This window comes from Pithys albifrons, chromosome 1 (assembly GCF_047495875.1).
Source record: "Pithys albifrons albifrons isolate INPA30051 chromosome 1, PitAlb_v1, whole genome shotgun sequence".
Taxonomy (NCBI): Eukaryota; Metazoa; Chordata; class Aves; order Passeriformes; family Thamnophilidae; genus Pithys; species Pithys albifrons.
Window position 1 is genome coordinate 53,236,614 of NC_092458.1, and position 144,179 is coordinate 53,380,792.

The 144,179-nt window shown below is 36.1% G+C and overlaps 1 protein-coding gene across 7 annotated transcripts; it reads right to left on the reverse strand.

Annotated features, from left to right (window-relative positions):
- Positions 1-8,352: 8,352 nt before the first annotated feature.
- Positions 8,353-101,345, reverse strand: PCDH17 (protocadherin 17). Of its 7 annotated transcripts, XM_071550291.1 has the most exons (7): positions 100,760-101,345; positions 95,996-99,044; positions 71,685-71,743; positions 71,374-71,546; positions 35,430-35,513; positions 21,608-21,682; positions 8,353-13,545 (listed from the first exon to the last, which is right to left on the reverse strand). In XM_071550291.1, the coding sequence occupies exons 2-7, from the start codon at positions 98,621-98,623 to the stop codon at positions 12,863-12,865; spliced, it is 3,702 nt and encodes a 1,233-aa protein (XP_071406392.1). In that variant the 5' UTR covers positions 98,624-99,044; positions 100,760-101,345; the 3' UTR covers positions 8,353-12,862. The 7 variants fall into 7 exon arrangements, with proteins under 7 accessions (XP_071406392.1, XP_071406402.1, XP_071406383.1 ...); XM_071550301.1 differs by lacking the exon at positions 100,760-101,345 and having other exon boundaries at positions 71,374-71,543; positions 95,996-99,946; XM_071550282.1 differs by lacking the exon at positions 100,760-101,345 and having other exon boundaries at positions 95,996-99,946.
- Between the last annotated feature and the right edge of the window lie 42,834 nt (positions 101,346-144,179).

Sequence of the window (144,179 nt, forward strand, 5' to 3'; positions counted from 1 at the left end):
TGGAAGATAGTTGTCTAATTCATTGTCTAAGACCCACACAGAAGACCCTCTTGTGTAATAATAATTAAAAAGACTCAACTAGAGAGATTAGCTTGAAAAACAAGGAAGAAAATCACCTGGCCCTTCTGTCCTTAGAAGAAAGCCCATTAGCTAAATGATTGGTTTTGTGCTTAACTTTATTCTTCCCCTTTTTTTTTCCTTAGCATGTATTTTTCCTCTTGATCTCCTTCTCTCTATATTACATGAAACACCCTAATGTATTTCTATCAATTGGATATTTGCACAAATTGGGGAGGGCCAAGTGTGAGGTTCATTAAAAAGAGTCCTATCATATTGAATTTTACTTTTGAATAAGCTTTTTTTAACCTTTCACATTATAGCATGACAGGCACCAAAAAGCTAGCTACTTTTGTTTATTTTTCAAATAAAAGAATCTGTATAGGTTACATCTCAATTTTTAAAACCATGTTCCTGTTTCAATGGTGTATAACCACCAAAAAAGAAATTTAAAAAAAATGAATGAAAACCAGCACCAACTATGCTTCTGTCATGATGCAACAAAGGGTATTCTTTACTGTCACTGTCCCTGACTCTGCATAAACCTCTCTTTTACACACTGGAATCATATATAATGTAGATGAGATTTGTAAGGCCAGAAACCTTAATTTATTTATTGTATAAGTGTAATGCCAGCCACCTCCTGTTTTCATTATACCAATCTAATGCCAACCATTTCCTGTTTTCATTAGACCATTGTAATGTTAGACTCCTACTGTTCTCATTAGTGCAGGACTGTGTTATGGCAACCACCTCATGTTTTCATTATAACAAAACTGTATGGTGCCAGCTGCCACTTATTTTACTTTACAGAATAGCATTTTAATGTAGTCCATACTTTTTTCAAGAGAATATATACAGAGGTGTCAAGGTCCCTTAGACTCCTAATAAAATGGTGGGAAACACTCTTCCTAACTATTTTGGCAAAATTTGTAAAAAATACACAGAGACAAGGTTAAAGGCTGGGTTTAAACTGTTTTGGTACATGGTTGAATTCTAGGAACTGCATTTCTGATTCTGATCCATTACCTATCTAGTTTTCCCGAAGAAGATAAAAAGGTTGATGTCTCAAGGTTATTAGACTTATAAGGAAATTCAGCTTTAATTCCTGGCTCCAGTACACCTTGCCTGTGCAGACCGTAACCTATAAATTCTCACTCATATTACACCTGTTGTGACTGGTCTGGAGATAATACGATTTTCTCTGTCTGTACTGTTTTTGTTTTGTTATGTAATGCTTTGCTTTGCTTCTGTAATACCTTTTCATTATGAACTATTTCACTGCTTATCAGTAGTGCTTAAAAAGAAGCTGTGACTTCTTCTCTAGGGTCTTCAAATGCTATTGTAATGATATTAAATAGTATTTAGAACTGCCTGATGACACAAAAATCTTCAACTGAGAGATCTTAAAAATAATATTGTTCAAAAGCTCAAAGGGTTCTGTTACCAAGGTACAGTTGTTTTTACATTGCAAAAGGTTATGGCTATTTTTACTATTGTAGCTGGTATCAAAATAAAAAATCCTCCAATTTTAAAAGAAATAGAAGTATAGAATATTGTAAAAATATTTTTTTTCTGAAACGTTAACTAGCTTTTATTAAAAAGCTTTCATTTGGATGCTCAGTTTCTATTTCTATTGAACATTATAGATAAAAAAAAAAATCAACTCGAAACTGAAACATCCCAATATCATTGCTCTGTAAAGGCTATGGAACTTCTAGGTGGATGTCCTGTAACATTACTGCAGAAAAATACCCGGTTTACACATAGGGACTGCAGCCTCAGTTCTATCATGAACGAATGAGCCACACATTAGTCATGAGGTAGAGCTACCACATCTACTAGTAAACATACATCTGGTGCCTCTATTCTGAAGCCTTGGGCCCCTGAAATGCTTGCTATCAGGACCAGAAAAATACCACAGTGAAGGCCCTTATTCTGTACCTGACCGAAAATATCAGTTCTGCACTGTGACTTTGGTTTTAATTATTTGTGTGATGCCAGCTTGTCATGTTTTATTGGTTGTATGTTTTAATGATTTATAGCTTCACTGTAGCTCTAGAGAGGAGGAAAAAAGCTCTGTGGACAGGTACTATGAAAATATAATTTTACTGTTGTTATAAATTCTAGTTGTGATGGGTTGACCTTGGCTGGACTCCAGGTGGCCACCGAGCTGCTCTATCAGTCCACTCTTCAGCAGGACCGAAGAGGGAGAAAATGAGATGAAAAAACCCTTATGGATCAAGATAAGGACAGTTTAATAAAGCAAAAGCAAAGGCCATGCGCAGAAGCAAAGGAAAACAAAAGATTTATTTTCTACTTTCCATCAGCAGGAGATGCCCAGTCCCTTCCTGGGAAGCAGGACTTCAGTGCATGTAGCAGTTGCTCCAGAAGACAAATCTCATAAATAATGAATACCTCCCCTCCCATCTCCTTTCTTAGTTTTTATATCTGAGATGTCATATAGTATGGACTACTCCTTTGGTCAGCTGTCCTGGCTATGTCCCATCCCAATAATATAGAGCAGGGAGTGAGAGGGCAGAATGTCGGAGAGACAGTAATGATGAGTTACAAAACCATTGGTGTTTTACCAGCATCCTTCTAGCTACTAATGTAAAGCACAGTGCTACAAAGGCCTGTTGTGTGGAAAACTAACTCCACCTCAACCAGCCCAAATACACTCATACTGATTTGTCTGGGAAAAAACCTCAGCTTTTCAAAAATGTTTTTGTTCTATGCTTCCAGTCTTGATGGAAATCGTGATTTCAAGAAGAGGAAAGTGTACTTTGTCATTCTCAGATTGCTGTATTATTAACAGCACTGAATCAAGTAATTGACAGATGTGTATAAGTTTTTTTAAAATTATTAAAAGCTCTGGAAATCACAACCTGTCAGTGTTCCCTGGGAAACAAAGACCTTTCCATCTGTTAAGGGACTCTGTGAATGAATGTACTGAGTCACCTTTACAAAGACAGCTGTCACCCATAGGATTTGAGCTTTGAAGGAAGTGCAAAAATATCATGAAATACATATAAACTGTCAATCAAAAATATCCTTAATTTGTTATTATTTATCACCTCACTCTGGGCAGGATGCGATAACTTATAATTTGTCTATGATCTCTAGTGTCTCAATAAGGTTCAAGTCAATACAAAGACAGGTATGTTTAGTGATGTTACAGGTTGATAAAGCACTATACACCTGCATATGTCTTTGCACATTCTCTGTCCAAGTCTTCACAATGAATAAAATTTTAAAAGGATAGTGATAAAAGCATTTTTGAAAATTACTTCTTCTGGGTTGTGAAAATGCAGTAAAACAGAAACTGAGTGGAGAACTGAGGAAAGTGAGAGGGGTTGGTGCACTTTTAATTCACCTGCAAAGATGATCCACTCTTGATGATACAAAGAAGGTACACAGGTAGCCTTCCCCTTCATTATTAAAATGGTTTTAGTAAAGGTATTTGTCACTTTTTTGCTTGTACTATTGTTTTCCCTTTCTGAACTAAGGCAGGTGGAGTCATAACATCTTCTGTGAAATAAAATGCAAATTCCACTATGCAAATGGACCACTAAGAATTGAATTAGATTAAGCAGTGGTGGTAAATCAGCAATTACACTGCTTTTTTTTTAATAGCAAGATTCCAGCAGAAATAAAATCCAATGCCAGTCACTACTAGAAGAGAAAGCCTAGGGCTGCTGATGTGCTTTACTGAATTTAGTATACATTTTACCACCATTCACATGCAGTCTTTAAAACTAAGGATGCTGAGCAAAGTGCTTCAAGTCATCTGGTAACACAGTATATTAATTACAGCCCATAATAACTTCAGTTTTTACATAATTGTTGCATAGTTGTACATGTTATGCCAAATAAAATCCTCAGTCTGGACTGGTGATTGTGGTTAATATTTATGCTGCTTTTAAAAATGAACATACTTTAAGCTTCACTGATGCTGAAAATTTTCTGGATTATTCATACAATGAAATGAACAAACAAAAAAAATTAAAGACATTCCCAAACTGAACAAACAGGTGGTTCTTCAAACACAGTTATGATTTTTATCTGGCTGCAACAAAGCATTCTGTGCTAACGAACACATGCATTGAACAAGGATTGGTCTTTCTCCAGACCACCCTTCAAGGCTTGGAAACATTGACTAGCATTTGCTAGTATATCTTATAAACACTCAGGATGAAGGAAATAAAGTGAATGAGGACAGCTGGCATCCACTTACAAGAAGCAATGGGATTCAAGATTTGGCAGCTGCACCTGGTGGCTCCTTGCAGTTGAATGTTGTCATTGCCCATAGAAGCTTGGAATTATTCCAGGCAGGAGGTGATGTGAACATCACCTTAGACTATAGGAATTACAGGTTATCAGCAGAACTGTCTCAGGTTTACATGCTTGATCCCAGAGTAAGCTTGGCAAATCTCTATGAAATCCTTTTGAGCGAGAGTACTTGATTCAGATGTTCTCCAATTGTTTCTACTTCTCTACTGCTGTAGTAAATGATGGTCCCTGACACCTCACCTCAGCTAAAAGGATAAGAAGTAATAGGAACTGGAAGTCTGCCTAAAGCATAGCATTCCTTTTCCTTCTCTTTCTTGATATCTACCTGCAGCCACATTAACTTTTGAATTGCAGCCATTTTATGACTTAGCAGTCCATAGGAGGTTATTAGTAAGTGCAGAATTACAAATCTTTTGAGAAAGGTGATCCATTTGGAAATTAAATAACTGAATGTGCTTGCTATCATCACACAGGTTTTACTTGGGTTTCTAAATCTTCCGTTCTTCTCTCCTATTTAGTCCACTGGAACAGGTGTATTTAGAAAAGATTGGTGGTAGATTCATAGTCATCAACAGTGTTATTCAACTGAGTTGTGGAGGGAAAAGTGTCCACAAGCAAGACTATATTTGCTGTTTTTCTGGTGTTTTTTTGTTCATTTTGATTTTGCTTTCTTTTTCTTTTATTTTCTTTTTTCTTTTTTTTTTTCTCCCCTGGGGGGGATTCTGGAGACTACTTTTCAAAAACTCCTCCTTTATCAAAAGGTAGATGTTCTTTTTCATTGAAATGATTGCTCTGCCTTACTTTGACATGTACAGAAAGATGTACTAAAAAAAAATGCACTCTCTATCCATACTGGATCCCTAAATGAGTCACCTAAACAGACTCTGCTAAGGTAACATTGGAGTGCTGAGTGGCAATGAGCTGGCACACACCGGGGAGCTTGGTTGATGTACCTACACTGTCCCATGGAAGTGTAAAAGTTACTATGGACACATAATTACCAACCTCAGGAGTCTCTTCTAGAAGACAGCATGAAAGAAACACAGAGTCTGAACAGTACTCTTATTCTGGAGCTTTCCTCTACTATTACAGACCTTAAACTGAGGCAAAGCCTCGATGCTTTTAAGAGGCTTATCTTATGGTCAAAGATAAAAGCTTATTAACAGTTGCTAATCTCTGTTCTAAATCTTTTATAATACAATGGTACTGTAAGGTTAAAATAGTTTCACATGTATTCTTTTCTGATCTATTTACTATATTCACTTGGTATTATACAAATCCTTATTAAATGATATAGCAGTGCTTATATTAATTTTGTTCTCAATTTAGAACGAGGCATAAGGGAACAGAAAGTTATTCCTATAGCCAATACAGCTTGAAGCATGGAAACTCAAAGGGTATTCACAGTATATACAATTTCTCATATTGTCTAAGACCATTCCTAAACATATACTCATAATGAAATACCACTACTATGAACCATAATATAGTTAGAGGATATTAAATGTATTAGTTATCCAGAATACCTGTATCAGATTTTTTTCTCATAATTTCAGTATAAAAAATCCAAAAAAATAATTTTTACTAAATAAATAGCTATATGTGGAGTTATCAAGAAAACATCCTTAGTTAGATCTGTCCAGTTTATTAAGTATGATTCTCCTCTTAACAGGATCTCCCACTGAACTCCCAACAGTGAAAAAAGAATTTGTTCACAAAAAGATAAGAAAATAATTGGAAAATAAAAATATTTTAGAGTATCTTAGAAGCTTTAATCGAATTTTAACCAAAGAGTTCTAAGAAATAAGTGGAGGTTTCATCTACAAATACTATGATTAACAGTTTTTATTATATGGTATGAAGCGTGAAATATCTTTGAAGAGAGAGAAAAATCTACATTCTCTACATTAGATAACTTTTCAATGTAAAGAATTTTAAATTTACATATGTAAGGAGTGGTGACTAATAAAAGGGACACTTGAAGAAATCATTATAGCATGCAGCATCATAATTGATGCCTGTTGTAAAAGTCTTAAAAAATATATGCATGGAACATTTTCCTATAGACAGTAATAACAGAAATAGATAAAGGTCACTTTCTGATGGTCAGACAGTTATGGTGTTTCCATTTCAATGTTAACGTCAGCCTGGTGATCCATTTTACTATCACTCTCAAATCAAACCTCTGAAAAGAGTTCTGTAAGTGATTGCCCTTAAAAAGATAGAAAATATGCAGTTATTACAAAATGTAATTGTAAATTTGTTAAGGAGTATCTCTTTTTGCAAACATAGTGAAAATATGTTTTCAGTTCTGCACTAGCAATCAATTGATTTCCAGAGGCAACTTCAATGTTGCTTTTAACTCGGAAAAAGTTGAGGATTACTGGCTGACTGTTCCCCTAGTTCTCTGGCAGCAATTCAGGAGATGCACTGTAACAGAATTCCCACAGACCTAGTATTCAATATATTAAATAAAATATGTTTTCAGAAATGGAATTTTAATTATTCCATTCCCCAGTAGGTAAAAATCTGAATCTGTTGTCCAGTAATGTATGTTTTCAGCTGCACCTATACTATTAACTTTTACCAAGATAAATTTCAGAATGTTTACAGACAGTCTTGTCTAAATAAAAGTCATTATCTCTAGCGTAAAGAACCTAAACAAGGGAACCATGTTGGAACACTATTTTTGTTTTAAAAACTGACAAAAAGCCAAAAATTTGACTAGTATACATTTAGGGAAAAACCAACCAAACAACAAAACCCCCCCAAAATATTAAAAATAATTGGTCTCCCAAAGAGAGAAAAATGTTTCCCCAAAATTTGAACTAAATGTTTTTGTGAGCCAGGCATTACTGGAAACAATCAGCAATAAATAAACCAAGATACTGTGTTTTTTTCCCTGAATCATAACATATGCATTATGGAATATACATCTCAGAAAATCCTTAGATGGCTCATTAATTCTCTGATCCATTTCTTCATGCACTACTGAAACTAAGGTGACCTTTCACAAATCAAGCTATGCATACAGCAGACAGTTGTCCTTTCTACTGGAGAAATTTCATTTTTAGGGAAACATTACTTACTGAAGAAATAAGCTTTCAGCTACTTTCATGTCCTAGACTCAATAAAGGATAAAGATAGGGTATTTATCCCATGAGTGAACACCCTGAAGGAGTTATACGAGGTTGGCTTAGAGGAGATCTAAGAATCTCTGTTTGACAGACTGGCCACTTTCCAAATGGGAAATCAATGACACTGTATTCTGGGTAAAGAAAAGACAGGATGGTTTATGACTTGTTCTACATATACTGTGGATCCAGTCAAGCTTTGAATTACACAAAGTTGAAGGCAGTAAGAGTAACATCCCATGTCCAGTGATCCAATCAGCAGCATAAGGCACATTTTGTCAGGACTCTGTGCAGAGAGTGGCTTCCTAGATTTTGGAATTCAGCCTACAGAAAGACAAATATATGTAGTGGGGAAAAGGAGAGAAAATAATTTTGGATTTCTGTGCCTAGGATGGCCATCTAACTAGATGCAGGTGGGTTTTGTTACTAAATTGTAGAAAAAAATGCAACGGGCAAAAGGTAATTCTGTCCATAGAACTAGCACCTATCTTTATAATACTTGTAGTATTCTGAACAAACTACAATTCTATTTAGCTGTCAAAAGTGATGCCTATATACTCAATTATTGGTAAAAAACCACAAACACACAAGTAAAAGCCAAACCAACTCCTCCCCAAAATCCCAAAAATCTAGTGTACAGGCTTCATTCACACTATTTGGTAAGTCATTGCTACAATCACCCTGGAAGCAAACAGAGAAGGCCACATATTCTGAGGGATAGATCATAATGCTCAAACACAATAAAAACCAATCAAACAAAGGAGGTTAATAAAAGTGTTAAATTATAACCAAAAACAAACAAAAAAACCCACAAAAACTCCAAAACAACCAAACAAGAAAAAAAACCAAAAACAGACAAAAAGCCCAAAGAAACCAGACATAAGCCTTAGTAATGTTTTTCCCAGCAATTTGTCATGCTGTTTACAGCAACATGAATAAAATTACTCAGACTCTTCAAAGACACATTTGGGAAAAAAGCCAAACAAAAACCAAAAAACCAAACCAGTCAGAAACCAACCCTTTGCATTCTTCAGGGTTTTTTCCTCCACTTGTGTACTTAAGCAGTGTTTTGATCTCTCCTGTTGGGCTGACAGTCTTTGAGAACTTATGCCGCCATTTATAATATTTTTGGTGAACTCAAACCAGTGTACTAAACCAAAATATCCTTTATTCAGCTCCATCATTCTATGAGCAAATAACAGCCTGTAGGGATTCAGTGCATCAGCTGCTGAAAAGATAAACCTACCCAGCTTGATGAAAACTCTTTACCACTTTCCTGTTGAGAGAAAACAGTTACACATTTCTAATAAATGAAGCAGGAACTGTCATTTTTTTGGCAAACTGATAACTAGCTGTAACAGCCACATTGCCACAAGTTGCTTTTCCAAAGTAATTACCATCAGGCTCCCTGTGGTATGCAGTGTTTAACACATTTCTTCTGTGTTAATGAATGCAAAAGCAGGCAACACCACTATTAGTAATTGCTTTTTATTCGTAGTCCTCATTTTCCAGATAGGTCACATTAAACACAGCCATTAAACAATAGCGGTTGAGAAAATCCATACAATGTATGCTGCTTTTGTTTGGGGTTTTTTGTGTCATTCACCAGTCATTGGTGCAACTTTGAGCCATATGGGGAGACAGGGGCTGATATATGAGAATGCCAACCTGTATAATAATTGGGCCAGAGAAGTCAAAACCTTAATCAGATTTCATTCAATTACACTTCAAATCAACAAATCTTGATAGCCAAAACTCCCATTTAAATTAATGCAATAATATCACTACCTGATGTCAAAAGAAAGTAATCAAATAATAATGAGTAAGTATATGCTATGCTTGGCTTCAGACTCCTCCTTGACTTCACCAATTTCCCTTCCATTTGACAGCAAGCAGCATGAAAGCTTGTTTGAATGATGCATCTTGCTCCACTGTGAGCAATGTTTGTCTTCTGGGGTACTTTGGACTGGGAAACCTATATTCTTAAGTGGCAAATCACAGTTCAGGGGAATCTCTTTTCTGAAAAATATACCAATTAAAAAAGAAAAAAAAAGGAAAAAAAAGAGGGTCTGATTTTGACTTCTGATTTGATTGGCCAGTTTTATAAGGAACTCACAGTTTCTGGCTTTTGTTAATTAAAAATATATAGAATGCCTTATTTGCTATTCACAGTGTACAGTACAAATTTATTACTTGCTTAACTTGCCTCTCTTAACTCCAATATTCTCTTTATAATCCTGCAGCAGATACTTTCAGCCAATCTCATAAAACATATATATAAGAAATGAGAGAAATAACTCCTAAACTTTACCTTCCATTGCTGCCTCTTTATCCAGTGGTGATACTAGAGATACTGTGGCAAAAAAATCACTTTTTAAATTCTTTCATGTGCAGTATGTCCTTCACGTGCAATCACGTTGATTTTGACTAAACCAGCAAAGCTCCCATTGTACAAGCTTTACTGGTTTATTGGTTCATTGTGCATCCATTCTAAATTTTGAAATAGATTTTTTAACTGGAAATATTCTTACTGAAGCAGTATGGCAGAGTTCTACAACACAAGGCTGTTGTAAGCCAAATTAAATAAAAGCAAGATTTCCTAAACTCTTCTATAAAGCTGTGAGTCATGAATTCTGAATTACCTCAGAGTGGTAAATAAATAATCACTACTAAATACAGATAATGTGTTAAACAGCTAAAGCTAGTAAATCACTAGTGACAGAGAGCCTTAAGGTAAATTCCTCTTACATTGGCACAGCCCTTTCTCAGAATGTTGTGGTTTTATGTCTTCAGAAACATACAATGAATTGTACAATTGGTTACTCAGTGTTAAAATCATTTATAAAATACACAAATCTCCATCACTTGACTGCATTTATATACTGTCTTAGATTTTGCTGAATAATGGATCTCACTGGCAGAGCTAAAGACTTGGTGCACTGACACTGAAGTGATGGGCACCACAGAAATACGTATAAAAGACTGATCAAACAATAAGAAATCCTCTCCACAATGGTATTTCAAGCTATCAAGCTCTAAAGCAAAACCGATCTCGAGTCTCCTGGCCAAAAAAAAAAAAAGAAATATATAACACAGACAACACCACATTTTAGATACATAAATTGTCCAAAACATGGAGAGTAACTTGAATAGACATGTACAAGATCCTTTCTTCACATGTGATAGTAGGCTTTTTTTAACAGGAGGAGCTAAAAGCAAACTGTTGGAATGGTTGCCTCCCAAAGACAATTCATTGTAGGACTGATTAGCTGAACCCACCATCTAAATGCAATCCAAAAACCAAAATAGGCTGTTGGGTCAACTTTCTTTCTTGACCTGATGCAAACTATGGCTTTTGGTATTTCAGATTGACAACCTCTTTTAAAAATACTTTTATAATACAGATTAAATTTAATGAACCAAATATGTAATTTTAAACAATGTGCCATATTGGTATTTCCATCAGAGTATTTGAAATATGTAAGGGACAAATCCTGAGCTAGTAATTTTATTCTTCTGTTTTTTCTTTTTCTGTGCAAGTTCATTTTGAACATGGGTTGTTTTTTAAGTTATACCTGAAAGTAATTTTGAATTTTTCAAATGCAATAAAAACAGTCTTAGAAAAAACAATAAGAAGTAGAAACAATATCCCAAGTTATTCTGAAAATACTCTTCAGATCAAGTGAAAGTCAAACTAAAACCACAACCCAAAATAAGCAGTGTCTAGAACTGCAGTAAGCAATTGCACATTCTGAAGAATAACATAAAATTACTCCTCATGCCACATTGGCACTGACATATTTTGCAGCTCTATGAATTTAATACCAAAGCTTTGAAAATGGTGTCATCTCCAAAGAAGTCAATCAAATACCCTACATTAAACAGGCTGGCTGCATGTGTTTTTGGAGGAAAAAAACAACCAAAAACAAACCCAAGGAGGTTCCAGATGTTGGTTCAAGTGTAAATTTTGTTATTAAACATGGGTTTGCAATAGAAACTTCTACAAGGACTTGCACATAACCATGACTGATGGATGTCTTTGTAGGCTGTTCAGTTAGCTCCATCAGCTCACTCAAACACATTTTGAACAGATTATGTACTGCAGTACTTCGTAGACCATACATTAAACAAGAGACTTTGCTCTGAGGCGCTGCTTCCCATATTCCATGGGGAAAAGGAAGCAGGAAAAAACAAAACTCATAGAGTTCGACAGCTACTGAGGCAACACTTGCCATTTACAATATAAGCCCAAATATTTTTGCAACACAACTATATATTAATTTAATAAAATACACAATATAGCTCTTATACACTCAACAATTTGGCTCATATGCACTGAATCTGCAATAAATCAATAAAAATATGTCATTTGATGTAAACACACTGAATTTTCTTACATTTGCACATTTAAATGACCATGTGATTTTTGTGGATGTCTAAGACATTTTCACTTTCCTGAGCTATTTTAGTGTCCACAAATGAATAAAAAAGTGTTAATAATGTTAATTTCTTTTCTGTATTACCCTTAAGGTAACTCTTTTTTAATAAAAAACAACTTTATTTTGTTTCCATTTTTTTAAACTTATCACTAACTATTTATAGCTTTGTTGGACACTAAAATGCTAAATAGCTATTATTTTTTTTTTCTTTTTTATCAAGTGAGTTATCTTATGTGTGTGCAGGACAAGATGGTCTATATCATTTTACATTTAACCTTAATATGATATGAAGTGTTTCATTAATGATCAGGATATGTTTTCTTGAATAATGTTCTGGAATGGATCTTTTTGTTTTATTGTTATTTCTTTTTCTTTTTCTTTTATTTTCCCATATTTGTGGTAAATAACTTTGTACCACAAATGAATGTTAATGTTTGGTGTCACTTGGACTAGAACAAGAACTCTTTATAAGACTTTCAGTAGAAGCCTGTGGTGACTGCTGGAAATTCACCACAGATCAGCATTATTCAACCCTGTTTTTCTTGGGGTTTATACGTAAACAGTAAAGTCAGCATCAGCTATTTGAGGACAGTCTTAAAGTATCAGATGCATTTCCATTCCATTTTTCTCACACTTTACTATCAGATTGTCAAAATGGCACTGTCTTTCCTTCTTTCATTTTTTTCTTGGTGTGTACTTGACTCTGTCCTAATGGAAGTTTGGTCAAAATGAAACCAGTGTTATCTGTCAAAAAGAAAGAGCAGTGAAAAGAACATACTTGTGGGCACTTCAGATGTTCACTAAAAGCCTTAAAGCAGCATTGGTCTTCCTTCATTCCTGTTAATTCTGTTACAATCAGGGTATTTATTTATTTATTTATTTATTTATTTTAATCAGCAGAAGAGAAACACAACTGCCAGCCTGTCCTTATTTTCCCCCTCACTTTCTGATGGCCACAGGGTCACTTCCCCGACAGTCCTGCAAGAGCTTGTCTATTTCTCTCACAACTTCCTCAGCATCCACGGACTCCCTGCCTAGATCCCGGGCTGAACGGTCTAACTGCTCCAGAACAGAGTCCATCTCACTCGAGTCTCGGCTCACTCGGGAATGCACATCTGCAAAGGCCCTAGCCATCTGATCTGATGCAATGAAGGAAGCGTCTTTCGACTGTTTACTGGGAGATAGATACTGACTGTCAGTTGACAAGTACTGGCTGCTTGGTTCAGCCAAGGCTCCTGATTTCACTTCACAACCATCCAGTGGTCCTTTTGTTGAGGTGCAAGGCTCAATGCATGTCTTGGTTGGGCTGCTCGATGCTGAGGGAACCTCCTGAAGCAGAGGACTCAGGGCACGTTTGGCTTTTAAGTAAGGTTTAACATTGGCAATGAGAATAGTGTGCTCTCTCTTGTCTTTCCCAAATGTACAAAAAGTCTTTTTCCCAGTGGGATTCACAGTTTCATATGTCTCAGTCTCAACATTAGCTTCAACTGTGGGTACAAAGAGATTTGTGCGATAATCTGCATTCTCAGCCTGACTGGCTGCAGGGAACTGTGGCATCCAACACCTGTCAGAATGACCAAGCACTCTGCATTCATCTGTGCAGTTAACACATTCTTCTTGCTCTGCAAAACAAAGAAGAAAGAGAAAAAAACTCTAATTATAAGTGGATTTGTTTAAACTAATGGATAGGCTCTAATCAACACATGATGGGCTTGACATCTGGTTTCTTAATTATGGAGAAAAAGAAGAAGCTATAATTAAAATATTTCAGAAAGTTTGCATAAACCTGTTAGTTGAGACAATAGATTTATTTAACCTTGTTCTTTACATATTAAAAAAGCATTCACACAGCCCAATGGAAATATAAAGGGGTCATTACAGAATCGTTCTCAGTGGAATTGAGCTTCATCTGTAAACTAATCTGTTGCAGAAATCTGTTAGGCTTTGTTCTGTAAAACTCATCCTGAAAAAGAGTGAATAGTACTTAAGAAACTCTAAAGGAATTAGAAGGATTAATTTTTCAAATCAAATAACTGCAATGAATGCCTTTCTGGAAATACAAACACTTATAAAAATCAGGAAGCTGTTTTGAAACTTTTGTCACCTCCATTTCATTTATAATTGTTATGTTGTGTGACAGTCACAAAATAAAAAGGTTTTCTTAAAAAGCCTACTTTTCCTGCTGAAAACAGAGAACTAGAATTTTCCATCAGTATGCATTAAATATAAGCTTGTCAGAAAGTGCATATTGCAATGTTATTAGACATGAGTATGGATCATATAATCAGTTTTCCCCTTTTTTGTTTTGGTACAAGTAAGTGAAAATGAGTTTGCTCAATACATACAATTCAGAAGAATGATAAGCTGTGACACACTATTTGAACTGATAATGTTTTCAGATAGTATTTCTATAGTCCATTTCTTTCAAAGAATATAGTTAAGTGAGATTTCTTTCCCATGTTTTTAGAACATAAATTTTGATAGTTGCTGTTCTACAATTCAAAGAAAACTTTCTGCTTTAAAAACCTTAACTTGCTTGTCATTTACATGAATGGATTATGTCTGGGCCAACATTTACTATTTTATAATTGTACTCATGACTCTAACTGAATATCAGGGATAAGAAAAAAAATATATCCTTTTGTCATGTCTAGGTTTCAGTTAGCTATACACTGGTCTTTAGCTGTTAAGCATTTTTCTTTCACAAAATGGGCTGATGGGTTCAATATTAATATTATTTGAGTAATTTAGTATTAGAAGAAATGCCTGGAATTCCAGTTAGACAAAAACATGTTAGTATATCTTTAAATGCAAGATGAAACACAGATACATAGACATACACAACAAATCTTCAGAAAAGCAGAACAAACATGACCCAAAGATAAGAAAAATTTAAGAAATCATCATCTTTCTAAATTAGAAAATTAAATCCTTGTATTCTTATATCACCATCAGATTAATGGATGATTGCGCTGCAGAAACATGACAAAAACACCAAAGGTGATCTAGGAGAATCCAATAGTGTAAACACTTTTGACTGTTCACATTTCTAAAAAATATGAGTAAATTTAAGTAAATGACTTAAATTTAAGTGAAATCGTGTTATGTCATAACGATAAGTTAAATTGTGATGAGATAATTTACTCAGAACTGATATTTGTTAGTAATACAGTTCTGTGGAAAAATGTCATTCTGTATATGTGCTCCCTTCCTTAAAGACTTTAAAATCTAAGTATGGTGTAAGCCCTAAGAAAACATCAAAAACAAGAGAGAATGTTGTACAGGGACACCAGAATGGAGCAATTGTTGAGGAAAAGAATGTAACATAAAGGCTTTAAATGTAGTCAGCCCCATGCATGTACCTGAAAAGATCAATTAACAGACCTTCCTGGAAGATATATCAAAATTTATGGGAGACAGGAAGGTCATTAAGGACAGGCAACATGGCTTCACCAAGGGTAGACTGTGTCCAACTAATCTAGTGGCCCTCTATGATGGAGTGATTGCATCAGTGGACAAGCCTTTCATAAGACCTTTGATATGGTCCTGTACCATATTTTTTGCTGCTAAATTGGAGATAGATGGATTTGATGATGGACTGTCAGATTGATAAGGACCTAGCTGGATGGTCACATGCAAAGAGTTGCAGTCAATGGCTCAAAGTTCAAGTGGAAACCAGAAATGCATGGTAAACCTCCAGGGTCTACATGGGGACCAACATTATTTAGTATCTGCATCAATGGGATAGACAATGCAGAGATAGAGTGCACCCTTGGATGACAAGCTGAGTGGTGCATCTGATTCACTAGAGGGAAGGGATGTCATCCAGAGGGACTATGACAGGCTTAAAAAGTGAGGACCATGTGAACCTCATGAGATTCAACAAGGCGAATTGCAAGGTCATGCACCTAGGCTGAAGAATTCACCAGTATCAATACAGACTGGGGGATGAATGGATTAAGAGCAGACCTGTGGAGAAAGACTTAGGGGTACTGGTGGATGAAAAACTGAACATAAACCAGCAGTGTGTTCTCACAGCCCAGAAAGCCAATTGAGTCCTGGGCTGCATAAACTGAAAGAAAGTAGATTTAGACTGTATGTGAGATAGAAACTCATTGTTATAAGGGCAGTGAGACACTTTAACAGATTTCACAGAGAAATTGTGGATGCCTTGTTACTGGAAGATTTCAAAGTCAGGTTGGATGGATTCAGCAACCTGATCTAGTAACAGATATTTCTGCCCATGGCAGATCTTTCAAAGTCCATTCTGACCCAAACCATTCTATGATTCTTTGAGCTCCAAAGAGAAGTAATCCACGCACTGGTTTCAGTATAAAATAAAAATTAGAACTATCATGATGAAAAGCAAAAGTTAAAGACAATCCCAACCTTGGGACTGTAACACAAAAGAGTTTAAGGTAGAGATTTAACCTTCTTGTGTTTGTTTTTACTTCACTTGAATGAGATAGCATCGGTATGCATAAACATGGAAAGAACATATGTGTGGCAATTGCTTAATGAAAGGGGAGCCATACAAATAAAGGACGCAGCTATACACCTCATTCTACCCTGTAGTTCACCTCTCCTAAAGTTCCCTGTAACTCGTTTTCTGGAGCTTCTACAGCATAAAGCAACTGTTGCTTAAAACAGACAATTGAAACTGCTACTCTCCCTCAAAAAACCCCCAAAACCCAAACCAACAAAAAATAACCAAATGAAAACCAAGGAAAACAAAAAAATCCAAAACAAAGAAAGATACAAACAACCCCTCCAAAAACAAAAACAAAAAAGCCAAACTCATAAAACTCCACAAAACAAATCAAATCAAATCCATATATTTTAAGTTCTGAGCTGTAGCACGCGATGGGCAATAGTTAATACTAGGTTAGTTTGATTATGTTTTATCACAGAAATCCAGCAGAGATAAACAAAAAAATGCCCCAATTCCAACGTTCCAATTTTAATTTAGAAGTTTAGATTTTGCAAATGCTTTCTATTAAATAGTTTTGTTCTTTTTCTCATCCTCGTAATCCTTCGGAGTAGATTTGTGGTAAATTCAGCCTCTAGCTTCAAAAGTGAACTTATATAGTAAGGACTAATAGTAGGTGTCTTCTTGAGGATTTTCCCTAAATGTATCTCAAATTATTCTGCGGATATGGAATTCACAACAATGCTGAGTAAAGTTTTCTGGCACTTTCAAAGGTTTACCTAAACAAGCAATCAGCTTTCCAGCTAAATCTTATTTTGTAGGTTTGACTATCCTTTGTATGTAGCACTTCCTGTAAAACTTTCTAATCATATTTAATGTGTCAAGACCTCACACTGTGCTGGGAGACCACCACTGAAACACTGGAAGATTTCAACACATTACAGTCAATTTCATTATACAAAAAAAAGGCCATCTGTAGAAGGGAAATTCTTGCTGTCTTTCTGGTAGTATTTCTCTGCCATATTATCTTAAAATACACCAAATAATTGTTCATATATATTTATACACAATTCTATCTACATTGAAAACATATATGTGCATATGAAATATAGAACTGGAAAATTCTATATTGACACTGACCCTTTTTGTAAAACTGAAATGAATTGTATTTCTCTTTAAAAAAAAAAAAATGTTTCCCTAAACTGAGATTGAAACAAACAAATTCAAGATGCAAGGTAAAGATCAGAGACGTAATCAGTCACTGGAAAGAAGTTTACTATACTAGGTATTCAGTACTGTGCCAAAAACTATGGTTTGAGATTTTTCAAGACTCTTTAGGTTAATTTTTTGCAACAAAGTTATGTTTGAAGATTAAAACTTTTAGATCTAACAGACGTACATACACTGGTATGAGGTGAAGCCTTACACAGTGTTTACATTATTCATTACTGCCAAAAAAATACAAAGTTTTCTGGCAATCTCTAAGTAAAAGAGATACATATCATATAGCATATGTATGTTATATATAAATTGCATGCCATATCTTCCTTCTCATTTCCTGCATTTCTTAAAGCAGTTTTTGTACTTGCATTTCTACTCTCAGTATTGACTAACTTTCCATTTCTGCTCCCTGGGTATCATAGCAGGGACTGAATTAAATATGAAGCCAAAAAAGAAGAAAAAAGAAATACTGATGACCTTGAATTGAAAAACATCTACATTGCATGAGCTTTCGAGCTCTAGCCCTGAAACTGTGTCTTTTCACTTCATGCTTTTATGTCACATCATAGGTAATGGATTTTGAGTATTGATTATCATACATTATAAGCTGCTTGTCTCACCATTAGTCTGTAATTTTGACTGCTACAGCTAGCAGACGGTGAAGAAAATTGAACAGGGACTTTTGTACTAGTAGCAGAAACTACAAACACAACATGAACTATCACCACCAAGGGCCAAATTAGTACATACGATAAAACAAAATCAATTTAAAGGAGATATATATATATATAAAAAATAATATATATATATATATATATATATATATATATATATATATATATATATATATATGTAAAAGAGGTCATACACTATGTTGTATAGCAAGATGTGCTGGTAGAGTGATATGCACCATCACTCTTTATCTCTGTATTTGTCTCCCTCCTGTTGAAAATAAACCCTTAACAGTGCATGTGTGTACAGTAAACAGAAGCAGTCTAGAGGTTTTCCTGTCTCTAGAGCTTTAAGGGTAAACAGTCAGAAGTGTTTTCTGATCTTTGGAGGGAACATACACTAAAATAGAACTGCTAAATTGTCAGCCGTAGAAAGAAAAGGAAACAAGCTATCTGTAAACATCAGTTGTCTAGGTAGCAAATGTATTCTGGATAGAAATTTAAAGACGGTATAGGATGAAAGTTATTGGCAACTTATAAAATGCAATGTAAGTTAAGTATTTTTGATGCAACATAAAACAAATCTTACATATTGTATTCTATAGGAGCTATATTTAACATCTGCTTTCCATAGCAAACTAAAAGAAATAGACACTTTTATTGGGATATCTTTAATTTTCTATGATTTCCTTAGAAATATTGTGAACAATTAATTATGGGTACTGATTTTTATTTGCATAATAAAGGTAATTAATTAATGCTATACACAGGTGTGTCCTTTCAATGGCTAAAATGGAGATATCTTATTTTGACTCATTAATTACATGAAATCTGAATAATGATAATAAAGAAGAAACTGAAGAATTTTTATTTTTTTTTTTTACAGTGACTCAGTGTGGCCAACTGAAGTCAATAAATACAGTATTTTCTGCAATTTAATTGGATTCTAATTATTTAAATTACACATTCAGACAAAGCAGAAAAACAAATGAAAACTAAACATCAGCATGCAAACATTTCCAGGAAATATATCAGGTACTATGCTTATAAGATGAACACTACACACTGTATCAAAGTACTCCATATAACTCATTAGTACATGTCCAGACGTCTGTATATGGGAAATCAAACTATAAATAGATGTAAAGGCACATGTGTATATGCTTTTATTTATATTTATGTAAATAATTGCATTTACATATATTTGAAGTCTGATTTCCCCTATACATAAGCCTGGATAAATATCTAGACATAGACCTAAATCTTAACCTAGTAGATCCCTCACAAAACGTGTAAATTATTTTATCAAATTTTATTTGAAGTTAAACAAGACAGACAGATTTTGGAACATTATAATTTATAAGAGTTGACCTTGTAAATAGTCATTCAATTCCATGCCTTTTTAAGAATGTTTTACTCACAAAATATTAGAAAATGTAGATTTTTATTACCATATATTCATTGATAAAAGCTACATAAGAATATGGCTAGATAAGTAGATGAATAGCACTGAATATTTAAAATGTCAGTAGCTTTTGTTATTTTTTTAATTGTCCTAGGAAAGCTTATTTTTCAGATATCTGACTTATTTACTCCTTTTTTTCTCTTTCAACAGGTGACATCTAGTTTTTACTACTCCATAAACAGCTTCTTCTAACTGATCTTTTTTTTTCTTCCTTTCTATATATGGAAACTAAAAAGTAAGCATTAATTGCCAGGGATTTTTTGTCCGTTGACTCAGTTGATTGGGATGACTATCAACTAGAAGGTCAAAAAAACCCCAAACATTGGAGAACCCATTTCAAAATGTATGCTCTGCCTTCTTTTTGAAAGCATGATGTTTCATAATACCTTCACTTTTGAAATACTCTATTCTTCTTTGCGTTACAGGGGTTAACAGTAATGCACATATTTGATGCCCCTTGTTTCACATTACAAAGGAAAGGATGTGCCTATGAATGCATGCACAGAGTTCACACCGACTTGTCTAAGAGATCATTCTTTTCACTCTTGATGTTGAGAATTTGTGTTCATTATTGAAAATATTTCCATTTAGAATTCACTCTGTAATGAAACAAGGTGAAAAATTCTCTGTAGCTTTTATTTCTTTGGTCTAATCAAAACCACACTATCTTGACTGTGGGGGTGGTGCTGCACCGAAACAGGTTGCCCTGAGAAGTTGTGGGTGCCCCGTCCCTAGAAGTGCTGAAGACCAGGTCAGATGGGCCTTTGAGCAAGCGTCTGGTGGAAGGTGACCCTGTCCATGCATTGCAGCAGGGGTTGGAACGAGATGATTTTTAAGGTCCCTTCCAACCCAACCCATTCTATGATTCTATGCAAAAAATAAAAAAGGACCACCAGTAGTTTCTTCAGATTAATAAAATAATATTGTATTTTATATTTTAATACCTTGAATATACATGAAAGATCTTTATCTTCTGTACATATGTGTAAGCAGATGGACAATAAATGCCACATAGTATCTAACAGAAAATGTAATTAACTCTGCTTTTCACAACTTTGGTAATTCCTGAAATATGATCAGAAAACCTCTCATCATTTATATGAAATAGTGGCTTACTTTTTTTTTTTTCCAGTTTGTAATGGGCAATTAATTGCCTTTACTAAAGAACCAAAATGACTATAAGGAGATGCTTATTACAGGAGAAAAATAATGTGTGCTTTGACATGTCCTAAACACTGGGTCTATATGACACTTCTATTGAGAACAATCAGCTAAAGTACTAGTTCTATGGTTGGATTTCTATTTAATTACAATTGATTTTGACATAAATGAGCAGAGGTAAACAAATACCTCTATACACATTCTTGCTGTTATTAAACAGAGCTGTCTCCAATCTGAGTATTTATATTGGCTTGTCTGTTTAAAGGCTCCTTTCAGTCAGGGAAAGCAATTATGTAGCTCAGATTAGCAAAATGACTGGCAGTAAAATGAGAGTGGACTGCCACATTTTTAAACCCCTTGGATCTCATGGTCTCTTCCTAATAATATAAATACAAGTTTCTGAGGTCTACAATCCCTACACAGTTTCCCTGTTGTTGGTTGTTGGGATTTTGTTTGCTTGATTTCGCTTGTGTTCTGAAGGAAGGATAAAGGCAATATATGTTTTATATTTACATAGCATAAAACACTTCAAAAGCCATAAAAATATGATGGCCTATGGATTTAATTCTAGTTCAGATTTGTCTCAAACAATAAATATGGAAGAATATTTCAGGATTATGTGGACCACACGGAACATATAATATAGTTCTTACAAAAGTATGCTTTAATTTCATGCTTACAATTCAACAACAATAACAAACTATTTTTAGAGACAAAGTAAGAGAAAAATGTGTTACCTGAAAATTTTCCATCCTCACAGCGGGCTGGTCCACAGATCCCAACAATGGGTCTTTGGCCTCTGCCTTGCTGTTCTGGAGGCAAATCAGACCTGTGAGTCACAGACATGGATAGGCTCTGCTTCCAAAAATTCCACAGCAGAAACTCAACTTCTGTTTATGGCCCAGACACAGCTCACCACCCTTGAAATTTTTCAGCATGCTTCTCAGAGGTACCAACACACAAGTTCATAGTTGGCAGTGAATTGAAAATGTCTGACTAGTAAAAAAAATGTCTCATTTACTCCTACCAGAGGAGAAAGAGGAGAATGAACACCCAGAAGTTGGTTTCCAATGTTTGCTTATAAGCTGACTGGCCCTGACTCTAATTTGCAGTGAAAAGACCATATGACACCATGAAAAGACATCTTGATCTCTTCCCCATCCCACCATAAGAAGCTCTCCCCAGCCCAGGACTGCAGTAAGCAAAATACACAAAGGCTGGCTGTGCCAGCGCTGCACTTAGCTGAGAAGCTACTTGGAAACTTTAGTAATACAGCAAATTTATAAACTGTAAATCATTGTTGTAGAGCCCCAAATCTGTTTCCTGAGAAGGAAGGAAAACAAAACTGCAGTAATTAACAGATGAGAACAGGTTTGTGGATCTGTCAGAAAGCATACTTTTAGTATAACATATTTTCCTACTCTTGATCAAGGCAGTGCTACAGATTTTTCAATGAGTTTGTTTCAGCACTAGAATCTAAAAATGCAATGACTCTTAAATTTGAAACCTAACAGGATTTGTGTAACCATTTGCATAATTTGCATGATATTCATATTTTTTACTAACTTTATTGTCAGCTAGTCATAATTATAGTACCAATAATTTACATATCTAATTGGCAATATTTAGTAAACACTGCATATTGTACTGTGGCAATGTTTAGGAATCTAGTCATTAACCAGGACCACTGTGAGGCATTCTATACAAGTATTAACAGATTGTATAGTTAGAGACAAAAGGTAACAAGTCATTATGACAAACAAAAGCAATGAATGGAAAGACAACATTAATGAAAATACTATCACGCTATTGACATTTCCTGAAAATACCAATATAAAAGCTCCATAATTTAAAGAAGTAATCCCCATCTGTCACACCATCAAGCCACCAATGATTAGCTATATTTTGCACCACTGAACCTTCCTCACTGGTTGCCAGTTATCTCAGTATACAAATTTTTAATTAGAAGGCACCAAACTTTTTGCTTTGTAAGCTTGCCTCGAATTTGGATATGACAACTTGTTTACAGACATTGACTGAGGAGGGTGCTACTGAGGAGAGAGACATGACAGGCTTTTGAAGAAAACTTTTTCTAGGTCCTTTTGATGGCTCTGTTTACATCTGACTATAGGTAGGCTCTGTTGAATGCAAATCTGTCGGCTTCTGTGTAGGAGGCTAATTTTTTCCAAAGCAAAACCAGTCCAGTAAAGCTTTTCAAATACTATCTGTATTCCTTTGCAAAGTCTCATAAAATAATTACGAAGACTATATGGGTGCTGAACCATTCAAAATCTGGCCACTTTGGTCAAAGAGGCTTTTTCTCCACATTCCTACCAGTATGCCTAGATTTACATTCAAACTCTCCTTTAACAGCCATAATGAGACCATGTCTGCTTTACACAGATAAATGGAAAAGCCTATTGGGTATGATTCTCTGCTCCAAAAGGCTGATGTCATAAATGGGTCATATACTTTGGACTTCATGGGAGATACAATGCATCTGACAGAACAGGGGGAAGAACACTTTTCATGATGCTGCTCTCAGAAAAACCCTGAAGTTGTCCAGACATCTTAAGGAACTCTGACTTGGACATACAGATGGAGAAATATATTCTTATGAAAAAAGAAATTATTTAAGAATTTCCTGTAGAATCTTCCCCATGCTAAGTAACATATTCATTATTGTAAGATTAGATGGTCCCCTAGACAGATTGCTGGTATTGTGTTTTATTACTACCTTTGAAAGAGATTTACAGAATGAGATTACCCTTATACCAATTTATGAAGAAGCCCCATTCTCTTAGAAATTTGAGTTTCATAATGCTATCCTACTTAACTTTCTGCCTGGATAGTGCTCCAATTAGATCAATCAGAAAGGCTAATTAAGGATGCCTTTTTCAAATCTGACTTTCTAAATATAACTAGTTTGGCAAAGAGAATTATACATATAAACACATACAACACCATATTTTCAGGTTTTTCATGAACAGTAAATTAATTTCTGAAAGACACTTAGTGAAGATGACTTTGGAATATTCATATCTTCCTTTCCCCAGATCCTTCATCAAGAACTCTAAGTTCCAGATGACTTTCTTATACTTCAAGGATTGAGGAGATTATAGATATTAACAACATTAATACTGAAAAATCTCTCCTGCTAGTGACATTTATGTACAGCAGTTCAGTTGCTCAACTGAGAGTCACTTTTTTACTTGTCATCTTTTCATTTGTTATAACTTTAACTTTTGAATTGGTATCAGAGTATTCTGATGTGACAAAAGATATCTTTAAGAAAAATTGTCAATTTGGGAACTATTTCTGAAGATGTCATCATTTTGAGTTCATTGTTTTCACTATTTTCACTTTTAAAGCCTGCTAAAAGTTAAGAAGTTATTTTTCTGGTGTCTATCAACTCCTAATCTGAGCCATATTCTTCTAAAAAGTGTATTTTTTGTCCTGGAGATGGACTTCAGACTAATTACTAACATCACTGCCAAATACGATGCAGATAGGGTAATTTCTACTAGCTGTGCTGTCAGCTTACTTATCTGAACACCCTCCAAAGGAACAGCAGTGATGCATTAGATAAGTTAAAAACTGTTCTGGTAAAGCAAGTAAAAGATGTAGCTGCTACCTTTAAAGCTGCAGAAGGATTCAAAATATGTCAGTCAGTATCAGTCTATTGACATCCTCTAAGAAAATCTTTACTCTGTAGAGGTGATAAGATACTACACCTCTAGAAATAGGGAAGACATGCAACAAAATGCAGAAAAACCTATTCTAGATGTGGATAACTGTCAACTTTCTCAGGGTATTTAAAGCAAGCTCTTCATTTATTGGAACTTATCACCATAATATTCACTTGATTTAGAATTTTATGTATGCTTTCCATCATGACTTGATTTTAATGGGTGCCCCTCCTCCCAGGCTTTGTTTTCTATTGAAAAGTAAAGGCAAGCGACCTATACAGTTATTATTGGCTTGAAGTCTGAGTATCACAAATAATGGAAAGCAGAGAAATTTGAGCCCAAAAATCTACTGCATGGTGCTTCAAATACAGTCTCTGGGTTTCCAAATAAACACATAGCTTTTCTTTGTTTTTCTTTTAAAAAAATTATTACTTTAATTCCCAAGGAGACTAAAATAAGGCACCCTATCTGAAAGTGATGTAAGGATAGAAATTCAGCAACCAGAAGAAAACGAACAGACAAGCTTAAATAGTAAACCATAATCACAGAGACTGAGAGAAATCCCATCACCAAAGACCAGACAAGGCCTGTTGATGTTCTACCATGAGATTAACCTGTCTTCTGCTGTAGGATAAGAAAAGACTCTTGAGATGAATGTTACCAGACCATGTTGAAACCCTTTGCTTTGTTCTCCCCATGTAAATTCCTGTTATAGAAAATATTAACTAATTGTGCAACCAAGCAGAAACCTGTGTAATACTCTAGTTAACATAAGTTACCATAACCCGTCCTCCTTATTAGCATGTCTGGCCTGCAAGATCCTTAAATTGCATGTAGCATGTTCAATAAAGACTCCAGTTTTTAGCCCCATATCTGGGATCACTAGTTTTCAGACTCTTAAAAAGTGAGGTTCAGCCTGACCTTGAACAAATTCTGTAAGGAATTAAGGTAAGAAAAAATTGCCTTAAGGGAAAAAAATATTAAACTCTTTTTTTTTGTCCAACCTGTTACACAGATTCCTGTGCACAGGCATGGTATATATATCCCACTTCTCAGGTACCTAAGAAACAGTCTAGCAGAGCTCTAAACTTATTTGTAAGCTCTCAAGTGACTCTCTGCAGTTCCAGCTGAAGATGGATACAAGGCAGCTAATTTGCTACCACCAAGGGAAAATGTTATAACATAAAAACATTCCCTCCCTTAGCTTCAAAACTGTTGAGTGCCTAGGGAGCCTGACTATTTGTAGAGCTGATACTATGCATATGCTTCCTTTGTAGTGTTACATGCATACATCTGGCATCTGTCTCTGTGTTAAACAGACTTAATTGCCCCTAGTATTACCTATGTAAAAATCCTCTAACCTAGATGGCTGATGCAAAAGGAATAAATTTAAGGATATATATGATTTGTTTCAGTAACATTATTTTTGCATTATTGGCAAGACATGCAATGACCTCTGTTCTATGGCTATAATCACAATATTTTAGCTCTGCCTTCTGAATAACTTAGGTAAAGATTATGCTCTTCTCTTTGCGTGACATTAGATTCTTTGTTAAATTAGGTTGTTTTAGCTGTTATTCTTCTATTTATTCTTCTTTTATTATTTTTTTCCTTTCTTGATTGTTGGTGCCCCCTCTTTTATTCATATCAGACTTTAGAGTACATAATCATTTGCTAGACATAGCTGGACTTATTTTATATGGATGTAAGTTCTTTTTTTTTTTTTAGGTGTTATTAGGGGAACTCTATATGTTATTATATAGCTTACTGTTGCCAGCAAAAACACAGGCAAGGCACTAGATTTCAGATTTCAATACATTTTTAAAAGATCAAGGAGCATGGAAAATCTTGTTCTTTGGTTAGATAAACTATGTAGAACAGCAATACTCTGGAAGTTGGAGGTAGCTGTATAGAACTAATAGTAAATTGAAGGCCTTTTGGAGTTATTTTAACATTTGTGTCAATGTTCATCTCAAAATTCCCCAACAAAGTATAAACCCAATGCTTTTAATCAGGAAAACACAGTCTAATTTAGAGGTTTTTCTGTAAAATAAGTTTAAAAAAGAAAATTTGCTGATTTGACATCTGACATTATTCATGATAGCAAAGATGAAATATTCTCAATGTTTTACTATGATTTCTTTAAGAAATAAACATAGTCTTTCCCAAGGCAACTGTACCTGCTTAAGGCTATTTAAGATTCAAAGTAAAGCTATTCCTACAGCTGAGATCTTCTGAAGATCCTGACTTCCACCCACCCTGTGCATTAAATCCTAGTAAGCTGGAAGACAGGTTTTTCACCCCTCCTGGTCAAGATTTGCGAACATACAAGGGAAGCAACACAGAGAGAGCCTAAACCTAATCTCCTGTTTAAGGGAGAGTTCTTGTCAATCAAGGGACTGAATAAAGACAACAAGATGTAGATTCAGATGCTAAATACTAGTTTCATCAGATAACTAGCAGCAGCTATAAGACAAAGAATAATTTCACTCAACAAACAAGAGATAGTTCTGACAGAAATTAGATCTAATTTCTGACAATTAAAAATAGGCTAGAGCTCTTATGTTGTCTCCAGAGGCAATGAAGAAGGATAGATTCATAGAGTCACTCAGAGTGTCACTTCACAGGTAGGTCTACCTATTCACGGAATGTGCATGGAATTGATGTCCTGAAGCTGTCTACCTCTGTGTTAAAGAGATATATCCATTGATCTGCTTTTTCCTATTAGCTGTCTTAAGCTTTTCAATACTCAGAAGATTGTCTGCTTTGAGTGTAAAAGCCCAGTATTCCCAAACTAATGTAGATGGGTTTAAGGTGTGTACTTTGGCATCATGTGTCCCCTTTTTCACAATGTGCTTGCTCCTAAAGCACGTTGCCCTTCCATTGTAAGGAAAATTTTTCCTTTGCAAAATAATAACTAAGTGATTGCATGCACATATAACTTCTGGGATATCCACAGAATATTCATTCAATATCTGGTCAGATTAAGTTTCATGGTGTTTTTCCATTGAGCTCTTTTCTGGCAAAACCAAAAACTTTTCCTTCTTGCCTAACACTGTCCTATCAGGCTTATACAAAGCCACTACATTTTTTTGCAGAATTAAAACTTCTACAAAAGTGCCGCATTTTGAATACCTGAAGGGACACATTGGGATCTGATGCTCTTCACTGAGGAGCTCTGATCCTACCTAAGCTCATGACAGAACCACAGCAGGGAGCAGTTTTGCTGATGTATGCAGGCTTCCACCATTTGAAAGGAAGATGTTTGGCATGGTGTGCAGTGGCATTTTATTTTGGTTTTATTCCAGAAATTTAGCAAGAGAAGTTCAGATCAGTTGATTAACTATATTTGGCCTACAGAACAAGCTGGCATGTTACCAACTTGACCAGAACATCACCCTGTGTCCTGAAGGAATTTGAAGGCAGAGACAGATGATAGCCAGTGATCTTGCCAACTTTTCTGTCCAACCATTTCTTACTTTTGCAGCCCAGTCTCTATTGGCTCAAGATCTAGCTGAATCCTAAACAGCTAGAGTACTGGACACCTTGTAAAATTATTGATATACAGCAGCATACTTGAAATTCCCATCAGTCACTGATTCCATTCTCAGAAACAATTCTGATCTCAAAATTCTTATTTCAAAGGCTGAGTAGGATTGAGCTCTTTCACTCATTAAATCTGTTGCTTTCAAAATCAACCCAAATATTCCTACTTTAAATAAATTCTCAGGTAAAATTCGGCATGTGCTTTTAAATTCCACCATGTTGAATTGGTATTTCTCAGAGAGTCAGACTGTGATGATAAACAACTGTTAACGACTGTGAACAACTTTGTTCACAAAACATCAGTCACAGTATTCTGAGAAGCTGACACACTTATTTAGCAGGGTTGGGTTTTTTTAAAACGTAATCAAGTGAAAAACCAATGTTGGTAATCCCATAGAGTGCATCCGCATTATCAAGTGATCTTGTGATATTTCACCACAGCTACATTTGGCCACTGCAGTCTAATTTCAAGAGATATTTCAGCGTCATTACTGGACAGCATAGTCAGGCAGTTATTCACAACAAATATTGGGATACAATACATGTCAGAGAAGATATTTTCAGTTTCAGATCATGTTTTTTTCAGTAGGTAAGGACTCATAAAAAGAAAATAATCATATTAAATATATATATATATATATATATATATATATATATATATATATTACTGCGGGAAAGTAAAGGGAAATTCTGTATTTGGTTAACTACTCTGAATAAAAAAGCTTATGTAAGTCTGATTTTCAAGCCAAAAAACAAAAGAGAAGAAATCATATATTAAATCTAAATGTTTATGTAAACAATCTTCCTTAAAGTTTCCTATGACTAATTAATTAGAAATTAATTTGTTTGCAATCTTTCTTTGAAAAAATCATATCTAAAGTAATTTAGTTATTTTGCTTACTGTGAGAACCTGTTTTATAAAACAATCAGCAAATATTGTTCTGGAATATAATTGCACATTAAATTTCAAAGAGGAAATCAAAGTGAGGTAAAAATACAGAATAAAACATTTCACACAGAGAGGGATATGTATATTTTAGTCACATTTTGTATTTTCTAACCTTGGAGAGGAAAATACAGCATTTTCTATAAGCCTTCAGTGTCCCAGTTACCCTGCTCTAACTATGATGACAACATGCATCTTTGATGACATGGATGAATACATCTAAAATTCAAGTCTTCCTCCTAGCAAAACTGTAATCCAGTACAGAAGGTCAATGACGATCTGCCTTTTAAGGCCAACTCTGTGAGTAGTAAGCAGCTTTTTCTTGTTAGGCTTTTTCTCTCTACTTTGCTATCTGATTTCTGCAGGGACATGCATCTATTTACCATGCTGAATTCTGCTGTTCATCTTTTGCATCTAATGTATTTTTTGTTCATTTCCAAGAAGGAGGCAAACAGAACTGGCTTTATTGGTAGCATTCTCCAAAGGTACAGTCAACGAAGACGCAGCTAATCCCCTCTTACTTATTATTCGGCAATGTCTGCCAATAGGATTTAGGAATCCCAAAAGGAAATGTTTAAAGGGAAGGGTTAAATTCAGCTCCTGTAATGCCATTCTCTGTTCCTGGGATAATTCATCATATTCAAGGAATCTGATCCACGGAGAGACCTAAGGCTGCCAATTAAAATAAATTAAACTAGATGGACAACCATCTGAGTGAATGAAATTGCTGTCTTGATCTGAAGTAACTTTATTACAGTGAGAAGCTATGTTGGTACAGACAGTTCTTTTAATCTGCTCCAAAGGGCCACATATTCCTTGCAGGAACTTGTGTTTGGGAGGTATCACCTCTAGAACTAAGCTCCCTGAGAAGCAATGATATTAAGGAAAACCTGCTAGGGTACTTGATTTAACATTAAAGTGAATTTATCAGCTACTCCCAACTTTTTGAGAGACTAATTGAATTATCAAAGGCTGCAATGGGGAATGTAAAGCCTTCTGAGAACAGATTTTTAATATAGATAAAATCCTTAAATCATTCCATGTGATTATCTTAAAATGTAGAAATAGCCTGGGTGCTGAAATACACCTGAATTTAAGATTTCTTTTACCTTGCTAAAGCCTCTGTCTACCCACCAAAATTATAGGAAACCATAAGTGTTTGGGATAGGAAAAAAGACTAAATTATTTTACAACATCTATTTTGTGTTCTCTTTCAATGTCTTCAGGTGTGTTGGGTGCTCACCAGGGTAAATTCTATTAAATTTGTTGCTCAACTCTTTACAGCAAAAATTTTAATCTTTCCATTTTTAAAGGCTTTCAAGAGAATATACAACTTTCCTCATTTTCAGTGGGACCATACATGATTAAAATCAAAGATGAATGCATCATCTGCATGAACTTGGACACCCAATAGTGAAAGAAATGCTACTATTAACCTAGACAGAAATTACATCTGTGAAAATTCAACCTCACCCAAAATTTGAAAGATAATTATCTGACAATTTGTTTTTAATTTTTAATTATGTCTCTTTGATGAACGTATTGGTGTCAAATTGTAGAACAGATCCTATCAAAAGAGACTAGTGGAATGTGTGAGTCTGACAAAGGCTATTTATTATATCCCACCAACATTTTGCAAGAGAACACTTTCTTATACATTCATAAACATTTATGTTCATGAAAATATTGTTGAATCCATATTATAGAGACAAAGCTGAGTCTAAAATACATTATCATATGCTTGTTGACAAATGTATGACAAGTTGTTGTAGTTTGGGATTATTATGTAAATTCTCTCCCCTGCCACTTAACTGCCCAGGCCAGCAGTTAACAAAAGAAGCAGTTAACTGTGATCGCTGGGGTGGGGGCAGGTTTGTCTCTTTTGGGTTTTTTTTGGATATTCTTCTCAGTCTTGGCTCGGCGGAACGGGGGAGTGGGGACTCCAAGGAGGCAGGCTGCCCTGCTGGTTACTGCTGGGGTTTTCCCTGGCTGTCTTGCCGCTGCCTACTTCGGACCACTTTTTCCTGCCGTGCTGCTGCCTGCCTTGGATTTGCTGCTGGTTGCTCGTACCTTTCTGCTTCTTGGACGGGGAACACAGGGGGAAGAGACTGAGTCCATCTGAAAGCTCACTGCTCGTCTGTTTCGCTGGAGAGGGACTGAAACTCACTCTGCAGCCAGCCGGGTTGTGACATGGACACTTAAGTATAACCTTTTCTCCCAGAGGAAAACCTGCTGGGTTTTGTTCTTGTTTCTTTTTTTTTTCTCTTATGGTGTTGGGGAAGTGGGTTGCACTAGTCTGTTTACATATATATATATATATATATATAGCAGTTATCCTTCTTGTATTAAAATTCCTTTTCTTAAATTTGATAAAGAGTGGTGTGATTATTGTGGAGGAGGCCCCTCCCCTGCTTGTGGGTAAAACATTTTGGTTTTTCCCCTCAAACCGAGACACAAGTACCTAATGACTCTATTACCTATTGTAAAAATAATTATAAAAGAAGAAAAAAAGATGTTAAAATTGAGAGTATGAGAGTAAAGCTTGCAAGGCTTGCATTGGCAGAACAAAAGATACAAGAATAGCTTTGCACCTGTAAACCTCCAATGCTGCAATCAAGTGCAGTGACAACAATTGGAGGTGTTCACTACATGAAGAGGTGAAAAGAGGTAATTGTAAGGTGTGAATGCAATTCTACCTCCATAATGCATTCATCCCAGAATGCAAGCACATATGTTAAAATGGTTTCTTCTTACCAAGCAGTTTTAGAGATATTTCAGTAAAAGCAGGTAAAGAATCAGACACAGAATAATTTAAAGGGATATTTATTACAAGGTATCAGGAAGGACTTACGTCATAATCTAATTCTATGACAGAAGTATATCCTGTCCAATAATAAAACTGGTGATAATTGTGAATAATTAATAATTATACCAAGAAACAACAGCTTATCTCTTATACACAAAATAAAAAAATCTGTAGTATTCTCAACAGATGCTGTATTGTTTGCATTGTCCCTTTGCGTTATGGAAACCTCCCAGAGGCATGCAGAATTGCCCAGTAAAGTGGATCTGGGAGCAGACCAGAAGCTGAGGCACTATTGATTGCCTCTAATTTATTCCTCTACATAGAAAATGTCTATTTTTAAGAGAAGGGGAAAAAAATGCAATTGCGTTCTTAATAAATTCATGTATATTCTTTCAGTATTTGCAAATCAAATGTCTTGCCAGCCTTCTAAGATTCTCAGAAGCTTGTCCCTGATATTTTGAGGGTCATTTCACTGACAGTTACATTTTTTGATGTTCCACTGTCACCAAAGGAAAACTGAAGTTGTTCAGAACAACTTTACACATTCACTGGCCTTCCATCAAGGCCAGACTGTGTGGGCCTCTAAGCAACTTGGTCCAGTGAAAGGTGTCCTTGTCCATGCCCAGGGGAAAATAGATGATCTTTAAGGTCCTTTCCAACTGAAGCTATTCTATTACTCCCTGATTCTATGATCTTTGTTCCACTACTATTCCTATTCATGACAGTTTTGTCTTCCTTGAGCTACTCCAAGGAGCCATTAGTCTCCCCACGCTTAGTTCTGTTCACTAGATCTGTTCCTGTTGCACTGTCTAAAAAGATAACATGGTTACAATAACATAGTTTCACAAGCAATGGAACTAATTAGAGCCTATTGTCTGAAAAAATTTGTATTATTATTATTCACCAATGTGTTTTGGGAGACACAGCCTACTTGAAGCTTTCTAAGTAACTGAGGCATTGTTAATGGCTCTTTTCAGTCAAGGGTCTTCAGTGTCTAATAATCTGTGACATCAGTTTTTAACTTATACTGAACACTTACATAGTCTATTACAGCTGTCTATACCCACAAAATTTGTGGAAACTTACTTTTGAGTCCAGCATCCTTGGATAGATACTGGTTCAGAAGTCATGGGTATTCAGGGAACCGGGCAGACACAGAATTTAAAAAACCCTGAAAATGAAAATCTGAAAAATCAACTTCTTTCCATAACTGTTGCTGAAAGACTGATATCTCTACATTGGATTTCTTTTTTCTAGAATATTTGGCAGGGATTTAGGAGATCATTAATGCTACTATAAACTACTTATTGGCTAAATTTTTGAAATATTGCTTTCTGACCAAATCAATGTAAAATATGTTTAAATGACTGCTCATTGAGAAGCAGATTATCCTGGTCAAAAAATTCGCTTATATGTCCAGGTTAATTCTCTTGCTAAATAACTCAGACTTTTCGACTTGATGCACAATACTGCTCTGTGCTGTTTACACAGACAGGTACATACATTTACACCTTGCCAAGGAATGTAAGAGAGACATAACCCCAGATTCTGATACTTGCATGCCTCCAAGGAAGGTGTCCATATGTGAAATAGGTGCCTAACTTCCCATTAGAGCATATGGAGTCCTACTGAAGAGAGTCAACATTATGTGCGTGCTTATGTAGATATTTATAGTTGATCTGAATCCTTTGATAATTACGTGTATGAACATGGATCAAAATTTCACTCCAAAAGTCTAAATATAGATGTAGGTAACCAACTTTTGGCAGAAATACTTGAAAATACTTGATTCCCTATCCTGAATACAGTCTTCTGTAATGAGACACTTTGCAAAGGATTTTGTCAGTGATTATAAGCAGAGCTGCAGAAGTGGCATCTAATTGATTTCATTTTGTTTCTGTGTTAGGGAAAGTCCTATTTTGATTAATCACTCTTGCTACAAAAATGTGCTATTTTTTTCACAGCAGTTTTCAAGAAAGCTATTTTGAAGTTTCTTGGAAGACACACTCCAGCTTGTTATGCCCAGCTGTGTAACATCACACAACAACACACTCACACATGATTAATGAAAACCATATCATCCTACACCAGTCAATAAAAAATAATTTAACTTCCTTGAAAATTCCTAACCCTTCCGTAAGAACAAAAGATCTCCTAGTGCTACTTAAAAAAAGGATCAGATTAGCTTCTGTACTCCTATACTTGAAGAAAAGGACAAGAAAGGAGTTTCAAGAGATTGCAGGACAAAAATTAATCACATGAGGCCAATAGATTTCTGTCAGATCAAAACATAAGTATTAGGCAGGAGAAAAAGCCAAAAGCTGAGGAAATACTTCTGCTGAGAACTACTTCTCTGAACCAGAATTGCAACTTCAGGCTTTCCATCCTCTAGCATGAACTATATTATAACCTCCAGCCAACAATAAATATCACTTATTTGGATAGTTTTAATTAAGTATCATCTAAGATCAGTCCACACAAGGAAGGGATTTACCCTCATGAAGTACAGACTTAAGAAACTCATAATTGTATACTGACTGCAGTTACCTCACACCACATGAGGGATGGACTCAGTCACATACGATAACAAAAGTAGTAATACCACTTTGAGCTTTATAATTTTGGTCAGGTATAGAATTTGTCCCCACATAAACAGGAAGGTTATAAATTAAAAACTTTTTCATTCTCAGCTGAAATTTGTGTCTTGCAGTAAAGTAGGTAATAATAAGGCAAAGTATTTCATGCTTTAGCAAAAACTGCCTTTTCAATAAATTTACACGAGGTAGTAATGAGCTATATTGTGCAATTTTTAATCTGCTCTAAAAGAAAGTGGGAAGTCATTCCTCTGCCCAGCTCTCAGGTATTAAGTCTGTACATTTTTTATGTTGACAGCTCAGCTTCAGGCTATAAAATTGAAGAACCTGTTCTACATTTACTATTTAAGACAAGACCAGAAAAACTAAACCTCCATCAATCTGATGCCTTAATTTTATGTCTTATCTTCTGGCAAAAAATGCATCATACAAAAGATTTGTTCTGATTCTACAGACAGATCCATGAACTCACTGGTACCTGTGAACCATGTGTTCCTGTAGAGATTGGTGGTAATGATGTAGATGGACTTTTAAGCGTACTATAACATAGAGCTACTGCTATTCACTTGTAATTACACTAAGAATCTGTAGTAAGAATGTATTTAGAAAATGTGTGTGCACACAGCACAAACCCAAAGTAATACAGGTTCACACAGTCTGTTTTACACATCTATACCTCTTCCAAATGGCATGCTTTCTTTTAGAAACTCTATCAGGACAAAAGCATAGAATAAGACAGTTATATAACTTTGAACAGTATTTTTCAGAGGAAATTTATGTTCAAATCTCTTGAATACAAGATTAATAAAAATACGCAGTTTCTTCAACAAATTACTTGTAAAGTCTTCAAGAGATAAAAGTCTATTATGTTTTGATATGTGACTTTTTAAGCTGCAAATGTTTAAAAAACAAACCCTACGTATTTTTAGAATCTCACATGTAAATTTTGGATCACAGGAGTAGACAGTATTTGCTCACCTGAAAGAAGTAGATCAACAGACTGAAGTCTAGTTGTGATGGTGTGTAGGGTGAGGATAGCAAAGGAAAGCAAAGTCGGGAATGCTTGAAAAATAAAATATTTTTAGTTAACAAGAAGAAAATTAAAACTTTGGAGAAAGGATTCATTTCATATCTGAATCCCTCTTCCAAAATAGTCTCTGATTTTATCTTACTCCTGTGAATAGCCATGTCTGAAAAAGGGTGGTAGCACTTGCACTAAAGCATACAATACTTTTAGCTAAGGACCAATGCAGAGCATATTCAGGAATAACTCTCAGGTAAACAATCTACTCAGAGTAAAACAGAGTGTATGCTGTAGCAGTGATGTGAACGATTTAATACAGTGATTACATGTAGTTTCAGCTCCTTTTTTATATAGCTCTACCCAGACAGCAGTTTCATAATGCATTCAAACTCAGAGACAGAAAACATCAACTCAGCAGGGAAAAAAAAATATTCTTAAAGAATTATAGTTCAGTTTGCTTTAAAGCATGACACAAGTGTGAGAAACAAGTATAGCTTGGTGGCATTTATTTCATAAAGGTTGTGAAAAATGTGTCTTGTATAGATTATTTGGATATTTGCAATGGATGAAAATAATAGCTAATTACATAAGCTATCAACAACTTCCTAGGAAAAGAGCTTATACAGTTTCTGACCTGATATCATATTCATTTAATCTAATTTATGAAACTGCTTGAGGAAACATTCAGCTGCTTTCCTGAAACACTGACTTGGGGATTATTGGAGCTGTATAATTGTTCAACTGATCAGACTTAAAAAGAAACATTTTGTTTTACATTAGTCTTGCAGAAATGGGCAATGAATTTGAGAAATAGATTGTTGTCTAAAAGTCTTGCCAAAAATGTCTAGTGAGAGGAACCACAACTACATTTTTTAAGCAGTCTCATTTTCTTATTTTCAGTCTTCATTCAACATCTGTTTCCCCCCCTCGTCTGTAAGATAATTATGCAGAAATCCAGCATAAAACAGGTTGAGCAGTTAATAACAGGCAGCTTAAACATTTTTTCCCATTGATGCACTGCAGATGTTTCCATCTCTTTCTTTTTTTCCTTTGGCTTCTCATTTAATTTGTATACATTTCTATCCTGATCTTGAAGTATGCTCTCATAACATATGGAAGCATCTGAAAATAGGTCTGGAAAATGCACATGTTCATAAGTCTCTCACTGGATAGAGCACAGTTTTTCCAGACAATGTTGAAGGAATTTGACTGAGATAGGTGTCTCTCACAACACTCACTCAAGAAAGACCTCCAGACCTTTTAAAGATTTACTATGTCAATGTTGATAGTCTTTTAATATATGTCTATGCATATGTTTCCTTTTTCCAAAATAATTTCATGAACCCTAGCAAACCCAATAAGAGTGAATGTTTTCCCTGTAGGTTTAATAATGTATAACTTCTGCTTGCAAATTGAGGACTGGATAATCTGTTTGGTTTTGGGGTTTTTTGGGGGGGTTGTTTTTTTTCATAGTGTTGCAGATATAAGTTCTATATTCTTGGTATTTCAGAAAACTATTGCATATTTGCCATATTTTCTGGCATACTTGTGTAAAAAATGTTGATTTTAACATTTTTTTCAGCCTATCTTCTGCATGATTTTTTTACATTTATTTGCACTCATTTATTACATTATATATAATATGGATGAGATACTACCCCTAATTAATGAGACACCACACAATCTGATGACTCCTGATGGAGGAAAAATATCTGCTTTCATTTCCCTCACAAGAGTTGATGAATAGTAAAGAACCAGCACAGAAGACACTTGCAAATTCCTAGTTTATCTGTGAAACATTTATTCTTTAAAACGGTCACAAAATTGCAACTTCTAACCTACAGGGTTTAATTGGTTAATGTTATACCTAGTAAAGCAAGTTTTACAAAGATGAATAAAAGAATTTTTCTTAACTAAATATGAACTTTAAAGAAATCTGAAACTTTAATATCTTTTCTGTAGGCAAAATTACATGTAGGATAGAAACTGATTTTGAGATTATTTAATTTTCCTTTTTTCCTCTGAAAGATGGCTAGTTTACCTCTCAGGTAAAAAGTTATAAATCATTTTCAAATTAAAATAAAATGCAAACAAACCAACCCCCCAAAAAATACCCAACCAAAACTCCAATTTCCATTCCCCTTTTGTCACACACAAAGTAAGAAAAAACACTTGATATTTTTTAAACAGCTAGCTAATGCTAGCAGCTGCTTTAATAATGAAATATTACATGGATAGCTTTTGTAATGTCCCCAGTCAAGTTAGCCATAAATATGTGCATACAAAGCAGAAAAATTCTTTTGTAATGGAAAATATTACTTTACAAAAAATTATTATTTCCATAGAGGAATTCTTCAGCATATACTTGAAAGTTGCACTTTTAAATTATCGAAGTTGCAGAAAACTCTTGTTCCATATCATTCTCACCTGCTCCCAGCAAAGGAATTAAAGCAGAAAAGGCAGTTTATAAGTAGGCAAGAAAAGGTAAAGAATGTGAGAAGAAACTGAAAGACCCCCTGCATCTGGTAAATCCCCAAATTAGCCTGGAAATCTGCTTAGAACTACCTGCCAGGTCATGTGTTGACACAGTGCACCCATGTGTGCCTAGAAAACTGGTGTTCTTGGAATTAATCCATTCAGACTACAATTTAGTGAAGTTTATTAGATTATCGTGAGCACAAGGGTGAAAGAAAATAAATAAATAAATGTAACAGTATCTTCAATACAAACATGAACAGCTCTTTTATATAGGCTTGATATATCTGTGCTATAGTTTATGATAGTTTTTCTACATACCATCATACCTAAATGGAGCCTACAAGAAAGATGGAGTGCGACTATTTTACAAGAACTTGTAGTGATAGGGCAAGGGGGAATGGCTTCAAACTGAAAGAGGGTAGTTTTATAATAGATATTGGAAACAAAATCTTACTGTGAGGGTGGTGAGGCACTGCAACAGGGTACCTAGGGAATTTGTGGACACACTATCCCTGGAAGTGTTCAGGAGCAGGCTGGATGAGGCTCTGAGCAACCTGGTGTAGTGAAAGCTGTCCCAGCCCATGGCAAGAGGGTTGAAACTAGATGATTTTTAAAGTCGCTTCCAACCCAAGCCATTCTATGATTCTATGAAAAGTGCATTTTGCACATGTTTAATTTGTCTATTCTCTTTCTATACATGAAATTCGAAATTTTTTCCTACTATTCATAAACAACAGAGATTTTGTGATTGTTAAGTAATGTTTCTTGTACAACAGTAAAGATACAGTTAATACGTATACACAAGATCACTGCAAGGTTCTACCAAGACATGATAGCTCTCAGAAGAAAGTAATGTCCTCCTATCTTATGGAGAGATTTTTTCCTGACTTTAAAACACATTACGTACAATTGACAAGCTCCAATTCAGGTTTCACAATATTTCATTTATATTCTTTTCTACTTTCAATTTGTGCTATTCTACTCTGATAACTGTCTTCCTCCTTAGGAGACCTGATTTGTTTTCTTGCCTCCAGATTTCACCACTTTAGAATTTTCTAACATTGTTGTCAAAGTTCTCAGGAAAAAAGTTTTATCTGGTATCTGTTGCTTGAACCTGTAGTCTTGTAAATAGGCAATTCTGTGCAACTCTACATCTACAATGTTAATATTATAAAACATACATTTATGATGTTTCAAAATAATAGTGCCCATTTACAAATCTTTTAATAAAGAATAGGAAAAGGTTTTAATTGATTCTTTGTTTATAATGGAATCGCACAAGCTATGTGTGTACCAAAAGTCACAAACTTCAATACAGCAATTCACAAAAAGAGGTTCATATGTAAGAAAATCGTAATTCAAAAATCTGAATTATGCCCTTAGCAGCTCAAGAAAATAAGCAGTGTTGACAGGAAGGTAGCTGGTACCGATCTTAACTGGAGCAGACAGTCAAATAAGTTATCTTTACTTTCTTTGCAAAATCAGTTTTTTAATAAATGCTAAGAGACTCACCAACTATACCAAAATGACATTCACTATCCAATCATCTAAATCCTGAGTAAGACCAGGAAGATGCTAATTAATTAAAAAAAACCAAAAAAACCCCTAAGCAAGTATAATAGCCTTGAAAACTCAGTCTGGACTTGGGTCATGGCATATACTCGGCAGTATACTGGGAGTTGATCTAGAGAGAAAGATAAGACATTAATTATTCTTATAGTCCTGTACTGCTGTATTGTTAAATACTGTGAACCATGAGATCTATATAGATTGTTTGATCTAGGGAGAATGTCCTATACCTTTATGTGAGAAATAAGCAATAATTGAACCTATTCTCCACACCTAAGACCCACACTTGTGGTGAACAATATAATTATCGGTGTATCTTCAGGTACTATCTATAAATATCATGATTAGATCATATGTCATATGTATTAGGTGATATAATTCATGTGATATGGAATAAAAAGTGAACAGCTTGCATGTAGCCAACAGCTTTAATTCTCTTTATTTCAGGAAAATGATGCTACCTTCACCAGGGAGATACTTGGAAAACATCAGCTTATGAAGGAATGTTTACTAGTTCAGCAGAGCAAATGGTCCTAAAAGACTCACAAAGGTATTGTGATACACTCACAACTATACTTCAGCCTCCTGGGCTGAAATTCTACCAGTATAAAGAATAAAATAATCTGTGTTCTGGGAGGGTTACATTGCTTAGATATGTAAATTAAGAAGTTGGCCTTTTTATGCTCTCTACCTATTCTGTGGAAAAAAGAGAGACTCTTTCAGAGGGAATTTTGGTTTTAATTCTTCACATAGATATTCAAATACTTTTGGAACAAGTTCTGTCTTTTTTGACTACCAAAAATCAAGAAGAAAAATCATTAAACTCATAACTTTCAACAAGGCCAAGTGCAAAGTACTGAACCTGGGTTGGGCAATTCCCAGTATCAATACAGACTGGGAGATACACAGATTGAGAGCAGCCTTGCTGAGAAGGACTTCAGGTTTTTGGTGGATGAAAAGGTGGACATGACCCAGCAGTGTGTACTCGCAGCCCAGAAAGTTAACCACTTCCAGGTTACATCAAAGGCTGTGTGGCCAGCAGGTCAAAGGAGGTGATTCTAACCCTCTACCCAACTCTCATGTGACTCCACATGGTGTTTGCACACAGCTCTGGAATCCTTACCACAAGAAAGACATGGATCTCTTAGAGACAGTTTAGAGGAAAGCCACAAAAAACACCAGAGGGTTGTGAGGACAGGCAGAGAGAGTCACAGAAACACAGAAACTCAGAATACGTCAAGTTGGAAGGGACTCACAGGGATCACTGAATTCAACCCTTAGGCCTGCACAGGACCATCCCTAAAAGGCACACCATCTGCCTGAGAGTATTGTCCAAATGTTCCTTGAACTCTGTCAGGCTTGATTCTGTGACCTCTTTCCTGCAGAACCTGTTCCAGTGCCCAACTATCCTCTGGGTGAAAAACCTTTTTCTAATATCCAACCTAAACCTCACCTGACACAACTTCAGGCCGTTCCCTTGGGTCCTGTCACTAGTCACCTGAAAGAAGAGATCAGTGCCTGTGTATCCTCTTCCCCTGATCAGGAAGCTGTAACTGCAATGAGGTCTCCCCTCAGTCTCTTCTCCAGGCTGAACACACCAAGTGACCTCAGCCGCTCCTCATATGGCTTCCCATCAAGGCCGTTCACTGTCCTCTTTGCCCTCCTTTGGACACTCTCTAAGAGCTTAATATCTTTCTTATATTGCAGTGCCCAAAACTACAAGCAATATTCAAAGTGACGCCACATCAGTGCAGAGCAGAACAGGACAATCACTTCCCTTGACTGGCTGGTGATGCTTTGCCTGATGGCCCCCCAGGACACAGCTGGCCCTCCTGGCTGCCAGGGCACTGCTGACTCATATTCAACTTGCCATCTATCAGGACTTTCTGTGGCACTGCTTTCCAGCATCTCATTCCCCAGTCAGTACGAACATCCAGGGTTGCCCCACCTCAGGTGCAGAATCCATCACTTTGTCCTGTTGAACCTCACATGGTTGGAGATTGCCCAGCCCTCTAATTTGTCGAGGTCTCTCTGGAGAGCATCCCTGCCTCTAAGGGAGCGAACAGCTCCTCCCAGTTTTGTGTCATCTGCAAACTTGCTCAATATCCCTTCCAGTCCTGCATCCAAGTAATTTATGAAGATGCTGAAGAGCACAAGGCCTAAGATGGAGCCGTGTGGAACCCCACTAGTGACAGATCTCCAGTTTGATGTTCCCCCATTCACTATTACCTTCTGTGCTCGATCCATGAGCCAATTGCTCACCCATCCCATGGTGTATTTATCCAGCTGATTGCTGGACATTTTGTCCAGAAGGATCCTGTGAGAGACAGTATCAAAAGCTTTACTGAAATCCAAAAAGATTACATCTTTTACAACTGGCTTCCCTTGATCAACTGGGTGGGTTACCTTGTCATAAAAGGAAATCAGGTTTGATAAGCAGGACTTTCCTCTCATGAAGCCATGCTGGTTGTGACTGAAGTCAGCATTGTCTTTCAGATGTTTTTCAATACTTCCCAGAATAATCTTCTCCATAACTTTCCCAGGCAATGAAGTGAGACTGACAGGTCTGTAGTGTTCGGGGCAAACACCTTCCTTTTTTTGCCTTGTTTTCACAAGAAGATTCCTGTTCAGCCAAGCTGGCCTTTTGCCTTGCCTGATTGACTTACAGCACTGGGGAATAGTCTACTCCTGTGCCCTTAGGAGGTAATGTTTGAAAAGTGACCTGCACTGATGAATCCCAGAACCTGCATAAACATTTTCCCAGTGAACCTTACTAATTCTCTGAGCAGCCTGAAGTCTGCTCTCCTTAAGTCCAGAGCTGAGGTTTTGCTGGCACCTTTCCTCCTGTCAACAGAGATTTTAAACTCAATCACTTAATGGTTGCTGTAGCCAAGAAGGCCACCAATCTTCACTTTGCTCATGATATTCACTCTGTTGAAAAGGAGCAGATCAAGGAGAACACCTTTCCAAGTTGTCTCCCTTAGGATCTGTTCCACAAATTTGTCATCCAGGATTTTTAGAAATCTTCTGGTCTACGTTGTACTATCTGTGTTATGCTCCCAGTTAATTTCTGGAAAGGTGAAGTCCCCCATAAGAACAAGGGCAGTTGATGTGGAAATGTCCCTTAGTTCCTCAAAGAACAATTTGTTGGCATCATCATCCTGGCTGTGAGGTCTATAAGACTCCCACAATGACATCCAGATTATTTGCTTGCCTCTGGATAAGCATAAATGACAAATTTGTGGAACAGATCCTAAGGGAGACAACTTGATCTGCTCCTTTTCAGCAGAGTGAATATCATGAGCAAAGTGGAGTTGTTCAGCCTGGAGAAGAGAAGGCTCTGAGGAGCCCATATAGCGGCCTATCAGTATATTTATGGGTATTTATAAGAAAGATGGAGAAAGACTTTACTAGGGCCTGTAGTGACAGAACAAGGGGCAATGGTTTTAAACTGAAGGATGTATGTTTAGATTAGATATAAAGAAGAATATTTTAAGATGAAAGTGTTAAATCCTGCTTTTGTTAGAGAGGTTGGACTAGATGATCTATAAATGTCCCTTCCTACCCAAACCATTCTATGATTCTATGGCTACATAAATCATGTATCCTAACTTTTGTGTTCTTTATTAGTATGAAGTTGTCACAAACAGCTACCTGAAAGTAATATTTTCTGTTTCTGCTGGTTGTCTACAAAACTGTCTCACCCAAGGAGAAAGCTATATGTCCTAGCTTCAGTCTTCACTTCCGTAGATGACATTCCATAGTTCAACTAGAATTCAGATTTTAACCAGATGGGTCACAGGCTATCAAAAATGCATTAATTTAAAGTTGATGTACTCAGCTGTTTTTTTCTTTCTAGAGAGAAAATGAGAGATCTTAAGTCAAGAGCTTAATACACCACTGGGAGGTACTCAGATACTGCTGTGATGAGAATCAACAGAATGAACAAAAATACCTAATACATAATAAAAGTAATGAAGTAAAGTGTAGTTCAGAGAACTAACTGCTCTTTCCATGATAGCTTGGCAGTATATATGGATGGTGTGCATATACATTTATACTAATTTTTTTCCTACTACACAGTGATTATAGCAATCTGCTCTTTTGCTCTATGTCCATTTGACAAGTATGACTTCTTCAGAAATAGATATGTGTCTTTCACTTCCAAATGGAAAAGATGGCTGAAAGGCCTGGATGCTTTTAAGTTACTACATTTTGCCAGAACAAACCAGAATACTTATCATGAGCATGAAACAACTAACATGAACAAAACTAGCAACAAACCATCCTGCTGGATGGCACCATACTGGAATGAACACAATGTAAAGATTATTATATAAAAGATAAATAGTAAGGCGGATCACAGAATGCAGTCATTATTACAACTTTTTCTTGTTGGAGTCTTGTTTTGATGAGCAAATTTAAGAAATAATCATAAAAGAAAAACCCAAAACATTAAATGATGGTTAGGGCAGGAAGGATTTGAGGCCATTAACCTTTACAGAGCTTTCTCTGCCCTAAGCAATCTTTGTGCTTTCATAACATGAGCTACTGATGTTCATTTAGAGACTGAGATGAAAATAAAAGTGCATTTCACTCATGGACTAGTACTCATGTTTTGTTAAATGTACGCACTTAGTCACTGACATAGACTCACTTTCCTGGTGAACCTTAAGAGAAAATGCAATTATTCAAATGTGAAAATTCTGTGTAATTTCTTGAGTTTAGGGGTTTTTTTCCCTCGTGTATCCCAGCAATTTAGGCTGTGTCCAGGAAGATCACATAATTGCCTTCAAATGTATTGCCTTAATCTATACAGAACTGCCAAAAAGTTTCAAACTTAGACTTCTATAAAAAGCAAATCACATTGCGGTAAACAAGGACAGTACAGTATACAAAATACTAGAAATAAAAAGCAATGTTCCTGGTCAGAGAGGAGTATTGTGGTTTAACTCCAGATGGCAACTAAGCATCACTCAACTCCATTCAGTCACTCCTCACCACAGCGTGATGAGAGAGAATTGTAAAAAAAACCCAAACAAACAAGTGATGCATAGTACAGTTGCTCACCACTCAGTGATCAATGTCCATCTAGTTTCCATGTAGAGACCCCTGGCCAGCTATCCCCGAGGTTTATATGCTGAGCATGATGCCACATGATATGGAATATCTCTTTTGCCTGTTTGGGTCACCTGTTCTCCCCGATTCTTGTACCTCCTCCAGCTTTGTCGCTGGCAGGGCAAGAGAAGCTGAGAAGTCCTTAATTTAGTGCAAGCATGACTTAGCAACAACGGAAAATATCAGTGTGTTATCAACATTATTCTTGCACTAAATCCAAAACACAGCACGGTACCAGCCACTAGGATGATAATGAACTCTGTCCAAGCCGAAATTGGGACAAGGAGTCAAACTAATGGAATTAGGTTAGACAGGGAAAAAGAATAAAAAAGGGAAAACTATGTAGGGAAAAGTGGTGAAAATATTAAAATGACATGCCTTACACAAAATAAGAAAAAAGGTAAACAAAAGGTAAAATGTTAATTATAAGATCAGAGATAGAAGCAACATACCCTAATGAAAAGCTAATAAGAGGAAAAATCAAATAGCAAGGTGAAAAATAGTTTATGACTACCAGAGATGATTTAAATTATTCTATAAGAAAGACTGAAAAGTTGATATTGAAAGAAAAAATTATGCAACACCAACACACATGGAACAGAGGAAAAGTTGAAATGCTGGGGGAGAAATGTAATGTAATAATTGGATCAAAGGAGTGTGATAAAACTCATAGGAATGTTACTAATAATAGTAATGATGATGAAGAAGATTGCACTGATTTAAAAAGAAAAAAAAAGTCAGGAGCTAAGAACTGTTGTGATGGAAATTAAATAAAAATTTTTTAAAAAGGAACAATTTGATCCACTTGAAAATATCACTAATATCTGTGCAGTCTGATTAAATGTACACTTCCTAATGCATATTTTAGTGCGCATCAGCAGCAGATAAAGTATTACACAGAAATGCATGCATAATAATAACACAAGCCTAAACCATTCAGCTGCATCACAAATAATAATTATCTGGGACACTGAAAGATCATGGCAAAAGCTAATCTAATAAGTCTTCCATCATCCTTTAATACTTTAAAACTGCGCTGTGAGCTAAACAGTTGTCAAAATTGAGTTCTGTTTACACCGAGCTGAATATCAGTGAAATAGAGATCACTGCTGAGCTCTAATTACAAAACCAAATTGTTCTCTTTGTAATCGAGCTGAAAAGGTTAGTCTGCTTCTCATTCTGCCCTGCAACAGACTTTATGCTTATTGGAGGCACAAAGGTGGATGAAAGATCATATGTCTTTTGTTGAACAGATATGAATTGTATGAGGGGGACATAATACAAAGACCCCACCAGGTAACACTGATTAGCTGCTGCCTTGCAGGAATGAGATCACAGAGAGCCAGTGACTACTTCATACTAAATATTGTATTTCATTTTAACTCAGATAATGGCATACTCTCTTCTCTGCAAAGTGCAGTGGCTAAAGTGTGACCTACCAGATAAGTGCAGTCCGTGACTATCTTCCTTCTTAAGGAAGGTATAGATGGTCGAGGTTATCCAGAGATGCACAGGGAATTTGTTTTCTGCTCAAGATCACATGGACTTACATCCTTCATAATGTATAGGAGTGTATATAAGAAGTGCAGTTGTGTACACTCCACCTTATATAAATATGAACTGGTGGATGTATTTGTGAAAGCTTGACTGCATATGAATTCAGGAACCATACTATGAGCAAGCTTACATCCCAAGACTGAATTCAGATTTCATATTGTGAAGTACTGCCCATATGAATGTCCAACATGAAGAGAAGTAGGAGAGATCACTACTTATCTTGTCTTCTAAGTTTTTATTCATTCCTACTGAGGAAAGATAGGGTTCTATTAATTTTGCTGCAATAAAGTCTTACATTGATAGTCACTTTGATGTCCAGCTCCCCACTTCCCAGATCTCTTGACAATAAATTCCTCTATCACAATCATGGATTAGCTGGTGTCTGGCACCAACAGAGATAAAATGCTGATTGCATACTAAAAGCCATGGTTGCCTGCACCATCACTTTTCTACAGATATGTAATTAATTTCTTGGAAGAAATGCTATTACAATGTAACTAAATATAACACTGGTCCTCAGCAGGTATCACTGTGATGAGAATAGCCCATCACAGTCAGAGGGAAAAATTTGTTTTACACAGGACAGTCTCCGCTTATTCACTGCCAGTGAAAATACATTTTGCATCATCTCTTACGTTGTTTTCCTTATCTGGCATGATAGCTACAATTTATATTTCTCAGCTCTGTGCCCCAGGGACTGAAACTACCAAAGTAGAAGGAAAACACATATGCTAATAAAAATGCAGTACCAACCCATATCATGAACAGAACCAGAGTCATCTTTGATTTTCAGTGCGCTTAGAGCCCTTTCCAAGACAGCTGCTAAATTGCTACTTTAAAACACTGAAAGCTAGCATAAGAAAAGGTTTTATTTTATGAATAACTGCTACCTTATACATGCAGTCTAGCTCAAATAAGAATACTGATTCATTATAGCTAGCACAGAGTTTTGCATCTAGAACTCAAATCAAAGGTTACTGAGAAACTTCATTACAATGGCAAAGCACACCGTTCCTCTGAATGATGAATTACTAAAACGAAAACAAAAACTGAAAAAAGGCAATTAAATCTACTTAATTTCAACATTCTACAAAACTCCCCAGATCTAAAAATCTAAGGCTCATTTAAAGCAAATGGAGTGGGTCATTAACAGCTTATTGAAGACGTCAATCAACTGGAGATGTGGAAAGAATTTAAACACTTGTAAGTACTGGCAGTCCTCATGACTAATTTTTTCTTTTTGTTCTACTAAGGCGAAAATTTCAGTCTTGCACCCCTATTGGAATTAGAAATTCCTCCCGATGTAGATTTCTATTTACAATTCTTTTATAAAATATCTCTTCTAAACTAAAGATGTTAAGAAATTTCATGCCTTAGGAGCAGAATGTCTACCTTCTTTATCTAGGCTAGTTAAATAATTTTGAAGTTTGTTATTATCAGCTTGTGTGCAGGTGCATTGAAATGGTACATATTTGCCAAATGTGACTTCAATAGATTTAGAAATCTTTAAAATTCTTTTGAATTTGTTTGTGTGTAGAACAAGTCTGAGCTTTCTCTTGGGAAATTATTTCACAGTAATCACTCATGGTTTACAAAGAAAATGCATTATTCTTTGATATCCTTCTAATAATTTTCTGATTTAAAATGGGAGAATATAAAGACATTAAACAGAAGTAAAAGCTGAACAGAAATCTGCACTATTTTCTCAGCCCAGAATGATAAAGTATACATTTGCTTAGGTATTTACTAGCAAAACAGGACTTGTAATCTGATTAAGTCTGTAACACAAGCATAAAACAGTATATGATGAATAAAAGTGGAATTTTTAAGTTCTTATCTATAAATAAGTTTTATAATTAAGACATCTTTAAATGAAAAAAAAATGTATTCAGCTTAAGGTTTTTATGTCTCATCCTTTACCCAATGATAGTTTAGCTACAATTCTAGCTTGGTAACTTGAAAAAGTAACCAAGTGCTGAAACTTGAAGGCCTAATTTTTTTTTTTGCATATGCAGAATGAACATTCATTCATGCTCATTCATTCACTTCAAGTATCTTACATGAAAAAGATATCTGAAGATAAAATTGCAGGTATTGGTAAATGGTTGGAGATTGTCTTGCAACATCTTGCCTATATGTAGCAGAACTGTTTTCTAAAGGATGTGATTATTCTAAAAGACATAGGAAGGCCTTTTTTTTTTTTTCTTTCATTCCTGCTGCAGCATCTGTGAAAAGACTCACAAAAACCTCTGTGTCAAGTGTGCCTAGTTTCAGAAAACTGTATAAACTGTAACAGGCTAAAGTAACTGTCCACTTCTTCATTTGGTCAAAAAAATTTTTAATCAGATGAGAAAGAAACCATGACATTTGCTATATTTTTGTTTTGCTTTAAGCAGCTTTGCACTGTGGATTCGTGATGCTTCTGGATAGGAAACATCGGCAGAGAAGACCTAGTTCTGACAGCAGAAGGTTCTCCTTTCTTTAGCCTGTGATTCCACAATATGTAAAACTAAGCCAGATCATTCCTCCCTGACATCCACTCTGTGTTTCTATTATGTTTCAATATTATGGTGAGTAGGTTCAAGAGCTTAAAAACACATTAAAAAAAAGAACAAACAAAACCCAAATAATTTTCTGTCAGTTCACCTTCCTGAAATTGTTTGCTAAAGGATCACAAGGACTCTCTCCTTTAAAATTCACATGTGGAGAAATGGGACTGTATCATATTGATGGAACTAGGACTGTTTAATCCATTTAAACAAGTTAAAATTGTGACAGTAACTTTCAAATATTGGAGAGACTGTTATAGACCTCATGCTTCCTCATCAGCAGCTAATACTTATGGACGGTCACTCATATTTTTATTCTCTCCTTTTAAAGTTAAAAGTTTCCTTCTTGTTGTGAACACATTCATAACTTCCTAGGAATTGTCCTTTCAGGCAACACCTGCTTCAATAGCCAAAGAAAGATGGTCACAGCAGGGAGCTTGTGACCTCCTCACAGTGGGGATGAGTCTTCCCCTGCAACCTGGGACTACAAATCACACACTTGCCACATACATTACAAAGGCTGTCTAAATGAAGCTGCTATGAGCCACAAATGGATGGACCCCAGCCTTACATCTCCTTCTGAAGTAGAGTTGTCACAAAAGTGTCGTCACAAAAGTGTCATAAGATTTGACAGGTAAAGAACAGCTGATTCAACAACAGCCAGCTGAAGAAGGATGTGATGATGGATGAAAAAAAAGAACATTCTCAATATCTGTATGTTAGGAATGTCTTCTGTTTAATTATATCCTGTATGCTTACTACAGGAGTGCAAAGTCTCAAGACTTCATTAGACATACAGGAACTGGAATTCCTTGCTGTTACCTCAGTAAGTATTGTTCTTTTTTTAATGTCATATTGGATAGCAACCATCAATGTGATAATCTCATCTTGATCATGCTGTTGTACTTAGAATTATGTAGAAATCAGTCAGGGATACAAACATAAGATGTTGCTACAGAAAAATGAAGAGTGACCAATTCAGACCTATACAGACCCTGCGAGACTGGGGTAGCTATCAGCTAAGAAGCAGCAAGGAGCACAGCTGCTGCTAGGTGGTAGGGAGGAGGTTACTCCATAGCAATTCACACAGTAGTTTCTCACAGGACTCTGCAGGTGCTTGAAAACAGCAAGGATGTGATAAAATAAAAATTGGACTTGTGAGATATGGATTATAACCAATTAGTTTGTGGCCTGATGGTGTGAGGTTCAACTTTGACAATGGTGTGTAGCTTTAACCCTATATAAACCATGTGTGGCGTGTAATAAATTGGCATTCACTCGATCACATTGACCTGTGTGTGGTGTCCAGTTTCTCTGCTGTATATATATTTATTTTCTTTAATAATATGTAAAGAACAAAAAAATGATTGTTTAAGAGGACAAGCTACCTCAACATGTAATATAAAAAAAATCCTATTTTCCATTGATTCTCAATTTATTTTCAATGCCAGTTCAAGAACCTGGCAATAATATTTAAGGTTTAGATGAGCAGGATGCATCTGAGAATAATTCTCTGTTCACTGCACAGTGAGACAGCTTTGTCCCTCTAGACCACTCTCGTGAATGTGAAGCTTTCAAGACTAGAAATAAAATGTTCTCAGATGATGGATGTCATTAGATGGAAAAGATACATCACAAGAAATAAACAGAGGCTCCAATAAGATTCCCTACACTGAGCAAGTAATCAAATAACAAAAGTAAACAAACACAGAAGTTTAAATGCAGTAAACAAAAGCTGCCACATCTAAGGGTTGGAAAGCCAAGCCTCCCATTAACACCTCTATGGCTACATCAAACTTGCATGGTGTGGATCTACTGGGATTCACATTTCCTCCAGCTTCTCCATCCACATACCGAATTCCTAGTTTTCTAATGAAAATCAGGGTGCAGTCAGATAAAAATTAATCCAACACAGTTGTGAGGTCCTATGCAGGATATTCTCCCAGTAAACAGTTGAGCACAAGCAAGTGTCACAGATTGGTCACATCATTATCTAATTGATTGAGGTTGTTGATTCTCACAGGCTGTGATGAGACACCTGGAAATGTGTTTAAGGGTAAAGTAAGATCTGAATCCTATGGACTTTAGCACACTGTATGTAATAAAATGAACATCCTGTATCTTTCTTTGTCTTTTCACAGGAAATTTTTTACATCCTCACATTTTTTACAAGGTAACAGGATTCCTTTTGTTTCCGTTCATATAATACTACTGTCAATTTCTATTTTGTACTTGCCCAAACTCACCTTCCTTGCACACTAACCCCACAAAGTAGCTGGAAATGCTACTTTGGAATCAACCCTGTTTCTGCTGGATAGAACAAATGGTAGGATATGCTTGAAGAGTTACACGGCTGGCAGTCACTACTGAGAATGAAGTGTATAATGCTAGCTCTCAGCATGTATCAGGGTGAAATTCAAGCTCAGCTGAACAGAGTTGCAGGTATCCTTGTCTACCTTTCAGCAGTTCAACCTGAAAGAGCAGTGTACCACAGCTTTACATTCAGGCATGTATTGTTCTTTTCAGTAAGGAAATCCTGAATACAGCATTGATGGGATCGCTCGTTTGAATCAGCAAGCAAGCTATTAACAGGACACGGCTAGGTCAAATATTCCACAAGTTCAGGTGTTACTGTAACCTCTATTTAAAACTGAAATAGAAAGAAGTTATCTTTTCCTAAGATTCCAGATGAAGGAATGTTAAATAAATATATATTGCAATTGAATGAGAATTTGAGAAAAAAATGTTAAACCTCTTAAATAAACTGAGAGACTCCTATTCTTGACTAAAAACACGTGAGTGACACTCTGGTGGAGCTCAAAAGGTGATTCTTTTTCTACAGTTTCCCTGGCTGGATCTAAGTTAATACCTGCAAAAGTATCCATTTTGTGTAACTGGTCTACCTATACTGTCCATGCAGCTGGAATGATGCTGAATATACCTTTGGCCTGGACCAGCTCTCATTTCTGTCTGTCTGTTTCCAACATGATTCAGAAGTCACCATAGGCTGTGTGATCCTTCCCATTAACATAATGCTCTTCCTGGATATTACCTAGAACCTTTGGAAAAATTCTGTGTGAAAAGGACCCTTGGGAATTACAAAAATAGGTGACTTTTCTGGTCTGCAAGGATAAAAGAGACTTCAAGAGTGACTGTGGCCAGACCACAGCGTCAATTTCAGGGTCAGAAAACCCTTGATATTAGAGTGCCTGTGGTTTATTTGCACAAAGTAAGGCTATGAGGGTGTTTTCTGAAAGGATCTGAGCCATGGTGAATGAAGATGCATTACATACATGCTCCTTTCATGTCTTATGACTCTGTGTTTACCAGACCCAGACATGAAGCTGCAGCAAACTCCACAAAGCTCTAGCAGTCTGGTCAGGAGCCACAGCAACCCAAACAGGTCCCATAGTCCATAAAAGAGCCCTGGGTGGAAAGCAGCCTAAGGCAAGGCACTGCTTTTATGAAAGACCTCCAAAGCACAATGGTGAACACCAGAGCATGTAAAAGCACGTGTGCTTCTGTCAGAGGCTACAATGCAATACTCTGAAAAATTAATCCTTATCAATTAAACAGGCAAATGTAAAGATTGGCTTAATCGCATTAAACCACTAAGTGGATATTCTTATATTCTTCTTGTTGTACTCTTATTCTTGTCATATAAATAATTAGATTAAAAGTGATTGGACTAATTCACCTGTTACATTAATTTGAACAAGTGCTTACAGCTGCCTCAGTGTAGAAAAAGATGAAAATATTAAGATTTTTGCTGGATTGAGAAAAAATGGTAGCAATAATGGATGCTTGCATCCCTGAGTGGAATTCTGCAACAATACATTGTGAAAGATCTCTAAAAGTATTTTTCAAGGGTGAGGAAAGTCAAAATGAGAAAAAGGGAAGGAAGAAGCCTAAAACGGGCATTTGGCAAATTGTGTAAATACAGCACAATAAAAAATATCATTAAAATTTTGTCTTTGATATCTACAGTGCATTACTAATATACCAAGCAAAAATCGACATGGCCATGTACTTACTACATGTACTTAAAAATGTTATTATTTTCTAAAACTCTCATGAAGTGTGAGAAGAAAAATCAGAAGGAGCTGAAAACAGGAAATTGGTGCCAGTCATTGGAGAATACCAATATAATGTGTGGGAGGTTTTCCAGTCAAAAAGAAGCACAACATTGAATTTTTAATTGAACACTAGTTACAGGTATAACTATTAAGTCTCTCTCTCATAAAAAATCAATATGAAGAGGCAGACTTCAGTAAACTGAAACACAAGCAAAAGATAAAATTCAAGATGAAAATGAGACTGCTAAGGATCTCTCTGTAATTGATTTGGAATAAATGTGTCTTTTTTTTTTGTCTTTTTTTTTTCTGTCTTTCTGTTTTGGCCTAATAAAGAACAGAAAATGACATTACATTTCTGCAGCATTTCTACATTTCTGCAGAGATCCTGTTTCTGCTTTCTGCATTTCAGACACTCATATAGTTTTTGATATAGTTTTTGAGGTCAAAAATTGACTTAGATAAGGAGAGTTAATTTTAATTAGTAAATAAGGAAATGTTTGTAATGAATGGAACACATCTAAGAAGAGTAAGAATCATGCAAGTAAGCACGAAAAAAAGGCTAGTGACATTTCAATTGGCAATCTTTTTCTTTTAATTAAAGACAATCACGGGTATAAAAAAGTACACAATCTCAGATAACTGTCAGCTAGAGTGAAGTCACAAACTGCAAAGTGAAAAAGGAAAAAAAATAGGTTAAAGTTAACCACATTTGGAAAGGTAGTAGCGAAGAAAAACTTCAACAAATAAAATCCTAATTGAACAGGACACATAAAAGTTGGTAGCTAGACCAAAACCAAGTATTTACTTGATTCTATACTATTTTTTTTGTCTGAAAAACAAGAACTCCAACAACTGGTTTTTTTTGAGGAATATGATGCAACAAGGGCCTCACAAGGGCAATCGAAAAAAATGCCCAGCAGAAATCACTAAAATTATAATTCCAAGACACAAATTATACAGGAATGATGAAGTACCATGGAACTTACAACAACTAGACAAATTCACAAGAGGATGAACTGTGCTTACTTGGTTTACTTTTTAGCATTCAATGGGCCAAGTGGAAAAAGAAATTATCTATAAGCTACACTGTAATGCTGGCCATGAAGCTCTCAAACTCAATGTCTCTAGAGAAAAAAGGGCAAGGAAAAAAAAAAGGCCACAGAAATATTAAATTTAAAAAATCTGAAGTACCTGAACATGACAAAGCTTTTTGAAAGGAAATTGAAAGGACAATTAGAAGACTAAATGCTTGCAGATTGCATGACAGAGTTCCTAAAGATACTATATTAGGAGTTCAGAGAAACTGTATACCACTTATCAAAAACACTTTTAAAGGACAGAAAAATAGCCAGCATGTTGACACAGGAGACTAAATGAGGCCATTAGAAGTAAAAAGATAGTCTTAAAAAAAAAGGGGAAATTGTGAGCAAATTACAATGAGAAAAATGAGTAATTCAAACAAAGTTTACCATATTGTAGGGAAGAATGAAAAAACGTTTTGAAGACTCTTTTCATGACATAGAAAGTAATGACAATTTTTACAAAAAAGTCAGAAAAAAATGAAAACCTGCCAGAGCATCAGTGACTCAGTGAGGTTGACAGAGACTCAGCATATAATACAATGGTAAAAGAAGATAAGGTCACAAGTACCCAGTCCTCCAGAAAAAAAAAAAAAAAAAAAAAAAAGAAGTTTTGAAAATAAGGAGCCTAGAGAGATTTCTACAATGCAGATATTTTGAGGATAGAAGTGAGCCATGAAATCTGCCTGCAACTAAAAGATTCATAGACAAAATTCTAGACAAAATGGGCAAAATTAATCCTAAAAAATCACTAGACCATATGGAACCCAAATATAAAATTGGAGCATTGTAACACTATCACCTAAATTAGCTTTAGTATCAAACAAGTGAGAGCAGTAAAATCTGAGAGGATGAAAAGCTGCAGACAGACGTCATGCTACTGAATGACTACAATAAAGTGACACATGAGATTCAGTCTCAACAAATGCAGGAAATGTACAGGATAATAAACAGTAACAATTCTCAATACACAGTATGGACAATTAGGTGATATCAGGTCATAGTTCATAAAGAGAGGAGTTAGAATAAGAAGATATCTTCGAAAACAAATAGAGATTAAACCACAAAACATTATTCTTTTAATCTATTGCTGCTGTATCTAGACTTCTGTATGCAGTTCTGCTCATGCTATGTTCAAAAGAATATAATAGAACTGAAAAGACAAAAAAGAGCAGCAAAGTTGATCAAAGTTATGAAAAGGCTTTCATAACAGAAGAGATTAAGTAGATTAAGATTTTTCAGCTTGCAGGAAACACAGCAAAGGCAAATATATGAAAAGACTTTTGAATCATGATTGTCACTGAGAAGACTAATAGGAAACAGTTATTTACTGTTTCTCCTGAAGCAAGAACTAGGCACTGCCAATGAAATTATTACATGGCAGGTTTCAATCAAAGCAGTATGTTTGTACACATGCCTAAGTAAGTTGAGGAGATCATTGTGCAGGACGTTATGGAAGCCAAGTGTCTGTAACATTACACAGATCTATGGAACAAAAATACATACAGGTTTGGTGAAAAATGTCTTTTTTATTTTCTTGTATTCTTTTCTCTAGACCCTTGATTTCACCAGGGTGTAATTGTCCTAAAGTCTTTGTGGAAATGCTGGAGTAACAGGAAATTCCACAAGGTGACTTAGATGTTACATCTAGGTAGGTGATTGAATTACCTTCAACTGCTAAAAGTGAAGGGCAATACATATAGTACAGTTGCCCTAGACTGCATTATGAGTTGTAGTTTTTTACCTCGCATGCAACTTCCATGCCTCAACTCTTACAGTAAAGGGTTGTTTTCATGTGGTTTTAAACCCCCACAGATTAATATTGTATGTACTAAAGAAAATGTTTGAATCAGTGTGGTAGTTGCTGAATCAGTGCTTGCACTGCGCCTTCCCAGCAATTTTTATTACTATTGCTTTCATATCTATTATTTTGAATGTCAGAGAGCTATTTTTTAAGTACTAGCTTAGTTGAATTTAGTAAAAGATAATAAATTATCTGTAAAAAAATAATTCCTTATTAAGAATTTAATTTCATAAAAACAATTGCATATATAGCTACCAGCATGGCTGCTCCAGATAAGATATATTTTACAGGAGCAACATTTCAGTCTATGCTGGAATAGTGAGATGGAAGAAGACAGATTAGACCAGAATTAAGAAAAGTCACAGAAAGTACACAGTTAAAAATTTCAAATGTCCCACTGAAATGTGTCTTGCCCTTTCAATATTTTTTATATCATTACCATCACTACTAAGTTATTGCTTTAAACTCAAAGTTCCTTCCTTTTCAAAATTTGTTCTATTGCTTTCAGCAATAAAATGATCATAATATTGAATTCTCACATTTGTTAGAAACCAGTTTTCTGATGATTTTCTATGAAAGGAAATAAAAAACTTAGTTGACTTTCAAAAAGATGAGGGATCTTAGCCCCAGTCAGGAACAATATTAAGGGACTAAATTGGCCATTATTAACTCCATTGATGCATAATGATACAAGACAACAAACAGAGAAATCAAAAGCTGTGTAAGGATGTAAACTGAAGAAATTTTGACACTACTTTCAGCAACGCACACTTAAGCTTTCACTTTTTGCACACTAGATAAACTTATAGTATTTTATGAATTATAACTGTGAATAGCAAAGTGTAAGTTATTGAAGTTGGAGATTAATCTAAATTAAATTTGCCATTATTTCTGAATGTAGAAATTTGCAGTTATTAAAAACTCCCTACCTAAGATTTTCACAAAAAGACTTGTTTTTTTCTATTTTAGAAGGGGTGGGGGTTGTTCATTTGTTTTAAAAAGGTCTTCTCCATTTTCTCTTCCTCTGTAAAACTAATATTAAAAAAACAACCAAACAAACCCAAATCAAATATTTTGTTGTGAGTAGGAAAAAAGTAAACTAAACCATCAGAAGAAATTACTCAAATTTCCCAAAGCAAACTGGGAGAGGAGACAAAAAAACCCAGATGAGATGTTTACTCTGGTAGTTGTTTATTAGTTAACAAAGCTGAAAGAGCAAACACAAAAGCAGAAGACAGTCAAAGATATTTGAGTGATGTACAATACACCAGATTTACTCTCTGAGATAGTTCTGAGGGACTTACAGAGCTAAATAGTTGTTATTAGGGTTATCCTGTACATGAGAAGACAGGTAATGTATTCTTGACAATACTGTTCAATTTGCCAAAAATGCAGTTCAATTTTTATCTGTGTGAGCTTTGAAAGAAAGCAGACTATGTTCATTATGAATAACATTGATGCTGAATAGCAGCTTGTGAGACCAGATCTATATTGTGAAGCATTGCTGGTAAAGCTATGTCATCTAGAAGTGTGAAAAAATATGACAACCCCAGTTCACACAGTTATTTGGCAGAAAACTCTTGACATTCACATAGCTGTATGAATATATATTTAATTTAGTTTATCTCTTTCAGGGCCATAGTGCAGAAAGGTTAGAAGGAGGCCTCTTTGTGTCAGCATATGCAACATATGCAGCAGTTGGCTCTGCTGATCCTGTCGAGAGGAGAGTAGCACGTGTACTCATGGAGATAAACCTCACCTTACCATCAATAATGGCACATACTACAGTGGGTGTGGTAAAACAGGATAGACCTGAAGTATCTTACACAAATATTTACTTAGATTTAATAGGATTGTTACTGCATGTTTATGAAATGCCAGTTGATTCTTATATGTATTTGCCAGGGATTAACAACTATTCCAGAACCCATTGCTATTTAATGAACATACATGAACTGTCTTAGATGCAATAACGAGTGAGGTTTAACAAGATCATGAATTACTTCCACTCACCAAATGAGAAAAATTTACTGAAGATTAACACTATGTAAGGTACAGATATCTTACATAGAGTTTAATCCTAAAATTAAGATTTTTATTATTCCCTTGGTATTTAATTAACTTAAAATAGTTTCAGCAGTCAGATAAATATATTAATTTATTTTGATTTTAAGAAGTCCATGTAATCCAAGATCATGCCTTTCCTTTCTTGTGAGTCATTTCAGCAAAGCATTTCAGCACATAGGGCTTTTTAGAAGGTTGAGCTCAGATTCTAATTTTAAACCTCCAACACACTATTCTTCATTGCTTCTGGCACCAGCAATTTGGCCATGAGAATTCAAAACAGAAGCCAAGTAGATAAGTATTTAAGCAAAGTAGAGAATTATGCACCTTATTTTGTGAGGCACCCAATTTTGTGAGTGAAGAAACAGTTTCCAACTGCAAATATATGGAAGATGGAACAATAGCCATGCAAACAGAAATTTTATTTCTGCTATAGAAGAGAGATTCACCACCTCCACATCATTACAGATGAAATGGGAAAGATTTGCTGAATAAATTAATGATGATGCCTCCCAAATAAACTTGGGCTAGAAGCATTAACACCCATAACACAAATAAGAAGCACAGAACAAAGATTGTAATAAAAAAAGGCCAGTATGCAAAAAGCTAGTTCCCTCAAAACCTGAGTAGCAATTCATATTTCATAGGTTTAGATATCTACAATTATTTAACTATATCTCAGTTAGTCATCTTTTACTGACAGTAGAGATGATGTGATTAATCATAAACAGGTCAAAGGAGTCATGCTCCAGAGTACCTCTTGCTTTCCTTGGTAATTCTGGAGAGTTCATCAACTAATTAACTAGAAAGAATTAGGGTAACTAGCTCAAAGGTCAGTAAGATGGTAGGTGAAATGGTAGGGACAAGGTACCTAAGAATTTGTAGAGGTTTGGAATGTCAAACTTTTTTTTTTTTTAGCTCTATGTTTTCCATTTTTATTGTACTTATAGAGGACTAAATATCTAGGAAAAAAATGATCCTTAGTTTTGAATCTATTTTGCAAATGTAAAATTCAGTCTCAATGAAGATACCATTAACTTGAATTTCCTGGATTTCATTAAGATTTTGAAAAGTATTTTTAGCTGTGTTAAGCTAATTAATTTTTTCCTTTTCTTACATTTTCCAGAATACTATATTCATACATCTAAAGTTAAAATATCATCTATATTTCAAAGAAACTTTTATTTTTATTAACTACAAAAGCTTAAGCAAAAGAATTATATTAGCTGATATTGGATTAAAAATAGAAAGTTATGTTTTGTTGATTTATAACAATAACAAAAAGTAGCATTATGTGTTGGTTTAAAATGGGTGACATGATACAACTCTGCTGACTCTGATGACCTTTACTGCAAAACAACAAGCACCTATCTGATATGAAATATAGTCCAGTTTAGGATTATTTAAATGTAGCTAGTGTCTGGAAAATTAAAATCTTGATCACTTTTGGCAGAGAATTAAATTCAACAAAAGCAGATCACCTCTAATAGTAGGGCAGTTTCTTTTGTCTTAGGAAATCTGAGGGTGTTTTGAGTACTTGTTTTTTTTTTCTCCTCTGTTGCAAGATATCTTCCCACACCTTTAACTTCTAAGCAAGTATTTTTTTCTCTTTCTTCTTTCTGTATCCCTCTGCCTTTCCATACCTCTGCATGGCAGAAAAAGAATCAGTTTTACAAAAAGGAAAGCAGCTTTATGGTACTTATCTTTCAAATGTTCTTGTAAAACTTTAAATATAAGAGTCTTCTATTTAATAAAAAATGAATCAGCAACTGTTGTCAAGCACACCTGTGAAAAGCTGCAGGCACTTAATAAATTTACAACAAGAAGAAATTCTGCTGACAACTGAATCTATGTCTTTAAAGAATTGGAAAAAAAAAGTCATTACCTTTTAAGTAACAAAGAATTTTTCAGGCTTTAAATAGTGGCTGATTTTGTCAAACTTAAGGAGATAACACATCTGGAATCACTGTAAAATAATGGTAAATTAGCAATTGGGGTAAGACTTCTCAACAGATGAAAAGTGACTAACCTGTCTTTGAGAGACTCATTTCTTATGTCAAACCTTTAGCAACATAAATATTTCTGCTATTATCCTTATACTAAGAAAAAATGTGAATGCACACAAATTGTATAAAAATAAATAAATTCGAATAAGCATTAATAATAAAGAATGAATAAACAGACTCAGAATGTAACATAAATATGGGTATTATCAACGCTTCTGTAGAAAGAAAATATATCCATAGAAAAAAAATCAGTATTTTGTAAGTGCATGTCATAGGCTTAAATATCTCAAGGGATTTCATTTTCACAGTAAATATAATGAAGACAGAAAGTTTTGAGAGAAGATTTATTTTGGAAGTCAAAACTATTTAAATTCTCTTCTTACTGTGGAATAAACATACTATGATAACAGATACCTTTTACTACATGCCTCAAAGCTTTTGATATTTCTGTTCAAAATTTACTTTTAATTATTGCTGTTTGAAAATTGTAATAAATGTTAAATTTAAATATGCTAATTTAATATAATAGTGCTTGCTTTGGGGACATTTGCAAGCCATAATATATTTTACTATATGTTACTATTTGAAATTTCCAGTATAATTCCAACCAAATATACATGTTGAGAATATCCTTTTTTGTTTATTATAACATGAATACCAAAGACAAAATATTTTATGTTACTAGATTTTTTTTTATTATTATTTTTATCATCCAATTCAGCTGCAAGCCCTGGTTACTCTGATACTCTTTTGAGAAGCAAAAAGCATCCACAGCACACTGGCAAGTTAAGCTGAATTTCAAGCTTTCCTCAGAGAAGTAGCTTCAGTGTTCAATCTAGATTTCTTTCTCTGTATTGCTCTACTTCACACACTTCCCATGGAACACAAGTAATTTATGTGAAGTTTACTTGCAATAACAAACATCACAAGGATAAGGGACAGAAACCTCACTTCAAATCAAAGTAACATTGTTGAAAAGAAGTATCACTTTTTAAAATTAATCACACACATGAAGTGTGGGTACAATGATATTCAGGAATGCACACAGATCCAATATACACTTCCCTAAGCCATGATAGATGTGCTGCAAAAATCTCTTCACAGGGTCAGAACAGACACAGTTCCTCTTCTGTGTTTCTGTTGGTTTTTGTACATTTGATGTGGACCTTCGAAGGTTGTTTGGGCTGTAGCTGCTTAGAGATCTTTTCAATGTGCAACATAAACAGGACTTTTTACCTAAGAACTGCTTTGTTTGTTCAAACAAAAATTAGGTCAGAAAGTAAAATCTGGTATAAAGAATTTAATTCAAAAGTCTGAGAAACAGTTATGCTGACAGGCTACCCTCTAAAAATCCAGTGTGCACATCCCTATAATATTTAACTAGACACTGCAATTATATGATATATAAAAATTATATATGAATACATATATATGTGCATTTTATGTGAAGTCCTACAATTATATATATATATTAAAAAACTTTAAAGTACTGTTCTTTTATCTATTCTAAATTGACAGCTTTTGACTCAGAATTGCTTTCCCAAAACTAGTTTTATAATGAAAATAGAATATTTTATGAAAAAAATTGTATATCGTTCTCATATCTGCAGATTTAAAACAAACATAAAATGTTTTAAAGCATTACGTTTTCTATACTGTTAAGATACAGATTTATACAGGTTACTAAATCACATTTTCAGTGACATCAGTTAATGATGTCTTATTTTTTCCTTTATGCATATGCATGTGGACATATATAGATACATGTACTACATATACATATACAGTATTAATAACATTGCATTACTAATAGTCAAAGAAATAATAAAAGATTGGGCATTTTTCGACATGTAGTCACATGAACCTCCACACTAATTTATATGGGATAAGTTATGTGTAAAAAGCTGGAATGTAAAATATTTAAAAAATACATGCACTTGTCCTAAATAAAGGGGGTTTATGCCATAGGATGACTTGGTTTATACTGGGCATATGATCTCTTCATTTAATTTTGCACAGGGGAGCAGATGGAATTAAATAGCTTGGCATGCAACATGGGGGCACAGCCATGGAGCAGTACTTTTTAGTACCATCCAGGCACTACCACCTCTATATACATTAGACATGAAGCACAAAAAAGGGCATGTCACCTTCAGGAAAGGGTAGCAGTCAGGGAACATCTGTTATACATGCAGTGTTCCCTGTAGAAAGAACTGAAACAAGATGAAATATGCATCAAAGTTCCCTGTGCACCGAGGTACATTAAGTCCCTTTCAAACCATATGAAGCCCACTTGGAGAAGGGAGGTTATTTGAGTGCAGCAGCTGGAGTCGGAGAAAGAACCAGCAGGGAATGGAAACCAGATGTTCTGACATTCTGGAAACCAGGATGGGCAGTAGGTGCACAGAAACTGCTACATAGTATGCATGCATCACTGATGAACAGAGACTAGACAAAGTTACACTAAGCAGTAATTAGTTAATCATGTTGCAGCTCTGTCTCTAAGTAAAGTTCATGTTAAATTCTAAGTTCTACTATATTGTATTAGGAATTCTTGTCATGAAGCACAACATAATCCATGTTCCCTGCAATATTCCAACACAGCTAGCATTTTGAGATAAAGAAGATGTTCACAGAGAAAGAACTACAAAACAGGTCAGTGCAAATGTTTCCTTTCAGTATGTTTTACTCGGGATTAGACAGTATAATGCATCACCACTTTTCATTATGGTATCATAAAGAACAAGGTTGAATGGATCCTTTGGCTCTGGATAGGTCAAGAAAAATGAGTATTTAACTTTTTAAAAAAAATCTCTAGAAAAGGATATTCTTTAACTTACATGGGTAGCTTGCTCCAGTACCTAGAGATCTTTATAGCAAATTTCTGCCTCATATATAACCTAAATACCCCTTCCAGAAAATTAAACAAGAAAAAGCAATCACCACCCTATTTATAACAATTTAATATACACAAAGACTTTTATTATGTTTCACTCCAGTCCCTGTTCATTTAAACACACACAGATGCTAAACAAACGCTTATTTCAAACTTCACCTACAGGCAATATTTTGTAAACCTCTATTTTCTGATGTTATTCTACCTCTTTTTATTTTGAATTTTTTTCAGATCTTTCTTTAAAATATGCCTACAAAGTGCATACAGTGGATGTGTCACTAATTAGAGTGTGCTGCAACTCTGGCCCAAAGTCAATTAAATCACTTTTCTCCCTCTGGAAGCCATGGCATAGGAGAAAAGTAGTATGTAAACAGAAAAAAGGGCCATGAAAAGGACTTTGCACAAACATTAGGAGATACTCTTTGTTCCAGAAGAACAAAATACAGTTAAGTAGTATTCCAACTGAAACAATGCTGAATGGAATAATTAACTCTTGTGTCTGATTTAAGACACTTCTCTTTTGTCTGCCCCAGCTGGACAATTGATAAATACAGTTCAAGTTCAGATTTCCAACTAATATATATCAGCTTTACGGTAACTCCATCTGCAGAACTTTCTTCCTTTTTGCTAACAAGAAATGTGGCTGGAATATGCAATGGGATTTTGTTAAAACTTGTCTACTATTGTTGTTTATCTTATCTGTATTTTCTGCTGACTCAGTAAGAGGAGAGACAATAATACAATGATGATTTAAAATGAAAAAACGAAAGGATGTATTTATTTTAATTGTCTCCTCTGTATAACTGAATAAACACATACACTCTCATATATATGCTTTTTTAAACTCTGATTCTGTGTAAACTTAATTAAAAGAAACCTGGAAATACCTCATACAAGGACATTTTCAGACATAGGGTAAGAGGCAGGAATAGACTGTCTAGTCCTGTTACAATAGTTTCCTTGATATTAAGCAACCATACAATATATGAATATATATCCTAAAATATTCATTAACAAAAGTAAGCACAGGTAGAGAACATCCATTTACCACCTAAGGGAAATGCATAAAGCCTGAAACAATGAAAACTGTCTGATTTCCTTGTTTCAAAAGTTGTTGATCTTTCTATGCCCCTACTTTTCTTTCAATTCATAAAAAGAATCTGAAAAGAAGAAATGTTAGCTGAAGATAATGATTTTGACATAGAAGGACCTCATCTTACTGAGAACTGCAAATCCTTCTCTTGTTCTTCTATAGGGAATAAAGTGAAAAGATAACTTATGGATTCTAAGCCTTCCAAGAACAAACTGCAGTACAATAACTGTGCTCAGCCCCAGGAAAGACAGTGTCAAAACAGAGTACGGAAAGGATGTAATGAGATTTGCACTAGTGACAGGGGAGGGATATTCTGCTTTGCTGCCTCTGAAGTAAAGCACAAGCACAAAGAGATGCGCTTCAACAGCTACAGCACCCGAATATTAGAATCTCAGATATGAGACTTATGGTAATAGACGTGTGATCTTAAGAGTGCATGGTATGCATTAATTTGCAAATAAGCTCATCAAAGAAAACTCTTCTGAAATTTATGAATAGTTTTACTGGTGCAGTCTCTAACTTTTAAGATGTTAGTCATGACGTATCTAAGTTGATTTGAAGCTTCCAATGAAAACAAAACACAGGTCAAAAATACACACAATTTTCAACCACTGAAATTTATAATTTTTAATTATAAAATAAGTAGAAATAATGTAGGGGGAAAATGAAGTTACCTGAAAAATGTTGCATAACACACCAAATGGTACATAGATGAAGTTGTGCTGAATGGCTGCAATCCCTTCTTTGAGTCACAGTGACATGTTTTGTGTGTGTACAGATGCAGAAAGCATTTCCTGTGTGTTTTGAAAGTCAGTTACAGAAATTTCAGTCCTAATTTATGGCTAAATACATTAATTACATGTGGAATATGCTGTTCACAAAATTTCACTGCAAATAGATACATGATGGCAATAATCTGCCAGATGCTGAAATGTGCACCTGATTAGAAACCTGGTTTGGCAGAACAGAACTCCAATTGAAATGCAGGATAATGGGCAATAATAGGCAGCAATAATAGACTATGGTAATCTGATGCAAACTATTCACTGTCACTTGAGCAGCCAGAATGTTTGCAACACTTTTGTATCAGCGAAAGCAGGTAAGTAGTGAGGCATTAAGTTAATCTATGCCTTCTCCATTAGGATGTCACTTCACTTCTTTTTCTGACTTCTTTTAGGGCAAACATCTGCATCCTCAAACTTCTCATTCATTATCTGGATAGCCTTGCTTGAAAACCAAAGCTGCTTGTATACTTATGAGAAGAGCACACTGCAGAGTGAAGCTGTGCCTGCGAACACTCCAACAAGGAAGCATCAAACCAGACTCTACCTTGAAGCAACCACACAGCATTCACCACAAATCTAGACATGGTCTTAAAATAATGGAGATCTAAAGGGAGAACGTAAATTGATTGATAGACTAGTAGATGGTCTAAAAGCAGAACTTAAAACCTGAAAGATATTCGACTAGCTGCAGCAGAGAAAAAGAAAATCTTTAATACTCTGAGTAAATAAAAGTTGGAGGTATGAGAGTTTTCTCTTTATTTTGCCTAAATCCGTCATATAATTTGCTCAATACATAATGCACTAAAGGATACGTCATGGATTACTGGGTATTAACACGAGAAGGGTTATGACAGTCATCTCTACAGCAAAGGAAACTGACCTGTATTCCTCTCTATAGATCATAACTTAGGTTAAAAGGGAGAATATTATTCTGACACCTCAGAAAAGGGCATTACAGAACATTTGCATAGCCTAGCTCAGTCCAGATAAGGAAGTCTTGCAAAAGTGCTACCTAGATCATGTTTAAATGACTTTCTGAGATCAAGGCACTTGGAACATCTGAAACTTTTATGAGTACTCCTCTCACTAAAAGTCAAACATATCAATTTAAAAGTTTAATAACAATAGAAGTTTCAGTATCACCATTCACAAGAACTTCCTAAGAAGGATGAGACCAATAATATTACTGTTAATTCTCTTACATTTACAAGTACTGTTTCTCTTAACGAAGTACTCACAGCAGAAAAGTAGCAAAGAAGTACTGTCAGTGACTTAACTGCCATATTGAACTTGTTATACACACTAAAATGGGCATCAAACAAATCTGAATGTGGTCTTATTCTTCATAACAGTCTGCAATTCTGCATACATTTTTAGTCTTAAATTAAAAATCCCATTATTAAAATAAGGTCAAAATTAAGTACCTTCAGCTTGTCAGTAACAAATTTGCTCAATCAGAAACAGTTACAGAATAGGTAAATTAGTCTTTGACCTATGCTAGTCTTCATCTGGGATCATATATGTGCTTGCATAAAGCACAGAAACAAAACAAAGAAACAAATAAACAAAACAAAAAAAAAGGAGAGAAAAATAATATAGAAAAGAACAAAGAAAAGCAGAAAATCCAAAACCTCATTTTGTGTGGGCTTCACCTAACCACTTTGAAAATTTAGGCTTCCAGAAACAGATACTGCTACGACATAGTAAAAAAAGGAAAGAGACTCTCATTACAGTGAAGTTGCTCTTGTAGCTTTCCTGGCGAACAATTAATCAGACGAAAGTGAAGAATGGGTACTGCGTGCAAGTCAACAGCAAGTGAGCATCTTACCTGACCGTGCTAGGGGTAAGCGAGTTGAAAGGGATGATAGTGCTGGACATAAACACTCTTAGGTGGCATCAGAACAAGAAGTGAAGTCTGACAGCCATTCACATTCTGGGCACAGAGAGAATGTGATAGGAGATTTTCTGTCCAGGGGAAAAAACCTACGGGAGGAAGCAATGTTGAACAAACGATTTCACAGGTTGTGTTAGCTCTTGGGGACTCCCAGTTTCGATCAGTCTTTCAGTAAGGCAATCACCAGTTCTGAAAACTTTGAAAATATGTATTTCTGCACAATCTTCTTTTTCCATCACCTCTTTAGGCTGATGTATTCATAAAAGAACCCATCACACCAATGGCATGGAAAGCTCTGGTGATGATGTCAGATGCAGAAATTTGCTTGATGAACTTTCTGCACTTATCAGTCTAGACTGATTCTCACTCAGTTAAACAGAATAGATTTTAATTATCCTACAGACTCAAGAAAGATTATGGCAAGAAAATCAATGGATAGTTCAGAAAAAACCTTGGTAAAAAATTTGATAATTTCTACTTTGCTGCAAATAGATAATGCAGGTTACTTGATTTCTAGGATAATTCTTGTTCAGAAATGGAGACTATAAAAGTACAAGTCACTACAGATTTGTTATGTGAATGTGTTCAGTGGCAAACACAGGAGTTAACAGTATTTGGAGAGATTCTTAATAATGTAATATTTATTCCTAAGACTTGCCTGCAGGACTGCATCACTTGTGATGCAAACATATTTTTGTTGTGATGATGAGGAAAGAACTATTGTCTTTTCCAGTTATATTTAGTATCACTTTTGGTTTTTTTATTAGAAGATACATTAGGTTTCTTTTATACTATTAATCTATATCCTAGATTAAATCAGCACTGTTCTACAGAGAAGTCTGGTGGGCAATATTGGTCCTAAAGGAGACTCACACAACAATGCTGGAGTTTCCCTTTTACCTTCCTTCAAGGAGGAAGGTTTATTTTCAGGACCCATGCTATTGTTAATGAGGCAACAGTATATACAGAAATGGGATGCAGGTGTGAACAGCAAGCAAATGTGTAGAAAGAAAGATGCAATGCATAGTCATAAAGCAAAAACTCAACAAAGCTACTGAATTTGGAAATACTTATCCCTTGAAGCTTTTTTGATAATGACATGGAAGTGTAGATTTACATAATGCATGAAATGTCAACCAAAAAAAAAAGAAAAAAAAAGAAAAAGAAATTAAAAATTCCCAGGAAAATCAAACCAAGACAATAATTTCTAACTATAGAAAAGTCCACAACGCTGTATTTTTTTACTGATTATAAGGTAAACATATGGAGGATTCACTAAAAAAAGTATAAAATGTATATCTTGCTGTTTCACTGCTCCCTTGTAGATATTATTGGCTATGGTTTATGGTTTATGGTATCATTTCTCCTTTGGATACATTTTAAAGAAATACAGATTATTGCTGTTATTCTTAAACCATATGAAACAAAACAATTATTCTGTTATTTAAATTTTTTAAAAAGTAAATAATGCATGCTACTACTCTACTACTTCAGATGAAATAAACAGGTAACTGGACAGATGTATTCAAAACTACTAATTCTTGTATGATTTCTAAATAGGGTGATCTCAAACTGTCCAACCTAGTGATAGGATTTAAAGTATCAGCAACAAAAGTAAAAAAACAAAACAAAACAAAAACCAGAGAGGTAAACAAAACAAATCTATCTAAAACCATTCTATCAAAACAGCAAGCATATGGAACAAGCTGCTTAGGAAGACAGCTGATTCAGATGGCATAACTAAGCTTAAGAGACAGCTAGATATTTTTATGCAGAAAGTGTCTTGGGAATAACAGCAAGAGACTATAAGGTTGAGATAACTAGAATGGGACATGCTTATTTTAACACAAGACTTTCTGTCATGATGACTTTATAGTTTGGGCTTTTTTTTTCTACTTTCTTTCATTAAAGCCATTCCATAAGCATTTCATTAATTATGAAATTAATATATCTAATTTGAATAATCTTTCTCATTTGTGTAAATGTTTAAAATCACTGGCATACAAAATTTTCTCTCTGGACATATTTTCCTTGAAATTGTATCTTTTAATAGTAAACTGACTAAGGCTCTATATTTCATTGTTTTCATTAATTTAATGAAAATCATAAACTAAGCTTGATTGCTTCCATGCTGAAATCAGATGACACTTTGCCGAAAAAAATTAATTTTTCATAAAATTTCCAACTTCTTTATTACTGAGAGAAGTAAAATTGCTGTAGTGCTACCAACACTTTTTTTTTAAAAATTTTCAAGCTATCTAGGCTAGAGTTGCTCAAAACTGTGGTTAAAATACTGATATGAATAGCATTCTTATTACTGCCATAGGCAGAATTGGACTATAGCATTTGGAATTACATGAAAAGTGTCTAAACTTAAATTTAACTCATTTTTAAATTAGGATTCTCAAGTCAAGATCCTGAATTCACAGTTAATACAGATAATTTTTTTAAAATGACAGAAAATTTAATAATTAACATTGTTCTAAGAGCTGAAGCTAAGACATTATAAATATCTTTAAACAACAATAATCAAACCTGGAACTTAGATACAAAATAGTGAATTCCCACCCTGCACACAATCCAAAATGATACAGAACCATAACTTCTGATATTGCCTCAGGTGTATGTTGCTGGAGACAATTGCTTCTAGTAAGCTTTCCATCTCCTTTTCCCAGAAAACAATTTTTCGCTAAAGAGAAATTAAATTATTTTTCTATCCTACTCAATCATATTTCTTACCCACCTTTAAATTGCTTATGAGCAGAGAAAGCAATTTTTTTTATCCTCTTTCAAAAGAGAAAAGTTATGTTGGGTTAGGAACCCTAATCATACTGAGCTCAATGAGAAGTAGTCATGAACATCACTTAACACCACATTTCTTACTTCAACAATCTGAAATGCCGTAAGGTACTTGATGCAGGTTCAGTTTTCATAATATGTCAAAGATTTTACTACAGCATTCTGGGATGGAAGAGTTCATTCCAGTAAACAAATTGATATTGTTACTGTTTATAAGGATTTTGGGGGAAACAAAAAACAACAACAACAAGTAGTTTCTCTCTCTCTATCACCACTCTTTTTTTTTTCTCATTAAAAAAAACTCAAAAAACCCCCCAATGCTGCAGTTCAATGGCTGACAGTACTAAATATCCACAGTTCAATATGAATGTGAGGAATTCATATAAGCCACTGGAATACATTGTTTCTTGATGAATAGGGCTCCTCATTTAGATAAAATGATGAACACAAACCTGCATATAACTCCTTGAATTATAATGAAAACAAGCAACAGGACTGGTTGGCTTAATATGCTTACTATATTGCATGTATTTTGACCAGAACTGAGTTTGCTGCTGCTGGACAAACTGCTGTATGATGAAACTGGCCATACAGTCCTTTTCTAAAAAAACACACATTTTTAATTTGAGTAGAAAATAGTTTTCTAGTGACACTTTAAAAAAAATTAGAGTACTTTCATGGCTATACACAATAGATAGAAAACCAGAGTATTTCTCTTTGTTTCACACAAAACTGAGAGAATAAGATACACACTCAAATACCTGCTTTAAAAAAAAAAATCCTGTACTGCATCTTTATACAGATCAATGCCCAATTATAAGAAGAGAGTTGCTGTGGCAAAAGGTCAGGAAAAAATAATCTTTCTGGCATTTATTACTTGGAAAATAAGGTCACATATGAGGTCAACCTTCAAATATATACAGAATAAATTATACTGCAGCATTCTAAATATTCCACACAGCAAAAATTATACTGCAATCTCAACATAATCAGAAAAATGAAGTTGAACATGTATTTCCTGGTGACTGTACTACAGATCAGACCAAGCTGAGAGGCAAAAAACCTAGGTCAAATTAATCGACAAATAATAAAAATCTTATCATACATTCCTGCTTAATTGTAAATATAACTTCTTATTAAGGCTGACTAATTTAATAATCTCTTAACTGTCTCTAACACTGAATCACCTTCCCCACAATGAAGTAAAATCATGGCAAACAGACAAACCATTAAAAATAATTCAGTGGTGTACTTTCTTACTGCTTCCAATCCAGAAGCAAAACATAAACACAAACGATGCTGGACTGCTCAGTCTGTCTGAGGCTTCAAAAAAACAAAACAAAAAAAAGTGTCTCTTTTGAAATAAAAGACCTCCTAATTAGGTAAAACATATCTGAAAAAAAGTGAATTGGACACAGTTTGAGGAAATAAACATGGGCTTTTTGTGTCAGAATGAATGGCAGTAGAATGTCCAGATATAAGTCATTGTCCAGATATAAGTCATTGTCCTGATATAAGGCATTGTCCTTATATAAGTCATTTTAGCTGTTTCACAGACACTCATCTTTGGTATCACGGGATGTGAATAAAAGTATACTGAAAATCAAATTATATTATTATTTGACACTTCTCACCCTACTGTTAATTGGGAAATCAACATTACAAATAGGAAAATGCATCCATGAAATGAAAACAACTTCTGATTAATTTCTACTCTTGTTCGGTATCTGCAGCCTCTTTTCCTCTTCTATAAACTACATGAGGAATGTAAATGACTGGCATTCTTTAATCTGCTGCAGTCTTGTCTAGTTTGAATTTCTAAATCATGCTTTGGCAGAAGGACTGTATATAATATATCACAGGCAATGCCAGTAGAGATAAAGTATATTCTAATAATTTTTAAAAAGTACTAATTTTTTTAATCTACTTTCAACATTTGTGGTTTCATTTCATGTTCATTCTGAAAGATACTGAGTGTTCTTTGCTCTGGGCTAGTGGCAAGATTTACTGTTTTCTCTGATAGTATTATCAGTGGGCTATTCCACCCTGATAACCCTCAACTGCCATACTAATAGGTTTATAATGATGGTTTAAACTTTATGCTTTTGCAAGCACTGGAGGCTCCACTCACCTTGTTCAAGTTGCTGGCTTTTAGTCGAAGTAGTTTTCATCTTGAGTGCCTCCCTAACAGACATGTCACAGCAGGAGCCTTTGTTAGTGTCTTGGTCACTGTCAGCCTGATCACTGTCCCCATGCCCGCTGTCCCTCAAGCTGGCTCTTTCTGGATCCTTGAACGTGGAGCTACTGAAATACATATTAAAAAAAAAAAAAAGAGAGAGAGAGCTGTATTTACTTGTTCTAAGTTGAATTGTACTCTCTGGCAAAGCAATTTTGACAAGAATGCAAATGGGGAAGCCGAGAAAGTTATTTAATAGGCCTTACCTTTGAACAAACTGCTGCCTGCTGCCCATGTAATTGGGCTCTGCGGGAAAATTGTCTGTCTGTGAAAGAGAAGGAAAAAAATACGTATAGTTGTACACTGGACAAATCTCCTGCAGAGCAACAAGATTTCCTAGAGGAGAAATGATTAATAATTCAAAAATTCCCTTAATCTTCAGATTTGTACATTTTAATTAAATTGGAAAATGCTGGCATGTAATTATGTGCTCAGAACAATTAAATGATTCCGGTCCACAAATTACCTGCTAAAGTAAACAATGAGGCTCCAATAAGTGGCATTCTCTGTTAGTACCCTGACAGATGACACTGTTTATGTTTTTTCATTACTTAGATATTAAGACTGATGGTTATTGAAAATGAGAGAAAAAATTACTTTTGCATATTACAAATGTGAATTATTCGATAATACTAATTTTTAATCATGATTACATCATCTACTGGGATTCTGAAGCTCTTACTGCTGTAATGCAATTTCATATACTGCTATATTACTCTGGAATTGAAAAAAATAAACAAAAAATCAAGAAAATTTAAAGCTGATTAGCTGTGGAGTTTCTTAGATGCTACTGGAAAACTGAAAGCATAAAAATATTTGGATTTTCTCTCCCAATTTTCATCAGTATTAATAGCTATGTCAGAATCATGAGAGTCACACATGCAAACAAGAACATTAAATGATCATTGTTGACGAGTAGTTTTTAGAAGAAGATACTTTCATTAAGTCCGTCATCAGTATATTTTTAGTAGCATGAACCAAGTAACTGTAGAAGCAGAAGTATTAAAAGCATCCAGACCAACACGGAGTCCTGCCAAAGTGTACTGAATTCCCCTTGTATCATTAGCTGAAGTTCTTTGGGAGAAAGAGAGACTGTATCATTCAGAAAACTCCATATACTGTACATTCACAGACGTCACTTCCTCTTGCAGCTGACCTAGCAACAGACCTTCTACTGTTTTCTGCATCACTTCGTATCACCCTGCTATGCTTTGCAGCAGCTCTGAGCTTTTCAACAGCATCCAGCACATCAGTATCGGTAACATGGGCAGCACTCAATTTAATGGAGCAGAAGGCCCAAGGTAAGGTTTAATGTCATACAACAAGTGTTTACACAAGTGACTGATCTCTTAACATATTTGCGTTTCCCAGCTGCTCCCCCCTCTCCCTTTCACTTTTTTACCTTTGATTCAGTTTTATCAGTAGGAGGTAAATAGAAATATTTGTTACTTCTTGCACCGCTGTAATAATGGAACTTGGAAAAGAGGCATTTAAGTCACTGTTGTTTGCAGCAGAATATAGGCAGACACCTGTCACTCTCAAGGGACTTGTGAAACAGATGTGTTTGCATACCATGGATATCTTTAGTGATTTAGGGAAGGCACAGAAGATATAGAACTATCTTCCATATAGCATGTATGTGAAATGCACATCATACTTTCTTCTTGTTCCTAAATCCTTTAGCTCAAAAAATGGAATTATAGCACATGTTATGTTCACATCCTGATGAGAAGAGCCTGGCTTTAATATGCACAACTAGAATAGAAGTTTGTCTTTACATTCATTGTGTGTCACGTTAGAAAAACAAACACTGGAAATATAAAAGTAAAAAAAAAAAAAAACAAAACAAAAAACCCACTGTGTTGTAAAATTAAATATTTCAGCATTCTTATGTCTAATCTCTCAAATGCAACACATCATATTTTGGAAGGAGCTTTAATTCTGAGATTTATTCTTTTCTTCTCACAAATTTTAAGCTAGTATTTCTCTTGTCTGCAACAAAGCTACTTCATATAAATACATATATAATCATTATGATACTGACAGAGCCAATACTTCTCAACCCAAATAAACCTTTACAGCTGTAGAACTCATGTCTCTTTTCTAGGTCTTATATCTCAAATAGAGATATCCAGGAAAACTGACCTTATGCTTTTACTTACCTATGACATCTGTCTCCTCCTAAACACAGCTGCCACTAAGATCAACATTTCCATTTTTCATTACATTGGCAGTCATAATACCTGCTATAAACTGCCTTTTCATAAATTCTCTGCCATTAGAAAAGTCAGAATTTTGCCCCAGAAATAATTACAACTCCTTTCTGATGGTGCTAGGAGCATAGTTAAAAATTGGACCACAGTAAGAACTAGCTATGATTTTTTTTTCTCTGCTTTTTTTCTTAACAAAAAAGTATTTCACACATCCTGGACTAGCCAATACATAGATTTTAAAGTAGAATTTATGACCACATCTTAGTTGTTGTCCTAAAAATTTGAGATCCTTCTGAGAAAATCTGTATTTATTGTAATCATAATGATCTTTACTAGATAATAATTTGACCAATTCCCTTCATATTGTATTTTGTAACAATACAATGAGTGGTGTGCCATGTTACAGCAAGTTCATTACTGCAAAAGAACAAATGCTAATACTTGATAGCCATATACAGACACAGAGCTCAGAGATGAATACTTTTCTTTCTGCTCTAAATACATTAGCCCTTCTATGAATTATGAAAGTATGATGCTTGTGCTGAGCTGTAACAGAGCACTCTGAGATACAGGCAGCAAAGGAAGAATGCTTCGTGTATAACAAAATCTATCAAAAATCATGATAATAAGAAAACATTTAATTTTAAGGCTAGGCAGTTTGGAGGAATCTTAGAAACGTAAGCATCTGTTTTACAGTGGACTAGAGAAAGATATGAATGTATAACTCTCTTAAACTTTTTTTTTGGTAATCCCAGTTGAAGTAAGAGGTCATATACTTAAAATTTTTACACTTTAACATCTATGGAAGTGATATTACACATTTCAGCTCATGCATTAATCATACCTCTTTACATTGCATAGCTGTAACTTTAAGAAATGAGTTCTGCTTGAAAAATTTACTGATAACAAAAACCTCTTGTTCTTCTCTGGATGTATTGCCCTTTCTGGGGTAACAGAACCATCAAACCTCTGTATCTCCAGTTCTAAGGTAGGTTTTAGTTCACCTGCAGAAAACCATTTAAAAGCTAGCCAGCTACTCTAAGCAAATCAGGCAACATCCCTCGATGTGCATTAGAGACATACAAGATAATTCATCACATTTTGGTCATCTATTTTAGGTACATACTGCTCCTGGAAATTACTTTCACCAATAATCATGGCAGAGTCAAGACAACCAGAAAGATGTTCAGTAAGTTAAAGTAAGTTAAAGTAAGATGCATCATATCAGAAGTGAACTGTACGGAATTACAATCTCCAGAAAAATAATCAAAAATTCTTCAAATGCCAGTACCATTGAAGAATAACATTAGAAAACTCCACCCTTCCTTTTCTCCTTCCCCCGGAAAATCTCCAGGAACAATCCAACTCTGAAAGTCACTGAAGTTTAACAGTAAAGAAATGTTTTCTATCTATGTGATTCAAGGTTGAGTGCTAGGGTATTAATTAGATCACCAGCTACTAAAGCACAACTTCTCCAGTACTTGGCAATCATACTAGGGCAAATGTCGTCTAAAATTAAGCAAAAGGAGAAATGTCCCTGGGCCCAGGTAGATACTGGAGCATTAAAGTCCATGACATAACTGTCTAAAGCTACTCTAGAGGAGTGGCCCTGTTTTTATGGCTCATTTTCAGAGATTAGTGAAACCATCTCATTTCCAGTATGCTGTTAATCCATTCAACAGAGAGCCTTTTTTGACAGTTGCTACAACAGATCTTTAAAAATATTTTCTTTCATCTTTTCTAATATGTGACTTTTGAGTAAATATGAAATCTTAGGAACACTGTTGTCAGTATGATGTTGCAGAAAAGCCTGGAGATTTCTATACACATATTTAGTACAGCTTTCTCAGAAGGATGGCACTTTTTTAAAAAAGCCATTTTAAAAGAGGTCAGAATGCATATGAACCTTTCAAAGCTGCCAAAATTTATAAGAAAAGAGGGTTACTACCTTTCAGAAAACATCTTACAGGTTGATTTTGTTACCTGTTTCATCAGTGAGTTGAGGAGAACAGGCAAATTAAACCTGAACAAAATATACTTTTCATAGAATCATAGAACGGTTTGGGACCTTAAGTATCACCTAGTTCCAATACCTCCTGTCATAGACTGGGGCACATTCCACTAGCCCAGGTGACTCAGAGACCCATCCAACTTGGCCTTGAACACCTCCATATGGGGGCATCCACAACCTCTCTGGGCAACCTGAATTGGTTGAAGTTACTGGTATGGAGTTTCAAATGTGAAGATATAATTGCTAAAGTCTCATAATGTGACATTAAAAACATCAACTAGACAGCTTTTGTATGAACAATATCCTTTAACTGCCACTGTTTAATGTCTACACACCATTCATTCTATTGCACATTAGAGCTTGTGTATTATGACCACGCAGGGACCTAGATAAAATAAAATTGGTGAATTTGGAATACTTAATTTTAGAGACTTAAATATAAAACCATTCCAAAGTTTGCAAGTCAAGTCTTAAGTTTTTACTAATTAATTCTAGAATGACTATGGTTTCCAAAAGTTTCATTTAGAGAAAGGAAAACGAAAAATTATGGTCAAGAACAGAGTACGAGGAACAAATTCTTCACAGAATCCATGAACTGTAAAGAAACCCATAAGAAACAAAAAGTAAAGACCTCATCACTGGAAACAGTTTGAACCAAACTGGGTCAAGCATTATACCACAAATTATGGGAAATCTTTTCAACAGTGAGCTACATTCATCCCTTGTCCCTTTTTTATCTTTTCATAAATTCATGTTCACAAGCTATGTGTGTTTATTCCTGTTGAAACATGACAATCTTTTTATAAATAAAAAGGAGGTCTACTATGGCCTGCACATACTGGTTATTTCTTGTTTTTTCAAAAAAAGTCAGGATTAAAATTCCTGAATCATACTAATCCATGATATTCAAGAATCCTACTATTACTCAGTAAGACAACAGTGGAGGACTTCATAAGGCTTCTGTTTGCAAGAATTCCTGGGAAAGCAGACTGTCTATTAAAAATTAGAGGTTCCTAGCTAATTTTTTTCCTTTTTAATAGAAGTCTTTGTTGCATAATAATTCTGAAGATTTTCAGCAATCTTTGTTGTGTTCCATACTGTTGAATTAGAGAAAAATGAGAGAAAGAGTGTTCAATTCAACAGGTCTTCATAATAAAAAAAACACCAAAAAAACTCAAAATCTTTTAAAAATGGCTACACAGAAAAATACAGAAATGAGAGAAAGAAGGGGGCAGAGAGAGAAATGTAACATTTAAGTATTCTTGACAAATTATTCCTAGAAATAACTGTCACATAAGGGAAAGATGTACTCTAAAATATATAAAAAATAGGACTTAGACATTAATCAAATTTGAATATTGCACTACTAGAATATCAATAATATTTTCATTTTCTGTAGGTGTTCATACCTGGAACTATAATAAAATAAAAAGCCTTTGCTGACTCTAACTTCATTTTAATTAAACATTAAACGTAAAAATGAAATGAAACATTTCTCCCACTTATCAGACTGCCAGAATATCTAACTCAAGCATCTTCTGTGTCTTTTCTTGAAAAGCTGAATTCCAAGTATTCATCTCCCCTCTCCAAGAAACAAAGATCTTATATAATGGCAATCTCTTCTGGAGACAGAAGAATTGTATTCTGCCAAATTGCATTTTGAATGAGCAGACAATTGTCTTCATTTTGTTAGGAACAGTGTGGGTTCAACATAGCACAATTTTTCACAAAGACTCCTCAGTATAAAAGTGCCAGTGAGGGTGTATACTTAGCCTGAAGAAGCAGTTTTTGGTTTAACAAGACTTACTTCATTAAGAAAATTCATTAGCCCATTAGCAAAATAAACAAACTAACAAAAAACGGGTATAAACATGGCATAACTTATTCCACCTTTTTCAAGTACAAAATTACATACGCTATTTTAACAAGTATTGTCCTACTATGTGCTTTCCACTCTCATTCTTTTAAAAATGCTTTTGAGATATAATTTATATGACATGTACATATTTGGGAAGTTTCACACTTGCTGCAAAATGTGTATTTTGGTGTTAAAAGGCCTACAGTGTGTTTATGTGAATTTCTGACATATGCAGCATTCTTCAAAAGCACATTAAAAACACAAGGCAATAAAAACAGTCAAATGCACAAGGCAATATCGTTAACCAGGCTGTTGTACTCTTTATTGAACAGTGTTGGATCGTGCCTCATGTTTTCTCTTTCTCTTGAATGAGAAAAACAAAACTGTGAGAGGTCCCAGGTTCTCTGGTCAATTACACAGTGACTTCTGGAAAGTGAAACCCTGGTGACAAACACTACCATCCTTTTCTGTAAGCAAAAGAATGTAGATTCACCCTGTATAAATGACTAATCCATGCCCTATTTTCTCTTAGTAAGTAACATATTGTTTTACCAAAGAAATTATTGTTGATTTATTGGTTAAATTGTCACAGTAAGTTATTGAAGGAATAATGAAAACAATTATTCGTTAAATTTTTATATGAGTTTATTTTGCAATGCAAAAGACACAAAACAAGACAGAAGCCTGTACTGTGAGGATTTAAAACGGTGCAAGGATTAGAAATCACAAGGCCCCGTCAAGCTTCTTCTCATCTGATTGATGATTGCACTGAGTCTGAAAACTGAAGAAGCTAAAAAGGTCACTACAGGGAGACATTTTCAAGTGATCCTGATTTAAAAAAAAAAAAAAAGTAGACTTGAAAGACAGTGAAAAAATGAAGCAAGAGCGGACCCTGATCAGATTTTTTAAAATGAAATAAAAAATTAAGTATTTCACGACCGTGTTTGCCTCTTTGTCAGCAGAAAAGTCAGCTCAATAGAAGCCTTCAGCTCCTCTACCAGAGCAGACACAGGATATGTGTTTATGGTCAGCCTTCTCTCTCTAAAATGGGATTAGGAAAAAGTGTGGAAGCTGAACCCAAAACTTTCTCTTACTCAGAAAGGAATCAGGAAGATTTTCTGGACAAAACTTAATCTGCTGTTTCTTTCATCACAGTTTCAGGTTCCTGAGCCTCATTTTATTTTGCATTGGAGAAACAGGAAATTTAATGAAATTAGCATGGTCTCAAAAGGAAATGTGAGAAGGTGTCAAATGGGACTAGGAAAAACGAATTGCAATGTGAGCGTTTAAGTTGAACTACTTTTTGGTGAAGATGCAAGCTAAGAATGTAGGAAGAGGTGCCAAACGTCACACGACATAAAGAACTCAAGCTGAAAGTACAATAGTGCTATCACAGAATCAATAAATAAACATAATGAAATTCATGACACATTATTGTATTGCTCTGCACTGCTGCTATTCATTTAAAAACGTTGAACACATTTAAAAGAATTTGAAACTTGTCAAATGCCTGTGAGTGGTGCAGGTACACTGGTGTCTTAGGAGGCATATGTAAGAGCTTCACACGACTTATGTCAAAGAAAAGATGGAGGTATGGGAAAACAGAACAATAACTACTTCACCTGAATCTGCTAGTACAGTTGCATCCAATATATTTACACTGCTCACCAATGATATGTACTTACTGAAGCTACTCTGTCAATAAAAAACACATTAAGAACCTTTTGAAAGAGCTTCCCTGTCAATTAGTCTGTAGATACATTCTATTGCTCCAGTTTTCCTGTCAATTTAATATACTGGATCATATTAACAGTACTGGCTTGTCAATAAGGCAAATCTGGATCCTATTAAAGAGTTACAGTGTCAATATAATCGGCTTCCCATTTATCAAGCTCCCCAGATTTTGGGAAAGCTGCAAAATGTGATTATAACGTTAGGATACCTACATCTGGCTCTGTATTACATAAGTATTTCAGGAATTGTATCCTGTTGTGTAAAGAAACACATTTAATCACTCTTTTCAATTAATAAAACCTCAGATGACAGAATAAATGTTTGACATTGCTGAGAAAGACATTAAATCATCCTCATTTATCACATTGTTTCCTGCTTTCTCTAAGTAACACTGCCATTTTATAGGACAGTCTACTCATGTCTACACATATAGAACTTCCAAGAGATACATGTGCTTCACCTCACCTGCACAAGAGAATATGTCCTCTAGGAAATAAAAGAGATAAAACACATTTTAGGAACAAAACACGAAGCACTCCACAGTTTCAATGTGTATTTAGCCCTTGTACTGTGCTGCATAATCTTGGTGGAACTGAAACATGGAAGTGTAATTCTAGCGTAACAGAAACTCCTAGAAATAATTAATAAGAGGTAGTAGTTTATGCATTTTTTAAAAAAATAGTAGAACTTCACCTGATTTTCTATTTAATAGAAGCCTCAATGAAGTTGAACATTAGTTGGTTTAAACCGCATTCAATATCAAATAACTACTCTGACTGGATTAGCAGAATATACAACAGACCGTTAAACCTGGTTATATTTTAAAAAAACAGAAAAAAGAAAAAAGTAATTACAATAAAATATACTGGGTATTCTCTTATCAAATTAACTCTCCAGGTCTAACTTAAAAATATGGATTTAAAAATCATGGTTCAAAATGACAGTTAAAGGTCAATGAATCAAGCTGCCCATTATATTTTCTGGTAGCAGATGGGTGCAATGAAACCTCATGATTGAATTTGAAACGCTTTAATGCACCTTTTATCTATGGCTCCTCCCATGTTGAGTCTACCTTAGTATTCCTAACAGATACTATTTTTACTGCATAACAGACTCAACTACAATTAGCTAACTAGAATGAAATCTGCACTTAGCACAATATCCAGCTTATTCTGAGAATATCACACCATGAACTCAAAATAACAATACATTTGGGAGTGTGTCTTTGGTAGCATTTGGGGTTGGTTGTTTGGTTTTTAAATATTAAGTCTAGAAATTAATATATCAAAATTAAAGGGAAACTTTAAAAATAGTGCCTTAAAATTTAAGAGGATGAACAAAGTATTTTTTATAATTTCAAAATTTTTTTCCTCTTCTTGTCTTTAGAACTCTTTTTTTCTGCATGAAAACAACCTCATCTTCTTTCTTTCTTTTCTTTCTTTCTTTCTTTCTTTCTTTCTTTCTTTCTTTCTTTCTTTCTTTCTTTCTTTCTTTCTTTCTTTCTTTCTTTCTTTCTTTCTTTCTTTCTCTTTCTTTCTTTCTTTCTTTCTTTCTTTCTTTCTTTCTTTCTTTCTTTCTTTCTTTCTTTCTTTCTTTCTTTCTTTCTTTCTTTCTTTCTTTCTTTCTTCCTTCCTTCCTTCCTTCCTTCCTTCCTTTTTTCTTTCTTTTTTTTCTTTACATGGATACTTCAGCTCAATTTTGACCTCCTGGCATTTTATTTTTAATTTCGAGACATGTCTGAAAACTCTTGCTCATAAGGAAATCCCAATGAAGCCAGTAAGTGTTGTAAAATTTGTCTTATTCTTCCCACTGCTGTTTTCCTAAGAGCAATGTAACACAAATGCTTTCTGAACAGATAAAAACATATAAACACAGCAAGTACTGTGGAGATGGTGGAGAAGCAGAACAAATTATGGCCTTTTAACACTGTCAAACTGTTTTGTACTTATGATATTTAGTAAGAGGAAAACAGATACACTGGATATTTTAATCCTGTTCACTTTGTGTTAATATCTATCTGCTATGTTTACCTTTTTCTATCCAACCCATACTCTCACTAAGGGCAACAATGAAATTCCCACAAGCCATGACCTAAGGTCCAGTGAAATCAATGGATGTTTTCAAATTGGTTTCAATAGCCCTTGGATCAGTCTGCTTACTGCAATTTCAGGCTAAGCAAGTCTTTACATAGCATGCTACATTCCCACAGATACATATGTTGTACGTTGAAGAAAGTTGCATTTAAACAGATTTCTAATGGCAGTGACAGGGAAAGGTGATTAGCTAAACAGCAAATACTTTATGAGGCACAAAATTCCACTTCTGTGTTTCTTCCCCACAAAATGAAAAAAAAATTAGAAACAAAGATAGGGCAGGACTTGGTTCTGAAGCCACACTGCCCGCACAGAAAACACAAAGAGGAACACTGAAACTTTCTTCCTAAGTAACTATCAGAAGAACAGGGGTAAATCTAGATCACCTCCTTTCCTTCCAAGCTGCCACTTTATCATGTTTCTTTGTCTAAATTCCTTTCCACAAAAAAGCAATGATTCCCTTAAATTCCCTAGAAACTGGGAAGAAAATCAGATGCCAAAACTTACATTATTACTTTCTGTCTAATTTCTTATTTAGGTCATGCAACTCTTAAATTCAACTTTTTGTTAAAAATACTCAACGAGGTATTCTATAAACATTTTGTGACAGGATACAAAGCCCTACTTTCACACAAATATGTTTGCAGAATTATTTCCTCTAAGCACTACAAAAAACACCACTAAATATGCTGCCAAAATAACAGCTGAATTTATGACTGAACAGTCGATCATCAAACTTTACAGACTCACATGGCCATGCAAGATTTTCAACTTTGAAATGGTGATGAGTTGATTTATTACTTGTGACATAAGATAAATAATTTAGGCTTGCACAAATTTAGCAAAAGGTTCTGTCCCTAAATATATTTTAAAGGCATAACAGTCATGTGCCTATGATGAGGTACCTCATAAAATGGGAAGTTTGATCTCTACACCATTACATCTCAAGTATAGCAGCAGTGGTCCAGTAGACTTGGACATCAAAAAATAAGGCCTTTCCGCTACAGGGCTTTGTATATCCATCCACAACTCTGTCACTTCAATGTTAAGCTACTGCAATGTCTTACCATATTAAGTTGATCCAGAACAAGTAAAACAAAAAATAGTTACCCTTCTTGATAGGATCACCTCATCTAGGACACAACATCCAGTTATCTAGGGATTTCTACAGGTAAACTCTAATTTCATAGGTATTTAAAGGCTGACTTTCATCTATAAATTCTTAAAAGACTGGGAAAAAAGTCTTTTGCATTGCCACTCTCATTGCAGCTTGCCAAATCAAGATTTTGCTGTAAAATTAAGAAGATCCATATAATATATGGTCTCTGCAAAGATTCCATCACTAGGTAAAGTCATCTTTCTGTTTCAAATCAGTGTTGGTTTGTCAGCATCTAGGACACTGCTGCAAGTTTCACTAGGAGCAGAGTGACTGAATATGAATGCTAATATCTGACTGAGGGGTTAGTTAGAATACAGGGATTGACATGTGGATTTCCTCTCTAATGAGTAGGATGCTTACCCAACGTGTGAGCACTTTTTTCCAAGTGGAATGCATTGAGTATCAACTGAAGGATGCATATATATAGGTTTTTTTTCAAATTTTATTTATGATCTTTCAAAGAAAGTAGTTAATGCAACCTTCTCTAAATAATGTCTACATCACAAAAGTACCCAAGGCAACATTCTGTAGAAGTGTTTGTATGTGGTAGCCTTTCAAAATGGGAAATAAATGAAAACACAACAGGTGTAGTGCAAGAAATTCCAAATAAAAACTCAAAATCACAGAAGCACAGAATACGCTGAGTCAGAAGGGACCCACAAGGATCATCGAGTCCAACTCCTGGCCCTGCCCAGGATCATCCTCAAGAGTCACACCACGTGCCTGAAGGTATCATTCAAACGCTTCTCGAACTGTCAGTTGGTGCTGTGACCACTTCCCTGGGGAGCCTGTTCCAGTGCCCAACCACCTTCTGAGTGCAGAACCTTTTTCTAATATCCAACCTAAACCTCCCCGGACACAATTTCAGGCCATGCACTTCGGTCCTGTCACTTTTCACCACAGAGAAGAGGTCAGTGTCTGCCCCTCTTTTTCCTCTCATGAGGAAGCTGAAGACTGCAACGAGGTCTCCCCTCAGTCTCCTCTTCTTCAGCAAAACTTATGCAAAACGGAAAAAATAACTTAAGACTATTCACACTGCTCTCCCTGAACAATCAAACCAGATCACATGTAACACAAACTAATGCTGCTCTCTGCAGGTTGATCAAGAACCCCCATGAAGCCACACCAACTTCCAGCCTCACTGGAATTCAACATGGAGTTAGGTGCTTGGCTGCCGTGTTATCCACCATGCAATTCTTTTACATATATGCTCTCAAAACTTGTTTTCAGGTAAAAAAACCTATTGGGAGATGAATTAAATTACTTCCATGAGAAGTTTTCATTTACATCATTTCAAAGCCATCTTAATTTACTGGTGTTTCATGCCATTGTGCTATTGGGAGATTAAAAAAAACTATAAAATACTAAGGGACAACCATTGTCTTCAGTTCACATGCAAGTCTTATCAACATCCTGATAAATTGTTCAGAATTATTAAAGTTGGGTTTGTTTGGTGTTTTTGTTAAATCTTCTGAGGAATAAAGTGACAAAAACAAAACGCCCTTGTAAAATATAAGATCAACAGCACTCATTCACTTTCCATGGAAATAGAACTAGTGTCATATGATGCTGTGTATCACAGTTCGGCATAGAGACTTTACAAGGCAGTGACATAGCTTTCTATTCCTAAAGGTTTATAGTAGCATTGCTGCTTTAACCTTAACCACAGGATAATAAGCAGCACCCATACAATCATAATTCAAGCTACCAGTAACCTTAAGAATGTGCAAGGAATAGACTGGCAGGAATTAATCTGCCATTTTCCCACATCTCCCCAAGGGAAGTATTGTAATTGCAAAAATTTACTCTTAGACTGCTGAGACTCATAATAATTATGTTTCTTTTTTAATAGAAATAGCCACAGGTAGTAACAAATTGGGTTTTGAGATGGGGAACTGGGCATGCATTCTAACCCAAATTACTATGTAATTGTCTTTATTATAAAACACTATAGAAAACCCAAAACTTAAACTGGAACAAAACCTTTCCCTTAAATTAAGTCTTCTCTCACAGCTATTCAACATGTATGCCTATTTCTTCATTCACTGATATTAGTAAGACCAGCATGACTGCAAGTAATTGATCTTTGTCTAAATATCTTTTCCAATGCTAACCAAAATTCTGAAGCTTACATTTACTTAACAGAAGACGCTTCCTCTTGCTTTACTTTCACTTGTGTAAAGCACACTAACAAGTAGGTCAAAATCTGGAAAGCCAGATACTCATCCCTAAAGTTCCTTTTCCTCCTGCCAGTATCAGAGGATGAAGTAAAAACTTTATATGGTCGACATATATTTTAAATTAACTGAAATTAAATTTTTCTTCAAACTTCTGGAAGCCTTTTTGAAACAAAAGAGGCCAGGAAAGTACTTAAATTGAGATTTTTCACACTTGAAGGAATTATTATTTTGTTACCACCATACTGTTGCAATAATGAGAAGTATATTTCAGGAAAGACGGCCAACAGATAAATAATAAACTAAATAATCCAGTTACTTCTGCCCCTTGCATTACTATAGCCTGTTAGATGTGAAGAGAAGCTACATGTGTTTTAAACAGACAAAACACATTTGAAGTTTTAGACAAAAATGAAGACTATACATTGCAAGAAATATTATAAAACATCGTTTTCACCTCTTTTTCACCCAGTGGCTACAGAGATGACTGATACTTTTCTTGCCTTGGAGCCTTGAGGTGGAAATTATTGTGTGCTTTTTAATACCTAATGCAGTCCATGGAATCAGTTAAGTGATTTTTATTTTCACATGTTGCATGACTTACACCTACTTTTAATCATCACTCTCAATTCTGAGGTCTCATAGCAGGATTCTATCACAAAGCAGAAAATGAGGTCCTTCCTTACCTATGCTCTTGCCTCAGGAAAAAAAATGACATCATTTTCTCTACACTTGATGCTTTCTTGTTGGCAGCAAAAGATGCAGGTTGACATCATGTTCCAAAACAATACTACACAGCTACACACAGATCATACATAATATACATTAAAAAAAATTAGATGCACATTGCCATTAATAATGCCTTTTATCCAACTATATGGCTATTTAGATTCCATTCTGCTTTCTTTTCTGTGTACCTCCACGTATGCATTTATACAGACAGTTATGTTATCTGGCCTATAGCCTAGAAATCTAAATAGTTACTAAGGCTTCGTGGCTGTAACTTTAAAGAGGCTTTTAATTTCATTGTTTCCCAAGCAGTCTAAATTCCACTATATTCTTATTGTCATCTGATCCTCTGAATTGATGAAGAGATCAGAAGAGAACACACTTGGTACTTTACAGCTGTGGCTGGATAATCTTGCTCATGATCATCAAAGTAGGATTGTTTCTATGATCTTCAAATCTGCATATCAAATTACACAAGTCTATGCAAAGAAGCAAGACATCAGAACTATCTCAACAGAATACTAGAAAATAGAACTGGAAGCTAAGTGAAAGGAAGAGGTTTTGCAGCTTTGCAGTGCTAAGGCAAAGGAGAGAAGCAACAGGAAGCAGCTCAGGTAACACAGTCAAACATTCTGGGCTGAATTCTACACTTGCTTATGCACATCAGCAACTCCAATCCTGTAAGCAAGCTATTTATTTCAATGGTTCCGTTGACTCAAATTAAAATGTTCACCGATTAGGTGGTTAGGGATCATACCCTGAAAGGAATAATATTAATTTAATTATACATAGGCCTTTAAATTACTTATGCACTGATTAAGAATATGAACCTGGTTTTTGCTAGATTTGTACAAAAAGAGTTTTTTTGGTAGTAGCTGAAGTGCTGAATCTGAAGTACATTGTTAAAACCATGTTCTTTTCTTTGTCTGCTTTAAAATTTTATAGAATTTAAATATTTTCATTAAGAATTAATGAACATTTGTTTAGTCCGTTTCAGCTCACCTTTTTTGTAAAACCGAGTTGTAGCTAAACAATCATAAGTGGTTGCTTAGCAATCAGCAAAGAGCAAGACAGAAATATAGCAAGTAAGAAAACTGACATGTTCTGTGTTTGAATCATGGCATTCATTAAAAACAACAGAATAACACCAAAAGAAGTTTAAAGCAAAATTCTCTTAATAAAAGAATACATATAGCTGTCTTTAGGAACAATTTATGCATTTAAAAGCTACAAATTGTGATTCATGTCTGTCTCTATAGAAAAAATCCTGTAGCTCTTATTAAAAATACATTAAAATTCTTCAAATTTTCATGAAACCATTATTTACCTTTTGTTTTAATTCAATTGTCAAGTGTGCTTCCAATGATTTTAAAAACAGTATATATCTACAAAGCAAGCAAGAGTTTCCAGCTTTGAAGACTTGAAATTGATTTTTAATGCACCAGCTTTCAAACACTACAAAGGCTGCTCTCTGCTGATAAAGACAGTAAACAAGAAATTGTCCTTTAAATGTTCCCTTTAATGTTTTTCTTTAATTAAAAATCAATCAAAAAACATTGCCACATTAAAAAAATTAAAATTAAGACATTAAAAAAATGTTTTAGGTTTTTGACATACAACGCATTCAAACTAGAATGAAAACTTATTATGTTATTTTTGTTTACTTGTATTAGTTTAGACTTCCTTTGCACTGCAAACCCAGTTAATCAAAAGAGAAAAACATGTAAAAGTAGTTTATCACTAAACACAGTTATTTTTACTGAGTGAAAAATATTAAAAATATGATGAAAACTAGAAATTATAAAATTACTAAACTAAAATGCTTTTTTAATACTTTTAGATTATTTTAAGATATTCCTTCCCTCTAACCAGGCGAAAGCTTATTTATGTAGATTAGTTACATCTAGAGTCTCATTTATCTAACCTGTATTTATTCTTTGATCACAAAGTTTGTTAACTTAAATGGTCTTTCATTGTTATGATACATTTTCCCCTAATTATGCAGCTTAACTCCCTGATTTTTTTTAATAAATATATGGAAATGCACCAATCATATTCAACAGTGTTATGCTGGATGCTCAATGAACTGTAAGAGCCATTTGAATACAATAAAACTGCTTGGAAGTGTTCCAGGGCAAGGACTGCGAAACAGGAGTAATCATAGTGTCACTGAAACTAGTACAGGCAAATACACACATGTTGTACATATATCAGTAGATGGTCTGAGACTAATTTTGTAAGTCTATCACTGCAAGAACTTACAATGCATTGATCAGAGGTCCTACCCACACAGATGAAATTATGCATTTGTATCTCATAACAAGACTTTTCCCTTCCCCTTTGGAGTCCTCCATTGGCAAACCATGGAGACTACAGCACAAAGCCACTCAGCAGGGAACAGGATGAGATTAAAATCTTTTCTATTGCGGGTTAAAGTATTTTATGAACCCAAGAAACTCTACTCTGATCTATATGCCACAAAGCCAGTAGAAATGTTGATGGCTAAAATAAAAGACTGTTAACTTGAAGTCGATTTAACTTGTCCATATTGCTTATAGCTTACTAAATTGGAAATAGATCAGTATGGAACTGATTGTCTTGAGGGCTGAAAAAGTGGATACTCCCTCACTGTACCAAAGTGAGATACAAATTGAACTTTATGCTATCCCTCTGTACAAATAACACTAATAATTGGCTGAAACTAAGCAATTATATCTTTATATGCAGAGGGACTCCTCAATTTTGAAGACATATCACCCGATAAAAAAGGAAATATCTTCTCATCTCAAGCACATGAGATAATTATCTGCAATCCTTTCTGTACAGGTAATACCACTACCTAGTGGAAGCAAACCAGTTGGAGAAGGACATGGTTTCTGTGTGACCTTAGTAAGCAAGAATTTTAACACCAGACTTTGAGATTTAGCTAGAAAATACATGACTGCTCAAGGAAGTTATTTAAAGCAATGTCTAATATCCTAATGAACAGGGACATTTATAAGAATTTGCTTGTTCTTGAATGTAGTACTTCTGAGCATTTTATCTAAAACACTTAATAATTCACATTTTTTCTTTCTCATAGAATTTACAGTAATTAATCCAGAATCATCTTCTGTTAAAAAGAAATGTCTAAAGCAGACTAAAAAAACAAAGGTTGCACTAAAAAGACTGTGACAAATATATTAATAGGGCTTAGAACGCACCCTGGCTATGGCTTATGCCAAGCTGTACACTACCCCATTTCATTTCATATCAACAAAAGCAGTAACTAGGTAATCTCCTTGATGCCCCCTTAAAAACACAACAAATAAAACAAACTTTTTCCCCAAATCGTTATGCTACTCTCTTCTTAGTACTTCTTTCTATTTCTTTTCTTTCCTTTTTTTTTTTTATCATATTAAGGCAAGAGTCTGCAGTCCCCTGAGAGTTTTACTTCTTTCCTGTATTTTTGAACCCGTTAGCATCTATTTCACCACTTCTCTTACAGATGAAGTAGAGATACAATTGAAAGCATAAAGCTCACAGGCTATCTGCTACAAAAAATTGTCCCAACTGCTCTACACTGACCTTTTGACATCAAAGGATTGCTTCTATACTTTTAAAGATAAAAACAGAGCTGTGTTTCTGCTCCGACCAAAAAATCATTGCTTAAGTTCTCATAGCAGATTTTTTTACCTATTGGAAAATATCAGTAGTAGTGTCAAAATGTCCCTTCTTTATATGTGTATGCACTCCTCAGTCTTGAAGAGGTATCTCAAGATCTCTGCCATGCAACCTAGATGTTTTCTCTGGGGAAAAACTCCAAACAAACAACAACAACAAAACAAAACACCAAACCAAGCAAACACAAAATCCTCCCCTCCAAAAAACAAAAAAACCCCCTAAACAAACCCAACCCATACACATTAACTTTTTGTATTTATAAGTGCCTTGCATAGCGAAACCTAAAATTAATTTGACAAGATATTTCTAACAACTAAATAAATAGAATTGAGATTGATGATTAGAAACATATATGTGAATATTAGCCTGTATGTTACAGTTTCCTGGGGAACAGGGTAGTGAAGAGAAAGAAAAATTTCTGGGGAAAAAAAGAAGAAAAATTAAAAAAAAAATTATCTTTAAAAAAATCCCAGCTGGTTTGCAACAAAATGTTGTGATTTGGAAAGAATTTTTTATTTATTTTTAAATAGACATTTTTGTCTTATCAGAGAAACCAGGTTGTATTTATCCTGATAAATACCAACTGATGTTTGTGAATATTTCACACATATCTAATTATAATTTTTCATGTAACTATATTTGTTGAATTTTAACAATAATGCTACGTTGCACAGTTTCAAAAATATATGAAAACATGCAGAATCATACATATGTTCAATATTCTCTTTGATTTCTTCTTTCAGTGGCACACGTTTATGCTGGGTTAACCATTGGACTTGATCATTTTAAACGTATTTTTCAACCTAAACAATTATATGATTCTGTGTAACAACTCATATCACAGTTACAAAAACATCTATGTTCCAGTTTTCTTAATTGTTTGTAAAGTTCTGTAAGAAAAAAAAAATCACAAAAAGCTCAAATCTCAAAATAAAGGGCCCAAATACACTATTCTTAGCTGTATTCCATAGAGCTCTTAGTCCCAGTTCACTCCTGAACCACTGAAATAATTTATGAAGTCAAAATTATGCTATTGACTGAAACATGAGTTAAGAACAGGCTTCTTCATCAGCATGGGTAAGGATAACAGAAACCTCACAAAATCTGTTGTTAAAAGGCAACTCTTCAAAGGATTGATGAGTCACTGAAACTGCACCGATAATCACAAATTTCTATGAATCTTCCCACTTAAGTTTAGGTAATGACAGTGAGCACCAGGATGTGGAAAGCTCAAACAACTTTAAGAGCAGTTGAGAGCTGTGATACAGTAAATCTTGCATAACTTGCTTCATGTCTTTTATTTTATAAAACAGCAAGTTCCACAGAGATATTATTATTCTTAATTTATCAGTTGACAAGAATTTATGTTCTGGAAATACCATTTTCTTTTTCATAATTCCTACATTCAACTTTAGACTGTTAAATTGGGGGGGTTTTCTCTATTTTTTTCATATGAACCTATATATCAAGAGTGATCCTTTTGAAATAATAGTTCTATAAACAATACCAGCAAGGAGACCCGACCAGAACAGAACAAAAAACAGGAGCTCAATTCTGCTTCCTGTGTCTATTTCAGCAGCCAGGGCAGATGTCACAGTGAGAGGTGTGCTGCCAGATCTGGCCCTAAAATAAATGTGCTTTGTGTCACTATCCCATGAAGCACATCTTAACAAAAAATTAGCTACGTGGAAGTATAATAAAGATCCTGTCCCGAAATTCTTACAGAGCCAATTTGGAATTGACCTCACTGAATGAATGAAACTAAAGGTACAGAGCAATATTAGACAAACCCACACTAACTGGAGAGTATATTTACACAATGCAAACATTCAAAGGAGTTATTTTGCAAGATATCTAGCCTTGTAGTACACTGTAAAAACTACCAAAATGCAACTTAGGCTGGTAGTTTCATCTGATGATAATTTAGTGTCCTTTGATACAACTCTAGAATATGAAGCTGTGAAACTTTGGAACATATAGAGTACAAACCTGCAAATATTTAGATTTGACACAGTATGCTCTAGGTGCAAAATGTTCCCTTGTACTAGTTCTAGTGAAAAAGAATAATATTCGTCATTTGCAGTAGAAGATACAAAAATAAAAAGTTAATACCTCTTTTCAGATAGGAATTTAAATCATTGAGAATGAATACAACTTCTTCCATGAAAGCTACTTTTTATATGCAGCAGTTGCAGATTTCTTTTTGCAGTCTTGAAATTTCTGCTCAGAAGTTTCTCAAAGTAAAGCATGAAATAGCATATATAAAGAGAGAGCAGCACTAATATGAATCATGGGGGGTTTTTCCCCCTGAAGACTCTGTCTTCTTAGGTACTACTAGACACCTGATGATGAACCTGCACTGGGACTTGACATTAATCTGTTGCCACATCAGGAACAGGTGCCTGCAGCATTAAGAATGATCAGTACTTAAAATGCTACAAGCACTGCCCAGTACAGCAGGTATGGAGATCCGTATCTTGAGAGCTTCTTTCAGCACACTCATTCATTTTTAGCTGTTGTTTAGGAAAAGGTTTCCTTATTCACACTCATCTTATTCCTGATATATTTACAAAATTCTCCAAGTGGCACCACTAGTAGAGCAATAATTAATCTTTAGGATGATCAGCACTACTTTTATACATAGTTTTCTACACTACTGTTATGTCACTTTAAGGAACTTATTACCAGAATCTACTTGTGTAAAGAAACTATTTCTTTTCTTTTTTACATCCACTCTTTCATCTATTGGAAACCTGCAAGAAGAAATTGTGACTAGTTCACCTAGAGAAAGGTACACTGACTAACTCAAAATTGTTGGTAGGAGAGATACAAACATATATATGTGAATGTTTGTATATGTTATTATCTTTACTGATGTATGGACTTCAAAATAAAACAAAATTCTGTTTCACTTAGTCAGGTGAGTAGGTCACAAGAATGAAATTATCTAAATTTTCCCAGTAGACTGTAAGTTTTGGAGGGAATAGAAATCTTTCAGCCATGTAGAGTTTCCACTTTCTCATGCTTTTTTTCTCCCCAATAAAAGTTAATAGCGTGGACCTAGGTGATTCAAAGGTCACATGGAATTTTGACTCTGGCAATGAGAATTGTATAGCACTGCCTTATATTTAAATATTTTTAACAGACTTCTGTTTGAAAACATAGTTTCTAAAGTATGTTTAGAAAATGACTGCTGAAGTTAAAACCAATGAAGCATGCTGAAGTGTAGATGTGTAACTTCCCACTATGTTACTAAACACTGTTCTACATTCACATCAACCTCAGGTGCACATCAAATCACAAATGTTCAATTTTTGGAGGCCCTAAGCACTAGCATGTCTCTTGCACCAATACAATCTAAGGTCTTTAGCATCCTTGTCTGTATATCCAAAAATTTATATATACATGTATGTATGTGTGTTTAAATTATTTAAATTTTATGGTACTGACTAAGTTCATTGATTCATATATAAGTAACACATGCAACCATGGCACATAGGGGATGCTACAAAGTAGTGAGCAAACATCCAAGTTGTTAAACCATGTGACTAGTGTATAACAGAAGTCACTTAAAGAGAGACAAGATTACACCACTCGTGCATATTGGAAGTATTTTATTCAGCTGACGGTCATTTTGGGTGGTGTCAAACCCATAGTCACTAAGTAACACTTTACTCCACAGGTATTTGTTGATATAAATTGGGCTATCTGTAGAGTAAAATACTCTTAATGAGAAATAAGGGAACCATAAAGCCCATTGACTTTACTAGGTATTACTAGTAAGCAAGGCAAAAAAAAAATATTATGCACTCCTAATAAGAGTGACAAAATTTGGATCTTACTCAGAGAGAAATTATTTATTCACTCTTAAATATTTATAAAAACAACTGTATGTATTAAGTAATAATATTTAGCATGTATTTATATATCCATAGATTTGTAAGTATGTACATATATACAAAAACTTCTAATTAACAGGTTCCTGTTAGAGAATTCTGCCATTAAACAGTTGCTGAGAAAATTAGAGCACAGAAACATAGTTCCATTGTATGAATTACATAGTGTGAGATTATCATGGTTCAGTAATATACCTGTAAAAACTAAAGGGAGTATTTGTTATAGAACTCTTATGCAATTGTTTACCTTTCTCTTACTGAGATAATGAAGAAAACTGCTTATCTGGCCTGGCTAACGAAAAGAGATGATATAGTAACTGTTTGGATTCTGGTTTTTTCTTTTCTTTTTTCCCCACTGGTTACACATTTGATTCCTACATACGCAGACACAGGTTTCCTAGAGTGATTAGGGATATAGTAGATCCAGAGAGAGAGCTGATACTTTCCTATTTCTCCTTAAGTCTGCTGTTTAAATTTTACTTGAGGCAAAAGTACAGAACCAGACACAAAATAGTGTCTACATTCTAAATGGAAATTAGAGATGAAGAATACAAGATGTGTTTTAATAACGCAAAACTATAGTGAAGATGATCGGTTTTCCTATCCAGCTAATTTAAATCTGAGCCTTTTCTAAATAGAAACCAACTACATCATTTCATACTGTGTATGTTTTCCCAATATGACTACAAAATATAGTATCAATAAGTATGTTTGAACAGATTGTTCACTAGGTAAAACTGAATGCTTTCTAATCTACTGACTAGACCACCTAAACATTCAAACACTCCATGTAGATATTGAGGGAAAGCAAAACCAATATTAGATATATCAGTATGTGCTATGAGGAGTTACCATTAACATTTTCCACAGCTGTCAATGAAAAGTCTTATAGAAACCACAACACACTTTTTAAAGGAAGGAAATTCTTCTTTTTGCTCTATATAGATCCCAGGGAAAAAAAATCATGATTGATATTATACAGTGAACACTGTGGAAAAAAAAGGAATAATATTTTCTATAGGGGATTTTAGACTAAAATTGAAACTTTACTATTCAGTAGCATCAACACATTAATTAATTGCTTTATATAGACATTACATGGTTGTAGGAAAGTATAATTTTCTTTTAGTAACTATTACACTTGTCAGTAAGGAAAAATTGTGGATATTTTTTAGCATTCTGATAAATTTATTTTACAGTTAAAAAAAGTTGACATTTTTTAAACAAGTGTCATTGGAAGTTATTTGTTTTTTAAAGCATGAATAATAAATCAAATTATCTCTAGTTGTGCCCTGACCTAAACTCTTTCCTAAAGTGTCACTTTTTGTTAAAATCAATTTCAGATTTTAAGTATTGCTCCACTCACCTAATTGATAGCAACACAAATTCATGATAGGCACAAAATGGAATTGTTTCTGTGACACAGCTCAGTAGTGGGCTGAGGATTAGTTTGCAGTGACCTTGTACAGGCAGCTTTTCTTTTTTTTCCCCCAGTTATAAATGTTCAATTCACAGGCCATCAGTTACCTGAATTTTGGTTCTTTAACCTGCCAATTACTGACAGCCACTACTATTCAGTTTAGAATATAAGCCACAGCTGGCAACTATAACACTTGGTGTTCCCAGATCACAGGGTATGATAACTCCAAGGCATTATGAATCTTCTTTAGGTACATCAAGTGACTACAGTGCAACTTCTTTTCCACTAGCTGCATACACAAAATGAGTCTGTGTCACTTCTGATACACTCAGCTCATTCCCCTATGACTCAGAACAGCGCATTAGGAGAACCACAGAATAAAACAGATATGACATTTCAAATATATTTAATAGTCATTATCCAGAGCCTGCTTTCAATCCAAACGTTAAAAATCACTTTGGAACACACCTGTAGTGTTTGAAAATTAAGCTGCATTAATCATGAAGTAATACTTTAAATTAAATCAACTGGAGCCAAATTCTGCCCTCACCTTCACTCTGCAAGTTCACTGCTCTGAAATAAATCTTCTGAGTTTGGACTTTAAACTACCTGCTAAAAATTAAGTCATTATTTGATTAGCACCCTACATCCAATGGTCCAAATTCTGCCATTTCTCACTCACGAAAGTCAGTAGAGGACAGTGTGGATATAACTGGCAGCAAAATGCAGCCCAGCTATAATTTCTAAATGAGCTTTGGTAGAAGACAGCATGTAAGCCTTTTGCTATAAAGCAATAATCAATATTGACTCAGGCTACTGGAAATCTGACTAGTTGTTTTGCTGGTTTATGACAGGATATGAGTTTTGTTAACATTTGGGGTAGGAGGGGATCACCACATACATTTTCCTTCTACTTGACTAAGCATTTTCAGCACTGAAGATTATTTTGGGGAAGAGGAGGAGGCAATGGGGCCCTTATTATACTGTCAAAAATATATTTATGGACATATATTCCATAAAGAAGGAAATTAAAAAAACCAACATACACATTGGAAAGATCGCTCGTATTTATATACAGGATTGGAGACCTATAATACACTGTTGCAATAGATGTCCTCAGTGTGTAGAGTTTCTCCCCTGTCCTGTTAGTTACTGCAGATGATATGACCAGTTCCGAAATGCCCTCCCTCTTCTCACCCCCTCACCAAAGAGAAGAGAAACCTGTGGAAGTATCCACCTCTGTCTGACAATCTTGTGGGAAAATACCCCAGTGTCTCCCAAATGTACTAAAAGGCTGCCCACACTCTCACAAGCATCTCTTTGGCACTGCCATCACTATGTGTTTCAGTGGGCATTTTCTTTTGACTCACAAGGGAAACATCAGTGTGACAGTAGAGCCAGACCCACCAGATGTGGTCTGGTTCCACCTTCATTAAGTCCACCACTTTTTGGTCCCTTGTGTTGGTCCCTTCAGTGGTGCCTTACAGCAGATTTCACTGCAGACAAAAGGGAAAGTTAAACCAGTGTCTAAAGTGAGCTCCAGGGTATTCTAAAAGTCTCCTACCTGAATTATGGACATCCGGCTCGGGGGAGCCTCGCTGGCGTTAGTCCCTTGCCCTGTGAAGCTGGTGTGGCAGCCCACATGTCCCTGGGGTACAGTCAGGTTGTTGGAGGCGGGCTTCAGGTACATCACCTCAGACCTGGGAGAGCTGAGGGGCAGGCGGGTCTGGTAGTCAAAGTACATGGGTGAGGTGGCCAGGGATGGGCTGCTCACCACGTTCATGACATTGAGGGGACCCCGGCTGTCCTCGCCCTCACTGGGAACCAGCATAATGTCATTCTTGCTGATCTTCTTCTTCTTGCCCTTGCCCCCTCCACTGCCACTGCCTCCTCCTCCCCCGCCACTGCCTCCCCCTCCTCCCAGCTGAGGGTGGCTATACTCGGCAATGCGACAATTATAGGTGCGGATCTCCTTGTTCTCTCGCTTGCACTTCACGGCAATAGTGATCATGGCAGCCAACAAGATGATGGAGACAGTGCTCAGCGTCACAATCAGGGGAAGCGACAAGTCCCAGTGTGGTCGCCGGTGCTGCTCACCATTCACTTGGGGCTCACCAGCCTCAGGCAGGGGCCCCGCCAAGGCCCTGACTATGAGCTTGGCCACTGCAGAGAGACTGGGCTTGCCATGGTCACTGACTTTTACCACCAGTTCAGCCACAGGGCTGAGCTCCTCCCAGTAAGGATGCAATGTGCGTATCTCACCACTAGTGGGGTCCATCTCAAAGAGGTGCTCCTCATTGCCTTCCACAATCTCGTATGTGAGGCGCCCACTCTCACCAAAGTCACTGTCCAGGGCACGGACGGTGCCCACAGGGTAGCCCACCCCAGCATTGCGTGGCACCTGCAGCTCAGCGGTGTCATTGATGAGAGCAGGGAGGACAATGAGGGGTGCGTTATCGTTGACATCGAGCACAGTGACACGCACTGTGGCGTTGCTTTCACGGTGGGGTGAACCCGAGTCTTTGGCCAGCACACGGAACTCAAAGTGCTTTGTCTGCTCGTAGTTGAAGCTCCTCAGGGCATAGATAGCACCATTTGTGGGGTTGACAGAGACATAGGTGTAGATGGAGACATCTCCCACATGCCCAGGCAAAATGGAGTAAGACACTGTCCCATTTTGGCCCAGGTCAGGGTCCTGGGCCAAGACTGAGCCCAAGTACTCTCCAGGGATGTTGTTCTCAGGCACCTGTAACACATAAAGGTTCTTGCTGAAGTGGGGTGGGTTGTCATTCTCATCAAGGATCCGGACAGAAAATGACTTGGTGGAGTTAAGTGGGGGGTTGCCCCCATCACGTGCCACAATTGTAACATTGTACTCATCCTGTGCCTCACGGTCTAGGGGTCGGTCAGTGACCACAGTGTAGAAGTTGTCATAGTTCTCCTCCAGGGTGAAAGGAACGGCACCAGGCCCGCCGCCACTGCCCAGCACCCGACACTGGAGCTGCCCGTTCTTGCCTGAGTCACGGTCAGTGACCCGCACCAGGGCAATGACAGTGCCAGGTGGGGCAGCTTCACTCAGTGCTCCCTGGCGAACAGAGACAAAGCCAATGGTGGGAGCATTGTCATTGCGGTCAATAAGGCGGACAGTGACTTTGCAGTGAGCAGGGATGGGATTGGGCCCCAGGTCCCGTGCCTGGACATCAATCTCAATGAGGCCATTCTCCTCATAGTCCAGGTTGCCCTTGACACGGATGAGGCCACTCTGTGGGTCGATGCTAAACAGGTCACGGACACGTTCAGGTGCATAGCCACTGAAGGAGTAGAGCACCTCTCCATTGGTACCCTCATCAGCATCAGTGGCATTGAGGTCGATGACAGCAGTGCCTAGTGGTGCATTCTCTGGCAGCTCTACCACATAGGAGGCCGCCTCAAAGATGGGGCTGTTGTCATTGGAGTCAATGAGGCGCACATTGATCTGCACCGTGCCTGAGCGTGGTGGGTCGCCGCCGTCCAGTGCCGTCAGTACCAGAGTGTGGTGACTCTGCTCCTCACGGTCTAATGGCTTCTGTATGACCAGCTCTGGAAACTTCGTGCCATCACCACGGGACTTCACATCGAGGGAGAAGAGGCCATAGTCATCACGGGTGAGGAGGTAAGTGCGCAGACCGTTGTCCCCAGCATCTGGGTCGTGGGCGCTGGTGAGGGGGAAACGGGTGCCTGGTGCAGCATTTTCCGAGATGTCCATATCCACTTGGTCAGAAGGGAACGATGGTGCATTGTCGTTCAGGTCCTGAATCTCCACTTTGATCATGCAGATCTCCTGATCGTTGGCAAACACCTCGAGGGACAACTGGCATTTGGTGCTGCGCCGGCACAGTGCCTCACGGTCAATGCGCTGCTTGGTGTAGAGCAGCCCGCTCTCCCCGTCCACGTCCAGGAGGTGCGGGGCCGAGTTCTCCAGCACTCGAAAGGTGGACTTAGGGCCGCGGCCGCCACTGGGGCTGCCACCCGGAATGCCACGCTCCGCAGGCAGCATCCCGCCTCCCGTCGCGCCTGCCGCCAACCTCGCATCACGCCCGATGTTCCCGATGACCGTGCCCGCTCCCTGCTCCTCCGGCACTGAGTAGTTCAGGTTCTTCAGCGACAGGGCGGGAGCCCAGCAGAAGAAGAAACAACAAATGGAAAGGTACATCCCGGAGCAGGGGGTGGCAGGGGCTGCAGCGGCGACCAGGGCAATCCACGTCTACTTTGCCTCCCGGGTTGCGGTTGTTCTTCCTTCTCCGACGGCTAGTTTTCTTTTTCGGTTTTGTTTTGGTTTTTTTTTCCTTCTCTTTCCCCACCCCTATATTTCAAGTTCCTGAACCTGTTGCTCTAAAACATCTGCAGCGACACAGGATGGGAGGCAGCAAATAGACCATGTAGCTCAGAGGGAGGGAGCAACCGGAGCGCTGGGAGGGAGGGAGCGAGCAGTTTCGGCAGCGTTTCAGCAAGCGCTTGCTGTGCTTGCAGTCCCCTCGCAGTTACTTCGGCTGTCCAACTTCGGCAGTGGGAGGGCTTCAAAAATCAGAAAATTTGCAAAAGATCTCCTCCGGGCAGGCGATGTGTTCCCGATCCTTGAATCCCCGCAGATGTACAAAGGATAATAAAAATAACAACAATAATAAAAAAATCGGCGGCAGTAGTTGTTTTTTAAAAAAATTATCAAAAAGCTTTTTCTTAAATATGTGTGTTTCTATATATTTAGGAAAGGGGGATGGTCATAGGTCTGTAGCAAGAGATAAAAAAGCTTATTTGCTACTCATCGCTTGTGGTGCGATTGATGGAGTGGTAGGGGAAAGACAGAAGGGGAAAAAAAAAGTCACAGCTTGTTGTTGAAGCCCTCTTCGCGTGCAGTGAGAGGTAGTGAAATGTCTGATTGCACCGCGGGGGTGTTGGTTTTCAGGGAGTGTTTTGCTGCATTTAGAGATCTAATCTTGCATTGCTTGCGGCGGAGAGCTGCATCTCGCTGCCATCGGTAGTTCCCCCCCCTCTCTCTCCCGTACACCCTCACTGTTTCCTTCCCGAATCAAACGCAGCGGGAATGGGACTGCAGGGCAGGAAGGGAAAACAAAACACATGGAGGGGGAAGAAAAAAAAAACCAACAAAAAAATCCCACCCACACCCCAGCAAAAACTAATGTCCGAATTTGTAGTTTCCTTTCTCTCCCTCTACTACCAGCCTCCCACTCGTTCTTTTGGGGCTAAAAAATTAAGAAACCCACCAGATGACCTTCATCATTTAAAGTAAATATGTATTTTGAGAGAAAGCTCCGGCCATGCTCTATCAGCAGCACATTTAGGTTTCTTTAAGACAGGCCAGTAGCCGCCGCCACCACCACATCCTTTCTCTGTGTGTTATCTATGCCTGTGTGCGTATGCGTGTCTGAGGAAACTGCACTTTTCTCGATGCAGTTTAATGCCAGTTTGCTTTTCTCTCCAGTCGAGAGGAAAGCAACAGGCAATCCATGGCTGGACGCATAGATTAAAAAAAAAAAAAAAAGAGCCAGAGAGAAGGGGTGGGAGGCTGCGAGGGGAGAAAGAAAAGCCACCACACGCACACATACACACACGCACACACAGACACACACACTCACTCTCTTAGCCTCTCGCTAAAAGGGAAACAGTCTCTGTATTCACAGGGCTGCGCTATCGAGTGCCTCTCTTTTCTTTCTATTCAGCGTCTCCTTTCAATGACACTGCTGCCTAGTCCTCTTCATTTACGGGAGGGGAGAAGAGGAAAAACAATCCTGGCCATGAATAAAGTGGGAGATCTTTCAATCGACTAATTGCTTACATTAAAACCTATGCCGTTCCGCGATCTGTGTGATGCATTTTTGCAGTCCTTTCAAAGCTTTAACAGTCTATCTGAGCATGTTGGTATAGGGGAGAAGAGCGGCGGTAACGCCAGATGCGTTCCCCCTCTCAGATATACACCTTTCCCAACGATATGGTGTGTAGGTAAATACTGGGCAAGGGTAACAAAATTTTATTTCAGATTCTTTTAACAACCTGAAATAAATGAATGTCAAATCCAGAAATGCAGGTGTTTCAATCTACTTGGATGAGTCAGATACAGCGGAACAAATCACATTCACTATCGCCTCATGTTCCTCCCTTCAAAGGCATTAGTTGCAGCTTCTTCCTAACGCTTCTCTGACTCGCTCTATAGACAGGAAAATAATTAATCAGATTTATATTTTGGAGAGGGAGGGAAGGAAGAAAGGAGAAAAAAAAAGAAAAAAAAAGAAGGTTGAGGGGGGTGTCGGATCCAGCTACACTTTTACTATACCTCTTTCTCCGGGAGACTGAGGATCAGGAAAACAAGGCTGTTATCCACTCACTGGCACAGAGGCGCGTCTGTCTCCTGCTTTGCTGAGTGTTTTTAACCACCTTTCCTCAGTGTTATGTGTAAAATAAATCAGAAATCTTTCATATTAAAAGAAAAAACAAAAAACAATAAAAACATAGGTTCCCAATACATAGCTCACAGATCTAGTTCCGAGTCTCAGTTCTGCACCGTTTTTTTCTCCTTTATTTGAGTCCGGACCCAAAGTACATAGTTAATTCTGCAACGTGTGGTAAGGAGGCTTTCAAACGAAAAATATTCTTCTTTGCCTCATTGATGGGTGGCCCCTTGCACACAGACGGTCGCCAGTCTTAGCCAGGCAGCACGCAGAGCGAACGCCGATCCCAGATAAACCAGATCCATTTCACCAGCCGCCCGCAGGTAAGCGGAGAATTCAGAGAAAATTCAACAGTTGGAGCCGCGCTTTGCTTTGCCTCGCTCTCCCCCGCTCTCTCTCTCCCCCCGCCCCTCTCCGCCTCGCCTCCCTCACTGCAGCACTCGCGGGGCCGCCGCGCCGCGCCGCGCTCGCCCAGCGCCGCTCGCCGACTGCCTCTATTCACCTCACGCCGCGGCTTAAACATTGATACGGATTCACCGCCAGCCAATCGGCGGCGGCGGAGGCGACCGGCCCCGGCGCCGACCCACCAATGGCGGGAGGCGGGCGGTCGGGGGGCGTGGATGTGGCGGGCGCTGGGTGTCATTGATTAGCTCGGGTCGGTGGGAGACGCGCAGCGAGCGAGTGAGCGGCGAAGGCGGGAGGGATGCGCCGTCTGCTCGCCGCGCCCCGCAGCGCCGCGCCACCGGCCCCCCCGGCTGCTCCCGGCTTCGCGTTAGTTATTTGTATCTCTCCCCCTTCCTTGTTTATTTATTTTTAAGACGTATTAACAAGTCCTCCGTGATGATGGGTGGGAGAGGAGGGGGGACTCGACACCCCGGACCTCTCCCAAAGCACTGCGAGGCGAGGACTTGACTCCCCTGCGCGGTCCTTGAGTACCCTGGGGACCCTCCGCCCCGGAGATGCATGGCGGGAGGGGTGTGCGTGAGTGGATGGGGACACCTTTCCCCGCCACCTCCGCCACGGCCCTGCGGAGCAGCCCCGAGTGGGTCTTGCCCTCCCCGAGGTGTAGGTCCCGATCGCGAGAGCATCCCCCGCCTGCCGTGGCCCCGCGGTGAGGGGCTGGGACCGCAGCAGCATCCCCCGCGCCTCTCCCCGCCCGATCGGCGCGACGAGAGGCTCCCGGCCGGGGGCGGTGGTTGCGGGGGGAGGACTGAGATGGAAAGGTGCGTGCTCGGATTGCCGGAGCGCCGGTCTCGACCCGTGCGTACCGAAATGAAGCTGCCATTTGTGACCAGCGTGTAAGTAGCAAGAATCATTTAGAGGGAAAGGAACAAAAAGAGGGGAAAATAAATTCAAAAAAGGAAAATAAACTCTGGACCACTTATAAGACGCTCCTGAATTATTTTAGAAGCGTCTCTTAAAAAATTCAGTTAAGGCAGCTGCTTCTTTGCCTTGCTCAATAGTATAACCTTCAACCCTGAGTTATTATGTCCATAAATATCATTTGATTTGGAAAAAGTCTTGCAGATTTATAAATTCAAATGAGTGTTCTTTCCAGACCCATCTTCTAGTTTTGAGAACCTCTTTGTAGCTGTGAAACGGATAGTTTGCCATACAGAGCAAGTGTGCTGTTAACCGTCATAGAACTAATGCTGTGTTAAAATGCAGTGTATAAATAAACTCTACATACATTAGTGGCAGGGGGAAACCACAGCTCTCAGACGTGCCAACTTTCTGGGTGAGAGTGACAGACAGACGACATAAAAGATATGTTTACAAAATGGGCTTTGCTTTCTGCACGACGGCTTCAGATTGGCTGATGAAAACTGGCATATTTGGCTAAGGCACATATTTTGAGAAGTTCCTTATAAAAGCAGCACAGTATTTAAAGTTTAACAAACAGCAGCATAAGCCCCTGAGCTATCAGGAGACCTCGTCTGACTGCAACTCGAGTCCTCTCCTTTCCTCTCCTTATTCTGTAGCCTATGCCAAACCTTCAAGATGTATCAGGATGTCCAGAAATTTTCCCACGCCAGTTCTGCTAACTTGGGGGGCGGGGAAAAGGGTCATTGCAATTATGTAATGGCTCCCTCTAGCGTGCTAGAGATACTGCTGCATCTGGGGTATGTACCTTGTGCGTATGCATGCTGTTGTATGTGTGTGTGTATGTATATATGAAGATATGTATATACACATACACACACACACTGTGGGGTATACAGTGTACTTAAGTGTGTACACATAAGGTAAGTCTAGTTTCCTTTCAGTGCAGAATAGTACCAGTAGGAATAAAAAATAAAATATTTTGTATTATGGTGACGTATGCTATGTAATATATTTCTGGCAATGTTCCTTATGGTTAACTTAGTTAACAAAAAAAAAGCCTCAAAACCCCAGGATAAATTTGATTTTTTTATTTGAGGAGACTAGTATCTCGATCACTTTTTTCCTCCAACTTAGTGAATACCTTTCTTTTTTTTCTTTTTTTTTTTATATATGACTCAGCATAACACAAAAAATACTCTGACTCCACAATGAAGTCAATACATTTGAGGACACTCTGCAGTTTGTAAAACAAGTGCTCAGAACTCTGAATTAAGGAAAAACTATATAAACTATACAAGTAACTGAAGTCTTTGCTTGTAAAATCCGCCCTTTTTATCAAACATCTTGCAGCTTGCAACATCCCATTGATACTAACAATATGTGTGATATACTTAGAGGAAAAATAAAATCTGAAACACTAGCACTGGATCTTCACACATATGACTGACTGCCAGGTGATGATGATGAATGAAACTCTGACTCCTTGCTCTACAAGTCTCTGTTGGTTTTGGTGTTAACTTCAGCAGAGCTGCATTTTAATACTCATTTTTAGGTATGGCTGATTATTAGCTATTTTTAATGATTGCCCAGAAATCATATCATCTTGACATCTTTAAAAATTGTGGGTCTTAAGCCCAATGGAGACTTCAGTGTCTTGCTGGAAAAAAGCCACATAAAAAAAGTGTTTGCCTATCAATATATGCCTCTGTCAGGCAGATGTTTGTTACATCAAACAGCTTTTCACTACAAATGGCATTTACTGATTTTAATCCACCTGTGCAATTTGTATTTTATTTGTATGATGATTTTACAGTATATGTGAAATACTTTTTCTATCAAATTTGTAGCACTACATATTTGGTAGCGTAGACTGGCATCATAATTTTATACACATTCATCACAAATTCCTTTTTTCACATAGAAGAGTCAGAAATGAAACATATTAAGGTAATGCAAATGCATGCCAATAGTACCTGTATGCTGTGCCATGTCACTATATATTGTGTGTATTCATTGCTGAAAATGAAACAAAAACAAAATTAAAAAGTGCTGATTAAGAGCTTGGTGTGAAAGCTGTACTGTGCAGAGTCTAATACGTAGACAAAATTCAAATCCTTGATAATAGGAACACACCTATAGAACACTTACACTATCTGACAAATCATGAGAACACATTAAATACTCTGTATAGGAGAAGCTCAACAGAACAGCAAAGTCCAATATACAAGCCCTAACAATTAATTGTATACGAGGCAGTTGAATTATGCTTTGGAATACTAGTTTTCAATATTTGAAATGTTTGTTTATTGGAAGTTATAGTTTGGCATCATCCAAAATAACAGATAGTAACAGGACACATCTCCAAACTAAATTTCTTTTTAATTGATTATTTATTGGAAACATAACGCTGCAGTGTTCAGGGTTTTTTGGGGGGGAAGTGTTCATGATGAAATCCAGTTCTTTAGTATTCTATCCTCAGCAAAGACAGACAGGTAAACCTTTCTACTTTCAGAAAAACAAAAATAAAGAAGAAACACCCTCAATCAGAAGTGTTGAAATGAAAATCTTTAGTCTCAGAGTGGAGGGTGCTTAAGCATAGTGCACAAGTCTCAGAACAAATATCCCTAAACAACTGAAAGAAAATAGGAAGGCAAGAAAAGGATCAATATAGTTAAATGTCAAGGTTCAGCATTTAAGTTATTTGAGCCTAAAATGTGTCATTGGGAAAGCCCAAATCCAGTCACCTTGAAAACAACAGAAAGAAGTAAAATGAGAAAGGCCAAAGAGCAAATTTGAGGAACAAAGTGTCTGTATATAAGAGAATGAATCACCTGCTAATAAACAAACATATGTTTTACCAATCTGAAGAAGCCATGAAAAACTGTTTGGTCTATGGGTTAACCAGCTAAAAAGAAAAAAATATTGCAGAGAAATTATATTCCTGTACTCTAGTACTCATAAAAAATGAAGGAATTTCCTCAGGTCAACTTTTTTTTAGTAACAAAGTTGAGATGTGGGTGTATACTGGAATGTCAGTGGTGAGATTCTTAAAGAGCAAAAAGCATCTAACTAAATGCTAGTCATCAAGCATTCTTACAGAATCTGAAAAAGAGGTAAATGAACTGTTAAAAATATGCAGTCATTAAGATCAGTTACTATGTCTGAGGATTAAAACATACAAAATTGTTTCTCTTTTAAAAAGACTAAAAAGGTGTTCAAGGAATTATGGTGTGGCAAACTTTACTTTTAGTAGCAGTAGTATAAAATTTGTTCAAATGGTAATTAAAAATAGAAATTATATGGAATCGAGAGAAATGTAAGAGAAGTACTGTCCAGAATCTCAGTGAAATCAATAGAAACCTTGCCACTGACTTGATCCCATAATAGCAAAGTAGTACAATTTACATAGATTAAAAGGACATTTCTTCTGTTTATTACTATTGTTTCAAAGTAGTAATAGAACAACAGGTAAAATTACTTTTGTCACTCTGTATGTGAGCAGTTTTATGTCAATTTAATTGTGAGTTCATACCAGCAAGACACGTAGAAGAGACAGTTGCTGATAATCGGAATACAGAGTAACACTGCAGTAGATAAAGGTAAGAGGTGGTGTCTGCAAATTATGTTAGTCTACTATGAGAAGGCAGGGGCCAAGAAGATAGAGGTGTAGGAAAAGGATGCTGAAGCAGGGCACAGGGCTATTTAAAAGGCTTCAGGAAAAGGGAATTAGTAAGTAGGAGCTAAGCCTGAGATTGTCACTGAAAGAGTTGATACCTAAAGCTTCTATCTAGCTATGTTTAGTTGTACCTGTGTCATTCTGGAAACAAACAAACACACAAAGATTCGTTAGGCTTACAGAAAGGGTTACTTTTAGGCCACAGGTAAGGTCTTAGGACTTACATTCTCATTCCTCTTTTCAGCCACATTATTTTATGACTGTTTATCACAAAACACAGAAACATTTTTTGCCTTTTATATTACAGTGAAAACACGACACACTGAAATCAAACCTAGTGTGTTTCAAACAAAGTACAAGTTTTCTTAATGAGTTTTTTTTTAAAGCAATTTCTTTAAGAGCAATTGAAATATTTAAAGCCAGTTTCCTACAGGTGTGTCTTTTAATTTTTCCTTTGCCAGTAGTACCAGATTCCTCCTGTGTCTGATGGTTACCCTGCAGATACAAGTGGCTGGATGAGAGGGGCATGCTGCTGGGCCTGGCAGCAGCTGCCTAGAAAGGTACAACAGCTACTTTTCCTTCTCGCAGGGTATTGATTTATCTCACATACACACCCACTCACTGAAATGAAAATTAAACTACAACCACCTTTGAAATGTTTATTCCACTTGCAGATTTGACTGAAATTGTCCAGTAAGTCACAGAGTTGCTGGGCAGAATGATGGAGAGACAGATACACACAGATAATGATCAAGGGGGCTGGTTTTTTGCTTTCGTAGCCTCTGTTAAAAAACTAAAATGTTAATAAAACATTTTAACCATTTCATTATAACGTAATGGCAGTTCTGGGGTTATCATGTGGCACAGTAGTATAATCATATGATATCACTTGGCATGTTAACATAATGCATGCACTGCTAGTACCAGTGAGATAGGAATATGCTGTGTAAATATAGACATTAAATTTTTGTAACATATAATAGGAAATATTTGCATATTCTCTGAAGCATTTGAACTTTTTTGTGAAGGAAATACTGTATGGATTTTTCTTAAATTTGGCAATCTTTTTTTTTCATGGCAAATTGCATTAAACCCTATAGAGATCAACAATATGTTTTGCTTCACTGAATAATGAAGTACTTTACTGATTAAAATCTGGTTTGTGAGTTATTTGTGACAATTTTGTTAGAGATTAGAACACATACACCCATCATTAAAATAATGATTGAAATACTTTTTAAATTTATACACATAATCAAATTTTGTTAAATACTTGATTTAGCAGTTGGGATTTAGTTTGTCAGTGGTTATTGTGGGTTAATATTTCCTATGTCCTTTAAAATTATATGGCAGGACATGACAGGTGTCTTGTTCACCTTTGGCTTGCGCTGCACTCTGCAGAGGCAGAGATTGTGCCATCCCTGAGAATGCTCAAGTGAAGAAATTTATAGAAATGCAGGATGAAAAAGGATAAAGAGGAAGGGAAAAAAACCAAACCAAACCAAACCAAAACCAAGAGTGAGGACAAACTCCAATAAGTGCAAGTAAAAGCATGGAACAGAACTACTATTTGAGTCTCAGAGTGGAAGGAAAGAGAATATAATCTTGCGTTTGGGGAGGGGACTGTGTGTAATCCAGAAACGCGCAGATCTGCCGGGCAGGGACCATACATGTACAAGCAGACCTGCTGTCTCACATCAGTGTGAGCCAGTGGATGCTCATCTATACCTTTTCTAAACACTTTGCATGTTTTATGATTTTGGTTTTTTTGAGAGTATCTAAAGTCTTACCTTTGGAGTTTAAAATTTTCCTGGGTGTACTGACATTGCTTGCTTTAAGGATAATGTAGAAGCAGATCCAGACTGAAAGATCTGGCTAAGTGACATACATTGTGCAGATAGAAGTATTGATGGAGAAGAGAATTGGAGAAACCCAAATCACAGAATCACAGAATTATTGGAGTTGAAAGGGACCTTAAAGATCATTTAGTTCCAATGCCCCTGCCATGGGGAGGAACACCTTCCACTAGACTAGGTTGCTCAAAAACCTGTCCAGCCTAGCACGGAACTCTTCCAGGGATGAGGCATCCACAGCTTCTCTGGGCAACCTGTGCCAGTGCCCTCACAGTAAAGAACTTCTTCCTAATATCTAATCTGAACCTATCCTCTTCCAGTTTAAAGCCATTTCCCCTTGTCATATGACTACAGCCTTTGTAATTAAAGTAACATTTCAAGAACAATATCTGGTGATATGAAAGGTCAGGAAAATCAAAGAAAATGGAGACCCTCACAAAAGTCTTGATAAATGTGTTTCATGATAACAGGCTAAGGGCAAAAGCATGTGCTGTAAAACTAAATAAAATGCCCTACCTAGTAGACTTTAGGGTTATTCTCAGTCAGACTGAGAATAGAACAAATATTTTCCTTCTCTTCCTTAAAACAAACACATAAACAAACAAGATCACTGACCCAACAGAGTCTGAGGAAGGTACTCGATATTTCTCATATTTCTTATACAGGAATGTCCCTAATATTATCATATATTGTATTATTAATAATAATTAATAATTTGGAATTCACTGAAATCTCAAGACTGTGTTTCATTGAATCTCTTCTCTCTTCTAGTATTTCAATATTACAATTTTTCAGAGCTAATGTTTACTGGCAGTAGGCAAGGAATTGTGGTAGAGTTCAGTACATCACTTCTTCCTCTCAAAGCGTTACTTAGAGGTTGAAGACTGTAACATCAGTCATACAGATCAGCAATTTTCTTGTGAAGGAAGACCAGTATCTTCAGAGCTGATGCTGCTACCTTCAAGTATTGGTAGAAAGCAGAGAATTGAGGAAAACTGCAAAATAATTTACATCTAAAGTACGACATAGTCCTGAGCCAGAGCAATTCCCCTCTGCTAATATTCTTACAATTACTCCCCAGGTGGGATGAAGATAATATCTTGAAAGTTTTGATTTCCAAGTGCAGCTGGAAATCAAGTTCCAGTTTCCTGAGGAGAATAAGCCTGAACTATAAGTGCCAAGTAATCTGTGTGTATAAATCTGCAGGAGATAAAGTTCATACTGTCAACAAAACCAATAATAATAACAACAACAAAGGACTTAAGCCAGATTTCTGGTAGTTAGCTATTTCCATATTTTTCTCATTTTAGTTTTTCTAAGCTAGCACTTTGCACCCACTGACAAAATTGCAAACTCTCCCAATGGTGTATGAAATTTTTTATACATTGCATGCTAAAGATTCTACAAGCTAAATTTACCTGTTATGCAACCCTTTTGTTTCCAAAGTATTCCCTTATTTAGTTAAGCAGTTAGTAGCTCTACTTTAAACATGACTGATTGCAGCACTGTAAACAATTCTGTTGCTAAATCTCTGAGAAATGGAATCCCATTTACACTCTCCTAGCTGCAATTTCAGAAGATTAGAAAGAAAAAGTAAAAGAAAAAGAAAAAGAAAAAGAAAAAGAAAAAAGAAAAAGAAAAAGAAAAAGAACCAAAACAAAACCAAAAAGACCCCTCATCAAACCCAAAACAGGAAATGAAACTGTCTCTGCTCCCCACCAAAAATTCAGGGACACAATGAGGAATAAATGATGATAATAAAAAAATCTGTTGAGTGAAGTGTTACATTTGTACAGTTGCCTTTTAAAAGGGAGCAACATCTTTAGACTTTCTGTAGGTGAAAACCTTTCTTTGCTACATTACACATCTATTTGAAACCAACCATCTAGTTTTGTTCCTGCTAACGCTTTACGTTTGTATACTTCTGTGTGAGCTCTAACATAAACAAGACTCATAAACAGCAGACTACAGATAAGCTTTCAAAATGTTATATGACATTTTGCCCACATATCTGTCAAGTAAAAGGTTAGAATCTTCACTTTTTAAAGAAAAACATACCAATTAGCAGCAAGGCAAGGCTGTCTAGAGCATGAGGTTTCCAAAGTTTGACATGTCTGTAGGTGCAACTCAAGCCATGTATTTGTACGAAGCTCCCTTTCCTCTCCTGATGGCATGGGAGAATCCAGGGAGGGTCCCACCTCTGGTGAATTTCCTCACAGGAATTACAAAATGAGATTCTTTGGCCAGTGTGTCCTGCATAGCTGCAACTCAGTAACAAGGTAGCAGATTAAATATTTTGCATTGTTTGACTACCAAATTGAGACTCTATACTGATTTCAGTGTCAAATCACCAAATAGGATTGTCAAATGCTCTTATCCCCACTGTGCAGGAAAATAAGGAAGACTTGAGGGCTTGCTTCCTGGCTAGTGTGACTGCAGGTCACAGCAAAAGCTGGAGAGTGATGACAGCAGCCTGTGAGGGACCACTGGTCCCTGTCCTGATGGGGCATTGGCAGCCAGTGCTTAGGGCCATGCAGGACTTTGGCTTCATCCCCTCAACACACTGACCATCTGAGATAAGCTGACCTGACAGTTGGCTGCCATCACAGAGCAGTAGGGGTTTGTGCTCCCCTTAGAGCCAGGAGCAAGCAAGAGAGGAAATAATGTTTCTAAAAGTCATAATTCCCTTCTCTGTTTGCTCCTGGGATGGTGCTTCTACACATCCCCTTATCTGCAGGCAAATTGTTGTCTTACAGTCTTGTCATAACTGATTAGTCAGAATACAGTGCTATTAAAAAACCAGAACAAATTGTAATAAGCAAGGTGCAAAATTAACATTTAAAAAATTCTGTAACCTGCTGCAAAAACAAAAACAGATCCTAAAATTAAAATATGAAATACTGTATCCCTGAGACCACTAAAAATGCTTAGTGAATTTATCTGTCTTTATAAAAGACATTTTGAACAGGCTTGACTTCCTAAGTCTGCAAAGTGGCCATTTCCTGGAAATTAGGTCCTTTAAGGCATCTTAATGATGAGTACATAAGATCACTTTTTTATTCTGAAAATCGCTTTTAAAGGGCACATGTTGTTGCATAATCTATGTAAAAATAGAAGAAAATAGGAGAAACAAAAATACAAACAAACAAAAATCCATGCAAATATAAGTCCTAGTTAGTATTTCTGTCATTAACTTTGATCTGTTAGATACCAAAATAGGTTTTAGTTTTATGCAAGAAAGTGTATTCATGGCTGCTGCCCTGAGGAATTTATAGTGTCAGTAAATTAACATAAATGAATTGCTACAATTTTCTGTTTTATAATTTCTAAAATTGTTAGCAGACTTAACGGTTTTACATACATCTAGAGATAACATCTGAATTGCAAATAAATCACTACAAAATATATGTTGCAGACAGTTTTATTTTATGTGGAGAGGCATTAAGTGTTTAAATGGCTAACTTCTGCCATTTGCCTATTCCACTAAATGTGTCCACTGTAGTGTGTAAATGAGATGTACTATATGGGTAATATTTTAAGTTGAGATTTGTTTTACACTACAGGTATTTAATTTAGATGTAATGAGTCAGTTATGTTACTAAAATAGCATAGTTCTTTTAAATACTTTTATTTAGAAGTAGAGAATATATAATTGGGGTTTTTTATCTTTTTTCTACTCCTGTACCTCTTAATAGCTAGTTTCTATTTAATGTGTACTAACTCCTATCAAGCCTAAATGAAGTGCTTTTTGGAGGATTGCTCTTTAAAGTTTTACCAAATAAGTAAGATTTGCTTTTTTTATTAAAAAACTTACTTTAAATGACAAATTAAGAGTATGTAAACATCTCTGAGGCACAAGTACATGCCCTTTGGTTATGGTGGATTATGATCTAGCATCACTTATATCCTCATTTCTGTAATGGCAAGGCCCTACACCCTCATTGCATGGGAAAACTAGCTGACAAGGTGCTGCAGTGCAACTGTTCCATAATGCTGGCTGCACCTGATGTGTGAGAGTGCGAAGCCTGTCTCAGGGTGCAGCCATCACGTTCAACATGTCACTTTTATCTGAATGTGCTTAATGACTGAGGGTATCAAAAAGACCAAGTTCTTAGTGAGGATGGGTTAATAATTCTGCTTTTTTGTCCCAGCACAGAAGTCTGCCACAGATATAGTTAATCTGGAGAGGGACCGGCCATCTTCAGTGGATAGACCTGATACAGTGGAATGAAATCTCACAAGAAACAATGACCATTTTACACCACACCAAGTTTTGCTTCAGGTGCAAAGCTTTGCCCTTTACTTAGCTTGCTTTAATGGAAATACATAGCAAAATTTATTTGTACATATCTTTATTTTATTAGGATGAAACAGGTCACACATTTTTAATTTGAAGCAAGGATAGCAGAACAAAATTAAAATAGATTAATTTGTACCACTTGGTATGCTAATATTACATGTTTTTATCCTACAGTGATGAATGTTTATCAAAAACCTGTGTATTGGAGAAGAGAGGACCAGACACGACCAGAAGAAAGATAAAATCACTGCTAATATGTGGTGTCAGGGACCCAGGCTGTATGAAATCTATTAGGTCACAAAAATGTCTAAATTCAGACACTGTTGAGTTCTTATTACAAGACATAATCATATAGAAAAACTGCTGAAGAAGTGCATTTTAAATTGCTTTGCTATTTTCTTCTCTAAGAAAATGTGGCATTCCTGATCCTTGTCTCTGATCTTTAAAGGCTGTAGTCATGTTAGTACAGCATTCACTTCTTCAGCAGAAGTAAATTGTCTCTATGGTATTATGACTCCAATCCCAATTCTCTTGCAGAACTTTGGCTGCTTGTTGTGTTTTCCTACTAAATGCTCATCAAAGCATAGCGAGATTTAAGCCTTCACCTACATGATCATTCTGTTATCCTTAGGCCTGTGTGACACAAACATCACAGAAGTGCCCAAATAATTGAAGTTATAGAGAAACATTCAGTGAATTAATGAACTTGGAATCACAGTTTCAGGTTTTTTTCTGGGGAGTTGCGGGTTTTTTGTTTGTTTTTGGTGGTTTTTTTGTTTGTTTCTTCGGTTGTTTTTTTTTTTTGGGGGGGGGTGGGGTTTTTTTAACCAATGAGTAAGGAGAATTCTAAATTTTTTCTTTAGACTATTAAGGTTTATGTAACAAGCTCTTTGGTTTACAGACTTTGTGGGAAAGCTTTCACAAACAGGGGCCATTTGTTTATTGTCTGTTAGTAAACAGCAACTCTCTCTAACAACTGGCTACAGTACCCTGGGAATTGGGACCAAACCTCTGAAAAACAACTTATCTTACAGTAAGTGCATGAAAGAAAAATGGTAAGAAATCACAGGAAGATTTTGAAAGACCTCAAATAGATCAAATTGTTGCGTGTGTGGTCTAGCTCAAAGAGTTTGAAACAAGATATAATACAAAATTACAGCTGCCAGACATAGGCAATAGATCACCAAATATCCACATACAAAAAGAGTGTGGCCTCTACTAAGAAACTAAAGTAAATTTGCAGATTAATATTTAATCTCTTTGTTCTATTTAGAGACATTATTCTTTTTCAGTATGTTCATGTAGAGCTGAAGCTGTGGGTGCTCCCTAGAAGATTCTAATACACATCCTCCTTCCAGTCACTGGACAAAAAAATGAAATGATAATAAATTATGTTCACACCTGATCATGTAAAGGGAAGAAAGATGGTTAATAAATATTAATATTTTGGGGAACTTCCTGTTGTGTATAACTGGCATGAATTTAAAATCATTAAATTGCTTCAGAGTTGGCTACAGTATAACCAAGGTCTAACACTTACCCTTGTGAAAAGAAGAACAAATTTTTATTGTGTTTAACAGGTCTTTTCTGGTACTAAGAATATTTATGCAATTAACTAGGAAGAAAAATATGATAAAAAACATGTCCTTTTTTCCTTTTGTGGGGTAAATAGCAGGTATCAGTAGTAATGCAACTAACATTTCTAATGCATCAGGACACTTATTTGGAATATTGACCTGGAGAATAAACAAGTATCAAGGTTTTTTCATCCCTTCTAAATGACACAGCACTGAAAGTCTCACAGAGAGAAAATTATAATGTTAAATGGAAAGATGCTGTGTTCCACAACAACAAGGAAACAGACCCATGAGCTAAACACCAGTGATGACTATTGTCATAATGTAAACACCTTCCTTCCTTCCTTCCTTCCTTCCTTCCTTCCTTCCTTCCTTCCTTCCTTCCTTCCTTCCTTCCTTCCTTCCTTCCTTCCTTCCTTCCTTCCTTCCTTCCTTCCTTCCTTCCTTCCTTCCTTCCTTCCTTCCCTCCTTCCTTCCCTCCTTCCCTCCCTCCCTCCTTGTCTTTCAAGTGAAGTTTTGGAATCTCTCTACATAATTTCTTGTGTCCATATAAAATCTTTTGTAAAAGCATAAATGGGAATTTAATCTCAATTATATGTTGTTTATTTGCAGCCATATAAACAACTTTGCATAGTTTGCATTGAATAAATGCATTCAATTCATAGAAATGAAAATGCTAGTGGACAGCCATTTTTAAATATGGAGAATTGTCTTCATACCTCTGAAATCAGATAGAATTTTGCCATTCATTAACCTGGTAGAAAATGTATACAGTGTGATACTGAAAATAGGGGTTTGGGTTTTTTTTTTATATTAGTATAGGTGACTATAGAAGATAATGTAAATTATTTAAAATTAAATATGTAAAGATACTTGGCTGCCACATTGAAATTCTGCTTTAATTCAGTTTAGAGATATGTTGAAAAATAAAAGGTAGTCTATTTCCATGAAATTTGAATTTTTAATTTTTTTTTACAGTAATTGCAATCAAAACATTCAGATTAAGTCATTATCAACACTAACTCACTAGAACTACAAAGTGGGAGTCTCTGGTACATTTTACCAAGACCAGTGCAATTACACATGACATTAACATGTGTGTGGTTGAATTTAACAAGATGATTTAATTGTAGATGTCAATATTTCTAGCATTTTTGGTGTATTTCAAAGAAAGGGTAATAAGCAAACATCTAGCAGCATTGTTAGAGCAGGTAGATGAACGGTTGGCCTAAGCCTCCAGGTGTGTGGAATATGTGTCACAAATAATGTGAAAATATATTTGAGTTTAAGCATCTAGTGATCAGTGTAACATGTTGAGCTCTCAAGCAGATTAATTTCTTTATCACTTTATGATGACACATTTTTATCTCTTTTGCTGTTTCAATTACTTTGATAAATTGGGGAGGGGGATTGTTTTCCCACAGTAGCATCAAATACTGAAATTTTAGTGGATGTTTTTTGTCATTTATCTACATGTTACAGTTTAAGAAGCATACAGGTCATTAATCAAACTAGTTTCATATCAAGATGCAAAGCTTTTGTGGCCAGATTTTTTGTTATATTATCTGTTTTGTTAGTTAATTTCATAGTTAAGCTAAAAGGAATGTATCACATAGACCACATTTGCTTCAGAAAGAGTTACTGATTTGCCGCTGCAAGTTTTTGCTTCCTTTCCCCACTGCTTCTCTCAATAAAACTGATAGCAGTTGCCCTTAGACACTTACGGTATTATAGTATCATCAGCAGTAAAGATTTACAAACATTAATTTAACTGACAATAGATTATAGAATCTTGTTGCTTAATAGCTGAATTATGGGAAAGATTTGTGTGGTAAGCAAACTGACATGCCCCTTGCCTGAGGAAACTTCTTGGAATAAATGCTTCTGTTGTGTCTGTGTGTCTGTGATTTTTTTCTTTCCCAATTTTTTTTTTTTGAGGGAGAAGAGAGGTCTAATTGCTGCCACAAACTTTTGTCCAACATTTTTGTTATATGCCTTGTCTATGATTTCCTTCCATGATCCACTCTCCTCTTTTATTTTTTCTTTATTTTTTTTGGTTTTGTTTTTGTTTTACAGATTTAGGTGTACCTATCTTTTTTAGTAAGAGCTTTTTTGTGGAAAGGTAGTATATTTATTTCAAAATTAACTGTGGCTCAAGACTCTTTCAAGAAAGCCACAGAGCTAGGCAGCATGCTGTCAAGGGTCATGTCTTTGAGAATCAAAAGTATAATTTACTCCATGTTAAAGTCCAAGCTGTGGTTTAAATATGTATCAGCCTTCAAAGGAAAGGCAATCTGGTGAAGTAATAACATTTGCTAACTATATCTGACTCACACTTTTCTTGCCTTTACTTGACTGTAAACCTGGAGGAGAAGAGAATTGAAAACATTTCTGTTCTTACTTAGTATGAATATATTTAAATGCTACTTTGTATGTTTGTTTAGAGTGTGATGCAAGATGATGATGTAAATTTCATAATTATTATTTCTTTAACATCACTGTTATACCTCCAACTTCACAAATGCCTCATATTTTCTGAAACAAGACTCTTGCTTCAAAGCACACATGAACAAATTTACACAGAATGTGCAAAGTGACAAGAAACGAAAATTAAGTTGGTTGGCAGGTTAGAGCACAGAGGATATTTTAGGCTCTGTAAACAGTTTTGGGAATAGAAATACAAAGTCATGCATGAGATATGGATACACACAGTAGGCAGGCCCATATCAAAGCCAGGAAAGAGTAAGGACTGAGTCCAAGGGTAGTCTAAGGCAGGCTCTTGCAAAGACTTGAAATTGCAGAGGAGAAATTTGACCTTGTAGTGTAGTGAGATGGAAAACCACCTGAGGGACTGAGAAAGGAACTACCTGAGGGACTAAGAGAGGACTTGCCATGATCAGAGTGGTGAACGAGATAACCGAAGAAGATAACCTTGGCTGCAGTGTTTGAAGTGGACTGGAGGAGGGAGATTAGAGAGGAGAAGGTTACAGTGGCTATGAGGTCACAGCAGGTGAGAGATAATGAAGGTATGAAGCAGGGAGGAAAAGAAGATGGATAACTGAAGATACTCTAGATAGAGAAAATACATGATTTGGCCAAGGAGCACAAATTCAGGTATTTGAAATTGGATAATCATATTAGAAAAAACGTATTAAAGCCTCCTGTTGTGTTTATTTACTATTCTATTGGCATGCTGCAGGCAACTTTAGTAAAAGTCACAAAGCTTTCTAGATCATCTATATCATCTGTCTCTATACATTCATGTATATTGATAGGTAGCCATTTTTATATTTTTACTGTAGAGCAGCATAATGAAAATCAAGTGACATAAGTTTATTTTACTGACTCTACCACTGTATAGCCCTAAGATCTTGTACAGGTTATTTCTGTTTGCTGTGCTACAGTTTCTCTGTAAAGAAATGAAATCAATTCTTTCCTTTCTTTGTAAATTTACAGATGAAAAAGGATAGATACTGTTCAGTGGACTTAGAATTCTCTTGTAGAGCTCAGTTAGAAGGTGCCATCAAGCCACTCCACATGGACACCTTCACAGCCGCCACTTGATCCTTTTTAGTGGTAGCATACCAGTTCCTGATGCAAGGGTGCCTCCAGGTGTGTTTGGGTTCGCAAGAAAGTTGAAAATTACTGTGCCCAAGTAGGTCATTTTTACTGGAGATGTGAGAGCTCAGGTGTGTCAGAAGCCATCAAAACCAAAAGATTTGCAGACACATTTCACCGGTCAGTTGGCTTGGCTTTGAAACGTGTGCTTTCAAAAAACAGTGGTGATATTCTTCCCTGTGAATACTTCATTCAACATGCCAAAGAACTTCTTAAAATATTGGTAAAATAAGATATAAAGCAGACAAAATACTTGTTGGTACTTTTGTTTTGGAGTACCAATATGTTTGAAGTGTCAAAATACTAATTCAGAAAGAAACTGTAGACACCAAATGGTCATGCCATAGAAGACAGAAAGAAAAAAATATAGCTAGCAGATTAACCATAAGCCTAGAAAGACAGAGCACCTCAGCAGTAATGACATGATACTGAACATATTTTTTGCTAAAACACAGTTAGACTCTGTAATGATGAGTCAAAAAAAAAAGGGAAATGGTGGAAGCTGGTAAAGAATACTTTCCTCTGAGGCACTTCTGTCTCCCTAGTGTTTGTACTGCAGGTGCTGAAGGTAAGATCCCAAGTGCATGAGGAAGAGGGGAAAGGTCCTTCAGTCCTTCTCTATAGCACTGAAGGTGGCTATAGCTGTCAGTTTTTCACCAGCTGAAATTCTAAATTAGTCAGAATTCCTGTGGCAGTAGTTTCTGTGGCTTATTCCTCCTGGTTTTCTCCTTGTAAGCTATGAGTACAGACACCTGTTTGCAATGTCTCCTGTGCATATAAGTCCGTGTTTAGAAAAAAAATAGAGATTAATAGCACTTAAAACATTAACTGCATATCAAAAAATTGATCCAGTGAATCATATATTTTGAGTTTACTGTAGGAGAGCATGTTGTTAGAGAGAAGAAAATTCTTAGAGGGATAAACTCAGGAAGAGATCTTCCCAAGGTAGTAAAAGAATATCATATAGAAAAAAATTCAATATGTTCAATATGTAAGATACACTTTTTGACTTTCTAAATTAAATTGTTGCCATTTCCTGCTGAGACAATTAGCAGGTGTCCGTTAGAAGACACAATAGATTATGTACCCAATTACTTTCTCTTTTTAGACAACACTTTGCAGTCACAAGAACATGTGAGGAGTTTTAATCAAAGATTAGAACTTTTTAATTAAATAGGACCGTATGTGACTAGTCATTTGACATTAATTACTGTTTTAGTTGGATTCCTTTTGATTTGTAAAAGGCCCTGAGCACTGGAAAAATTATGTCACATCATAGAAACTGCTGATTATTAAAACAAAAAGTTTTCTTCATCAACCCATCATTCTCCTGAAACATAATTTCAAGAGTGAAACGGCTGGCTTAGAGAAGGAGAACAGCAAGTTTTAAAAGCAGAAAAGCAGATGGTACTTCAGCTTACTCTCCTTAGAAGGGACAGTCTGAAAGCCCTTAATCGTAATGATTGATAAAGTCTTCTGTCAATGCTCAGCAAAACTTTCAAGGGGCTAAACAGCTGGCATAAGGTTCATTTGGAGTTTTAACTAGCTGACTACCCTTTGGGGTGTCTTAAAGCTAACTGGCATCACTGATATTAATAGAGGACATCAATCAAAATGAAATGCTGTAGCAGAAACTGATATAAAACTTCAAGTAATATTTTAATTTGTTGGCCTACAGAGAGGAGGATAAATGTTAACAGTGTCCTTGTGAGATAACTTTAAATTCAAGTCCAATAGTGGCTTCAGTATTTGTGAGTTGTCCTTTTGTGATTTTGGCTTTTGCATACACTCCACTTATTCAGAGTAGAGTGGGAACAATGACAATGAAAATCCTTATCTGAACAGCCTACAGAAAGGGAACAAAAAAAAAAAAGAGAGAAAGTTATAAAGGGAGCAGGAATAATTCTTAGCTCATGTAAAGATTAAGGGTGAACTTCACACAAACACACGTTCAGAGTCATTGTGCCTTTTGTGGTAAACTTTCAGAGAGATTTGTCTATCTGAAGGTGAATTAAGAAAGCCAAATCCATCCCTAACCTGCAGTGCCACGATGCAGTTTCTGCACATGGTGCTTCAGTATATGTGTCCTTATCTCTTTTCTTGGTCTACCAAAATGGCACTCAGTGCCAAGCTAATGGGCCTGTCTCCTATAGAGCTTGTTCCTGGAGATGACGGGATGCCTGACACTCAGGGTGGGCAATTAATATCTCATGGAGAAAGTTTGGAAATGTTTGCACTAGTGATAGTCAGATTGCCAGCAATGGTTAAGTACAAATCTGGACCCTCTATGTCTCTGTTTTGCCACAGGCTAATAACACTAGTAAGTTTTAAATTGGCAAAGCAATTAAAAGCCTGTTTTGCACCCCAAAGTAACAAAGGACATTTCACTGTGAGTCTTTTGTGGGGAGAAGTATTGACATGATAGAAAGCAATACTATTACTTGGAATTAGCTAATCTCCACAAATTGACACCTGATTTACATGAAAGTCAGCTGCTTCCAACCATCAGCACAACCATCTGCAGTTTGAATAATAGTTAAATGGAGTAAATTTACTCGATGGAAAACTGAAGTCTGGTTTATAACCTTGACTGAAACCTGGGTTCAAGGAACGTGGGTTCATTTCTGTGACAGTCTTCCTATATGATTGTAAAAGAAATGTCTTTCAGTTTCTCTGTTACTCAATTTCCTAAATATAGAAAGATGGCAGTACCTTTCTGCTTCACTTAGTAGACAGTAAGACTTTGAAAAGAGAAGTTATCTGTTATTGGTATTGGTGCAGTGCCTGGGACAAACAGGTGATCCCACATACTGTTGTTATTTCTAGCATAAATTGTATTTATACGTATTTTTCTACTTTAGCCTCCAGCCTGCTACTGTCTGAAAATCACTATGGAAACTGTGGTAGTAAATGTGGTATTTAGCAACCAGTCTTTATACCACATCTAGGTTAAATCTTTTTCTAAAATTATCTGAATCACTGTGCTTTTCCTATAGGATTGCAGCCTCTCCTGAAATGGATGGAACAGTTTACTCCACTCAGACAAAAAGTTTCCACTTAAAGTGAAAAAAGCTATCAATTGTATATGAAGACAAGCACTGTAGGAAACTTTAGTTCTAGAATTAATGGAAAAATGTAGGTTTTATTATTGAAGAGATATTGTTTTTCAAAGGAAAAAAAACACTGAGGAGAAACACAAAATTATCATAGCATTTTGTATTCACTGCATCAGTTATTTTCCAAAGAAAGCCTATCAGTTAAAATGATGAATTTTAACCTTTACGGATTCTTCTGGAGAATATTCAATTTATATTCTTCAGGCAGTTTGCTACTTGTTCACCATATTGATGCAAAATTATTGTTTTTGTAATATTTATAAGGATCTAGATACAAGTTTTCAAGGACATATTTCACTTTTTTTTTTTTTTTTCCAAATCTAAACCCTGTAGTATAAGTTAAGATTGAAATGGAACAAAAAGTTAACATATGGTACACTTATATGCTTTAATACATTAATATTTAAATAATGTATCATATTGCATACAAGTCTGGTGGTCAATAGAAAATAAAAAGGTCATGTTATCACAGAATATGGAAAGCTTTAGGCAATGAATACTAATGGTAAACATTTCTGCATAGAATGTTTTTTTCATTGCTCCTATGATATCAAATAATGCCCTTATGAAATCAATGGCTTCAAACACCCTTTACAAAACCAGTCCTGTAACTGCTCTTGGCAGAACTAAACTTGGAAAAATAAACAAGCAAACAAGTAAGCAAACAAAAAATCCCAATTTGAATATAGGTTCAAATATTGATCTTGCTTAATTTCTGTCTCAAAAAATTTCTGTAGCCATGGTGTTGAATTCCTTTAGCCACTTTAGGGCTTTGGGCATCCTTCTAAGTGCAGCACTGTTACAAATTAATGTTGTAGCCATTGACTACTACTGAAGTGTTGCAGTATCAGATGCTATCCTTCCTCTGCGGTCTGAGGTTGTATTGGGTGATAGGCCTGGGATGCAAAACTGCCAGCACACTGAACAAGACGATGGTCTGTAAGAGTGCCATGAAGAAATGGGATAACTTAGATATTTACTTGCATGCTGTAAAGATCACTTTCTTAGAGTAAAGGTAACAACTGTAAATTCTTCAGAGATTTTTTTTTCTCCTAATTTTCTCTTAATTCCCTTTTCAAAATTATGTTCTTTCAAAATGAGTGGGCCATGTGGATTCTCTCTGTAGGGGAATTTTGACCTTTTCTGGAGAGGATTCTGAGCAAGCACTGAGATAGGAAGTGCAGGGGATTGCCAAGGGTGAGAGGGGAATAGGAGGCAGGGAGACATATAGCAATGAATTGGTATCCTGCAGGCCAGGGAAACTGAAAACAGCGTTAAAGGCTTCAGCGAAGGAATGTCCTTACTAACTACAAAGAGCTGTGCCATTTGCTCTAGCTGGGAAGCTGCCAGGTTGACTGAAATAAAGTGTAAAAGCAAGGACCTACCTTTAAGATCATGGAGGAACTGAGGTGGGGGAAAATGGTTTTGTTTATAATTTAATTATTAATTAAATAATTTGTTATCATCCTAGTCACTTTCAGTTTTCTGTTTAAAAGATTAGCTATCCTATTTGAAAGACTGATAAAGTCTGGATTTTCAGTCTCTTTCAGAGAGGCCACTCTAGGGAAAAGATCTAGACCTATCCACCTCAAAGGTTTGGCTGACACGGGGTCCTGCCCAAGTCCTTGTAGATACTACAGTATAGCTGAAATACTCATAATGTGTTTCAGGTTTTGCTATGGAGCACACTGAGTAATGTCTATATTATATAATTTTAATCTAATCATCTAGACACCTACCAGTTTAATGCTGTGGGAGGTTTGGTGTTAATATGCATGGCCTCTGGCAATAACTTAGTTATAAGGGGGATATTACCAGTGGAAATGTTGGACACCTAAGTGATAGAGATTTGCAAGTGTCACTAGTACAAAACATTTACTTGAAGATACTTAAAGCAGTAGTTGTAGCCAAAGAATAAGCTCCGAAGGAAAGATTGTATGCTAGGATATGTTATTTGTCATATTCCAGGAACTGAATTTTTCTGAATTAGACACCTAAGAACAGAATGTATAGATGATGGAGTATTGAGCAGAGAGATTTCAAGATCAGTCAACTTGAAGTTATGAAAATGTCTAAATCCCTTTTGCTTTCAAATTTGAGAAGCTAACTGAGACATACGTAACTGCCTGAATGAAGCTGGACTTCACTTAGGAGTCTCCCTTTCCCAAGAGTATCTTAGTGTTTGAAGCAATTGCCACAGTAGCCGGAGGTTTGGAATATGATCTATTCTCCTATTTCATAGGGTACTGCACTGAGTGGAGAAGAGCTACATTTGCATTCTGGTCCGTACTCTTGCTGTCACCATAACTTTTTTATCTAATGGCAGTTTAATGTAAATTGTGTAGGGAAGTCAGTGCCCAGTTCCCTCTGCTATTGAGTACTTGAAGCACTGTGCTGTATTCTTCCACAGCTGCTGTATGTGAATGTAGAATTCTTGCTTGGCACCCACCTTTTGAATTCACTCCAAGCCCTTCTGAAGAAAAATGTTTGATTTAAATATGTGCTCAGTTATTTCCTAAAGTTAGTCTGTATTAAGTTTGAGAACCTGGCTTAGAATGAACAGCAGTTGATTTGACTATCAGTCATTTAAATAAATTTTTGAAAAACGTTAATGTGTGTTTTTTCTAAATTTCATTATTGTGCAGTGGCGAAAAAAATAAACCCTTCTCTGGCAATGACAAAAGTGCACAGATCCATTTTAAGCTTGGCTAACTGACACAGGAAATATTCTATATCTGTAAGTAGATAGCCAGCAATTTATTCTTCCACATTAGTAATGAACAAGAAAATGAAATAAAAGTTCCCCTGCAGAATTAAAAAAGTTCTTAGTTTGACAGAAGGAATGAAACTGTAAGACAATAACATTGAACATAGTGATTTTCTACTGCATTTACCTCAGGCAATAGCACAGTGATATTTAAACAAGGTAGTAATTATATGAAAGATGTCAAATAAAAACATTCAAAATTCAAATTTATATAAGACTCTGTGAGATATGTTAGTTCTTCTAACTTATATAAGCAGGTAACAGAAATCCAAAGACAGTTCTTTTTCAGGATGTCATAAGAGTTGTGGGTGTAACTGGTATATCTTTGGTAGAAACAAAGAGTTCTTAGACGTAGATTTACTTTGATATCTCTCATTACATGTCAAAGTGAGTAAAGTGAGTACACAGTAAGTCACTTTATCTCCAGGGAGATTTTTCGCCCTATATTTTTCACCCTATATTTTTGACAGACAGAATCACAGACTATTCTGAGTTGGAAGGGACCCACAAGGATCATCGAGTCCAACTCTTAAGTCGATGGCCCATACAGGGAATTGAACTCAAGACCCTGGCATTATTACAGCCAAGTTTTAACCAGCTGAGCTAATCTCAGGGTCGTAGGGCAGTCTTTGTAATTATTGAAGGGATGGCTGAAGAATACCTTTTAAAAACTTAAATAGTCTACATGTGGAAGACAGGTGAAGAGTTGTGCCATAGTAGCACAGCCCTGCACTTCAGTGTAAGACAATTCTGCAGCTTTTATAAAGTACCTCATCTAAAATGTTTGTACTGCAGAGGATTGATTGAATTCCACAGATTTCATTCATTCATTCCACAGATCCACACCTATTGCACTGTACTGCTCTCTAAAGTAGACATACCTTCTAACCCCTAAGTCTTCCACCAAACTATTCTAAAATCATTAAATTTTTAAGTATTGTTCATTGGCTGCTACTGGTTTTGTATTTTAAATGTAAAAATAAAAAAAGGTTATGTTTTCTTCCTTTCTTAGGCTTCTAAATTTGTCAGGTATGACTGAATAAACAGGATATCTCAATGACATCCAGGTAGTGGTATATCAGAGGTGCCACCTGTTTGCACAGAGATTTTTCCTTGAGACAATCTCTACTGCAATTTGGATCATTGTCTGATAATATCTGAAAATACGTGAATCAAAAAAAACATGGGTTCATTCTTTAGAGAAAAGGTTTATGTTAGAAGAAAAAATATTAAGACCCAGGAACATCATGTATAATTATTTGATCAGTAGATCATTGAAGACAAATGAAAACCACAGACCTTGTGCTGAAGTCAAAGGGATAACAAGAGAACCATCTATAGAAAATATCACTCCTCCTTTGCTTTCCAGGTGCTGGCTGAAATAATTTAAAACTGTAATACAAAATAAACATATATATGCTGGTTACATGTAGGAGACAACCACCAAAAATGAATATAAACAGTGGTTAAGTCTTATGTCATGTTTGCCTATCTCTTCTCTCTTCGCCCTTAGACTAGAAAACCCCTGAATGCCAACTATGAGCAAACAAAAAAACCAGTCAAAAATACCTGGGTGAAGGAATTAATTATCAAATTAGAGCTCTCATTTTTCATTTGTAAACAAAAGACTTGGAGTCAAAAAGAGCTAGTGTTTGTACTTCAGTGATGAGGATACATTTAGTAGGAATGACATCTTTCACCTACACAGCCTTGTCAGCCTTGGCCCATCTAGAATATACGTAATTCAGAGCTCCGTAATGACATTTCTCTTCAGTCAGTCTCTAGTCTGTCTAGTATCTAACCCATATCAAGAGGTTAGGAGCTACTGTGATGCACGATATGAGTCATTTACTGCTGACAACTTGGCTAGTCATTAACACACATTTTTTGGCAGTCTAAACTGTTCCTGTATCATAATCCAAAACTCAAGGAGATGGAAACTCTCCACTTGCCTAGCATAAACTTTACCGTTCCCTGCACACTGTGGCATTCCTCACAAGACAGAATGAATTTTGTTTGTTTGATACAGTAAAGCCTTCAGGCCAGCACAAATTTTCAGTGTCTCAGAGAAACCTCTGGAGTCATCTTGCCAAGAACATTCATCTTTCTTTAAGGATGGGGGACTTTCCCTCTTGTGAACAGGTCTTATTTTTCCCTGATTTTGGCCAACGAGGTTCACAAAGGGAATGTGGTTCAAAGAGCTGCAGCCTGCAAGCAAGTGGACAAGCAATAAAACTCTGCTTATTCCTACACCAACAGCTGTTAACACTAGTTGAAGTCAGGCGGACATCTACCCTAAGTGATTCATTTTTAGAGTATAATGTTTTAGGCAAATGATAGAGCATTAGAGAACTCCTACAAAACCTGGAAAAAGTTTTCACTGCTAATGTGAATAGATGACCAGAGAATCATAGCATGGTTTGGGTTGGAAAGGACCTTGAAGTTAATCTGGTTCCAACTCCCCTGCTGTGGGTAGGGACACCTTCCTCTAGACCAGTTGCTCAAAGTCGCATCCAACCTGGTGTTACTCAGTTTGTAAAACACATTTTCTGTTTGCAGTTCTTTCTTCCCAGAATTAAAACATCATAAAGTAGTCCAAAGGAGGTTAAGTGAGCATTAGAAATACTATAAAAAATATTTCCAATCTGAGCAAGTAAATACTTTCTAGCTTTGAAATTATATGAACATATATCTACTAACAATACATTGTCAAATATGTGGTGGAGTAGAAAAAATTGAATAAAAGAAACATTTTGTTTGAGCTCAAATGTTGTGATCTTTAAGACATTCCACATTATAATTTATTTTATTTTGTTCTAAAATTGTCTAATACATTATTTCACAAGCATTAACATAAAACTGTTATTGGAAACTACTAATTACTCTATTCTGATAACCACATGGGGCCTTAATTAAAAATTGTAATCGACTTCAAAATGTACATGCATATAATGAAAACATAATTCAAATATGTTGTCAGATAACTGGATTTTATTACTTAAGCTTAAGGAAATAGATACATTTTCTAAAAAGAATGCTCAGAAAGCATGATGTTTCTCGATGTTGCAGTTGTTCTCTGCTATCCAGCAGTGAAAACAATAATTATTATTAGTTCTTCATGTTCTTAGGGTTGGCATCAGTATTTGTTTGCATGAAGAATGCAACCATGCAAAAGCACAGTAGCACTTTAGAGGAAGAGAAGCTGCCAAAGTCTCTGGTGAGGCTTGCCAAAAAGCCACTCACAGTAGGGTTTCTCTACCAGCCCTCTATCAGAGTGTATATAGGTCGTGCTCTTAAGCTTAATCACCTACTGCTGAATAGAACTATTCATTGAGACTGAGGGAGTGTCTGAAACAGTCTCAAATGTTTCAAAATTGCAAAGTTGCCAGTGGTCTTGTTCTCTCAGGAATCTCCTGATTCTTGGATAACTTGGTCTTAGTGCCATGTTAACACTACCACCCAACGTTGGAACTGGAGTCAGCTTATAGCCAGACAGCTAAAATTTGGAATAGTTTGTCATGTACCTCCTCTTTACATCTATCGATGGAGGCACGTCCTCAGTCTTTCAATGTATCTTAAAAAAACAAAAACCAAAAAACAAAAAACCACAAATGAAGAAAACCCCCAAACTTTACAGAAAATTCTGTTCCGCTAATGCTATCATCCTTATTTTTCATTTTACATGAGATGTTAATTGACACCAGAATGAAAATGGTATGGTCAAATGGTATGGTAAACTCAGATATATGTCACTTAGCAGAGAGTAAGAAGCTAGTTCCCATTAATAAAATACATTCTGATGTGAAAGAATTCAGATTAAAAGAGTGAGATGCTGATTTTGAGGACCTGCACACCTTCAGGGAATAAACACCAAAGGGAATGATTTTGAAAAGTGGTGATAAATTGCACTCCTTTTCTTTTGAATTGCATTGGTCTAGTAAGTAGATTTTCAAATCTTGAAGCAATTGATGCTTCCTCCATCCTGTGGCGGCCTAAATCACCAAGCTCTCTGACAACCTGAGAAACAATCAGCCATTTGGTGAGGAGAGCTGCTGATAAATGTTTGGTTTTGCTCATGAAACTAAGGCATTGTAACCAGCAAAGTTAAGTGACTGTAGAAAGGGTTCTTTGACTGTCTTTTGAGTAGGGCAGCAATTATATTATTCCTGTATGTCAGAATAGATATGTACTTCTTATGCTATTTGGTTATGAGGACAATAGTCCTGGGAGTAAAGACCTGAAAAAATATTTACTTCTTTCCTGCTAGATGCCATAAAAGCTAGGGAAATAGTCACTCATAAACCTTGTATCTATACTAATATCATGCTTCCTTCTTCATGAGGTCCCACCTCTACAGAGAGGTGAAATGTGCCTTTCCTGTTACTGCCATAAAATTTGTGGCCAGTGCTGGCTCAGGGCTGATAATAGGCCTCCAGCTTTTGTGAAGAACAGTTCTGAGCATTAAGCAGATGTGAAAAAAATACACAGCGATATCTTCAGATTTTTCTGGAGAAGTAGATAAGTCACTGACTATCTTATGATTAAGCTTGGAATTCATCTGGGCAATGGGCATACATCCTCAGTAGCCAGGGCTGAACAACTGTGGCCACTTTTAGCAATAGCAAACTTTAAGCCACACAGGAAGGCATTTTATAGGTTTAGGTATTGCAAGGATTAACCAGTACTGAAAAGAGATGACCTAGATAATGATCTGGGCTGTAGTCAAGTTTGGGCTTCTAAATCCTAATTTGTGCTAACCTTAAGTGATCCCTAAATTCTTGTAGTTTCATTTTCAGTCTAAATCTTTTATTGAATCTGGCCCATAAAGCCTTTTTTTTGTAGCTCGCATGTGATGTTAGGTACTTTAAAAGACTTTTTTCCTTTAAGTTTTGAACTTTTTTTTTCCAGATAAAATGTTTCTGCATGGAACTCATCTGTGATGATTTATATATTTTGGTAGTAATCCCCTAATTCAGTAGGAGATGTATCTCCATTCAGAGGATTACTATGTAAATATATGTGCATAAATCTAGGAAAGTTAACTTTTTAAAAGGACAGACGCTGGGATTTTAGAAGTGTTTTTATTTGTAGTGTTGTTTCCAGCTATGATAAATAAAAGTCTGAATTGCAGCGGGAAATGTAGAAATCGAGACCCTGATCCTGCACTGAATTCCAAGTGAGCAGGAGGTTTGCCAACACATAGTTCAGTGAACAATCAGGGCCCTAAAATCTGAACTTACAAGGGCTGACTTTTTTTATTCTGCAGTGTTCAAATGGACTGCTTAAAAACCCTATAAATGCTTCATCTAGACAGCAGGGCACCATTTCAGGAACTGATTGCCCATTATAGTACTGACAATAAAAGAGGAAAATACCCCAAGGGAGAAGGAGCAGGGCCTTCTGACTTTCCCATTGAACTGAATGTGAAACTTATAATTTCCTGGCCCCACTTTACAGAATGTGTCAGTTCTCAGTGGCCATTGCATTATGCTCCTAAGTCTCTTTCAAGGAAATCTGAAATGAAGGGACTTAATACAGTGGAAAACCAGAAGAAATCGTAGCAGAAATCTGACTTCACATATACAAAAGATTATATATTGTTTTCTTTATATTGTCTTCACTTTTCCCCAGAATTAATCAGCTAGAAGCAATACTGCTTTGGTTTCCATTTTCTGTGCTAGATTGTGAAAATGTGCTTGCCATACGTAGAAGTGAGCATGTCTGTTTAAGAGATCTTTCAAGATTATTTTTGCAGAGTTATTTTTAAAGCATCTCTGACACAATATTCAGGGAGAACAAATCAGATTCATATACAGACTCATACATTCTCATTTCCTGCATGACAAACAAGATATCAGTATATATCCCCCTCCTCCCTACATTGAATCTCCTCCGTGGAACTTTCAACAGTCTTTGGTAGCAGAGAGCACCTGTCTGGATAATGCAAAGGGATAAGAGAGTATGTTAAACAAGGGCAGAGGGAATTGGGGAGGGATGCAAGAGACACAGAGCTAATTGAAGCAAAGCATTTTATTAATCTAGAGTGCTGTCTCCAGGCATGCCTAAAATCTAAATAATGATACTGAACTTCAAAGGCCCTATTCTCCATTCCTTGTGCACTCACTACTCCTGTTTAAGTCAATGGAACTTATAAGTACATAAAAATGCAGAATCATACTGTGAATAAGCTGTTAAGAATCAATTAGCAATAAAATCTTATGCTGCTTACAAGAAGAAAAAAAAAGACAAAACTACAGCCTCTATTTCGTCAATTCTTTCCTGTCTATTAGTAGTATGAGTAGCTTGATCATCAAGGTATGTGAGTTTGACCCTCTGAAGAATCACCTAAAAGCCTGGATCTCCTCTGAGACTTAATTGTTTTCCAGATGATTTATTCCGCTGATCTATTCTGCTGCCATTGGACACTGTGAATGCAAAGCACATCAAGAGTTGTGTAAAATCTGACTATAAAGTTGTGCAGCTTCTCAGGTGGGCTCAGGGATTTAGCCTTGTGTATTTTAAAACTCTTCTGTTGTCTCAGCATCTTTGCATATTGAATTATGTTAATTTTACTAAGTAAACATTAATTACTTGATGGTTTCGTAGTGCTTTGAAGCTGTAAGGTATTCTGAAAGTGATCACTATTAATTATAATGGGTACTATTGTTATTTTGCCTTTATTTTTTAAAAGACAAAGAATCATTTACCCTGTTCCTTAAAGGATTCCACTTACAGAGAGGCCCAGTCCTCCATATGCCTCTTCAAGGTGTGTGCAAGGATGTCATTTATGTAGACAGGGAACATGGTGGGAAATACTGTTGCACCAAAAACCCAGTTACTTTCAGAACCCTGAATCCCAGGGCATTTTTCGTTTTTTGCCTTTCTCTAGCATAAAAATAGACAAGCTAACACTCAGCTCTCCCTGAACAGTGGAGCAAAGGTTCTTGTCTACTTTCATGTGTTTCATATATTAGGTAGGATATAATCACTAAGTATACTATGGGCCACCATAGTGAGCATGATGTCATATGGTCTGGGATAATCCTTTGGTCAGTTTGGGTCATCTGTTCTGTCTGGGTCTCCTCCCAGTCTTCCATGCACCCCCAACTTCCTTGCCAGCATAGCAGTATGAAAAGCAGAAAAGGCCTTGGCTCTGTGTAAGCCCTGCTCAGCAATAACAAAAACATCTCTATATTATTGACCTTGTGTTCAGCACAAATCCAAAACACCCCACATTATCCACTAGAAAGAAAATTACCTCTACCCCAGCCAGACCAGTACAATTTCTTTCTTACTTGCATTTTTTTACACACCAGGTAATTTATTATTGGGTCAGAACCACCTTGTGGGGATGCATGTGTGTATATGGAGGGGAAAGGGTGTGGTTGAACCTCAAGGAGGTGGGGTCATATTCTTCATGGTAGGACATTGGCGCCCACATGGGAGTCCCAGAGCAGCTGCCAGTCACAAACAGCCAGGGAAAACTCTAATACCCCACAGCCCCCAGAGCCTCTGATTGGCTGTGACACCCTTCAGTTTGGCTAGAGGGACAGTGAGTGGTCAGTGAACCAGGGGTCCCACCTGGAGGGCGTGGCCACAGTGACCAAAGTCTATAAAGAGGCATGCATGAGACCTTAATCTTTCCTTTTGACTTGCTCTCCTGACCTATCAGTATATGACCTTCTAAGTGATAACTATTTTTCTGTCTCCGTTTATCCTCTCTTCTCTTAATCTCTGATCCCTTATTTGTTTCTTCCTTTTGTGGCTAACTTAAACACTTTTTTTTCTGTAAGTTGTGGGTACTTCACTTAAGTGACACGGAGTTTGTGTTTGATGGGTGTAACAAAAGTTCCTTACTATAACAATGCTTGTTAGTCCTGGTAATCTGTTATGATGCTTTTGTGAAGTTGCATGTTATTTCTGTAAAACCTTTTTTGCCAAAATTACTATATTCTCACCAAATTAAAGGAAATCTCCTAGAGAAAAATGCATAGTTGTTCTCCAGACATGAATTCAAGGTATCAGAGAATCAAAAGGCTTTCCAAGAGTTTGTCTAGACAAAATCTCTTGAAGCCTGAAATTAAAATGTACACCCCGTAAAACCTGGGGCTTTGGGACCAAGTTGTAACACATTTAAATATTAAAATTCATATGAAAATTTTGTGGTTGATTTCAATTTTAAAATATCTCTGCTAGATTGTATTATAAACCTTTTTTGTTATTACAGAAGCTTAGTTAGCCTGCTGAGGTTGGCTTAATGTGTTACTAATAATTGGTTTGTTGATATTTTTTAATAAGAATAGTATTTCATGGAGAAATGGAAGTTCATCTAAATCAATAGAATTTGTGAGAAAAATCTGTTTTAATTAAATTGATTAGATATCGTACTTGTAACATACAGCAGGATGTATTAAGATTTATTTGATTTGTTTTATAAATAAACCAAATTTAACCAAATTATTTTCTATATGATATAATATATTCAGTGTCCATGATGAGGTGCTCTCAGTGGGGGCTGCAGAGGGGGATCTATGTGAGGATTGTCCAGGGTCATGCCATGCTGGACACAGCCAGTTCCAGTACAGTTCCTCCACCCCACTGCAGGGCACAGTGGGGCCCTGCAGCCAAGAGAGTGGGTGGTGCCTTGGGGAAAACATATTTAAGAAAGGGCAAAAAGGTGTTTCCCAGCAGCTCTGTGAGAAAGGAGTGAGAATATGTGGAAGAAACAGTCCTGCAGACACCAAGGTCAGTGAGGAAGGAGGTATTCCAGGCGCCAGAGCAGAGATTCCCCTGCAACCCCTGGTGAAGACCGTGATGAAGCAAGTTGTCCCCTTGCAGCCCATGGAAGTCCACAGTAAGGCAGATATCCACAGAACAGCCAATAGAGGACGCCGCACCAGGTGTATATGTCCTGGAGAAAGCTGCAACTGGTGGAGAGCCATACAGGAGCAGCGGAAAAGTAGGAGGAGGAAGGAGTGATAGACAGGAGCTGTAAAGGACCAACCCCATTCTTCCATTCCCCATCCTTATGCACTGCTCAGCATGAGGAGGAGGTCAACTAGTTTGGAATGAATCTGGAAAGTTGACCCTGGGGGAAAAAGGGAAGTGGAGGGAAGGGGGATTGTTTTTTGTTTTGTTTCTGAATAACCTATTTTTAATTTTCAATAAATTAATCTTCCTTCAGTAAAGTCTGTATTGGCTGTGATGGCAATTGGTGGGTGATCTTGTCTTCATCTCAACCCATGAGACTTTTCATCTTATTATCTCACCCATCTTGCTGGGGAGAGGAAGTGGGAAGCTGGGTGTGTGGACACTTGGAAGCCAGCCAAGATGAACCCGATCCAATATCGCTCAATGTTTTTATAAAAAAAAAATACAGGTTTGTACTGCTGTGGTTCTATCATTCTATGAAAGTCTTTTCTTCAAATGTTGTAATAGAAGATAAAAGCTAAATCATCCTTTATTCTTTTGGGTTTTTTTTTTCTTTTTCTGAATGCAATTACCCATATGCCTGCACTTGGGGGGTTTCACTCTGGTTTCAGACCTCTGTTGCCTCCTTCAGGTTAGGGAGCAGAGAATCACATCTCCAATTTTCTAATTTCAGTAGTCTTTCTATACGCTGCTTCAAAGGCTGAAAATTAAAAAAAAATCTTTTCCCTTTGTTCTCTGTCTTCAGTGATAAAAGAGCAGTTATTATTTTACCGATCTGACTTTCCTTATTGTAAAACACACTGGAAAGATATTGGAAAGTGCTTCTTTACCAAATGCTCTTCTCTGCGAAGTTTTTCTCAAGGGAGACGAGAGGAGTAGAGAAGCTGTTAATGCTAAGCTTCTGAAATATTTCTGTAAGCAAAACATCTAAGAATAGTATAGCAATATTTGTTAGCCAAAAAGGCAGTGTGGAATGTAGAGACTAGAACAGCCTTCTACAACTGAATGTGTTACTTTATTAGCACACTTGGCATTTGTATGGTTAATGTTTTTTGGGTAAGACCTGACAAAAAAATTTAAAGTAGTAATTAATATAATTTGCATGGGTAAACAGTCCCATGAAGCTAATAAGTCCATTTCAATGAAAGAACACATACTTAGGTCTATACTGGAGCTGAACCTTATTTAATAAAAAAGACACCTCTTTATTTAAAGATCATTTCAGCACCACTAATGGACGCTTATTGTTATCAGATGGTAGAAAAATGGGAAGGAGTAAGCAAACAAATTATCATTACAGTTTAAACTACAAAGAAGATAGAAGGAATGCCAGCAGGGATGGGATGGAGCTAATGTAACACACGGAACCAACCAGTGCATCCAAAACATTTTGGCAACACTGATGAATAACCTGGCTATGTGGGGATTATAACACAGAGGGAAGTTCCAGTGGAGGTAAATTGGAGAAGGCTGTAGCTGGGAAAGAAGTTCCATCAGAGAAAAGTTGCCTGGGGTAGGTAAAATGTGTAAAGCAGAAACTAGCGTAATGAAAAGCTCTCGTTAAGGTCAGCAGTGAGATTTTTTGAAAAGGTGTTTGAACTTTCTCTCATGCAGCAATAAGTCACCAAAATTGAGACCAAGGCTGCTGAGGTCTGGTTCTGGGGGATAAAGTGGTGAGAGATTTTCACCAAGCTGGAAAATTCTTTTAACATCTTTCTGAGCCATGAAGAATTTGAAATAGTCAGTACTGTTGTTTGGCTGAAATATTCACTGCAAAAACAGAAAACAAAGAACTGTGAGCCTACAACACTTTCCCAATCCATTAAAATTTCTCTAGTTTTGCTGCTTGCTTCATGTGTACTAGCACAGTAGACGTATTGCAAAGTAACCAGTACTTCAATTATAAGACACAATAGAATATCACTAATGGAGTTCCTAATTATATTTTTATGTTAGTATTTAGATATATGAAGAAGTAATACCTTTATAGTTCCTTTATGGACATCAGACTAAATTACAATAAATAAGAAAATAACTAATTAAAGCTGTCAGTCTGTTGATTTTGCTGTGTATTTTTTTATTAGGTTTCCTCACTGAGTTATGACTCAGAACTTTTTTCACAGATTATCAGTCTAAAACAAGCATCTGCTTGGGGAGTGTGGAGAAGCAGCTAGATAGCAAAACGGGGGAAGGAATTTCATTGCACCCAGTGATATAAGGCACTAGTTGCCTTAATCCATATTCCCAATTCTTAAAGTTAATGAAAACTTGCTTCACAGGTCCCTTGAGTAGTTGGAGATTTACTCTGACTATCCAGCACTGAGCACATTAACTCTGAGTTTGCCTCTGATTGTGGTTTTGATCCAGAAGTAAGAAATTTTTCTTACAAGATCCTTTTAGATACTTAAGAGGAGAGAATGTGGTAGTATACCCTAGTACCAGCATGGATAAATTGACACATATACAGGTATTCTCCAATTAGTACTGAATATTCGATGCAGGTGATCTGTCTGGAATTGTTTGGGACTTCTCGCCCCACAGCAGAACATCCTAACACTTGGATACAGAAACATATTCTAGTTCAAAATAATTTTAACTCTGCATTATTTGAAAAAATGAAGAATACCTCTCTTCAGAAATTATATTAAAGAATGCTGTTAGAGAAATTTGTTCTATTTTCATCTATTCCATGTTCTGAACTTGTAAAATATTTAATATTCAGTCTTTGTTGATGTCTTTTCTACTTACAAGTTGCACAGAATTCCTGAAATTAAGACAGCTATAAAGAGCAATTATTTTCTCATTGACCCAACACACGCCCTGAGACTGGAGAGCTCTGCATTTTTCTATAGCATGTCTTAAAAATGTGCAACCAAAGGTGAATTTAAAATGCAGGAGTTTCTATGACTACTTTCAATGGCTCATTCAGCTGTTTGAGCAGTTCTTGTAGATTTGTTGGATTTCTTTGCTATAGAATCCACATACTGTTGCAGATTGAGTAACAGGTTCCTTAATCTTTTCACAGCAAAGTAGTTCTTTTTAGAAAGATAGAGTTGTGATAACTTGATCTTTTCAAAAGCAAGCTAGCAGTAAATGTGAATTTTAATTATTGGCATTTCTAGAACTGGAGGTAGTGGCTCGATCAATTATAATCATTGAACACGAGAATGTATGCTATATGTTTGAAGTTCTACACGTAAGCATTGTGCACTGACAAATACTATTACAAAACATGTGCGATAAAGTACTCTTTAAAGAGTAGTGTTTCAATTATTTTCTTTTGTCATACAAAATATAAAAAAATTGCCATTATTATTAATATTTCAGCCTGTTTAAATGTTTTTCCCATTTATTATTAGAGCTGCTCTGAAAAGGAATTCTAGATTATAAAAAAATTTCTTTACTTTTTATAAGAAATTTTTAATTTAGAACAGCGTTTATTCTAGCTAGTTTTGAACTAATACAAGTCTAAAAATAATGCACTATAGTGCCTTGTTAAGTTTTGTCACATCAGTAGTAAATATTCAACTTTTTTTCTTGTACCTTTAGTTATTTCTTTTCCCTTGCAAGCCCCAAAAGTTATTCAAGATCATCCGTAGTTGAAAAATATGAGCAGACGCTTTTCCTTTGTCCATGCACATCAACTTACTGCATAGGAACTTTTGCCTTAGAAAATCAGCTGGGGGTAGTTTATGATTCCACTGGTGATTCCATATGACTGTTTGTCATACATTACTGTTAAATGTTGAACCACTTAATCTACTTTGTTTTATCAATAATTTGGAGTATTTTTTATGTAATGAAGCCTTTCCAACATCCATTATGATATTGTTTGAATTAATGCATCTATCTTCCATTCTGGTTTGTATCAGCCTTTCATATTTATTGATATATTCTCTGCTTTATTCTTTCCTTCCATTACACTTCCTATTTGTCAGAAAAGACAACACTACCTTTTCAGTAACATCAGTGTTCATGTCAGCATTTAAGTGTTACTATTTATTGTGTTGCCATAATTGCTGTTGGAAGATAATCTTCATTAAACCTCTTATTCCAAACGTGCTAAAATTTCTAATACATTGAGGAGTGTAATTATCCATTAATAATTGTTGTTAAATAACCATATCTGGATCTGTGGCATGTCTGTATCTCGTTCTGTGTATTATCTAACACAACCCTGCTTTTATTGCAAGTAACAAGTAACTTCTGAAAAGCTTGGCATTACTGGCAAGTCATTATATAATCTCGATGTTCTTGTGTGAATTTTCCCATAAAACATGAGTTCAAAATAACATTGAGAATAACTGTATATTGCGAGATCTCTTAGTAGTAGGATTTAGCATGACATAGGTTTTCTCTGTTGCCATACAAATATGAAATATGTGCTTTCAATGATAACTCTTGTAAATAATCCACCATCTGAGTTTATTGTAGTGGAAAACTAGTCATTGGAACCATACAGGGGAAAGAAAATAGTAAACAGCAGTGAGTCTTTTAATATGCCTTTCCACCTATATTAAGCAGACACCTGCAAGTGAGCTATTTGTTAGGCCCCTTTTATTATTAGTGGAGAGAAACAGGTGCTCAGTGTGTGATTAATAGAATCCTAAAGTAGATGTCTATAGTTGGTCTCCTAAATTCCGTCCTCTACTGCCTATTGATCTCAACTGGATATAAAAAAATTGAAAGCATCTAGTAAATACGCAGTGATCTTACAGACTTCTAAAGTTAGGTGAGCTGTCTCCTGAACACGTACTTAAGTGCTGTGGTATAAATATGTCACTGAATTTTTTTAGTGCTAGTTCTTGTCAGCAATTACAATACTTTTATTCAATGCAAAATGCATCTCTATTATACTCTGTAAAGACTACATAGCTGAACTATTTTTCTTTCCACTAAACTGGTTATTTTTATAGCTCAGTCATATTAGTTTGTAAAATATATTAATTTAAACACTTCATAGTTTGCATTATTTTGCCTAACAAAACAAAAACTATAAAAATGAAGTATTTTTAACATCAAAATATTTCAAGAATTTGTGCATACTAAGAAAAAATTAGTTCCGAATGAATGTAAATTACTCAAAAGCTGGATGAAATGCAAATATAATTTCAAGAAGCTTTTCATTAGTAGAAAATTACTAGAAAATATATATTTTAGATATAATTTATTTTTGATAGAAATTGTAACATGATGAGATCTTTTTATTAATGATCATCTAGAAAAAGAAGAAATTAACTTTGAAAGTATTGAAGCAAAATGAAAAATGGTAAGTTTTCTGGGATATCACAGTATATTTGCTTTTTCAGTCTTTTTAATACTCTGTTTTCTTTAGAATCACATTTACACCCCTCACACTACCCCCCCCCCCCACCACCACCACCCCCCCCCCATTCTGTAGCTCCTTTCTTCCTTGTTTTCCATCTTTTTTAAATTTCTCTGAATCACAGAATCAGAGTGAACAAAAGAATTACCCTGTTCTGTCTCAGCTGGGACAGTATCTGCAGCAGGCATTACAAATGAGAAAGTAGAGCTTGTAAGGAGATATTTTTTCTGTTCCTTTATAAATAACATGTAAGCTCATCAGTGGAATTAAAATCTTTAAGAGGAAAGTGCAATTTTTGGCCAACCTCATTTAATTGCAGTAGACTTTTCAGTACTGTCCTATTATATTTGTGCCAGTATCTTAAGCCATAAATCTTGACAGCTGTTGTGATTTAAATGCAAATCTTTCAATAGGAAATTACAAAATCATGTAAAAGAAGGAACTGGTAAGAATTGTACAAAATTAACAGAATTTTAATTAAAGACTGTTTTCTCTAAAAACATTTTCCTTTAATAGACTTTCAGATTTCCAAGTGGGAAAAAAAATAGGCCTTGGGTGTTTGTTTGACATAAGTGGAATTTTCTGTGGGTAATTAATTAGAGAAACCTCTCTATTGACAAGAAAGATTCTAATAATCTTATTTTGTGTTTGCAAAGAAAAATAAAAATATGTATTTTAAGCAAACATTTTTGTGCTCTTTTCTAGTTATTAACCAAGACCAGTCAAAAACTATCTGGTAAATGAGTACTTAAAGTAAATTAAATGAGACATGAAATATACATATTAATGATGGAGTGATATTTAACTTCCCTTGTGGAATTGCTTTTTGTTACTAATCTACCCTATTTTCCAGTCCTGATACAAACCAAAGATGAAGCAAGTAGGAAAGACTGTAATATGACAGAGTAAAATCAATTGCAGTTATAAATCAATATCAATATTTTCTATTTTTTGGGCTCTAAATACATGTTGTCTTGTTACAATTTCAAAATGACTAATCAGAGAAGAATTTACGAAAATTGCCAGACCATATCTACTCTCAATTAATTTAAGAGTAAGCAAGGCATTAATTTTATTGTAACTCAGTTCTGGCACCAAAAGCAATACAACATAATATCTGATTATATGTATTGAACTATATTGATATATACTCCAAAATTATAAACAAATTATGTTGATTTATGTAATAAAAAGTTAATTTTTATTTTAATTTTGTCCTTTTCTTTACATTTTAGTCTAACTTTTGTCATCTTCACATTTAGCTAGTCGTTAGTTTTCGAAATGTCAAAACCAAGAAGCCTTATTTGAGCATCGAAATAAGACTGGTTGTAATTCTTCATGATTGCACACAAAAAATATTTTTATTCGCAATACTGTTCTGATTCAGAAAAGTGTTTTAAATACTTTTTTATTGAAGGATTTGTTAGTTGTTGTCTTATACAGATTTCCTGGGTGGTACATAAATTAAACTAGTTTTCTAATGGAGATCTAAAACTCAAACTAAGGTAATTGGCTTTTTTGACCACTGGCACTTCCCTCTGGAAAAAAAAAAAGATAATTCCTTAGTTATTTTTTCATTGTTTTCCTCCCAGTGTATCTATGTATGTTAGTAGCCTCAGTGAATTATTGGATTCTTCGTGTACACATACCTCAGAGTCTGACCTTGAAATGGAATCTTAGATCACAACATTACTGATGGCCTATACATTCTGCCTTGCATATTTTCTGACACTTCTAGAATGGAGCAATGAGACTATATTAAAATGAGCTGTAATTCCACTTAAGACAGAAAAATAACCTTCAGTTTTACAAGATTTTCATGGATGACAGTAGCCAGAAGCACAGAAAACCCCAAACTTTTCCCATGTTAAAGGACATCGCCCCCACAAACACCTCATTTATATTTCTTACTTTTATCCTGGAGAGGGCCTTTACTTTTCAGGACCTGGCCCTTACACTATAGTTTGCACATCATAATTTACTGAGAGTGCAAATATTATCACCCTCTAAGGTTACTTGCATTTGCATGCCCAAGTTATATTGTAAAATGACATTTAGCAGCATTTTCTTTTTTGGCTGTCATTTCTTCATCTTGCATAATACATTTTTCTTACATTAGAAGATGAGGCCCAGGAAAATTTTAAAGTTGGAGTGCACCTGTGGGATGACAGTGTGATAGACATCTGTGAAATAAATGCAAACTTATAGTGAGCAGGTTCAGCTGCAACCCCTTAAAATGACATTTTATAATACAGCAGGCTTAAATGGTAACAACCACAGAAAAACATTACATCATGTAAAACTGTGATACAAGAGGAAAAATGACAACAGCGTGCAAAGCTGCTGCTGATCCTGCTTGCCATATGGTATGTCACTCACTGTAATAACACTTACATTCCCTCAGTAAGTGCCCTTAAATATCAGAGACTGAATAAGGCATTACACAGTTTGCAAAAAGAATTTGTAATAATAAACATTAAGATTTTTTACTTTCAGGAATTATTTTACTCTTATATTAACAGAATACTCTTGTGCACATGCTTAAAAGCAAGGCTTCCTTAGTCGATGTAAACCAAAAAAAGGTCCCAAACCATAAATGAATAGCTGCTATAGTTTACCTCCCTTTCTCCTTTCAGGATACTCTGATTGTCACACAAATAAAATTTCCATATGTTTATGTACTTTTTGAGAGTATTCTGTTCTTAGTGATCCTAATGAAAAAACAGATAGCTCAAGTTGTTTGAAAAATGATAATCTGGTCTTTATTGCAGATGTTTGGTAAACTGTTTGTTCATTATTTCTCAGAAGGCGAAATCTAGAGAACCCTCAATGCAAGTTTCATGGAACAGTTTTGGAATAAACAGAGGAAGTACTTTGTCATATCACGCCTGTTATTAAATTGTGAAACTCATTGCCACAAGATGTTCCTGGAGCCAACAGTGTAATTAGATTCTTAAAAGGACTGAGGTCAGCCCCATTTTCTCTATTGAACACAGAAGTCTGGAGCCTTCATCTCAGGTAGTCCCTCAGGCTCTTATGCTGCAAGAGCATGCAAGGAGAAAGGACCACTCCAGGTATGCCTGTTCCCTGTACTCATAACTGTTGAAGGAGAGATGCTGGGCCTGATGAATCCTTGGCCTGATTCAATCTGCTGTTTTATGGTATTAATTACATTTGAACAAATTCAGGTTCAGCATTGCATTAGTTATTTCCCATGACTTTTACTGAATACCAAAACATGGGGAAAAGTAAGAAAACAAAATCCATTTACCTGATTTTTGGTTGATTTTTCTTATTTTTTTTCTTAATTTTTTCCCCTGTTCCTGAAAAAAACACAAAAGCAAGCTGAATGTGAGGCAAACATGAATCATGAGATTATTCATTCTTTTAAGAATGGGGGAGTTTTTAAAGATAAGCAGGTCACTTTCTATTCTGACAGGCTATAAGGGATAAATTCAGTTCTTTATTCATTATGTGAATAAAGGATTGTTTTGACTTTGCTTTCTGATTTTAATATCTTCTTCATATACTCTGCACTTCGTTTGTGTGCTGGAACTGTCCCTGTCCTATGGAAACCAAAACAGATGATAGGAAGGTAAATATATTTTTTTACCATTTGCAGTTTCTAAGATCTTCTCTGCCAGGAAAGTAACTATATGAGAAAGCCGCCCTTCTCCTAATTTTATAGGTAGTGTTTCTGGCTGAACATTATTACTGGAGCAAAAATCTTATTGGTTTATATGTAGAATTCTTTAGTACCTCTGTGACATAGCAAGTGTGTCAAATCAGTTAAAATATGCGCCACTAAGAAAAATCCTGCTGTGACAGAGAAAAGCAACTTGACTATACAAGTTTCTTCTCTTTATAAATTATAGAGAATAATCATTCTCTATGTGTCACTTAAGAAAGCAAAAGTGGGTTGAGGTTAAGATCTGAGATCCTGTGAGGTCATACGAGGTGAAATGTGTTCTGCACATATGTCATCACCTGTACCATGGTGGTTCCTGTACCATGATGTCTACTATATTTTCTTTTCAGCTCTTTGGTAACTTTTTAATTTTTGTTTTTTAACTTTGTGAAAAAGTGGAATATACACCAGTAAAGTAGATCTCTGTGGGAAAATTGGTAAGCCTTTCTTGTTATTTTTCCAGCAACTTTGACCTTACACACATGAGTCAGGACACTGGGATTTTTTCTGCTGACTGACAGATCCAATTTTTGATGAGACTTCTCATAGTCAGTAAATGTCCTAATTCCTCTCTTGCCACTTTTCACATCCTTATTCACCATGTGGCTTATAAGAACTTCACTTATTTGTACATTTTCCCACAGCTTTTTTGACCCTAAGAATTTAATCAGTTTGTAGGATTTTATCTTTCTACAAGTTATTTCCTCTGAAATGACAGGTCTCTTCTGCAAACATTTCTGTCATCACTAATAAAGCATAACATTGGAGAATGCCCTTCTGATTTTTCCTGTTGTCCTTTTCCACAGTTTACTACAGTATCATTTATTGCCTCTCTCTATTCTTCCTCAGTAATGCACTGGCTGAGCTAGAGCAACTGACCTGATGGTTTCATCATATGGGATTGCAGACCTGTCTTTTCAGTCAGAGTATTTGTTATATCTGGGGATCAGGGTCAATATCAGTCCTTGGCAGAGTTTTACATTTCAGGGTACTATCTTGTCTTCCTGATTTGCTGATAGTTTCTCAGGAGCTGACAACAGTGAGCTTCAAGTACATTTTCTTCAGCTGTAACATTGGAAGAAAATGTTAGTCAGAGAAAGCAGATTATCTAAACAGAGCCTGATGAGTCTGTGTCCCTGCTCATTGATCTTTCTTAATCCACGTTTGCTTAATTCATTCTAATCCATGACCTTTGATCCCACTCTAGCTTTGCAGTGCCCCACATTCAGCAGCACATCATGCCTCAGCAGAGTGTCAGTGCATTCTCCAGAACATTATCATCCTTGGTCATTGGCAAAAAGAGGGGACCTGGACAGCAGTCAAGATAACCGGCATTTCTTTGCAAAAACTTAAAATAATAACAGCTGTAAAAGGATTATATCTCATTAAGATTAGCATTCTGTCCACACCTAGGGGTGCCAATGCTTTCTTGTGTTTTAAACATCATCTTTAAAATGATAAAATAAATGGCAATTGAATGGTAGAACATAGTTAATGTGTCAGCTATTATATTTTAGTATCCTAGAGTGGCTTTGTGATAGCAATATCACCACAAGTGAGATATTCAGCTCATAGGTTGTAATGGAGAAGTTTGTGAAACACATAGTGAAAGCTGGATGTTTCGATGACATGAAAATATTATTTTCCTGAAAAAGTAAAAGACATATATATAACTTTAAATTTTTTTCTAGATTCCATCAATTAACATAAAGTAGCTTTTCCATTACGAAGTGTCTCCTATAATAGGATGCAACTGCAAGATATTGAGTGATATTACATAAAAGCTTTCCAGCTGACCTTTCAGCCTGGCAATGGAGATAATTTTCAGTCCAGAGTATAACTGTGAATCAGTATATACAGATGACTTAAAGCCAGAAAAGTTTCTCTTTTTTTTTTTACTTTTTTTTCCTTATAGACATGCTTTGTATGCTTTATTGTGCATTTGATATAGACTCCATGGAATCACATTTATAAATTATATACTCTCCTTCCTGTCTTCATTTGCAACAGTGTATCATATACAAAATGATTGTGCAGCTTTGAATCTCTCCAGTGTACTTAAACATGTATTAACTTATGTATCTTTAAGTACACTGAACTTATTTAGAATGAGACAAGGCCAGCATAAATTGAAATAGAGCACTAGAAGAAACATAGGTAAAGCCAGAACAAAGGAACAACAAAACTAGATAAAAATGTTAGACAAAATGGTTCTGAAAAGTTACATGCAAGGACTCTGCAAGCCCTTGGGTAGTTGCACAGTAACCTGAACACATTGTACTTCATGTAGCAAATAGAAAATGACACTTGCCAGACTCTGACCTTGACAGAAATATTTGAGTAATATTTCTAGTATGATCAAACAACTTCCTCATTATTTTAGGCAGTAAAAGGTTTTCCAGAAAGCTCTGTCTGCTAGTTCCTATTATGATGTCTGTTTTTATAAATGGAAGGAGTATTGGAAATATATTGCATTTAATTTTTAAACTTTTTGTCTAAGTATTTGTTTGGTCTGCACTACATGAGTATCTGAGCAGCTTACAAATGTGAATTCCTTTATTTTTCCAGGGAAACAAAAACATGGTTGTAAGAGAGAAAATGTAGAAAACTGAGGCGCAAAGAAACAAAGTAAGATCTGTAAAACTATTTAGGGTTCTAGAAAGAAAACTTGGCAGAACTGAGATGTTTCAGTCTCAGAAATTAAGCAGGATAGCAGACTCAAAGTTTTCTCCACTTAAGAATTTTTTTTTAATTTAATATCCTGTTACTACCTATGCCAAGCAGATTCACCAGATTGCTTGCACTGGACAGAAAGCATACGCAAGATTTACAACTAATATTTAGTCTGGCACAGATCACAGTAGTCAGACATGTAAATGCTTGTGTACTGTATCCTAATGGTTAAATTACTTTTTCCAAGAAGCAATTCCTTTCTCATGTTAGCCTAGAGAACCCCTAACCCTGCCTCATGGAAGAGGAGGAGCTAATTGATCAATGCAGGGGTCCCTTACCACTAAGCCTCTTTTGTATTTTATACTCAGGCATAGAAGTATCATGGGACCAGAAGAAAAGGGAGAAGAAACATGGGCATACATTCTTATTTCTATCCTCCTAGGCACTATGAAGA

What these genes read in the sequence shown, in the direction of transcription:
- PCDH17 (XM_071550291.1), bottom strand. Translation starts at nt 98,623, where the DNA reads ATGTACCTTTCCATTTGTTGTTTCTTCTTCTGCTGGGCTCCCGCCCTG. An exon ending in AAGCCAGCAACTTGAACAAG is followed by an intron (nt 35,514 to 71,373) that starts GTGAGTGGAGCC and finishes TTATTTTTCAAG; the next exon opens with CATTCCCGACTTTGCTTTCC. An exon ending in TGAGGATGGAAAATTTTCAG is followed by an intron (nt 13,546 to 21,607) that starts GTAACACATTTT and finishes TTTGTTTTGCAG; the next exon opens with AGCAAGAAGAATGTGTTAAC.